General features: G+C 43.9%; 3 protein-coding genes across 7 annotated transcripts; 2 read left to right on the forward strand and 1 right to left on the reverse strand.

Moving 5' to 3' along the window:
- Window positions 1-8,589: 8,589 nt before the first annotated feature.
- Window positions 8,590-19,810, forward strand: LYSMD2 (LysM domain containing 2). Its single transcript, XM_028706270.2, has 3 exons — window positions 8,590-9,071; window positions 15,984-16,315; window positions 18,921-19,810. The coding sequence occupies exons 1-3, from the start codon at window positions 8,844-8,846 to the stop codon at window positions 18,967-18,969; spliced, it is 609 nt and encodes a 202-aa protein (XP_028562103.2). The 5' UTR covers window positions 8,590-8,843; the 3' UTR covers window positions 18,970-19,810.
- Window positions 19,811-24,978: 5,168 nt separating this feature from the next.
- Window positions 24,979-71,807, reverse strand: SCG3 (secretogranin III). Of its 2 annotated transcripts, XM_028706443.2 has the most exons (12): window positions 71,211-71,804; window positions 70,202-70,254; window positions 65,847-65,892; window positions 65,536-65,751; window positions 62,397-62,539; window positions 61,420-61,581; window positions 60,333-60,486; window positions 56,621-56,737; window positions 42,115-42,192; window positions 39,837-39,962; window positions 31,259-31,339; window positions 24,979-27,706 (listed from the first exon to the last, which is right to left on the reverse strand). In XM_028706443.2, exons 1-12 carry the CDS (start codon window positions 71,299-71,301, stop codon window positions 27,588-27,590), a joined length of 1,386 nt encoding a protein of 461 aa, XP_028562276.2. In that variant the 5' UTR covers window positions 71,302-71,804; the 3' UTR covers window positions 24,979-27,587. The 2 variants fall into 2 exon arrangements, with proteins under 2 accessions (XP_028562276.2, XP_077774647.1); XM_077918521.1 differs by lacking the exon at window positions 31,259-31,339 and having other exon boundaries at window positions 71,211-71,807.
- A 10,389-nt stretch (window positions 71,808-82,196) lies between these two features.
- AP4E1 (adaptor related protein complex 4 subunit epsilon 1) lies at window positions 82,197-110,324 on the forward strand. Of its 4 annotated transcripts, none has more exons than XM_077919198.1 (21): window positions 82,197-82,487; window positions 84,191-84,262; window positions 85,704-85,827; window positions 87,057-87,130; window positions 89,566-89,687; window positions 89,827-89,986; window positions 91,552-91,718; window positions 92,015-92,088; window positions 92,652-92,774; window positions 92,866-92,975; window positions 94,016-94,155; window positions 94,297-94,409; window positions 94,524-94,642; window positions 96,716-97,015; window positions 97,788-97,902; window positions 99,582-99,717; window positions 100,975-101,233; window positions 102,910-103,485; window positions 103,668-103,852; window positions 104,488-104,649; window positions 105,398-110,324. In XM_077919198.1, the coding sequence occupies exons 1-21, from the start codon at window positions 82,323-82,325 to the stop codon at window positions 105,552-105,554; spliced, it is 3,453 nt and encodes a 1,150-aa protein (XP_077775324.1). In that variant the 5' UTR covers window positions 82,197-82,322; the 3' UTR covers window positions 105,555-110,324. The 4 variants fall into 4 exon arrangements, with proteins under 4 accessions (XP_077775324.1, XP_028561461.2, XP_028561464.2 ...); XM_028705628.2 differs by having other exon boundaries at window positions 82,198-82,487; window positions 104,488-104,645; window positions 105,394-110,324; XM_028705631.2 differs by lacking the exons at window positions 82,197-82,487; window positions 84,191-84,262; window positions 85,704-85,827 and having other exon boundaries at window positions 87,057-87,156; window positions 104,488-104,645; window positions 105,394-110,324.
- The last annotated feature ends 1,475 nt before the right edge of the window (window positions 110,325-111,799 follow it).

Consider the following 111,799-nt stretch of genomic DNA (forward strand, 5'->3'; position numbering starts at 1 on the left):
GGATATTTGTTGGATGTCAAACTCAGCCAAGAGCATAAGGTCAAACAGATTCCTCACTGCCCTTGCAGACAACTTCATTGTCCAGAAAGTGGGAGAAGCAACAAGAGGAACAGCCATTTTAGATCTGGTCCTAACCAATGTTGATGACCTGGTTAGTGGGGTAGAAGTGGAAGGATCATTAGGCGCGAGTGATCATGCTCTTCTGAAGTTTACTATACAGCGGAAAGGAGCAGCCAAGCATACTAGGACTCAATTTCTCGACTTTAAGAAAGCCGACTTCATAAAGCTTAGGGAAGTGCTGGGTGAGATCCCATGGACAGTAATACTAAAAGGAAAGGGAGTTCAAGATGGCTGGGAGTTTGTTAAGAGGGAGATAGTAAAAGCACAACTTCAGGCAATACCAATGAGACGGAAACATGGAAGGTGCCTAAAGAAGCCAGGGTGGCTATCTAAAGAACTTTTAACTGAGTTAAGATTAAAAAAGGATGTGTACAAAAAATGGAAAAGGGGGGAAACCACCAAAGAGGAATTCAAACAAATAGCCAGCACGTGTAGACACAAAGTCAGAAAAGCTAAAGCACAAAATGAACTCAGGCTTGCTAGAGAGGTTAAAAGCAACAAAAAAGGCTTTTATGGGTATGTTTGTAGCAAAAGGAAGAACAAAGAAACCGTGGGGTCACTCAGAGGAGAAGATGGTGAAATGCAAACAGGGGACACAGAAAGGGCTGAACTCCTCAATGCTTTCTTTGCCTCAGTCTTCTCCGATAAAGAAAACAATGCCCGACCTGAAGAATTTGGAGCAAATGATTCAGCAGAGGAAACACAACCCAGAATAACTAAGGAGATAGTACAAGAATACTTGGCTAGTCTAGATGTATTCAAGTCTCCAGGGCCAGATGAACTGCATCCAAGAGTATTAAAAGAACTGGCAGATGTGATTTCAGAACCACTGGCAGTCATCTTTGAGAATTCCTGGAGAACAGGCGAAGTCCCCGCAGACTGGAGGAGGGCAAATGTTGTCCCTATTTTCAAAAAGGGGAAAAGAGAGGACCCAAATAATTACCGCCCAGTCAGTCTGACATCAATACCAGGGAAGATTCTGGAGCAGATCATTAAGCAAACAGTCTGTGAGCACCTAGAAAGGAATGCTGTGATCACCAATAGTCAGCATGGATTTCTGAAAAATAAGTCATGTCAGACTAACCTGATCTCGTTTTTTGACAGAATTACAAGCCTGGTAGATGAAGGGAACACAGTGGATGTAGTCTACCTTGATTTCAGCAAGGCATTTGACAAGGTGCCCCATGATATTCTTGTAAAGAAGCTGGTAAAATGTGGTCTTGACTATGCTACCACTCAGTGGATTTGTAACTGGCTGACTGACCGAACCCAAAGGGTGCTCATCAATGGTTCCTCTTCATCCTGGAGAAGAGTGACTAGTGGGGTGCCACAGGGTTCTGTCTTGGGCCCGGTCTTATTCAACATCTTTATCAACGACTTGGATGATGGACTCAAGGGCATCCTGATCAAATTTGCAGATGACACCAAACTGGGAGGGGTGACTAACACCCCAGAGGACAGGATCACACTTCAAAACGACCCTGACAGATTAGAGAACTGGGCCAAAACAAACAAGATGAATTTTAACAGGGAGAAATGTAAAGTATTGCACTTGGGCAAAAAAAATGAGAGGCACAAATACAAGATGGGGGACACCTGGCTTGAGAGCAGTACATGTGAAAAGGATCTAGGAGTCTTGGTTGACCACAAACTTGACATGAGCCAACAATGTGACGCGGCAGCTAAAAAAGCCAATGCAATTCTGGGCCTCATCAATAGGAGTATAGCATCTAGATCAAGGGAAGTAATAGTGCCACTGTATTCTGCTCTGGTCAGACCTCACCTGGAGTACTGTGTCCAGTTCTGGGCACCACAGTTCAAGAAGGACACTGACAAACTCGAACGTGTCCAGAGGAGGGCAACCAAAATGGTCAAAGGCCTGGAAACGATGCCTTATGAGGAACGGCTAAGGGAGCTGGGCATGTTTAGCCTGGAGAAGAGGAGGTTACGGGGTGATATGATAGCCATGTACAAATATATAAAAGGATGTCACATAGAGGAGGGAGAAAGGCTGTTTTCTGCTGCTCCAGAGAAGCGGACACGGAGCAATGGATCCAAACTACAAGAAAGAAGATTCCACCTAAACATTAGGAAGAACTTCCTGACAGTAAGAGCTGTTCGACAGTGGAATTTGCTGCCAAGGAGTGTGGTGGAGTCTCCTTCTTTGGAGGTCTTTAAGCAGAGGCTTGACAACCATATGTCAGGAGTGCTCTGATGGTGTTTCCTGCTTGGCAGGGGGTTGGACTCGATGGCCCCTGTGGTCTCTTCCAACTCTATGATTCTATGATTCTATGATTCTATGAAGTTCTGAGTCATTGAGTGCAGATAATAAATTATTTAAATAGAAATTGAAGAGTAGAGGGGCCAATAGGCACCCTCGCCTGACTCCTTTGAAGGTTTTAATAGGGTCCGTTAGGTGTCCTAGGCGACTACACCTGACTCTAAGAGCTGTGTTTGCGTGCAGTGCCTGAATTAACAGCAGAAGCCTTCTATCTATATTGGTACCCTGTAGTCTGTCCCGGAGTCTGGTTCTGGAGACTGTATCAAAGGCTGCTTTTAGATCAACGAAGGCAGCGTATAGTGAGCCCTGCCCTCCTGATTTGTATTTGTCAATAAGATGTTGTAACGTTAGACAGTGATCTGTCATGGACCTTCCAGGTCTGAAGCCCGCTTGTTCTATTGCCAGGATATCTTCATTCTCTAGCCATTCTGTAAACTTGTTAAGGAGGTGCTTTGAGTAGAGTTTACTAATCACACTTAATAGGCTAATTGGCATATAATTCGCTGGGTCCCCTCTGTTGCCCTTTTTATAGATTGGGACTATTATGACTGTTCCCCATTCCCTTGGGTTGCGGCCAGTGTCATCTATGTAAGTAAAGAGGATGGCTAAGAAAGGTGCCCACCAATCCCCCTGTGCTTTTATCATTTCTGGCGTAATGCCATCTGGGCCTGGGGCTTTGGCCGTTTTCAGTTGGTTTATATATGATTTCACTCAGTTACTGAAACTGGCGGCCATTTAGCCAGTTGTTCTATATTATAATTCCGTAATGGAGGTTCAGCGTCCTCGTACAAAGATTGGAAGAATGAGACCCAAAGGTTAGGGGGAATTTGTGAGGTTAAGGAGGAAATAGCCTTATGGGTGCCAGAAACTACCAGTTTCCAGAATAGTGTCTGACCTTTTGCCGCAATAATTAATTCTAGCCAACATTTTCTGGTATAGGCATTCTTTTGGTGGGTTATTAGGTCTTTATATTCTTTTTTTAGGGCAGGGACGGCAATATAGGCTTGCTGTCTGACAGAATTTTCGGCTGTCAGGGCAGCTTTGTAAGCATTTTGCAGGGCTTTCTTGGCCTCAAAGCAGGTGTAGTCAAACCAGGGTTTATTTGATGTTATTGGTTTAGTTGGCCTTTTCTCTGTGGTATTAAAAAGATGGGGTTTTTAATTGTTGGAGCAGGCTCTCATACTTGGAAACTGGGTCCTCAGGCCTAGGATTATTCCCAGAGCCAATTAAAATTGTACGCTCCCTCTCTCTCTAGCATCAGACAGCAAAGAGAATAAAGGACCATAGTCCCACTTCACGGAACACAGTAACACAAAAATCCTGTCTCCATCACTTCCCACTCTGTGGAGTCAAAACGTACACCGTCATGTGATAGACAACAACCCCATGACTGCAATCATGGAGCAGGAATTCTGACATTTCCAGTGTTTTGCTATTAACATTCTGGCCGCTATTGTTGGGTAAAGAAATACTCTTTGGTTTTCATTTTGGTTCCAAGATGGCGGCGCGTTCATACGCTGCGGCTCTGAGCTCCCAATACCTCACCTTGTAGCACCCTGCTTGTGGTTAACGCTTAGCTGGAATGAAATATTCAACGCAGCAGTAGAGAAATTAAAATAATAATTTATTTGTCAGACAAATAAATGAGAGACACAGTGGTATATGGTTGTCAAAGCTCTGCCCCTCCAGCCCTGATGGCCAGCACTTATATTTCCTCAGCCCAGCCCCCTTGCTCCTCCTTTGGCTGCCTCTGTCCAATCAGCCTGGTTGAAATTCCTATTGGCTGTTTGCTAGAACCAATCATAAAAGATACACCCATTTCCTATTACCTTTTATGGGAGACAAAGAGCTATATTTCCTTCTATCCATAAATGGCAGACAAGTAGCCATATGTCTTACATTTGCCTCGACCAGGCACCTTAATTACCAGATAACCTTTGGCACCTGTTGCCCTATTCACTGCAAAACAGATGGCTAAAACAGATGGCTCATGGTAACAGAGATTTTGGGTTCACCTTCTCACACACCATCAATGAAATAAGAATCTAACATAAGAATCTAACATTTCTTACTTTCTAAATCCTTTGCATAATTACATTTAAGCCAATATATTTCATACATTAACATATATAGCTTTTTAGAAGGAAAGGAACTTAGTAAAAGCTAAGTTCTCTAAGTTCTCTGAAGCTCTTTCCCTAGTCCAGCTGCTGTTTCTATTTACCCTTTTTAACCTTATGAAAATGTGGCTCAAGTTTAATGGGAGGCACAATAATTCTTACTATTTACCAACTCTTAATTGTGTTTTTGCAGCTTGATTGTATTCTGTAATTTGTATGGTCAATATGACCTTTTGCTCCCAGCCTGTAATTTCCTTTTACAACCCTGAGGTACTCGTCTCCTGCAATAAATCAGGGGGGCCTTTGTCCAGGAGGATAACATCTGCCAAAGTACTTTTAGCCAGCTGGTCTTCTGCCTGGCATATAAACATTTGCAAATATTTTTTTAAGCTCATTTTAAAATGCAAGTCTTGATCAGATGCCTCAACCTACTCAGGCACAAAACTGGTAAACATCGGGCTCGCAAGAAAAATAGAGATAACTAGAGAGTTTCAGAGGTCCCACTGTATACCAAACTGCACAGTAAGACCTCCAGGATCTCTATGGATTGTCATCGGGAGGGGGAAGTGCCAAAAGAAGCGAAAGAGAAAAGAGCAGAAGCAAAAACATGGCTGCAGAGCTGGTCTGTTAACCCAGCTTCGAAAAAGACCCATCAGACCAGCACTGCCAAGCACCAGATCTCTCGTCCATAAAATTGACGAATTACAGTTGCTGATGGCAGCAAACAAGCTTCTTCGTGAAAGCTGTGCGGTAATTATTACAGAAACCTGGCTACATTCAGCAGTACTGGATACGGCAGTTGAGCTGATAAATCGAATAATTTATCGCTCTGATAGAAACAGTGATTCTGGTAAAGCTAGGGGTGGAGGAGTCTGTATTTACATACACAGTGGTTGGTGCGTTAACAGCAAAGTAGCTTACACGTATTGCTCCCCAGATGTAGAATTGATGGCAGTTACATGTCGGCCATTTTATCTGCCTAGACAAGTAACAGTCATAATTATTACAGCTGTTTATATTCCACCTGATGCTAATGTCAGTGCGGCACTTTCTAAGCTATATGACGTCATCTCCAGGCAACAGCAAATCCACCCAGAGGGTGCCCTTGTTGTGGCAGGGGACTTCAATCAAGCCTGCCTGAAGACAGTTTCCCCTAAGTTTGAACAGTTTGTGAAATTTCCCACTAGAGGACAGAATATTCTAGATCTTGCGTATTCCAATTTGAAACAGGCAATACAGGGCAATCCCCTTCCCCCACTTAGGCTCATCCGACCATTCTTCAGTTTTTCTATGTCTGAAGTACATCCCTCTCAGGAGAAGAATTCAGCCAGTTATAAAAACAGAATTTGGCCAAAGGGTCTCTTAGTCAGCTCCAGGATTGTTTTGAGAGCACTGATTGGAGTGTGTTTGAACATCAAGATCTGCACAGATACACAGATGCTATACTTTCCTATATTAAAGTGTGCACCGATAATGTAACATCGCAGAGATGCATTAGAGTCTATGGTAACTGTAAACCATGGATGACTGCTGAGGTAAGAACACTCCTGAAAACCCGGGATTCTGCCTTTAAGACAGGGAATATAGACATATACAGAGAGGCGTGAATAAATCTCAAAAAAGGCATTAAGCCAGCAAAACAACAATATAAGCTTAAGGTGGAAAATTATTTAGCTGATAACAACATGAAACAAGTGTGGCAAGGACTGCAGCACCTAACCAACTACAAGGGCAATACGGGGAACATGATGATTCATTGGCAGAGGAGCTGAACATCTTCTTTGCTTGCTATGAGGTTAAAGGATTGAACACTTTAGCTCCTGCCTGCCACTGCAGCCAGTAAAGATCCACTAAAAACCAGCTATGTGAAATCTCCGATATACTAATTACACCTTCAGTGGTTTTGATGCGCTCCAACGATGTTGAATTTGGAAGGGAATCTAACTGGGCACTGTCTATGAATTGGGCTATAAACTTTACCTCAAATAATTTCAGTGCTGCCGGTATATAATAGCCTCCTTTGGATCTGAAGCATCATGTATATTGTTCTTTTGTATTCTTATTCTCCACCCACCCTCCCCATCCTCAATCAGTTTGACTCTGGCCTTTAATATACAACAGTAATTTATGGTGCTGAAGGAGACTCTTGAGAGTCCCATGGACTGCAAGAAGATCAAACCTCTCCATTCTGAAGGAAATCAGCCCTAAATGCTCACTGGAAGGACAGATCGTGAAGCTGAGGCTCCAATACTTTGGCCACCTCATGAGAAGAGAAGACTCCCTGGAGAAGACACTGATGTTGGGAAAGATGGAGGGCACAAGGAGAAGGGGATGACAGAGGACGAGATGGTTGGATAGTGTTCTCGAAGCTACCAGCATGAGTTTGACCAAACTGCGGGAGGCAGTGGAAGACAGGAGTGCCTGGCGTGCTCTGGTCCATAGGTTCACGAAGAGTCAGACACGACTAAATGACTAAATAACAAAAAATTATTTATCTCAGACATAAAAAATAATAATAGTGCTATCAATTGCTATAAATTATATATCCTAATACTGTAAAAATGCATACTTTTATAATATTTTATTTATTATTTACTAGTTATGTTACGTTGGATATCTTGTTGTTTAAATGATGCTGGAAATCAATACAAATAATGTTTAAAAATAAATCTTTGTATTCGAATTATATATTGCCTATTTTTTTATGCCTTCTACAAACAAATTGTTGAGGGGATTGTGTGTGTGTCTACACAAACACATGTGGTGTGTTTGCCAAACTGGGTCTCTGACCCAGGTGACAGAAAGCCTACTTTTGCCCCTGGACACACCACCCACTAACAGCAGCAGTCAAAATAATTGTTTTAAAAGTGTAGAAGTGGTTAATATCAAACTATTCAATACTGTGTTTAAAAAGCTGGTTTCGTTATTAAATAGAATACTGTAAAAATGTGATTGATGCTGAAATTAGGGTTCTTATTCCCCACCCCATTCTCATAGGAGGTATGTCCAGCTAAGGACATCCTCAAGAGTACGCTCATTGAAATTAATAAATTTAAGTTAATCACGCCCATTAACTTCAATGGGTCTAGTCCGAGTAGGACAAGCACTGAATACAACACAATATTCTTTTGATAGTTTTGTTCTTTTGTATATAATTTTTATTTAAATTTTGTTTTGCAATTTAAAATACTCATTTTACATCCTTAAGATATCAATCTCTTCCCTTCTTCTCTTTCCATGGTTCATTTTACATATCATAAGTCCCTGTGTATTTTATAAAAACTACACCAATCGGTTTTCCATTATTACATCCATCAAAACTTGTTTACACAGTTGAATTTATCTTAATGCTGCCAGCGTTTTCGGCTGTACACAATTATTTCCCATATGGCCAACAAACGTTTGCCAGTCTTCTTTAAACGTTATGTTCTTCTTGTTCTCTTATTCTATATGTCAAGTCTGCAAGTTGTGCATTTTTAATAGTTTTGTGCACTTGCTTCCGAGAGTAGTATTGCCACGGCCTCTTAAAAGCTACGTTTTGGGCATCCTGGCAGCAACAATAATTTTAGATGACAAGGGAGAAACTATGGATGTATAATAATAATAATAATAATAATTTATTATTTATACCCCACCCGTCTGGCTGGGTTTCCCCAGCCACTCTGGGCGGCTTCCAACAAAACACTAAAATACAATAACCTATTAAACATTAAAAGCTTCCCTAAAGCAACGGTCGGAGTCAGAAGAGCTGTCAAAAAAAGCAATATGGATTCTTTGGAGGAATTAATGATGATGATTAACGCGAATAATTATTAATAGCATTGATAATAATGTTTGGAGGAATTAATAATTGGAGGAATTGATAAGGAAAACGCCCCTTCCCCTCACTCCCATGTATTTTAATCAAGAGTTCATAGCCCCCATTGAATAAGAGGGAGGCGGTTAGAGCAACGACCATAACTTGGCGCGCGCCAGTGGCGGCGGTTGGCCTGAGGGACAAACCGTCTTCGCCTCGAGTTGGCGCGCTAGCGGGACCGGCGCATGCGCCGGCGGTTGCCCGCACGCGCAGACGGCGGGGGTGGGAGGTCGGTTGCGGAGCGGAGACCTTCGCCGAGAGGGGGAACTTTCTCCACACACACACACACTCCAGTTTTCCTGGTGCGCAGGCGCGTAGCAGGAGGCCGTTGCTCCGGGCGACCTGACGGCCTGCCTTCTCCTCAGGAAAAGCTGAGGGGAGGGAGGATGTGGCGGCGGCGGCGGCGAATCCCGGCGTCGCCCGCCAGGCGCTGAGAGGGAGAGAGCGCGCGAGGGGAAAAAAAAGGCCCATGGCGGAGTTCCTGCCGGTGCCCGGGCTGTTCCTTCGGGAGGAGCCGCTTCCCGGGCCGGATGCGTCCGAGACGGAGGCCGAGCTGTCCCTCAGCCTGGCGCGCACCAAGACCCGCTCGTACGGCAGCACGGCCACCGTGGCGGCGCCGCTGGCCGAGCGCTACGTGGAGCACCGCATCAGCGCCTGCGACACCCTGCAAGGCATCGCGCTCAAGTACGGCGTGACGGTAGGTGAGGGCCGCGCTCGGCTGGGCCGGCAGGGTCGCTGGCTAGTCCCTGCCAAGGGTCGGCGTCCTTGCTATGGGTAAGAGGACGCGGCTTGGGGGGGGGGGAGCGCCTGAACATGTGCAGAGTGCCGTCTTCTTCTGGGGGCTCCCACCACCAGAGTGGAATAATTGCGGGATGGATAAGCGAAAACTAGCGGCCCCCCCTTTATCTGAAGCATGTGCAGAGTGCTTCCCCCCCCCCACGTTCTCAGTGACTCCAGCTGGATTCTCAGACGTGTGACTGTTAGGAAGAGTACTCTTAAAAGCGTAGAATTGTAGAGTCGGAAGGAACCCCCAGTGTCATCCAGTCCTAAACCCTGCAATGCAGAAATCTAAAGCATCCATGACGGATGGCCATCCAACCTCTGCCTAAAATCCTCCATTAAGCAGAGTTCACAACCTCCCGAGGGAGACCACTCTAGGGTTGAACCACTCTTATTGTCACAAAGTTCTTCCTGGTGTTTAGTGTTTTCTGTAACTTGAAGCCATTGCTTAAAGTCTTGGTCCCTAGATCCTTTTCACATGTACTGCTAGTAAGCCAGATTTGCCCCCCCCCCCCATTTTAAATTTTGCAGAGAGGGCCTTCCTCCTCCTCCTGAAACTAATTACAGTGGTGCCTCGCAAGACGAATTGCGGTTTTTTCGTCTTGCGAAGCACGGCTATTAGCGGCTTAGCGGCTATTAATGGCTTAGCGGCTATTAGCGGCTATTAGCGGCTTTAAGAAAAAGGAAACAAACTCGCAAGAACTCGCAAGACGTTTTGTCTTGCGAAGCAAGCCCATAGGGAAATTCGTCTTGCGGAACAACTCAAAAAACGGAAAACCCTTTCGTCTAGCGAGTTTTTCGTCTTGCGAGTCATTCGTCTTGCGGGGCACCACTGTATAGATAGATCCCCAGACATCTGTGACTGATGTAGTCTATGAACATGTACAGAAGGCTTTTCTCTCCCTGCCCTTTGGCTCAGCTGGTCCCTCAGGCATCTGTGCTTGATATGAAGAGAGTGCTTCTCTTTGCTGGTGATTGACAGAAGAATGTTTGAGCATGTACAGAGGGCCTTTCGTCTCCCCTCCCAGTAACTGTCAGCCCCTTAGGCATTTGAGATTGGACAATACTTGTGCAATAGGTATGCAGCCCAGTAACCCAAGTCAGCATTTTGGGCCTCTATGAGTGATAAGAAGTAAGTATGTATAGAGGGCCTGCCTTCTCTTCTTCCCCTTCAATAATTACAGATAGCTCCTGAGGCATCTGTGACAGATAAAAGGAGAACAATTCACTCTGAATATGTGTAGAGGGGCTCCCACTACAAATTGCCCCTCAGGCATCTGTGATTGATGTGAGAAAAATGCTTTCCTCTAAATCTGTGCAGTGTCCTCATGCCCCCCCCCCAACATGGATATCTGTAGATGGCACCTCAGATGTTGAGCTGGATGAGCTTCTAGAATCTAGACAGATGTGCTTGGAATTCCAGCACATCTGTCTTTATCACTAAAGTTGTAAGAACACAGGGAAGTGCCTTATGCTGATTCGGTGCATTGGTCCATCTAGGCTCAGTAATCTCTATTGTGACAGGCAGCTGTTCTCCAGGATTTCAGGTAGGAGCTTTTTCCAGCTCTACCTGAAGATGCCTGGGATTGAACCTTGGACCTTCTGAACGCAATGCAGATTCTCTACACTGTGCTACTGTCCTCCCCCAAAGACATAATTGGGCAGCAGACAAAATGCCAATGTTTCATGTGTAGCTGCCCTGCTGTGGTCACCTTTCATCATGAAGAGAGTATCTTCACCATCATAAGAGGTACTACAGCCAGCACCTTAGGCACTGGTTAGGGACTTTCAGAGATATTTGAGCTCCAGCACCTCTAGCTTTAAGAACAAAGACATGGTCAGGTATGTTGCCCTGTGTAAAGAAAGTTTTCTTGGAGGATTCTCTGCGTAGCAGGAGAGGTGATGTTTGTTACACAACTGTTGCACTTCCCCAACCTTACTGAACTGTGATTCAATTTGTTGCCTTGGCTGCATGTCTCCCCTGTAGTATGAATTATTTAAAGATTCACCCAGATACAAAAGAAGGTGAAGTGGTTGTTGTGGGTGACAATACATTTTAGAAGCAATATCTCAGAGAAGCAACAAACAAGTGTTTCCCAACCTTTTCCCGACAGTGGCTCCCTTCCAACCTTGTTTCCTTCCTGTGGGCCCCCATGGGCATGGCAGGGGGGCAGCTTCCCCCCCAAAAGTAAAAATCAGTACAAATCTGAGGTTCTGTTCCCCCTAACAAAAGCCTGCCCCCCGAACAAAAATCCTGGCTACACTCATGCCCCCCAACCAACTGGTAGAAAGGTAGCTATTTAAATGTTTTGTTTGTAAATAGAACATGTTTTATTTATAATTTTTATAATGTATACAAAATACAATTACATTAAATGATAGGAACATAATGAAATATTGTTGAAGCAGAAAAACATAGAATCATGGAGCTGGAAGGGGCCCCAATGGTCATCTACTCTAACTCCCTGCAATGTAGGAAACTCAGCTAAAGTATCCATGGTAGATGGCCATCCAACATCTGCTTAGAAGCCTCCAAGGAAGGAGAGTCCAGAACCTCCTGAGGGAGATCCATCTTCCATGTATTATAAAAAGTAAGCAACACTTATTTGACCCCAGTTATTTGACATAGAGAGGGAAACCTACAGATACAGTTCAAAAGTCGCACAGGGAGTTCTGTATACAGTGGTGCCTCGCAAGACGAAATTAATTCGTTCTGTGAGTTTTTTTGTCTTGCGAATTTTTCGTCTTGCGAAGCACGGTTTCCCATAGGAAACCTCAAAAAAGGCTACCACACCGTGTGCTATGAGTTGCTCCTCGAAGTCAAGTCGCAACTGCACCTCTTCAAGCAATGCACCCTGGGTATTAACGGTTTTAAGAAAAAGGAAACAAACTTGCAAGACGTTTTCGTCTTGCGAAGCAAGCCCATAGGGAAATTCGTCTTGCGAAGCAACTCAAAAAACCAAAAACCCTTTCGTCTTGCGAGTTTTTCGTCTTGCGAGGCATTCGTCTTGCGAGGTACCACTGTATAAAGGATAATTTTAAAAAGCAAGTGGTCCTCACTGACCTGGTGCAGAAAGATTTTGTCATCCAGAGAAGCCCTGGCTACCTACATAAAACACTATAGCCCCACAAACCCTTACTTGGTAGTAAGGCCCATTGAACTCAGTGTGGCTTTCTTCTGAGTAGACAGTTATTTACTACAGGCAAGTCAGCAGCACCAGACGACTCCACTCGGCTGGGCGCTGTGGTGCATTTTACTCTGTGCCTTGCAGAGCCAGGCCAATGCTGTTGACAGGCCCTGTGCTCATTGGCAACATCCAAAGGCCCTGATCCATTTGGCGCTGGCGTAGATTGCACCCTGCGCCTTGCTGAGTCAGGCCCAGGCTGCCAGCGGGCCCAGCACTGCTTGGTGGCAGCAACAAACAGCTCCTGCTCTCTCAGCCCTACCTATTGCCACTCCACCCCTGCACTTACCTGACCTGGGGGTTCTGAGAGGAAACAAACCAGGACTGCTCCAAGAAAAAGCACACGGCAAAAAATAGTGCTACTTTTTGCGGATAGCCAGCCAATCAGGATTTATTTTTATTAAAAGCATGATTTCCCCCCTCACTTCTCACTTCCCTCTGTGGCCCCCAGCCTCGTGCTATGACACCCCCCCCCATTTACATGATTTTCACCTCTGTCCCCCTTGGAATATCCTGGGGGGGGGGCCCAGCTGGGAAACACTGGTTTAAGGTGCATACCAACAATCCCTTGCAGCGTGGTTGGGGAGATTTAGGTGCAACTCCTGGAATATGTGCTGCTACCAGGAGTCCAGGAGTTGTATCAACCTTTCTTAGGAGATCCTGAGCTAGTCTCATAGGTTGCTAGAGACAGCAAACTTTTGGACTAACATTCATAGAATCATAGAATCATAGAGTTGGAAGAGACCACAAGGGCCATCGAGTCCAACCCCCTGCCAAGCAGGAAACACCACCAGAGCACTCCTGACATATGGTTGTCAAGCCTCTGCTTAAAGACCTCCAAAGACGGAGACTCCACCACACTCCTTGGCAGCAAATTCCACTGTCAAACAGCTCTTACTGTCAGGAAGTTCTTCCTAATGTTTAGGTGGAATCTTCTTTCTTGTAGTTTGGATCCATTGCTCCGTGTCCGCTTCTCTGGAGCAGCAGAAAACAACATTTCTCCCTCCTCTATGTGACATCCTTTTATATATTTGAACATGGCTATCATATCACCCCTTAACCTCCTCTTCTCCAGGCTAAACATGCCCAGCTCCCTTAGCCGTTCCTCATAAGGCATCGTTTCCAGGCCTTTGACCATTTTGGTTGCCCTCTTCTGGACACGTTCCAGTTTGTCAGTGTCCTTCTTGAACTGTGGTGCCCAGAACTGGACACAGTACTCCAGGTGAGGTCTGACCAGAGCAGAATACAGTGGCACTATTACTTCCCTTGATCTAGATGCTATACTCCTATTGATGCAGCCCAGAATTGCATTGGCTTTTTTAGCTGCCGCGTCACACTGTTGGCTCATGTCAAGTTTGTGGTCAACCAAGACTCCTAGATCCTTTTCACATGTACTGCTCTCAAGCCAGGTGTCACCCATCTTGTATTTGTGCCTCTCATTTTTTTTGCCCAAGTGCAATACTTTACATTTCTCCCTGTTAAAATTTACACTGGGCTTGTCCTTGAAGAAGGTGGAAAAACCTGGAAACATAAGACAATTACTGATGTAATGGAATGGGTTACTAATAGTATTGCATATGCTAAGCTAAGCTAACTACTAAAGCATATTTATGAAATAAGCATTCACGCTATTAAGGGATTTTATTTATAATTATATATTTGCTACTTTTACTGAAATGAGGAAGTCAAGTTACACACATAAGTGCACTCATTTACCTGTTACATGGCATACAGCAGGACAATGAGCCATCTAATAAAAGAGCTAGGAACTAGCTCACCAGCCTCCTGCCAAAAATGCCATCCTGGGAAGCAAACCGTATTTTGCATAGTGGGAGACGGATGTTACAGCAATAACCCTGTCCACTTCTGCCTCAGATCCCACCCATTTTCGGCATGCAGCTTCTAAACATTTGGTATGAGGCAATGTGACCCTTGAAGAAAGAAAAGTTCCTATCGCTGATGTAAAATATTGGTTCATTAAAACTCATTGCGCAAGAGACTTTGTTTAGAGATAACTATGGGCCTTGAACTTTCCAAAAGCAAAGGTTTCTAGTTTTGGATCTTCTGTCTTAGTAAGAGAAGAAGGAGGTGTGCTTTGTTTATAGTTAATAACAGTTTGCAATTTTATAACAGATTTATATAGCAATTATATAGAAGATTGCAGAGCTCAGGTATTGAAAGATTATAAAAAGAGGAGGATAGCTCATGTTGGTACAGTGGGATGAACTTTCTCATGACAGGATAGCATCTCATGGAGCCAGGTGCTGGATTCTAGTACCTATGATGATTTCTCAGTCCCCGGTCCCCAGTATTGACTCATAATAACAATATGACCTAAAGTGCTGTATTTGTAGTGCTTCATCTCATTCCTGTGGTTCAATATTTATATAGAAAAGCAGAAATTAACAAGCATGATTCATAGAAAGCTACTGATTTGGATTTAAGGGATAGGTGTAAATTAACATGCTTGTATTTAGATATCATTTTAACCAGGATGTTAAAAATTCCTTTGAAGTTTTACATTTCTTGAGCCATGTGCTAGAGAAGCAGGAGGGAAACAAAATCTTGAGTTACATAATAGCTTTATGTGCATTATTTATTAAGCTGTGCTGTGGCTGCTACATTTTCTTGCTAGCCCATAGTGAAAACAACGCCTCAGAGAAAATATTGTGTTATTTGGTTGAGACTACCCTACTTGAGACGATTCACGTATATGGAGAAACTGTTGCCTGATAGTGAAAAATATATAAAAACTAGTTTCAATAAACAAAAACACAAAACTGTTTCATACAGTTATGGAAATAAAAAAGAAAATGCAATTTAATTTCAGGGTTTTTTCTTTGTCTAGTTAGAGTTGGAAATACAGTTTGTCTCCAAAACCTTTACTATAACTTAAATATTCACATGTCTATGGTAGGCACCTGTTATTTCAGCTGTAATAGGACATAGGGCTTCATGTTGACGCTCAGTCTAGTTCCATGACTGTTAATTATAAGCTTTTCCTAACACCATCGTGGGAATTTTGGATGGCTGATGGTGTGGTGCAGTTAGAGCCACAGCTCTTCAGTTATGCCATCTTTAATGTCACTGTAGTTATATGATATTTTATGTTTATTACTTGACGAGTTAACTGGCAAATGAAGGAGAGTGGAAGGGATGTAAATAAGATGACAAGGCCCTCTTTCACACTTGTTTCTAGCAAGTGCTGGAAGGGGCACCAAGGCTGGCAACTAGAAACTCAGATAAGCTCTTGGGACCCCTAATTTTCAAGTTCCATGGAATATTTTGCATTAGGTGTCCCGGTTCATGACGTCCAGTTCCATTAATCTGCTGAATGAGTGAGAGATAACTTGCCTGGTTGCCTGGTATTTAAATTCAATTTGTGTTTTGCAGCATTATTTTCTCCTTTTTGTAAGAAACATTATTACAGGGCACCAATAAGAGAATATGCCCAAAGGGATCATATTTTATTGTTTAATTTCTTTATTGAAAGATATATTTTATAGTGTATATTTGAAAGAAGAGATGGTAAAGTTGCTGAGACATTACATTTAAGAAGGAAATGTGAGTCATGAAGCTGTTTGTAGAAAATTGATAAACAATCTTTACTTGAATCAGTAAACATAGTTTTATGTCTGTTTCAGATGGAGCAAATTAAAAGGGCAAATAAACTGTTCACCAATGACTGTATATTTCTGAGAAAAACATTGAATATCCCTGTTATATCTGAGAAGCCTTTGCTGTTTAATGGACTTAACTCATTGGAGTCTCCAGAGAATGAAGCTGACACCCCCTCTTCTTGTGAAGATGGACCAGTGACAGTTCAGGAAGACAACTCTTCACCCAGTCCTCAAGAGCCTGACAATCAGCTCCCTCCACCTGAAGAATTATCTGCCAAAGATTTTCTACATAGACTGGACTTGCAGATTAAGATGTCCAAGCAGGCAGCTCGGAAACTAAAACCTGAAGATAACAGGTAAAGAAAAAAGAAAACTGCCTGCTTATTTAAACACATTTTGAGGGCTTGGTGTGGATAATACTTAGAACAGTAGCATACAAAACAGAGAGTTACCCACTAAAGCACAGTACTGTTGGAAAGGGTTTACAATTTTTCCTGAAAATTTTGAGAATATTCAGGAAATTCTAGTATTTGAGCTTCCATGTTACAGATTTGGTTAGGCAAATTCCAGATACTTTGATCAGCTCAGTGGCTAAAATTTTACACACACATACCTAGAGAACTGAAGTAATTCCGTTTTTAAAAACTTTGAGAAAAGCAAAAATCCAATGACCAAAGACCTGTCCAGAGTTTAATCTTCCTGCCCTGCCCTGGTCCCAGCGATACTACAGTAGTACCTCGGGTTACATACGCTTCAGGTTACAGACTCTGCTAACCCAGAAATAGTACCTCGGGTTAAGAACTTTGCTTAAGGATGAGAACAGAAATCATGCAGCAGCAGCCTGGCGGCAGCGGAAGACCCCATTATCTAAAGTGGTGCTTCAGGTTAAGAACAGTTTCAGGTTAAGAACGGACCTCCGGGACGAATTACGTACGTAACCAGAGGTACCACTGTAATGAGATTGGCCTCCTCATCCACAATCAGATCATGGATGAGGGAGAACTTGTTCAGAATCAACCCACCATTCAACAGCTGCAGGCACATCAGACCTGAGGGCTGGCACACAGCACAGTCATTAATTGCCTGTGCTATATGTTCCTTCCCGCACCAAACCTCCCCTTACCCTGAACTACTGTGATTGCCCCTCTGCTCTCCCAGCTCCTCTCCTTCCAGGCACATTTCACCTTCAATAAAAAAGACAACAAGAAACCCACACGAAGTAAAAACAGTTAAGATAATTGACGCAGCCATCATCATCATCATCATCATCATCATCATCATAATTTATTTATACCCTGCCAATTTGACTGGGTTGCCCCAGCCACTCTGGGTGGCTTCCAACATAATAAAAACACAGAACATTTTAAAAATCCACATACAACGCTACCTTCCGATGTCTACGGAAAGTTGTATAGTTGACTATCTGACGTCTGATTGGAGAACATTCCACAGGGTGGATGCCACTACTGAAAAGCTGCCAGTTGCACCAATACAACTTGCACACCAACAAGGCCAGGAGCAAAACTTTTCACCCTTTTCTTCCCTTCTCAGGGGGATGACAGGGCTCTCCCTCCCTCTTCCTTTCCCTCCCACTCCAGAGTGTAGCAGTGCATATATTTGCAAGCATCTCTATGGCCTCATTCATTCTTGACCTTTTGTTAATGCACAATAATTATTTCCTTGCTCAGGGCAACAGTTCTTCTATTCTATGCCTTTGTATTTTCCTTTTTCTTTTTTTATTTTGATAAAAATTAAAGGAGTGCATTTAGCTTATTTTTAGAAATTCTTTTAGTAAAACAAAACACTCTTTGCGGAAAGGTTGCAATAATTTAGTTCAATTCCTTTGACAAATGCAGTCGTCCCCCCCGCCCCCCCCATCCTTCTATGATACAGTCCATTTGGCAGGTGGCTAAGTTTGAATTACAGTTCTAAAAATGGCATTTGTTCTGCTCGATAGGGACACTGAAAGATATTTAATTTTATTCTTTAATTTTATTCTTTTAATTTTATTTAATTTTATTTGTTGACCCAAACCATCTTCCTTTTGTGATATGTTTTGCTGTTTTTTTAATATACGCAGGGTCTATGTATGCCATAATTCCATAGGACCATTGGGAGCATAGAAATAGCCAGATTGTAGAAGTCGGAGCAGAATTCAGTTTCCTGACGTAGCTGAATATGATTTCAAATGTTGTTGGAAGGACTTAATTGTCCTTGCCCCTGCCATCATTAGCAAAGCCATAATAAATTGTGCAAAGTAGCAAGAACTGCTGCCCAGAAGCAGTCACTACTTAAGGCTGCAACAAATAAAAAGGTTGCAAGCCCATGCCATTAGTGCAGCTGAGAGACCAGCAACTTTTGCCATCTCTCCTGGAACTTTTTCACCCCAGCTTATCAATAGAAAAACTTGTAACTTAGAGGTTGTACTTGCATCTGCATATTTCTTATTTGCTACTGATCTATTTTTTTCCCTTTTGTGGTATGGTTTTGTAGATTGTAAGTCTGAGGGCAGGGATTATATTATATTTCATTTTATGTAGTCAAAATATAAAGTCGTACCTTGGTTCTCGAACGCCTTGTGACTCAAACGTTTTGGCTCCTGAACACTGCAAACCCTGAAGTAAGTGTTGCGGTTTGTGAACTTTTTTTGGAAGCTGAACGTCTGACGCAACTTCCGATTGAGTGCAGAAAGCTCCTGCAGCCAATCAGAAGCCACACCTTGGTTTTTGGAAGTCAAACGGACTTCCAGAATGGATAGCATTCGAGAACCAAGGTACGACTGTAGACTTCTCACTGTATACAAAATGCTTGTGGGCTCGCTTGATACATTGCTGCTCAAAAATTGTGAAGATTTCCTACAAGGAATGACCATTCTGCTACATTCCTTAAATGCTTTACTTTGTGGAGTAAATTTTATAAGCACCTGGAAACATTTTCACAAGCTTCCTTTTTTCTCAACAGGGAGGACGATGAGGAAAACTCCTATGCAACTTCTTATCAGCAGCAGTAGAAGAAGACTGAAGAGCTGGAATCAAAACTGTTCTTAAAGAACTAAATATCTGAGGATTCAAAAGCAAACCTTTTGGATTGATTTATTATCGTGTACTTGTTACAAGTCGTATATAGGTAATTCCACTAACTATACTTGCACTAAAATTATTTGACCTTCGCCTTCTGCAGGCCAATGTCCTTTAACTATACATTAATAAAGGAAGTGATCCTTCCAAAACTAGTAATTGCCTTCGTATTTCTGCTTTGAAAATATATCCCTGAGACAACTCTGAATCAGGATTGTTAGGAAACAGCTGTATATACTTATAAGATAAAGTGTAAGGAAGATTAAGTATTTATGATGAAAGTCATTATTATGGAGCCTTGAGATAGATAAGCCTGTCATGCAGATTTTGTGCATATCGGAGCTGACGGATACAGCTCTGAATATTTTTTTCTCCATGTGTGTGTACATGTGTCTTTATACAGATATAAAAATATATATAGAAAGATATTTGTTCTTAAAATGAACCAGTTTTAACTGTTTTGGAAATCAGTTGAGATTTTAAAGTATGTATGGCACAATACCTTGCTCGGAGACTTTTTTAAACAAAGGGAAGAACCTTGGTAAAAATGTATTTTTCTTTGTGTCAGGGTAATGTTCAAAACATAGATACTTGTGTGCAGATATATGTAGTTTTCATGTAATAAATGCAAAATGCACTTTAAGAATGTGAACTGTCTTTGTTTTTCAGCCTATCTGTATAGAAAATACAGAATGTCTGGTGCTTTGCAAATACATTTCAAAAATATGCTTTTCTGTTTCATTTGAGTGTATTAAAATTTCCAAAGCTGTCCAAGTGTCTGACTTTTGTTCTAACTACTGCAGCATTATTTTAAATACATTGATTTTATGACCATAAAGAAAAATGAATCTATTGATTATGCTTTTTTATTCTTTATGCTTTCTGAAAAACTGAAATCAGAAATTTAATATCTTGGTTGTGGAAAATGAATGAGGATGCTATTGTATATGTCAGGGTTGGGGAACTTCAGGTTACAATATTCTGCCCCATCTATTACCAGCGGTTCATAGCACCGGCACTGCAAAGATGGATAGAAGTCTCACAATTTGCTTGTGTCTGGAACTACTACACATACAAATTACCGCATTTTTCGCTCTATAAGACGCACCAGACCACAAGATGCACCTAGTTTTTGGAGGAGGAAAACAAGGGAAAAAAAAATTCTGAATCTCAGAAGCCAGAACAGCAAGAGGGATCGCTGCACAGTGAAAGCAGGCAAGGGCCTCCTACAGACACTGTCTTATCTGGTCTGTTCTGCACAATATAGAAATCTGGCCTTAGTGTTGTGGCACCTACCCTGTCAAATATCAGACAGAGAATAAACACCATGGTGCATCTGCAGCAGCACAACCAGATGCCTTCATCTGCCCCAGCTGCAACAAAGCATGTCTCTCCTGTATCGGTGTCTACAGCCACAGCAGGTGCTTGCTGCAACCTTGACTTCACCCTCAAAGGCACAATCCTCCATTGTCTCCTGAGACAGATTGATGTCAGCAAACATACCCTCTTTCAACACGCCTTTTAAGGAGAGAGCTTTCCCAGTCTGCATCTGTATTGGAATTGTTTTTCGGTATTCTAATTGTTTTACAGTTAGTGTTTGCTGCCCTGGGAAGAAGAGTGGGATATAAATGCAATTAATTGATTAATATATGTCCCTATTTAAAATCAAGTGCAGTACTTCTATTCTTCGATGGAACACAGCCATTCAGTGTCTCACAGCAGCCTTGAGGTCTGTTTTGAAAAGCAACTGCAAAGTTCTAAGGTTTTCATTTCAGATATCCCTGCCCCCCCCCCCCGCTCCTTTTTATTCAAGCCCAGTGAAAGCTGTTGCCATAAGGATTGACGTTGGGGTGAAATGAATCCGCTTTAAGTTCTCCCTATAGATTTCCTGTCAACACTTCTTCACTTTCTTTGAAAGAGAAGCCTCCAGTGGAATTGTTTTGCACTTACCAGGGGTGTTATGAGATGCACTTACTTGCATCTCATAACACCATGCAGCTTGAAGAGAACAATTATCCTAGTGCCCAAAGTAATGGGTGAACTACATCTTTCGTATTTGTTTTAACCTCTGGAAACATGTTTAAAATACTTTCACATGCATATCTAGAGAAATTCATGAAGCAGAGTGCCATCGATGGCACTTGTGGACGGAGACAGTAATGTATCTGAACACCAGTTGTTGGAAACCACAGGAGGGGAGCTTGCAGGTTTTCCAGAGGCATCTGGTTGGCCACTGAGAACAGGATGCTAGACTAGATTAGCCACTGGCCTCATCCAGCAGTCTATTTATGTTCTTAAATAGTATGTCTTTTCTGCAGGTTTTGTAAGTAAAAAAAAAAAGAAGGTAAAGGACCCCTGGATGGGTAAGTCCAGTTAAAGGCAACTATGGAGTTGTGGCGCTCAACTCGCTTTCAGGCCAAGGGAGCCAGCGTTTGCCCACAGACAGCTTTCCACGTCATGTGGCCAGCAGGACTAAACTGCTTCTGGCACAACGGGACACCGTGACGGAAACCAGAGCACACAGAAATGCCATTTACCTTCCCGATGCAATGGTACCTATTTATCTACTTGCACTGGCATGCTTTTGAATTGCTAGGTTGGCAGGAGCTGGGACAAAGCAATGGGAGCTCACCCAGTCGCAGGGATTCGAACCACCAATCTTCTGATCGGCAAGCCCAAGTGGCTCAGTGGTTTAGACCACAGCGCCACCCGCGTTTTTTAAGTGGGTTTGGGCAGACTTCTGAAATAAAAGATTCTGAACTCTTGTCAGAATGATGATTTCTGGGAGATAGACATACTATTGTAGAAAATTGCATTCAGCTCATAGCCGGCCCACTTAAATTAAGGCACCCAAGTTAGTTATGTCCATCACTTTAAACGGATCTATTTTAAGCAGGAGTAGCATTGGCTACAAGTCACAGTTTCCACATTTTGTACAGATCCTTGGATATAGCCTTTCTGTTCTTACTGGCACCTGATCCAGCCTTTCTGAAATAGGTTTCAAATAGGTTTTGCGTCACAAAAAGTGTTTCTCACAAAAAACGTGTCTCAAATGGCAGAGATTTCTCTCCACCCCCAATGCATGTTCACAGACGTCTAGAATAATTTCCACAGTACAGGATCAAAGCCTTCAGAGAGGCAATGCACGAAAAAGAAGAAAACGAAAACCTGCGCCAATGTATCTTGTAGTAAAGCATTTAATAAAGTACAGTATCAGAAACAGGATTGTATTAGAAAAGTGTATTGTGAATGTAGTATACTTCTGTTACATTTGCCCGTCAGCCATAGTCTTAAATAGTGAAGACACCTCAAAATACCTAAATTCTAAAAGATACTTTGAATGTGTTTTTTTTTAAAAAAATGAATGGTGCTGCGTGGGATTACAACTGGAGATGTACAGGATACATACTTCATTCCATGGAGGTGATAAGAGAAAATGCTTGCAAGCTGTAGTATGAAAATTGCTACTAAAATGCTGTGATAGCAAAAGCCTCCAATTGTCAGGGTACCATATTGGGCATCTGCAGTGCTAATCGTGATGACCGAAATTGCTCACTTTGGCCTTTTAGCGCAAGCCACAGCCCTTCTGCAGTGCAGGGTGATGGATGAGGCTGCCTCCTCTTTGCATTGTCATCTCACGCCATGAAAAGCCGTTGCGTTTGATGCAGCCTGACTGAGCCCGTGCACCGAAGAAAAGCAGAGGGAAATGAACCTGCCGTTGTTGGTGCAACGTTCCCTCGCCGTTAAAAAGACACTGGGTTGTATCCAATGCAGTGCTAAGTCACTTAGTGGTCTCCTTGTTAACTAATCCCAGTGGTAGAGTATTTGCCTTGCATGGAGAAGGTCCCAGGCTCGGCCCCAGGTATCTCCAGGGGGGGCTGCTGCCAGTCAGAGTAGACAGCACTGAACTGGATGGTCTGACTCAGTACAAGGCAGCTTCCTTGTGTATGTCAGAACAATGACATGGACCATTTCCTGCCAGCTCTTGCAAGTTGCTAGGTCAGGGATGGATTCATTCCACACAACTGGGCTGACAAATCTAGGAAGCGCCATACATGGAGCCCCATTTTGTGTTTTCCACCAGTCTTTATTCTACTTTCTCCTCTTTCTCTATTCCTTAGTAGGAACCACAAAGAACTTTGCCTTGTTATCCCTCTGTCCCCCCCCCCCCTGCACACAACTTCTCTGCATCTCGACAGCTTCTGCTACAACCTTCATGCTAAGGACTTGCAAATCTGCTTCTCTAGCACAAGTCTTGCTAATTCTCCAACACATCTCCAAGTCTCTTGTTGGAAAGAAAGCCTGGGGTCATCTTTACCTCCTTCCTTCATCACCTAAAATGCAAGCAAATTCTGCTTTTTGCTTCCAGCACCTCCAGGCTAGATCGGTTTCTATCTATATGACTAGTGAAACTACTACCTGCATCTAGCATCCTGTGGTTAATACCACCTCCTCCTATCACCTTCTTAAATCTTTCAAGTAATGCCCTATAGCAATCTGCAATCAAGTTCATTTTCCCACATCCTTCTCTTTAAAACCCACTCTCATTTCCGCCCTATCGCCTCCCTCCGCTAAACTCAAAATTAGGCTCCTTTCTTTTCTGCCCATTATGCAAAAGCTTGTTTGTCACCACTCCAGCTCCTACGCACATCTATCTTTGGTTAAAATGGGGAGCCTCTTACACCTCCTGTATCTGAGCCACATTCCTCTCCCTCTTTGGCATGCTACTCCCTACACCCTTTATGTATCTTCTCAAAATTAACTTTTTCAGCAACCCCAGCCACACTGTCATCTGACCATTGCCACCTAGCTGTTCTTTTAGTGGGAAATTGCAGTCAGCTGTAACTATGAATGACTGCTAGTTAATGAATGAAGGGGTTAAGCTCAGAGAGGTCTATTCCTAGACTCAGACCACACCATCTCACCTCCTCCTTCTCTTCTCTCACTCTATTTGCACCATGTAATCAACCAGGAAGGACTTGCCCGAGCTTGCTCCAACCTCAGACTGCTTGCTTGAAACCACCTTTCTGTATTTTGTACCCAGGAGTATTCCGCTTGTGTTCTCCTTGCGGTTGCATGGAACAACACATGAATCAGAACTTTTGATTTGGTAAGTATTTTAACCTTACTTAAGTGTGTAGTCTGTAGGGATAGAGAGAGGGGCAAGCACAGTAAGCAGATGAAATGGGATATGAAAACAGCTTATATTCCCATGCTATACTGCTGCTTAACTCTGTGACTGTTTTAAACTCCACTGGGGAGTGTGTTAAGCCCCATGTTTTGAAGCCAGGCATCCAGCCAATTCTTTTGTTAATAACCCACACGTGGGTCACACAGATCTAACCCCCCCTTTCCCCCATTCCTTTTTTCTTTCCAGGTACAGTAAGTCCTCTTTGGAGCTCCACATGTGTGGTCTGCACAGTGTCTAGCACATGCAAACCACTACACAACTAAAGTAGTCGCCAGAATTCTACTCATAGCTGCAAACAATCCCAGGAAGGCTTTAAAATATGTGGCAACTTTCTCTTCTACAACAGGGGAATCTCTGCAGGTCCTAGTTCTGCGTATGATTTAGGGAGGCAGAGGTGAGGGAAATGCAAGCTGTTTTTTTCCTACCGAAGAATGTTCAGACACTCCTAGATAAGTGAATGGTAACCCTAACCCTGGACTGGGTGCAGAAGTATTTTCTTTTGTCTGCCCTGATTCTTCAAACATTCAACTTCACTCAATGCCCCATAGGTTCTATTATTATAAAAGGAGAGAGGGAAAATGTCTCTATTTTGCTTTCCACACACAATGTCCAATCTTATTTACTTCTAAGTTTGTTCTGGGTATAAGCTTTCATGCGCATGCACACTTCTCCAGGTATCTGAAGAAGTGTGCAAGCACGCGAAAGCTTATACCCAGAACAAACTTAGTTGGTCTCTAAGGTGCTACTGGACAATTTTTTAATTTATTTTGACTGCATCAGACCAACACAGCTACCTACCTGAATCTTATTTACTTCTATCATGTCCTGCCTTATTCACATTTTTTTTCTGAACTCCAAAGCCCCAGATATTGTAACCTTTCCTCATGGCGGGGGGAATGTTTATTTCTTTTCTCACTTATTTCTTCTCTCTTTTAATATTCATCAAGCCATTTCCCTTGCGCAACTGGAAAGCCCATGTGTTGTTGTTGTTTTATTGCATTGTTGTTTCTTCTTCCCACTTTTTACAGTCATGATTATGGTAAATCAGTTGCTCCCCAAAGCTGTGTGCCACAACATACCACAGTAGAACCAACACAAGGAGTTACCGGTAAGTAGTGAAATCATGAAACTCTCCCCTGGACTCCAAATCCCCATCTGCAAAAGAGGCTGCCTGCTGCAACTCTGCATGATATCCAACTCTGGTCTTAGCTTTCCTCCCCAGCCAATCTCTGCTTCTGAAAGGGCAGATTATTCTGTCACAACAATTCAGGATATGTGATTGGATCATTCAGCTATTCCTGAGGCAGCAATGAGTAAACAAACCAACCAACCCCTGTGTTGCAAAATATGAGTCAGCAATATCAAAAGCAACACAATGGCCAGAAACAATTACAATTTGAAAAACTTTATGGAATAATTCAAAACATCAAAACTAACAAACTGAAGTCTCTGAAAGTCTCTGAAAGTCCTTAAATGAATCATGGTGCCAGACTTTACCTGGTGGAGAGCAAGCTGTGAAGCTTTGTATAATCAGCAAATGTCTAATTCTGATGTCCAGCTCTGGACTCTGCTGAACAGTGTTTCCGGATAACAACTACTGTTTTGTTGAATTCTTCATCAGCCAATTAGTTCAGCACTCGTAAGTAGAAAGATATGTAATTTCTTCATTAACCAATCTTTTTTCGAATAGATATAATATACATGAGAATGAAAAATATTCTGGAACAGTGCTCATGTGATCAGTGACTACATAATCACATGAGCACTGTTCCAGTTTTGAATTATTCCATAAGGTTTTTCACATTGTAATTGTTTCTGGCCATTGTGTTGATTTTGATATTGCTGATTCCTAAGGCAGCGGCAGCAGAATAGCCTGTCCTCTGATGAAGCTGATCATTGTCTCTTTGCATGTGCCATTGGAAACAGGCATGCTTAGGGCAATTTGGAGGCACGTTCAAAATTCATTTAAGCTTTATTTTTTAAAAAGACATGCTTCCCACACACTGCATAACTGTATCTGCTTAGATGTAAGAGGGATATAGACCTGATAAAAGTATGCTTCATCTCTTAGACATTTGGAAAACACTGGGTTGCGTTCAACTTGACCAGGGTTTCCCAAACATGGGTCTCCAGCTGTTTTTGGACTACAACTCCCATCATTCCAAGCTAGCAGGACCAGTGGTCAGGGATGATGGGAATTGTAGTCCCAAAACAGCTGGAGACCCAAGTTTGGGAAACCCTGAAGTAGACCCACAGAACTTAACACATAAAAGTTAGCCATGCCTATTAACTTCAGTGGGTCTCCTCTGAGTAGGACTAACACTGGATACAGTCCATTGTGCTAAATGGCCATTCAATCTCCAACAAGCTTGAGGGTATAACAGCAATTTCCTTCGCTGCAGGCCAAAAGTTCAAAACTTTGCATGGTCTGACTGGCAGAAGTGATGAGCAACCTATATTGATATTGAAACTTCTCATCCTAAGTACACTTCTAATTCTAGGCTCCTCAAATGCTTTGTCTTTAAATTTCTCCTTCTCCTCCTCATAAATTAACAGCTATTTACATGTGCCATTAGGCTACTCACATCAAGAATTCCATTCTTTATACATGCAGAGAAATAACACTTATTAAAGAACTATGAAGGTGTGTTAATGACAACATTGCTGGTGTACCTGACCATAGCAATGCCGTGACAAAACAGTTCCTTCTCCCTGTAAGATCTACTTTAAAGGCTTGATGCAGTGTGTCGAACATGTAGCAGCTACTCAGTGGCACACAGACAGGGACACAATACAGAATGCACCAAACAGCGAGGAAATGGCGACATACAAATTCAAACGGGACCATCTTTGACACTAAATAATCGGAACGACAAATGGGAACCCGAATGTGAGATTTCTTAATATTTAGTTGCATCGTTCTCATCCTAATAATGCCCTTTGCAAATGCAGAGAGTGGCATCTCTACAAAGCCACTGAATGGTGGAACAAGTTGGCGGATGCTGGGCGTGAGGGGGAAGAGATATTTTCCAAAAGCATCCGCCTTCCCTAGAGGATGTTAGAAATTAGGCTAACGGCAACATGATGCCAGCATTTTATCCTGTTGACTAGAAAGTGGGCAGCAAAAAAACCCTGCCTTAAGTGGAATGGTTGATGTGCAGGGGAAAATGAAGATGCAGTCATAGTGGGTTGTGAACCAAGGCTTTTCACCTGGAAGAAATTCAGTACAACGCAGAGAGAATACTTTCTAATAATCTTGGGGTGAGAGGCGAGGGCAGGGAGAAAGGAGGTTGTACTAGGTGTGGGTGAAGCTCGACTAGAATTCCCTACAGCTTCGAGAGACGTCCCCTTTCCTGCTCTTTACAGGCTGCCATAGATACGTTTAATCACGTCTGCCTCTTCTTTATCCAGGATGCCCTTGTCCACGTAAGCGTCGGCTTGCTGGTCGATGAAGTCCCGCAGTTTAGAAAGATCGTAATCTGGAACACAAGAAAGGATTCATGCAGCAAGCCTCCTCGGTGTCAGGTTCTCCCAGTAAACATAACGTTTTCATTGCCAAGGGAGGGTTTAAAAAAGTTTTTGCGAAGGTTTCCTAGCGCTTTTAGAAGTCCCCAGTTCTTTTAGCACAGCACAGTGTGGCAGTGAAGCCAAACTTCAACCGTTGTCCAAACCTGAGATGGTGGTTAAGCCTCAACTCCTTAACCACACCCTGTAGCCTAATTTTGCCCGATGGTCAAGGGATAGAGACTTTATTCAGGACCCCAGGTTCAGATGATACACTAAGTCAAACCTGGACTTAGCGATTATGATGTGTTGTGCTGAAAGGGCTGGGGAGCAGAAGAGGCAGTGCAGGATTTATGTATAAGCTAAACAAGCTATAGTTTAGGGCCCCACTCTCTTGGACCCCCCCCCCAAAAAAAAATTAAAGGGAAAAAAGCTGGATGTACATTTCCAAAATATAAGATAAAAAACAAAATAAAACCTACATACAGCAACAGTGTTGTGTGTTGTGTAGGCTCCTATGATGTAAGTAATGGGCCCCGCCTGCTAGCCTGCTCCCTAAAATATCACTGGTTTGCTCATTTCTGTATATAGGGTGCCTACATTCTGCATTTGCAAATGGCTTTAGATACCTATTAGGTCTATAAATTACCATATAGCATATAGGTAAAGGTACCCCTGACCCGTTAGATCCAGTCGCGGACGACTCTGGGGTTGCGGCGCTCATCTTGCTTTATTGGCCGAGGGAGCCGGCATACAGCTTCCGGGTCATGTGGCCAGCATGACTAAGCCGCTTCTGGCGAACCAGAGGAGCGCACAGAAACGCCGTTTACCTTCCCGCCAGAGCGGTACCTATTTATCTACTTGCACTTTGACGTGCTTTCGAACTGCTTAGGTGGGCAGGAAGTGGGATTGAACAACAGGAGCTCACCCTGTCGTGGGGATTTGAACTGCCTACCTTCTGATCGGCAAGCCCTATTCGCTGTGGTTTATATATAGCATATATTCAACACAAAAAACAGTGACAATTTGTTGTTGACAAAGGACAGCTGGACATATAAAGGGCCCCATTACCTTCAGTAGCTGAGGGCCTCATCAAACCTAAATCTGGCCCTACAAACACCTCTTTAGAGCACACCTGCACAGTTTCTGTAAGCCACAGTCTGGCTTACCATGACAGGTGAATGCAGCATGTGGGATGTAACCCTACATTAATTTCCAGCCTAGAAATTGGCAGGACTCCCCTTCAATTTGTATATTCAGATCAGCGTACTGTGAAAATATCTGCAAACACAAAAGCTAATGACCAAGCCATCACATTTCACAGCACTCGCTTTCCAGGGCCGTTTAGAGAAACCGGATAATTGCTCAGTTCATTGTCTGAATTGAATGTGAAAAAGGCCTCCCTGTCACTTAGTTCACATTCATTGCAGCATTCGGCCCAACATTCCAGATGACAGGGGCAAATATATGGGGAATAAGGTCTTTGCAAATTTGCAGATTACGGCTAATTTGGTAAATATGTTTCACGGCACTCTAATAATTAACAGACAAAGCATGTCGCTTATCTCTGTTAAGTTCAGTGGAAAAGTATCGTAATGGGCACATTAACAAAAAATCAGCAATATCTTCCCATCTGCTGTCTCAATTAACACTGATGCCTAAGGAACACTGTTGTACCATTTCCCCAGGCGCGATCGCAGAGCTTTTCAGATTAATAATTCAAATACCATCGCCAAGTTTGTACTTGCTGCGCCATCTCATATCACTCTCCCCTTTCCCCCTTCATTGAGTCTCCTTTCAGATTTTCTTCCGTTAACACTATACGAATCTACACTAGCATCCCATACAAATATAACACACTTCATTCTCAGAATTGTGTGCTCAAGTCTTTAATTTCATTTTGTCCCGGTTTCGTTTAATGGAACGATTAATGATCTGTGGTCAAATGTTTGCGGGGCACGGAGACCTAAGGCTGCAGGCAGATGCAAAACAGGAAAAACAGCACAAATCTAAATGCTGGCAGTCCAGTACCTTGAAATGAGAATTATTTAGGGTGCAATGTTACAGCAATGGCTGGTTCCTATTGGGTCTGGTAGGGCAGAAGGGAAGGAGACCAAACGGTAGGTGGAGCTGGAGTCAATGACAGGCAGAGCCTCTCCACTGATTGGTTGTGAGCCAGAACTCAGGCAGGTGGGATCTGCTGAGCTTGGTGGGAAAATTGCCCTGATGAACTAGCCTCCAGTCCAATCCTATATACATATTCACTTGGAGTAAGCCTTATTGAACTCAAGGGAGCATAGCTCAGATTAGGCATGCCTAGGATTGCACTATCAATGTATGAGATAATTTTATTTATTTTTTAAAAAATGAAACCATCTACTTACAATTAAAAAACATTTAAAAAAATTTAAAAAACATGAAATCAAGATAAACTTTTAAATAAAAGAATGGAAATGGTTTATGGAATATTTACAAATAAACTCTAAACAGATAAGAACATTGGCAGGATTATTGTAATAATCTGCAGTTTTATAAGAATATATATTTAAAGTAGATGAATAAATGAGCAAATTAAGTTAATTTGGATAGGCAGAAAATATTAAATTTATGGAACCATAGAAAGAGGGGGAAGGAAGTCAAGTTTTGAAATGGTAAAATGATTGTAAAATGATTGAAATGTATAAAAACGGATATGCAGAAAATATTAAGAAATAAATTTATGGAACCACAGAAAGAGGGGGAAAGAAGTTTTGAAATGTTAAAATGATTGTAAAATTATTGAAATATATAAAACTGAATATCAATGTGTGTGTGTGTGTGTGATATATATATATGAAATTAAGGTTGTTCTCTACCTACATTTGTACAACGGAAATTATGTACCATTATATATATATATATAATGGTACATAATTTCCGTTGTACAAATGTAGGTAGAGAACAACCTTAATTTCATTTCTTGAAAGGAATGTCTCTTATTTATGTCAGCAAGTCAGCCCATAGAGTCGGTGGCGTGGTGTGAGGTGTGCACAGAGGCAGTTGTCCCGGGCGCAAAATTGCTAGGGGAGCAAAATTTTGGCGCCCAGTGCTGCCTCAGTACAGCTGCACGCTTCCATCACTGGGCTGTGGTGAAAACGGCGTCTCCATGTGAACCAGGAAGTGACTTCTCCAGACAATGGAACTCCTCCTTTTCTTATTTCTGCAGCTGCAATCTCTTGGGTGACGCGGACGCCGTTAGGCAGCTGAATGTGCATGCGTACTCTGCCTGTTTCCCTCCCTAGCACCCCCTCCCCCTCTGCGTGGCCCTGGGCACTGGCAACTCACGCTATGCAAGTCCTACGGTGTGATGAAATCCTATGATCGACTTTGTCTATTTAGCCATAATAAAGCAAGTAAATAAATTATAAGTGAATGAAAGCACACTGCTGAGCTGTAAAGTCCATTATCCCAGGGCTCAATGAACAAACAATCAATCATCCTTGAGGGAGGAGCTCCTCCTCATCACAAAAGCGTTTCTCCCACCCTACCTTCTTTCTTTCCTTGCTTGTTGTGCTTCTTTAGCCATTCTATGTTCTTTCTGATGGCTTCCAAATATGCCTCTGCTTTCCCTTCAAGAGGAAGAGAAAAGAGAAATCAAACTATTTAGGACCAAGTCCAAATATTCAGGGTAGCTATAGGCAATTAGAGATGGGGGTAGGGGGTGGGAATCATTTTGGTTCTCGTTTAAAGCGGAATCTACCAAATCCACTTTCCAAAGCAATCTGAGATCCAAAACACAACTATCCTTCGAAATTCACACTTACAGTTGTGCCTCGGGTTAAGAACTTAATTCGTTCTGGAGGTCTGTTCTTAACCTGAAACTGTTCTTAACCTGAGGTACCACTTTAGCTAATGGTGCCTCCCGCCTCCGCCATGTGATTTCTGTTCTCATCCTGAAGCAAAGTTCTTAACCTAAGGTAATATTTCTGGGTTAGCGGAGTCTGTAACCTGAAGCGTATGTAACCTGAGGTACCACTGTATATGAATTTTACGATGCAGTTCTCCAACCAAATGAAATGTTCACAAAAAGGCCTATTTTAGGGGGAAGTTGTGCACAAAAATGAACTAATATTATTAACAACACATTTATTACCCACCCTTCACCATAAGTTCCTAGGGCAGGTTACTACAATCTAAAACACAATATTAAAAATAACTTTTAAGGACTATAACTTTTAAAAAAAGTATTACAATAAAATGAAATAAAAAGGGTGGGTCCTGAAAAATAACATACAAAAATGCATCAGATTAGGAGAAATTGCTTGTATAAATTTGTACGTGAATAAGAACTGCATACAAAAACATGTTTCATTGCGAAAATGCTGAAGAATTTTCACGAGGATTTTAAAAGAAGCAAATTGTTGTAGAAATGTGGAGTACTGAGTTTACAATTGGAAAAACAAACAGAACTGAGAAAACTGTGACGAGTATATCTTCCCGTTCTTATATGCAATGATTCAGAACAGCATGTCTTAAACACAATCTATCATTAGAACTTGGGAAGGTACATTTTAAAAGGAACTAGCTCTAGTTCAAGTTCAAGATGTCCAAAAGGAAACATCCCAGTTCATATTTGCTCCTTTACGAAAAGAACTAGTTTGGCTCACAGTCACTTCAAGTTTACCCACATAATCCTTGGCATGTACCCCCCGTCAAAAAAAATCAGCATTCAGAAGGTTGCAAGCTGCTGAGCAATATAGACTAAGAAAACGTCAAAACACACACAAAGTGGAATGTAAATTATATAAGTTAATTTATCCTCCCCCGAATTATGATTTTAAGGATAATAATAATAATAATAATAATAATAATAATAATAATAATAATTTATTATTTGCACCCTGCCCATCTGGCTGGGTTTCCCCAGCCACTCTGGGTGGCTTCCAACAAAGACCAAAAATACACTAAAATGTCACACATTAAAAACTTCCCTGAACAGGGCTGCCTTCAGATGTCTTCTGAATGTGAGGTAGTTGTTTATTCCTTTGACATCTAATCCAGAACGTGGCTGCAAGACTGGTGACTGGGAGCAGCTGCAGGGACCATATAAAAATGGTCTTGAAGGATCTACACTGGCTCCCAGTACGTTTCTGAGCACAATTCAAAGTGTTGGTGCTGACCTTTAAAGCCCTAAACAGCCTCGGTCCAGTATATCTGAAGGAGCGTCTCCACCCCCATCATTCAGCTCGGACTCTGATGTTTGATGTCTTATTCTGGTTTAAATATTCTGTTGGGAGCTGCCCAGAGTGGCTGAGGAAACCCAGCCAGACAGGCAGGGTATAAATAAACTATTCTTATTCTTATTCTTGTTCAGTTGCTGGGAATTGTAACTCTGTGAGTGGTAAATTTCAGTGCCCAGAATTCTCTGAGGGAAAGAAGGAGGGTCAGACGCTTGGCAGCTGCCTGAGGTTGCCCAGTGGTGCCCTGGGCCTGGCAGAGAGAGCGTTCCTGGAGCCCAGAGCCCATTGGCTCCCGTCCTTGGCCAGGCTCTGACCTCACAACCAGCTGCGGAATCCTGGGGAATGTTTTGTTTCCTAGGAGCTAGTGTGGTGTAGTGGTTAAGAGCAGTAGACTCGTAATCTGGGGAACCGGGTTCGCGTCTTCGCTCCTCCACATGCAGCTGCTGGGTGACCTTGGGCCAGTCACACTTCTCTGAAGTCTCTCAGCCTCACTCACCTCACAGAGTGTTTGTTGTGGGGGAGGAAGGGAAAGGAGAATGTTAGCCGCTTTGAGACTCCTTAAAGGGAGTGAAAGGCGGGATATCAAATCCAAACTCCTCCTCCTCCTCCTCCTCCTCCTCCTCCTCCTCCTCCTCCTCCTCTTCTTCTTCTTCTTCTAGGAGACCAGGTGAGTTGCTTGAAAGGATCCCTGGCTAAGCTGAAAGGCCAGTCAGTTGGAGCAGTTAGCAGCCATTCAGATCCCTTCTTCTGTTCTTGTTTTAAAAGCTGTTCAGATGGATTGACTGACTTTCTGGACATCTTCGGTTTTCTACCCCCATGGCACAATGTCCCGCTGGTTGCGCAGAAGGTAAAGTCATGGGAAAGAGGGGAGACATCCTGAAGATTCGTGCCCCCACCACATGCCCAGTTTTTAAAGATGCTCCTTGGACCAAGGACCTTGGTTTTTGACCATTGCAAGTATCGTGCTGGGTATTACGTGAGCCAGTAATTTTCCCAGGGAGCTTTCTGAGTTTCCTTTTTTGCCACCATCCAAATTGCAGCAGAATTACCAGCCCCCCACCCCAAATATTCAGGAGAATGCTCCCCCACCTCCCAATCTCACCACCCACAAATAGGATGGCTCCTGGTACATTTCTGAGCACAATTCAAAGTGTCGATGCTGACCATTAAAGCTCTAAATGTCCTCAGCCCAGAATACCTGAAGGAGCATCTCCGCCCCCATCGTTCAGCCCGGACACTGCGGTCCAGCTCTGAGGGGCTTCTGGCATTCCCCTCATTGTGAGAAGTGAAGTTACAGGGAACCAGGAAGAGGGCCTTCTCGGTAGTGGCGCCCGCCCTGCGGAATGCCCTCCCATCAGATGTCAAGGAAATGAACAACTGATCTGACTTTTAGAAGACATCTGAAGGCAGCCCTGGTTAGGGAAGTTTTTAATGTTTGATGTTTTATTGTATTTTAAATATTTTGTTGGAAGCTGCCCAGAGTGGCTGGGGCAGCCCAGTCAGATGGGCAGCACATAAACAATAAAATAATTATGATTAGTAGTAGTAGCAGCAGCAGCAGCAGCAGCAGCAACAGCAACAACAACAATAATGGCGAGCCTTAACATAAGAAGAGCCCTACAAGATCAGTCCAGGAGCCCATCTTTCCACCAGATGCCTCTAGGAAGTCTGCAGGTGGGACCTCAGTGCAACAGTGCTCTCCCCACTGAGCATAACAGCCCTATCTGCTCCCTTCTATCAGCTCTCCACAAGTGCAGTCCACAGATGTACATGGGAGCAGGAGCTGCTTAGAAAGTGAAGCCATAGCATGCAAAGTTGAAGAGGAGAGAAGGAAAGAGAGTCAGGAAGCAGACAACAGACAGGGCGTTAGAAAAAGGGGAGAAAGAATAGTGGGAGCCGTGACTTAAATTAGTGCTTAAAATTCTATACCACTGTGAGTCACTGTTTCTACAGGGCAACCAGGACAAAAGATAACCTAATGTGGTCTCCAGTGGAATATAATAGTTTAATGGATTCTGATCGCTTAACTTTGCTGGAGCTTCACAGATGAAATCTTGTCCCATTTGATCTGTGTGGCTCATTCCCTCAAGAGCCGGTAATTTGAAGAACAGGTGAATTAAGCGCTAGCAGTGGGATAATATTTTTTTTTGTTTCGAAGACCATAGAAAACCACGCTATGGTGAATAATGCAACAACCCAACTCCCTTTGATTTATTATCATGCAAGTCCAGTGAATTCAATAGGGGTTGTGAATTAGATGGGAGTAGAGTTGAACATATGTGGTGAATTAACTTTAAATAAAGTATGTATTTACCGCTTCAGTGTCACCCAGGAGGATCTTTTGGTTTTTATGTCAATTTTCCGCCAGCAGATGTCAAACCTGCTATTCCAGAAATAAAGGCTAATTCCTGGGTTGCTGCTATTAAAATGCATAGCCAATTGGCAGCAGAATATATATAATTAGTCTCAACCTGTAGCAAATCATTTGAAATATGTATGGTATTCTGGTTAACTCTGTCAACTTTGCTTAATTAGGATGTAGACTACATACATGAAATTTGCATTTTTTAAAAATAAATAAATAAATCTATGGTTTCAACAAATTAACAATATTCTGGTCCTGGCGTACAAGACAGTCACTCAAAAGGAAGAAAGAAAAGCAGTTATTCACAAATCGGGTCCTCCCTTAAAGAGGGCACTTATTGTGGTGAGACCTGGACAACCAACACCCTGTGTTGTGGGTGGGTACGATTGGTCAGCCACAATACCCGATTGGTAGGTCCCTTGAAGCTGGGTGCAATCTGGCCAATGGGACACAGTCCAAACGGTTCGAGGGACCTATTTATGCCCATATACGTGACCCAGAGCTTCCTCTTTTGGCGTGTGCATTCACAACACCCGCCCACCTCTCCCTATATTTAGGACTGTGCGCTTGACCTTGTTATGCTGTTGTGTGTTGTCTGTCGTTGGGACAGGGGCATGGCAGGAATTTTCCCCACTTGGCTGTTGCCATTTGGGTTTCGCCTGCCGCGTAGCAAATCGTCACAACTTGTAAGGTTGCGGATAGGCTCTGGTTCAGGTGATAGGGATGGGAGAATGCTCTCGCCATCCCTATGTGAAGGGTATTCCGTTAAAGGAATCCAGGGACTCGATGGTTTGGTCAACCCCTGTGAGGGGGTTGTGCCCGTGCCTGAGTCCAGGGGGACATTTGGGTGGCGGAGTTAGCCCATTCCCGGCTTTCCGCTTATCCAGGTGTTCACCCTTGGCTGACCTATGCTGGAACCTGGGTCAGCGCTACCTGCAAGTGTGCAGGGAGCTAGTCGAACCAGAGCCTATGCAACCAATCACTTTCTGTAATCAATAAAGTTGTGGCCTAAATTCTGCCAAAAACCAAACCAAAATTTGAGTCATGTGTGAATTTATTTAGGGGGGAGGTTTCTGGGTCTGAACACTCAAATGCCTCTGTTATTTGGTGACTGAAGCTTTGAGGGCAGAGAGTTGCACAGGTCTTCTCAATGGCCACTATGCTTTCCCCAGAATGCTTTGGGTGGAGTGTGGTTCTGGGGCATTCTGGGAGGCAAATGGCAGCTGTTATCCCCCCACTCAAATATCCCAGAGTAGACTCCTTCAGCACGAGACCCTCCAGATATTGTTGGCAGAAGCTACTTGCTGGGTGGGGTGGAGAGGTTATGCAAACTTTGTGGCAGATGAGTCGTCGTTGTTTACTGGGAGCGGAAAGGGAAGGTGCAAGCTGGTGGGCAGTTCAGCACATGGCAAACTCGCCAGCAGGCATGCCAGTTTGCTCTGACGGGAGAGCCAGCGTGGTGTAGTGGTTAAGAGCAGTGGACTCGTAATCTGGTGAACCGGGTTCAATTCCCTGCTCCTCCACATGCAGCTGCTGGGTGACCTTGGGCTAGTCACACTTCTCTGAAGTCTCTCAGCCCCACTCACCTCACAGAGTGTTTGTTGTAGGGGAGGAAGGGAAAGGTGAATGTTAGCCACTTTGAGACTCCTTAGGGTAGTGATAAAGTGGGATATCAAATCCAAACTCTTCCAAACTCTTCTTCACCATCACCTCCCTGCCACCTCTAACTCTCTGCAAGCAACAGTGAGTCACTCACTGCAAAATTTGCATAGCAGTTCCGCCCCAGAAGGGAAACTGCTTCTAACTGGTTGACGGCAGCTCCCATCGAGCGCAAGATTCTTAACTGCAGGGTCATGGGTTCGAGCCCTAAGTTGGGCCAAAGATTCCTGCATTGCAGGAGGTTGAACTAAATGACGCTTGTGGTCCCTTCCAGCCCTACGATTCTATGACCATTGGCTGTTCTAGCTGGGTCTGATGGGAGTTGGAGTCTGGCAAAATTTGGAGGGCACCAGGTTGGGAACCTAGAATGTCCTAGAATGTCTCCTGGATAAAGTGAGGGAGAGAAATTTTGGCCGCCAGCCACCAACCACCAAGAGGGACGCAGCTACTTTTTTGTGGCAAGGGTTATAAAACCGAGTAGAAAGGGAAACAAAGGTCTGTTGCAGGGGTCAGCAACCTTTTTCAGATGTGGGCCGGTCCACTGTCCCTCAGACCATGTGGGGGGCCAGACCATATTTTGAAAAAAAATTGAATGAATTCCTATGCCCCACAAATAACCCAGAGATGCATTTTAAACAAAAGCACACATTCTACTCATGTAAAAACACACTGTTTCCCAGACCGTCCATGGGCCGGATTTAGAAGGCGATTGAGCCAGATCCAGCCCCTGGGCTTTAGGTTGCCTACCCCTGGTCTGTTGCAATTATAAGCTGATTATTATTTTCTGCACACACCCCTCCCAAAAGATTGACCAATCCCCCCCCCCACTCCTGACACCTGCAAATGGAGGAGCATTATTTTTGTATGAGGGCAGGGAATAAATTGTATCATCATCAAAATCGCAGATCAGACATCACTGCCAAGTTTCTGTTTAGCCATTCACTACATACAAGTTTGCACAAGTGGTGATGTGGAGAAGGGATGTTGAAAGCCTCCACCTCATCCATCATATGGGCACTTTGTTCTGAGCCATTCAGCGGGCAGCATTATGCGCTGGAAATCGACTTGCAGACGTTGGTTTTTTACAGCACCTCTCATGTTACAGACCAATCAATATGCCCGGCCCAGACTATTGAGCTCACTAATGATTTTACGTTCTTAAAAAGGGATAGATGCAATTAGGTGAAAATCTTTAGCTATAGTGGTGCACTGAATGTATTGAATTTAGGTCGCAAAAGTAGCATTCGGAGCCTGAAAGAAAAAATAAAGGACGCTAATTGCTCCGAATTCAGTATATCAACCCCAGTTATACTGCGTTGCTTAGACCAGAGGCTCAGCATTGCTTTCCTGTTTCCTTCTGTTTAGGGCTAAAAGCATTAATCAATCATTTGATGTGATAATCTTATGGCTGATTTATTGTTCACGTTTGTGACCTGCTCTCCAAGGAACTCAGCACAGTACTATATGTGAGGCCATTTACTCATTGCAACAGCCTCATGTCGTTGCTTGGGCACTGACAGCTGCCCAGTCAGACCTGAGGAATGGAAACCACAGGCAAGGGGTTGGAGCCAGTCGATACTGCTGTTCTCCAGGCAAAGTCCCACCCGGACGTGGAAGACTTTGAGCTCAGATTCAGAGGAGGATCAAAGTGCACAACTGGACCACTAGCTTAACATGAGTCAATAGTGTGATGCAGCAGCCAAAAAAAGCTCATGCAATTATAGGATGCATCAACAGAAGTATCTTGTACAGATCAAGGGAAGTAATAAAAAAGGTAAAGGGACCCCTGACCATTAGGTCCAATCGTGACCGACTCTGGGGTTGCAGCGCTCATCTCACTTTATTGGCTGAGGGAGCCGGCGTACAGCTTCTGGGTCATGTGGCCAGCAGGACTAAGCCGCTTCTGGCGAACCAGAGCAGTGCATGTAAACGCCGTTTACCTTCCTGCCGGAGTGGTACCTATTTATCTACTTGCACTTTGACATGCTTTCGAACTGCTAGGTTGGCAGGAGCAGAGACCGAGCAATGGGAGCTCACCCCGTCGTGGGGATTCGAACCGCCGACCTTCTGATCGACAAGTCCTAGGCTCTGTGGTTTAATCCACAGTGCCACCCACATCCACTCTATTCTACCTTGGTCAGACTCCACCCTCAAGTACCATGTCCAGTTCTGGGTGCCACAATTTAAGAAGGATATTGACAAGCAGAGCAGGGTGACCAAGTTGATAAATGGTCTGGATAGCAAGCCTTATGGGGAACACTTGAGGGCGTTGAGGATGTCTAAGCCTGGAGAAGAGATGACTGAGAGGTGATATGATCAACATCTTCAAATATCTGAAGGGCTGTGACACGGATGATGGACCCAGCTTGTTTTCTGCTGGTCCAGAAGGTAGGGCCCAAACTGATGGAGATTCAGACTAAACATTAGCAAGAACCTTCTCTGATGGCAAGAGTTGTTTGACAGTAGAACGGACTCCTTTGGAAGCTGGTGAACTCTCCTTCACTGGAGGTTCTCAAACAGAGTTTGGATAGTCATCTGTCAGGGATTCTTTAGCTGTGACTCCTGCATTGCAGGGGGTTAGAGTAGATGGCCTCTGGGGGATCCCTTCCAATTCTACAATTATATTCTTTTATGATTCTATACTAGTAGGGATGTGCCTTGAGGCTCTGCTTCTAGGCTTCCCAGAGGCATCTTGTCGGCCACTGTTAAGAGACGAGGATGCAGGGCTTTTTTTACGTATGGTCTTTGGCAACCAGCCACAACAATAATTTCATAACATAAGGTTTTGAAGACACATGCCGGAAAAAACCTGGGGGGCTGGATCTGACAATGGCAGCAGCAAGGACAGGAACCTCTCCTTACCTTTGGGCTCCTCGTCGTTTCCTGTGTTTTGTTCTTCGGCTTTTGTTGAATCCTTCAGCGTTTCGTATTCTTTTTCCATCTTCGCTGCTGCGGCTTTTGTGCTGTCGGCCTCTTCGGTGCTCTTGTCTGCGGGGGTGGGGGGGGGTGGGTTGAAAGCAGAAGGTTTCCCTGTATCATCTCAACCGCATCATTTCCTGAAAGCACACCCGCTCACCCTTACGCACCGAGTGGAATTGGAAGCGCCGTTTTGCTGACTTCTTTCTGCCAGGAGTACATTAGGGCTGTGTACACACCGTGCATTTAGAACGTGGTCAAAGCACATGGCTAGAGTTCCCAGGTTCTTTGGGGGGAAGTCAAGCATTTTAAAGGTGCTTTAACTTTATCTTGTGTGCACAGTCCTACTTTACAGAGGACACCCCTCTCTTTAAAGGGCTTTTTCATCCAAGTCTTGCTTAAAGATAAAGAAACTTCAGAATGGAGAGTGGGAGCTGAAATCGTCCATCAACACTGAGTAGCTCCCAGGTTGGCCTCCCTCACTTTGGTGAGGCAGATTGTGTTTCTATTTAAACTACAGTGGTACCTCGGGTTAAGTACTTAATTCGTTCCGGAGGTCCATTCTTAACCTGAAACTGTTCTTAACCTGAAGCACCACTTTAGCTAATGGGGCCTCCTGCTTCCGCCATGCTGCCGCTGCATGATTTCTATTCTCATCCTGAAGCAAAGTTCTTAACCTGAAGCACTATTTCTGGGTTAGCGGAGTCTGTAACCTGAAGCCTATGTAACCTGAAGCCTATGTAACCTGAAGCATATGTAACCTGAAGCGTATGTAACCCGAGGTACCACTGTACATAAATTATGTCTAAATGTGCGTCTTTACCTATAAATTTACAGAAATTATGTCTAAATGTGCACCTCTACCTATAGATTTGCAGGTGCAAATTTGCTGCAAACCTGTGACTTCCGATGGCACCAAAATCTCTACCCTAGTAAAATGTTTATAGCTGCTATAAGGCAGGTAGAATAACACTGGCCACGCTCTTGAGAGACAGTAGCTCTCCACCATCTCTGAACGACGCTTAGCCAGCAATTCCACCTGAGATCCTGTTCACTGAAGATTGAACCTGGGACCTCCGTGGGGCAGGAGTAACGGGCTGGCACCAATGGACACCTGCCAAAGCCATGCCCCAGCAGAAGACCCACTGCCAACTCCTGGAGTATCCTGGCCCTGGCTGCTCCTGTCTTGCTGATTATGGCTGGATCTTCAACTAAGCAAGTGGGTACTGGCAGGAACAAAGAGGATGATCAACAGCCCCATCTCATCTTGCCTGCTCTGTTAGGCCAACTGTGGATTGTGAGCTATGAGAAGTTGGGGCCATTCACAGAAATGAGCTCTTATACCTCTTAAATAGGCATTAAAAAGGTAAAGGTAAAGGGACCCCTGACCATTAGGTCCAGTCGTGGCCGACTCTGGGGTTGCGGCGCTCATCTCGCATTATTGGCCGAGGGAGCCGGCGTACAGCTTCCGGGTCATGTGGCCAGCATGACTACGCCGCTTCTGGAGAACTAGAGCAGCACACAGAAACGCCGTTTACCTTTCTGATGGAGCGGTACCTATTTATCTACTTGCAATTTGATGTGCATTCGAACTGCTAGGTTGGCAGGAGCAGGGACCGAGCAACAGGAGCTCACCCCGTCACGGGGATTCGAACCGCCGACCTTCTGATCGGCAAGTCCTGGGCTCTGTGGTTTAGCCCACAGCGCCACCCGCGTCCCTAAATAGGCATTATTCCCCCTATAAATAATCCTGGGAACTGTAGTTGTCAATGGTGCTGGGAATCATACAACTGCGAGTGGGGTTTCCTAACAATTTTCAGCACCCTGATCAAACTACAGTTCCTAGGATTCTTTGGTGGGGAGACATGGCTGTTAAAAGTGACAAAAAAACTGCTTTAAATTTATGGTGTGGATGTGTCCAAGATCCACTGGGAGCATCTTGCCCGAGGATCTGCCACTGAACCTTCTGCAAGCAGATCATGTGTTCTGTTACTCATCTATACGCTTTGGGGAGCGATAGCTCTCAGGTAGAAAACCAACCCAAAGAACCCAGACTAAGGCAATTGGGAAATTACGGGAATCAAATTACACCAAGGAATATAGGATTTTCACGACAGAAGTCTTTTATTATTTAAATTGATTGGACAGCTGTGCAATAAGCAGTTGATTATATCTACTGGGAACAAAGCTATAAAAGCAACGCAATATCAGAATAAATAAATACCTGATGGCAGCTTGTTTTTGGTGCTGGGCTTTTCGAGTTTCTTTCTTGTCTGTAGAGCTATCATTGCGTCCAGGTTTTCTAGAAAGTAGAAGCAGAAGATATTTATCCTTGCACATTAGAATGGGCTTATGTGAAGCTTGATTTGATGGGTTTGCAAAGTAATGAATTATTCCCTTGCATTGAGGAAAATACAGGTTTTCAGATGTTTAAAAAGCTATTGAGCACATAGGATGAAAATAGGTAGATGGAAGTCCACAACAATTAAAATACATAAGGAGATTTAATCCATATGGAAAGGCATTACATACAAAACAATGCTACTCTAGGACTAAATCACGTTGAATAGTATATAACAGAAGATACATATTGAATTATTTTGTTTTTGTTATTGTTTTTGTCTTGTCTTTATTTTTTATTTGCTCCCCCCCCCTTATCTTTCTATTTAAAGACATTGAGATGTATGGTTTCTAACTTTTATATTATTTGACTTGTCAATGTATGTATTTGTTAACTATGTATTTATTTGCATGTTTGAAAATAAAAATAAAAAATAAAATAATGCTGCTTATAAAATACCAAGAACCAAAAATGAAATCTATTCATAGACATGCCTGCTGCATTCGACAAAAGGCCAGTTTAATATTCTTCCGTTTTAACTGAGGAAGAGGGAATATGTAGCAGCACCAATGTCCTGCAGTTATGCCTACAGCCAGAGGAGAAATGAAAACGATTTCAGAAGGGGTGCATGGGGAATGGGGACTTCTATGACTGTGGGGAACCTTCAGACTCTGGGCCTGTCAGAGGCCTATGAGGCAAATTTTCCAAAACCACACCCACCTGTCAATCAAGTGACATCATTTCGAAGAGTGGGTGATGTCAGCTGATGGATGAGTTTGTGTTCAATTCTGTGCTGATTGCACACCCCAGTTTCCTGCGAAGAGCTGACATGTGCAGCCAGCTCCCCAGGATTTAACCCCCTGCTAATCAGTTGATGAGGGACGCGGGTGGCACTGTGGGTTAAACCACAGAGCCTAGGACTTGCTGATCAGAAGGTCGGCGGTTCAAATCCCCACGATGGGGTGAGCTCCTGTTGCTCTGTCCCTGCTCCTGTCAACCTAGCAGGTTGAAAGCACATCAAAGTGCAAGTAGATAAATAGGTACCGCTCCGGCGGGAAGGTAAACAGCGTTTCCGTGTGCTGCTCTGGTTCGCCAGAAGCGGCTTAGTCATGCTGGCCACATGACCCGGAAGCTGTACGCCGGCTCCCTCGGCCAATAAAGCGAGATGAGCGCTGCAACCCCAGAGTCGGTTACGACTGGACCTAATGGTCAGGGGTCCCTTTACCTTTTAATCAGTTGATGAGAGAGGGGTTAAAACATGCTCAGTTCAGCAGGATTCAGCACAACCCCTTTCCTGACCACAAACAGATTATTGCATCAAAACTCCTGCTAAAACAAAGGTCCCCCCTACCATTTTAGCATTGCCTTGATGCCTGGAGGTGCCTTGAAGTCCCAGCTTAAGGCTTCAAGAAATCAAATCACCTGATGTCATTGCAATGTCAAGTAATTGACAGGTGCGTGACCCCGCTCACCTGTCAATTTGCCCTGCAAGGTCAATCCTGATAAGGATTTGGCCCACTGAGGCAAAAAGTTCCTCAGCCTTGTTCTATTATAGCACCCTCTGCACTCACTAACTATTGTGCTCCCTTTGTACGCCACCCTGCCAATGAGAACAAGAGAGATCTTTTACCTCTGCACAATGAGCACAACATGATATGGGGGGCAGCAAACTATGGCCTTCAGACATGCTAACAATATTCTTATTCTAAAAATGTTGCCTTCAATTGTGAAAAAAAGAGTCAGTTTATATGGGGGAAAATTATATAGCAGGTTAGAAACCTACGTACTCTGCTCTTTCTGAAGCAATACATGAAATGAAATACAGCCAGCCTTTGAAATCTGCAGTTCTGCAAATTTTGCAATCACTTCTCCAGGCACGTGATGTGTAATAGAATGCATATACAGTGGTACCTCAGGTTAAGTACTTAATTCGTTCCAGATTTCTGTACTTAACCTGAAACTGTTCTTAACCTGAAGCACCACTTCAGCTAATGGGGCATCCCGCTGCCGCTGCGCTGCCGCCGCGCTGCTGCCGCACGATTTCTGTTCTCATCCTGAAGCAAAGTTCTTAACCCGAGGGACTATTTCTGGGTTAGCAGAGTCTGTAACCTGAAGCGTATGTAACCTGAAGCATCTGTAACCTGAAGCATATGTAACCTGAAGCGTCTGTAACCTGAAGCATATGTAACCTGAAGCGTCTGTAACCTGAAGCATATGTAACCTGAAGCGTCTGTAACCTGAAGCATATGTAACCCGTGGTACCACTGTATAAAGGGAAAATGTGGATATACGTGGATGTGTTATTGAAAACAACACAGAATATGTATTATATTTGGGAAAGTTGATTTGTAAAGCTGTGAATATTAGGCAGAATTGCATACAAAAATGTATAGATACCAGGCGACATTTACACTGATTGATTTTCATGACGAGTTGTTGTTTTTAATTGCAAACAGATGTGGAAAGGTGGAGGAATGAACTGAAGATTGTAAAACCAAGAAACTGCGAGCAGCTCAAATTACACGACCCCTTATTATCACATTTTCAAATTCTGTATCCACAAGGACCAGAAACCAAAGAAGCTTCTACAAGGCCATAAAATAATAGTTTTTGCAAGGTGTTGCCACATTCTCTCTCACTATAGTGCAACCCCAACCTTGTCTGCCGAGAAGCAATTTCTGTTGAGGCCATTTAGGCTTTATCCCTGGAAGGATCACAGCGTCACTTCCCTAAAACTGTTTCCCCACAAACAAAATACAGAACAAGATTCTCAAGCGCGAAATGATGTCAAGAAGGACTTGCTACCTCAAACAAACGAGAACGGAAAGAGAAGCAATGCCAGCCAGCCCTGTTTCCAGCTGAGACTCTAAGTGCCCACCAGCTGTGGTCTGAATATGTGTGCACAATATTTGCTTTGAGTTATCCTAATGGGGTGAGTCATTCTGAGAAATGTCATAAGCAAGGCCAGTAGCTTAGCAACTCGGTGTCCTACTTGGGCCTCTAATGAGATCTGATGTCATTGCTAGGCCGGTTGCCTTGGCAACCCTTAAAAAAAACGGAGGAAGGAGTTGAGCTCATCAAGGAGACAACCTTTCACCCATCTGGACACCTATTTCTAATAGGGTTAATGAAAGGGAAACGTTGCCGCAGCTGAACTGCTTTTTAAAAAACTTCCAACTTAGATAAAACAGCCTGGTTTGTCTTGGAGACAGCTCTGTAGATTTCCAGTGATCTCCGTTGAATCCAGGGCTTTGTTGGTCCAAAAATGGAAAACGAGCGAGGTCCCAACTAAAGAAGAATGGCAACTTGAACTGACAGAATATGCGCAGCTTGCAGACTTGACATATAGAATAAGAGAACAAGAGGAACATACGTTTAGAGAAGATTCGAAAATGTTTATTGAATGTATGGGGGGAAATTGTGTACACCTGAAAACATTGGCAGCCTTAAGATAAATTCAACAGTGTAAATAAGTTTTGATGGATGCAGTAATGGAATACTGAATGGTTTAGTTTTTGTAAAATATGCAGGGATTTATGATATGCAAAATGAGCCATGGAAAGAGAAGAAGGGAAGTCATTGATACGAGAAAATTAATTGGGGTAAGGAACATTTTTGACACTGCGGGTCAGATCTTTATCTATCCTGTACCCCATGGGCCAACTTTGACAAGGGATGAGTTGCACCCACCTCCCATCATCTGACATAATGATGAGTTATTAATTAAGTTGTTGTTGTTGTACTTATTACTTGTCTTTCCCCAGACAATCTGAGGACAGGGTACAGCAATACAAAATACAGAATTGAAAATAGTTTACAATTACCACTACAGTAGGTCCTAAAATATATGTATCTCAAGTGTCAAAGACCAGGGTGAAGAGGTTTGTCCTTGGTATAAAGAGAAAGCTGTACAATGAAGCTGTACAATGAAGGAAACACACCACTGTGGGAAGGGAAGTCTGAAAATTTTTACACATCACTTGGGAAGACAGGTGAACTAATGCCAGTGTACTGGAAGAAGCAAAGATCACCAGTGTCAAAGCAATGATTCTTCAACATCAACTTCGTTGGACTGGTCATGTTGTGCGGATGCCTGATGATCGTCTTCCAAAGCAACTACTCTATTCCAAACTTAAAAATGGAAAGCGTAATGCTGGTGGTCAACAAAAGAGGTTCAAAGACTCTCTCAAGGCAAATCTTTAAAAATGTAGTATAAACACCGACAACTGGGAAACACTGGCCTGCGAGGGCTCCAAATTGGAAAACAGCCTTTACCAAAGGTGTCATGGGCTTTGAAGATGCTCGAACTCAGGACGAAAGGGAGAAACATGCTAAGAGGAAGGCACGCTTGGCAAACCCTCACCATGATCAACTCCTGCCCAGAAACCAATGTCCCCACTGTGGAAGGACGTGTGGATCCAGAATTGGCCTCCACAGCCACTTACAGACTCACTTTTAAAACCGTGTTCATGGAAGACAATCTTACTTGGCTATGAAGGATCGCCAAAGAAGACAATGAAGGTGCCAAACACACCTCTGTGGGAAGGGAAGTCCACAGCTTAGGGGTTGCCAGAGAATTCCTTCTTCTGGGACACACACCCCAAATGTGCCAAGAGCAGGGGTAGGCAAACTAAGGCCCGGGGGCCGGATCTCGCCCAATTGCCTTCTAAATCCGGCCCGTGAACAGTCCGGGAATCAGCGTGTTTTTACATGAGCAGAATGTTTCCTTTTATTTAAAATGTGTCTCTGGGTTATTTGTGGTGCTTGCCTGGTGTTTTTACATGAGTAGAATGTGTCCTTTTATTTAAAATGCATCTCTGGGTTATTTGTGGGGCATAGGAATTTGTTCATTCTCTCCCCCCCCAAATATAGTCCAGCCCCCCACATGGTCTGAGGGATGGTGGACCGTCCCACGGCTGAAAAAGGTTGCTGACCCCTGACCAAGAGGGCCTCCTTACTGATCTTAACATCTGACAGGGTCCATAGAGAAAGGGGAGGACTTTCAGGTAAGTCATTTGTCATTAAGTCATTTGTCCAAACAGTGAGCTGCGAAGCAGATCTTTCCTTTACACTGCCATTGCTCCTCTCCATACATTTCCAGAGCTCTCCTTGCATTTCCCGAAAAGGCAGATACTCTTTGCAAAATCAACATATGCCTGAGAGGCACTTTGTCAGCGCACACTTGTTCACTTGTCAGTATATCTTGGAAGCAATACGCATCAAAGCGTCTGTGGCATTCAGTCATTCTTCAGAGAAAAGACCTGACATTTCCCACCCACTCCCCCTATGGAAATGTTTTTGCACTAGAACACAAATATTTAAATATTTGTGACAAAGATCTTCGTCATCATCATCATAACACAGTCTGTATGGGATTGGCTTATATATTGTGTTTAGAGCAGCAATTTTAAGGAGAAATGTCTGTGGGAATGCTAAGTTATATTCTTCAGTGGAGCAAATGTTTTTTGTGGGCAGAATGCCAAAAATAGTTTTAATATCCCCCCCCCTAACAGTTTAATGTATTTTACTTTGTTTTTATGTACATTGCTTTGTAACGGCTTCACCTACAGAAATAAATAATTACCTATTTATATGCAATTTCCCTTAAGCTACACACTTTTTGCAAAGCAATTTCCCCTTTTCGGTAATACCTTGTAAGTTGAACAGAATCTGTTCCGGATGTCCGTTCAACTTCCGAAACATTCAACTTCCAAAAGGCGGCTTCTGATTGGCTGCAGGAAGCTCCTGCAGCCAATCGGAAGCCATGGAAGTCCTGTCGGACGTTCGGCTCCCAAAAGAACGTTAAAAAACTAGAACACTTGCTTCCAGTTTTCGGTTGTTTAGGAGCCGAAATGTTCGACTCCCAAGGCTTTTGGGAGCTGAGGTACAACTGTATATGTATTTATATGCACACTTTACCCCAGTAAACACTGATCTTCTCAGTGATAAAGTCAGCGAATACAGAAATTCTTGCTCACATGAATTCATGAGTTAGGAGAGAACAGCTCAAAGCCTCGCCATATGCTATACATCCTTGACTCCTCTGCAGAAGGTGGGGCTTCCCCATCTTGGCAAAGTAGAGGAAAACATGGGGGGAGGAGAGGCATATGGTGACATCTGGACATGTCCACAACTACTCAAAACAATTCTCAGTTGCAAGATGGCCAGGGAATGGGCTTGCTGAGTCATGGGCGAAGGAGGAAGGTGTGATTCTGGTGACTAAGGAAGGCAGTGCGACAGCCAGTGGCTCAGCGAAGTAGGGGGAGTTGGGATGTAGATGGTGACATGATAGAGTCATAGAATTGTTGAGTTGGAAGGGACCCCAAGGGTTCTCTAGTCCAACACCCGGCAGTGCTGGAAACTCAGATAAGCATCCAAGACAGATGGCCACCCAACCTCTGCTTAAAAATCTGTTTTTATCCACACCTAGTTTGCTGCCTGCACTGGTATTCTTAAAAAATACCAGCAACCCCAGAACACAGTTGGCTTGGCTTTCTCCTTGTCACTAAATAAGTTAGTAGACACCCATTGAATGAAACTGGATTGTCACTTGGAAGGCTACTGACGGATTGGGCAACAGAGAAACAGAACCTTACAGAAAGCACAGACTGTGATGGGCAGTCATGACACCTTATAAATTTATGCCCACACAAGGCTGATGTGCCTGCTTTTGTTTCCCCCCATTTTTTTTAATTGATTTCCCACATTTATAACAAATATAACCTATAAAAGACACAAAATGACACACATTACAATACTAAAATAAAAATAAAATAAAAATAAAACACATTACTTCTAAAACCCAAATTAACTTTCATTGTTATCTGACTTCCTCAAATCCCCCCTAACTGAATTTCATTGTGACACCTTTGTAACAGTTCTCCAAGATCCTCTTTCTAATACAATTAACTCCTTCAATTAATTACCTTCATCTCTTTTCTTATTGGCTTAAATCCATATTACTATACAACATTCTTATTCTAATCCTAGGCCTATTTGATATTGATGTGCCTGCTTTTGCACATGGATGCTAGCACTTAAGAGAACACGGCTCAGGGGGACAGAATGTGATTCTGGAACTAAAAGGTCAGCATAGGTTTCAGATTCAGAAGAATACAACTGCATATATAGCCTCAGTATCCTTTCAGTGAGCCTTGGATTTGCAGGCTAAGTCCTGCGCGGCTCATAGTGAGACCTAATTCATCCCCTGAATGATGCTTGAAGACTCTTCTCCCTGGAGAGAGATCTTGCAAGGATGACGTAATGCTGGGCCTTCAAATCCCAGACCAGCTGCTACCGAGATGTGCTTTTCAACGCAACTGTCTCTGCAGATTGTCAAGCAAGGAGCTCGAGAAGCATGTGATATGGTCTACTAAATGATTTATTGCCTTTAATGCATAATTCAGCTTCGTAGCTTCAGCCTAAAAGTGGAGAGGGGGTGTTTTAATGCGCCTGTTCTAAAACCAGATAGTCTTGTTTAACTTCATAGATATTGCTGGTTGCTGCTGCTGCTGCTGCTGAGCTATGATTGTTGTTTACTGAAGATTCCCTACATATAATCTCATAAGAGGTAAAAGGGGTGGTACCTATGTTGATTTGCCCTTGTCCCTAATCAATAATAAGTGATGGGTGATACTCTGAACCCCTTGTAGGAGGCAGCAGCAAAGATCCATGCTGATTACAAAGTTTCCCCTGAAAGAGAAGAGCATTGTCTCTGACATGTCTGTCTGTCTGTCAACAGAGAACCAAGATGAAGGTACTGATTCTCATCAGGTTGACCCTTAACCGAACGGGGCATCCTGTCAAACTCTAGTGCCCCCAATAATTCTAAGTCCTGAGAATCTAGTTTGCTTTGGAAATACCCAGATCTAACCTTACAGACTTACTGGGTCATTGCCCATGATTGGAACGTGGCTTGATGTCGACAGCCTTGCCTACTGTTTATTGGCCTCATGTGAATGACTGGAATGTATCATGAATGATCTTCATTATACATGTAAAACATTATTCCACCAGGTCCTTGGCTTATTGACATCTGATGCCCTTTTAAATGTGTTGTGGGAGGGGGGAATTATTGGTTTGCAGCTGTTCTTATTTTTATTATGTATTTTGTGGTTTTGATATTGTCATTTCATGTTGTGAACTGCCCTGGGATTTATGGAAGAAGGCGGTGTACAAATTTTAATAATAATAATAATAATAATAATAATAATAAGAAGAAGAAGAAGAAGAAGAAGAAGAAGAAGAAGAAGAAGAAGAAGGAAAGGACTGTATCTTAGTAGTAGAGCATCTTCTTTTCATGAAGAAGGTCCTAAGTTTGATTCCTGGCATCTTCATTTAGGACTAGGAGAGACGTCTTCCTGAAGCCCTGGAGAGCTGCTCTCAGTCAGTGTTTGCTAATCCTGATCTTTGGTGGAGCCATAAGCAGCTGCCACCTCTAGTGACCTCCATCACTGCTTATCCCAAGTGATTCCCAGCACTGAGGTCATCGCCTTTCCCAACAGATTTCTCACGTTCCAGGACTCCTGGTCTAGTTCACCCAACCTCCAACTGGGGAAAATGGCCCACAACAGCCACCTTAGTATAGCAGAAAAGGGAAGTGATCTCAGACTTGCATCACCCTCTATGGTATTTTCCAGTACAGTGGTACCTCTGGTTATGTACTTAATTCGTTCCGGAGGTCCGTTCTTAACCTGAAACTGTTCTTAACCTGAAGCACCACTTTAGCTAATGGGGCCTCCTGCTGCTGCTGCGCTGCCGCCGCGCTGCCGCCGCATGATTTCTGTTCTCATCCTGAAGCAAAGTTCTTAACCCGAGGTACTATTTCTGGGTTAGCGGAGTCTGTAACCTGAAGCGTATGTAACCTGAAGCGTATGTAACCCGAGGTACCACTGTATCAAAAAATGCAGATACGAGTGATTCCCCTGGCTGTTAATCCTGCTCCGATATGGATTTTGGCAAATAATCCACTTTTTGTGGTTTACTTTTCAAGCCAGTGCTTCTTCAACATTATTCTCTAGGTATTGTGTGGGGCTTCCCTTCACCCCCACAGCAACAGTTCTCTGCCCAGCAGTCCACGCTCCCAAGGAAACGCACACATCAGACCTTTTCACAAATCACAGCAGCTCTGGCAACAAAGCACTTTGCTCCCCCGCCCCCTGCTATACCAAGCTCATATTCTCATGGTTTCTTAAACCTCTTGAGAAGAATATCAGATCAGCGTTTTGAAGGTAAAAAATAGAGTCACTTTTCAACTGCGCTGCTAAAAATAGCCCAGCGGTGAAAGAACTTGAAGCGTTTGAGAGAGAGTGTTTTCCTTCCACCACAGTTGACTGCTTCGATAGCAAACAACAGTGCCCTGAGCATCACAAACTAGCAGAGCGGAGCGGAGCCACAGCTGTGGCTAGGTTTTTCTTGGGGCTGGCTCACACATGCATGTTCATCATGCGCGGTTTGGGGATGCTCCTGGAGGCACAGGTGTCCTTGGTGCTAAGAGAGCCTTTTACCAGTTCCGGTTGCTAAGGCAGCTACGTCCATTCCTGGATGGAGATAGCTGACCACACTTCTCCATGCGCTGGTAGCCTCATGGGTTTGATTACTGCAATGTGCTCTTTGTGGGGCTACCCTTGAGGTTGGTCTGGAGCAGAGGTAGGCAACCTAAGGCCCGGGGGCCGGATCCGGCCCAATCGCCTTCTAAATCCGGCTCGCAGACAGTCCGGGAATCAGCATGTTTTTACATGAGTAGAATGTGTCCTTTTACAGTGGTACCTTGGGTTACATACTCTTCAGGTTACATACGCTTCAGGTTACACACTCCGCTAACCTAGAAATAGTGCTTCAGGTTAAGAACTTTGCTTCAGGATAAGAACAGAAATCGTGCTCCTGCAGTGTGGCGGCAGCAGGAGGCTCCATTAGCTAAAGTGGTGCTTCAGGTTAATAACAGTTTCAGGTTAAGTACGGACCTCCAGAATGAATTAAGTACTTAACCTGAGGTACCACTGTATTTAAAATGCATCTCTGGGTTATTTGTGGGGCCTGCCTGGTGTTTTTACACGAGTAGAATGTGTGCTTTTATTTAAAATGCATCTCTGGGTTATTTGTGGGGCAAAGGAATTCATTCATATGTATTTTTTCAAAATATAGTCCGGCCCACCACATGGTCTGAGGGTTGGTGGACCGGCCCACAGCTGAAAAAGGTTGCTGACCCCTGGTCTGGAGGCTTGTAGCTGGTTGCATGTTGGGACAAACTACCACCCGCATCGCTTGTGGGATTTGCACTGGCTCCCAATTTGTTCCTGGGAGAGAGAGCTACTTTTGCAAGTTCCCAAGATATCAGAAGTCCACTCCACACTCAGAGCAGGACTTTTGACATAGATACACCTGTTCTGTGGAATAGCATTCCTGCCAAGACATTTAAATTTCAACAAGCTTTCCAGCTGGGCGACATGTTCTCAGCCATGTGTGTCTATATTGTATTGTATTTTCTGCTGTTGTTCTGTTTTCTTTGCTGTTATTTGTGTTGTTTTTAACCTTTCTCTTGTGCATTGCCTTGGGACACTTGTGTGGAATGCAATTTATAAAAGGAATCATGATAATCACCCGACTACTCTAACAGTTAGGAATGACTTGTATATGAGAACGGTATACTGAAGGTCAAGCAACAGATAGAACTCTCACATAGCCTTCAACATAAGGTAAAGGTAAAGGTACCCCTGCCCGTACGGGCCAGTCTTGACAGACTCTGGGGTTGTGCGCCCATCTCACTCTAGAGGCCAGGGACCAGCGCTGTCCGCAGACACTTCCGGGTCATGTGGCCAGCGTGACAAAGCTGCATCTGGCGAGCCAGCGCAGCACACGGAAACGCCGTTTACCTTCCCACCAGTAAGCGGTCCCTATTTATCTACTTGCACCTGGGGGTGCTTTCGAACTGGCAGGCGCTGGGACCAAGCAACGGGAGCGCACCCCGCCGCGGGGATTTGAACCGCCGACCCCTCGATCGGCAAGCCCTAGGCACTGAGGCTTTTACCCACAGCGCCACCTGCGTCCCCTAGCCTTCAACATAGTACTTCTCAATGGACTTGGTTCACACATTCCACCACCAGTCATCTAGTTCACAGTAACTGGGGCTGAGACAAAATGGCGCATGCGCATTCTGAAAACTTTGCTCCTGCAAAACGCACACCTTCCCCTTTCATCGATAGTTTAGGAGGCCTGCGAAAGACTGGGGGAGATGTTTGTGTACTTCAAGCAAGAGCACAAAACATGGCCGTCACTCTGATTTGGCTCCATGATGGCCAAATTGATTGGCCGCATGATGCTGGCTCTGTGATCCCTGATTGGTTGGATCTTACTGTAGCCCAAGAGGTGACATACACTGTCAAAGCAGCAGAATGGCTAAGAAAGGCAGAGAACCGGAATGGTACAAAAAGATGAGGTTCAGTCTGAATCCCATCCATGTCTGCTCAGAATCAACTCTTGTTGATTTCAAGGAAACTTACTCCCACGAGACTGCAGTCTAAACCCTTGCAATTTTTTTTACCATTTGGAGGAAGCCATCTAACAGCACGTCCTGCTACTGTTTCTCCCTGATGCATCATGTTACAGGGTATCTGTTCATATGTTTGGAATCTGCTGGGTACTTGCAAAGTGGCTTTCCACCCACTGGCGGAGGAACGGGAGGTGGGCGGGGGGAACGCACTGCCCCCAGCACCATCAGGGAGGGTGGTACCATTGCGGCCACCCCCCGGACACATGCCATGCACACCCCACCACACCGGGTGCAATGCCTCCGTGGCCAGCGCACCACGCCTCCAGGATGCACATCACGGCCCCGGGATGCATGCCACACCCCTGGGATGCATGCCACACCCCTGCAGGAGATGTGCCACGCCCCCAGGAGCATGCCACACACCTGGGACGTGCACCAGTCACGCCCTGCCTGCTCTCCGCCCCCCATGCTGGAGCATGCAGCTTCACCACTGCTTCTACCCACCCAAACATTCTGAGTTGCCAAAAAGGTTGCAATCCAATGAGCCCACTGAAGCATGTGGAAACGTTGCCGTATATTCAGCAACAGCAGGAATTTCATTCCACCCCCTCCCCACCATGCAGCACTGCCTCTCCACCAGGCTGCCTCACAGAATGCTTTTCAGTGGGTACTTCCAGCCCTGGCCAACACTTTGCTTCCAAATCCATCTAGATCCCATTAAGGGCAAACTGCTGGGTTTGTAAAACACAAGTGATCAGAAGCAGTTCTGATGACCACTGGCTACAAGGGCTACTACTGAATGGGAACTAAAACTGATCACAGGGAAATGTCATAATACTTCAAGGTCCTATTCACCAAGAACTGGAGATAGTAGCTCCCTTTATGCAGTGGTACCTTGGGTTAAGAAGGGACGCGGGTGGCACTGTGGGTAAAAGCCTCAGCGCCTAGGGCTTGCCGATCGAAAGGTTGGCGGTTCGAATCCCCGCGGCGGGGTGCGCTCCCGTTGCTCGGTCCCAGCGCCTGCCAACCTAGCAGTTCAAAAGCACCCCCGGGTGCAAGTAGATAAATAGGGACCGCTTTCTAGCGGGAAGGTAAACGGCGTTTCCGTGTGCGGCTCTGGCTTGCCAGAGCAGCGATGTCACGCTGGCCACGTGACCCGGAAGTGTCTTCGGACAGCGCTGGCCCCCGGCCTCTTGAGTGAGATGGGCGCACAACCCCAGAGTCTGTCAAGACTGGCCCGTACGGGCAGGGGTACCTTTACCTTTACCTTTTACCTTGGGTTAAGAACTTAATTCATTCTGGAGGTCTGTTCTTAACCTGAAACAGTTCTTCACCTGAAGCACCACTTTAGCTAATGGGGCCTCCTCCTGCCGCTGCGCCGCTGCCATGCAATTTCTGTTCTCATTCTGAAGCAAAGTTCTTAACCCGAGGTACTATTTCTGGTTAGCGGAGTCTGCAACCTGAAGCATATGTAACCTGAAGCGTCTGTAACCCGAGGTACCACTGTACATGTATTGAGTAATAGGAGGAAAAGAAGATCTGAAATATAGGTTTCCTATTGGAAACCTTGCAGTCAAGAAATGCTCTGTTGTTAAGGAGCATCAGAAAAATGAATGTCCATTCCAGTTTCTTTCTGCTTCTCATTTTTTTTCTGGTCATAAATTCAGTTTTTTAAAATCCTCATGAAAACTTGTCAGTATTTTGGTATCACCTTCTCCTCATATACACTTTTCAGTATACAGTTTTGACTCAAACACATATTTTTGCATACAATAGGCTGCATTTTTTGGTACACATTTTCTGGATGAAGAACTGCATCACAAAATACGAAGTAGTGCAGATTCTGAAGGACTGATATGTTTCTGTTCATGTACAGGTTCGAACAGTGCAAATTAGGTAGTTTCTCACTGAAATGCGAACAAAATCAAATACCTCCCATCCCTAAGTAAAAGGCCACGGAAATGAACAGCCTTACAGCAGCTTACGGCAGACATCTGTTCAGGTTCAGTCTCATTCTGGTTGAAATCGTTTCACACTATGACCAAGAACAGAGAAACCCGGCACCTCAACACTACTTACTATAAATTGCCATGAAAAGGTCACTGATTTTACAGGAACCAGCCCTGCTGATGAGCAAATGATAGTATAATCACCAGTATTTATGGCACAAAGGGAGCAACCAGGGCTGGATTTAGGTTTGATGAGGCCCTAAGCTACTGAAGGTTAATGGGGCCCTTTATATGTCCAGCTGTCCTTTGTCAACAACAAATTGTCACTGTTTTTTGTGTTGAATATATGCTGTATGGTGATTTATGGAACTAATAGGTATCTAAAGCCATTTGCACATGCAGAATGTAGGTACCCTATATATAGAAATGAGCAAACCAGTGATATTTTAGGGAGCAGGCTAGCAGGCCATTACTTACATCATAGGAGCCTATACAACACAAAACACTGTTGTTTTTTATCTTATATTTTGGAAATGTACATTCAGGTTTTTTTCCTTTAATTTTTTTGGGCCCCCCAAGAGAGTGGGGCCCAAAGCTATAGCTTGTTTAGCTTATATGTAAATAATAATAATAATAATTTATTATTTATACCCTACCCATCTGGCTGAGTTTCCCCAGCCACTCTGGGCGGCTCCCAATCAAGTGTTAAAAACAATACAGCATTAAATATTAAAAACTTCCCTAAACAGGGCTGCCTTCAGATGTCTTTTAAAAATAGGATAGCTGCTTATTTCCTTGACATCTGATGGGAGGGCGTTCCACAGGGCAGGCGCCACTACCGAGAAGGCCCTCTGCCTGGTTCCCTGTAACTTCACTTCTCGCAATGAGGGAACCACCGCCAAATCTGGCACTGGGAGCAATGTTGTTACAAGGAGTTAGGAATGTGTCTTACCTAGGTACGAAACACCTTCTTCTGGTGTGATTGTTCCATATTTCACCATCATCTTCACAAAGTCTATCAAAGTCTTCATGATCGTTATGAGCGTTTCTTTTTCTTTGGCTTCTTTCTCTGTGTTGATGAGCAAAGCACAGGTGTAAACATGTGGACAGGTTGTGGAAAGTTAGGGACATGATGCCCCCCCCTTTAACTTCAACTTTCAACATGGGATCCTCTTAATTTATTCGTCATGCATGCCCACCTCCCCACTTTTCTCTTGGGGGAAAATCTGGTTTAAGGGAGGAGATCTATCTCTGCCTTTAACCTGTTGGTTCCCTTTGCAGATGGCATTTTAATAAATGCACCTTCTGAAACAGGAATACCCTCTTCTACAAAGGAGGTCTGTCTCCCTTTACCGCTGGCCTCCTTTCGCTCTATCTTCCTCTCCAAAAGACAACAGTATTCAATCTGTTGCTGCAACCCACTTCAGATCAGGATACAACCCACTTTGGACCCCAACCCACCAGTAGAAGACCAGTATTCCAAGATATCTAGGTCCCAGCTCAGAAGGTCTTTTAGGCTGTGGTCGTATACATGCTCACATGTGAGTATGTTCAATTCAAAAGAATGGGGCTTACACTTGAGTGTACACAAGTCCCAATCAGTTCAATGGAACTTGCTCTCAGGTAAATGTAATCTTTGTAGGCTAACCAGTCACATACGGTATATAACCAAGATGCTCAAGTCTAATGAATGCATGAGGGGGTTAATGCCATATTAGTATTGTTTTATTATTTACTAAATTTGTATACCACCCTTCATCCATAGATCTCAGGGCAGTTCACAGCATAAAAATACAAGATAAAAACACAAAATTCATAATAATAGTGTTTGTGATCTCTGCTGCTGCTCCACACTCCAACCACATGGCTTCTTTCTACAATCCATCCTTGTGTTCTGATACAAATAATTTAGGAACTTTCACCACTTTGGAACTAACCCGTGTTTCATGATTGTTGTATGCAAAAGCACAGGAATCTGACCTTTGAAGGGTTTGTAAGTAAACCATTTTCAACTTACCAAACTGTCTTTTTCTATGCTAGGGGAAGGAACTTCGAAGGCCATATTTTAAAGGTCTCACAACCTGTATTTCCATGCTTTACTCTGCTGCTTATTTTGTGATTTCAAATCTCTGCTGGGGTTCTCTCACCAAAGAGTACTTGCCCCAAATGTCTTTTTATGCCTATTTTTCTTTCTCTTCCAGCAATCTCTAAGGTGCAATCTGCAGCGCTGTAAGACTGCAACCTCCCACACATTTACAATGGAGTAAGCCATAGGGTTGCACTTTATAGATCAGAAGGACTAAAATCACAAAGGAGGTCTGGGAGCCAAACAGTAGGTTGTCATAAAACCTGTAACATAGCATGCACATTTCCCTCTTTTTCCTTTCTTCATTCCTTCCCACATTTATTTATTTATTGCATCTAACTCCCACCAGTTTCTCTGAGGAGCTCAAGGTGGTGTACATCATTCTCCCCTCCTTCTTTAACCCCCATAACAACTCTGCCAGGTCAGTTAAGGCTGAGAGACAGTGACAGGCCCAAGGAGACCCTCATGAACGAGTGGGATTTGAACCCTCCTTTTCCAGGTCCTCTTCCAGCCTTCTAAGCACCATACCACACAGCCTGTCTCTGACTTTCCATATTTCTGCTGCTCTCTGTGCAACAGACTGATCACCCATCCCTAATACACATACACAAAAGGGATGGATGAATCTTTTGTTGGTCCATGTCAGTTTTTCACATAGTTCATAAGTCTGTTCCATTCATTTCTGTAGCTTACTGTAATCCTTTTAATTTATTTTTTTAAAGTGCATTTTTTTGGTACATGTTTTCCCATAAAATAACATGTCGTATGCATTTCAGCATTTAAAATTATGACTTTTAATACATATTTCTGCGCTCTCTCTCTCTCTCTCTCTCTGTGTGTGTGTGTGTGTTTGTTTTAGCCAATAACTGTTTTGCAAAATTTAGAGAAGTGCAAAAACTGAAGGGTAGCTGCTTTCCAGTCCAGTGATTATTCCAGGAAGTGCAAATCAGGCCGGCTTGATTAAAAATGCAAACTGAACAAAGTCCTATGACATATACATTTGCATTAGCAGCATGAAATTTGCCTAGCCTGGCAGGGACAGCTATGCAGGAAGCCACCTGTGTGCAAGATGACTGAAGGGCACATTAATGCAGAGCTGGGTAGCCTGTCATCAAGTGGCGAGAGGTGGGGAAAACCACTCAGCCTTGGCAGGAGACCTCGCTAGAAGAGCTTCAGAGCTGCCACAGCCACTTGTTTTAAAGAGAGAGAGAAAAGGCACCGCTTCCCATTTCTGCACAGGGTTGCAATTCCAGGAGCTTCTTCTGCATCCTGGCTTAATGTGGGCTGACGGGACAAAAGCAAGAGAGCTGTGCGGATGGGATGGAGAAGCGGTGACATATGAGTGACAATGCTGCTGAATTATGCAAAGATTCATCAGGGCCAAGGAAAGTGTTGCTCTCCTAGGTTGGCCACCGGAGGCACATTGGCCCAGGGATAAGGAAGAGGTGGCTGATTCTGTTGCATAATCTTAACGATGATATGCTGGAACTTCAACGGCTGCGGAGATTGTGAGGGCAGGACTGCAAGTGCAGGAGGGCAAACATCAATGTCCCCTCAATGGGCTCATATGGACTGTTTGCCAGGTTTGGAACATCTGGGGTAGCCTAGAAGTGATATTCAGTGGTGCTAGAACACTAGTATTCAAAAATTTGTACAGCTATTTCCCCTAATTAAAAAGCATTTTGGGGTGTTATCTTCATGAATAAAGGTAAAGGGTACAGGGACCCCTGACCATTAGGTCCAGTCGTGGCTGACTCTGGGGTTGCGGCGCTCATCTCGCTTTATTGGCCGAGGGAGCCGGCGTACAGCTTCCGGGTCATGTGGCCAGCATGACTAAGCCGCTTCTGGCGAACCAGAGCAGCCCACAGAAATGCCGTTTACCTTCCCGCTGGAGTGGTACCTATTTATCTATTTGCAATTTGACGTGCTTTCGAACTGCTAGGTTGGCAGGAGCAGGGACCGAACAACGGGAGCTCACCCCGTCGCGGGGATTCGAACCGCCGTCCTTCTGATCAGCAAGTCCTAGACTCTGTGGTTTAACCCACAGCGCCACCCGTGTCCCTCACATCTTCATGAATACATGCATTTTAATGCAGATTTTATCCTGGCATATGCAATTTGGTAACATCTTAGTTGGCTGGAGAACTGCATTGCAAAATTCAGAGAAGAGTGAATTTCAAAGGCTGGGTGTGCCATATATTATTTTGGGTAGTTTCAGCTTTAAATGCAAATGGAATTGAAATTCTCCTCTATCTCTAGCCAGAGCAATACATTTTGCTGCTGGAAGCACAGCCCTGATGAAGGGTAAGGGTGCCATCACTTAAAAGGTCTTGCCGCACCATTCAGACATCCAGTTCCTACCTTCATCACTTCCCCTCTGCCCCATGTGCTGCCTGAATCAGGGGACTTGCTTCACCCCATTACACGGTTTTGCAAGCCTTGGAAATGCTATGGCCTTGATGGATCTCTACCATCCTTTTTTTTATTAAAAAAACACACACATTCACATCAGCGTATAGGTAGTCTGTGTTCCAGAAAACCAAACATCAGAAAATATTTCAAGCTGTATGAGACTCACCTGTGTTGAGACTCTTCAGTAGCTCATAAAAGTTAGGGAAATACTGGAGATCTTCAAAATTATCCTCAGGAGGCAGTTCATTTCTTCTTTCCAAGATGTTGGAGGAAGTCCACGTGTTATCCAATGTGTCATCTTGATCAGTATTTTTCGTAGCCTCCATGTAAGACATTAACAACAGAAGTGTGTAAATATGGATGCCCAGTGGTGGCTGGTGCCCATTGGGCAGGGAGGCCAACAGTAGGGGGAGCTAGAGCAAAGAAGAGGCAAAGCCAACTCATTCTAATTTTGTCCCTATCCTTCCTTCCTCCTTCCTGCTGAGTTTTACAAGGGCACCGCTAAGGAGGAGGAAGCTGACAGCCAGGACCACACTCTGGACTGGTTGCAAGTAAGAAGGAAAGCTCATCTGGCTCTCAGCTTCTTTCTCCTTAAAGGTAAAGGTAAAGGGACCCCTGACCATTAGGTCCAGTTGCAGGTGACCCTGGGGTTGCGGCGCTCATCTCGCTTTATTGGCCAGGGGAGCCAGTGTACAGCTTCTGGGTCATGTGGCCAGCATGACTAAGCCGCTTCTGGTGAAACAGTAGCGCACGGGAATGCTGTTTACCTTCCCACCAGAGTGGTACCTATTTATCTACTTGCACTTTGTGGTTTCAAACCGCTAGGTTGGCAGGAGCAGGGACCGAGCAATGGGAGCTCACCCCGTCGCAGGGATTTGAACTGCCGACATTCTGATCAGCAAGCCCTAGGCTCTGTGGTTTAGACCACAGTGCCACCTGCATCCCTCCTTCTTCTTAGCAGGTTCCTAATATTCCTCTTAATTCCAAAAGCTGGGGACAAACTCCAGGGACGCACCCTCACTTTCATGCACAGCTTGTGAGTGCTCAGAGGTACCTGACTGGCCACTGTATTAAGCAGAAGGCTGAACTAGAGGGACAAAACTGGCAGGTTTTTAGATTCCTACAAATACTTGATATATTGACAATGATAATAACACCTCTTTAATTTGCTCCGTCTAGAAGTCACGTTCCCCTAAAGCAAAGATCAGTGAGGGGGCCTTTCGAGGAAGTGGGATGAAACTGATAGGAATTACCATGTTTTCCTCCTGTTTTTCATTGGGATTACTCTCTGCTCTGTTTGGAATGTCACCAAGATCTTCAGATGCCTTTTCGCGATCGTTTGCTTCATTAGCAATGAGCTGCTGCAAGACTTCAGCCACCTCGTCCTCCAGTGTGTAGGCCTGGCTTTCTGTGATCTGGGAAAGACAAGGAGAGTGGAGCTGAATTATCCATCTCCCTTCAGGTCTGCAAGTTGTTTCACGCAGAGACATCTGAAGAATGAATTAGGGAGACTGGAACATCCATTTCAAATTGAATTTGCGGGTTTCCCTTGGAAATCAATAGTGTCTAGTTTGATGCAGCTGATGGTTTAATTGTGCAGTTTGAAGCACTACCGTTGGCTTAAGACGATGCTGAACATCTGCCACAAGAATTCGTAAGGACAGTCAGAGCTTCAGGAGGTGAAAAAAACCAGCCTGCCACCTCTCTGAATAAAGTCCTTTGGCATCATATTTCAACAATGATAAGCAAAGCAAATCAATTTAGACTTCAACTCAGCTGGTTTAAATAGCCTGGTTTTATTGAAGTCAATAGTGCTATGCCTTATATCCAGTAATATTTGCCCTGCAGATTATTCTTATATATATATATTGCAAGTCACTCTGTAATCTGCAGCCTTGGTTGAGGGTTGGACCTTTACAGGGACTGTTTCTCACATTCGTGTGTTCCCCCCTCTCCTTCTGGGCTTATTTGCCCATTATAAAACCTTTCAAGAACTTGGCATCTTGCATTGCATGGCTAAGCTTCAAATAGCCAGTTTAACTGCAGGGTGAGATTGATGCAAATTGAAACCAGTGCTCAGAGCCCAAGCTCTGCTTCAAAAGAACATCCATTTGTTTCAGGATCAAACTATTCATGCAGTGCTTTTTTTAAAATAGCAGCTCAGACTAAAATAAGAAAGGGGAAAAAACCAGGCATAATAGCATAAATGAACTGGTGCCCAGAAACTTACAAGTCCCAGATTTAGAAGCTTGGAAACGATCTTGTCAAAGACTCCTCTGTCATTTTCCTCGTATATCCTCATGGCAATCTTCTGAACGATGTCTTCAGCTGTTAATGGCGTACCATCAAGTTGGTGGAGTCCATCTGGATCATCTGAAAGTATCACAGGTTGACCAAGTGATGCTCTACTCTACTACATTTGATGAGTTTATCTTTTGCATGGGTAAAAACATTAGGTGAAACTGGACTAAGATATTCTAGATACTTTCCGGTATGAGAAAATGACTGATGGTGAGAGAAACACCGCAGTGTTGACGGCCTGTTCTGACCCCCACCATTTGTCAACTTTGCAAATACAGGGGACTGCTAGATGCTCAGGTCTGGCACAGTCAAATTAATGGTGTGGGTGCAGAAAATCTCATGCTACCATCTATCAACATGGGTTTGTGCTTTCTGCTTGATGAAGTCCATCCATCAACTGAAAAAAGTCTTAAGAAATAAGGGCTTTTTAGCTGTCAAAACAAACACCCACACAAGTCTAAGGGGACATGGCAGAAAAGGATATAAGCACGAATAATATCAAGAGATTCATTGTCTCTCAAATAATTAGAACTGTAGGGTTACTCAATTAATTCTATTTGCAGTCAGCTGGGAAGGGGAAGAAATTGGATTCAGTCCACATTTAAATTCACATTTACCAAATTCGCACATTCCAAAACTATGCAAACTGAGCCCGTTCTATGGATGTGAAGGGAGCAGTATACATAAACTGGAACTCCATAGACAACCATCATAGATAAATGAGGTAACTGTGCCCAAGAGGAGCCTGTGATAAAATGTTGCCATGAAGAGCACTTCTCTTCAGGATGTTCCACTCCTTCATCCCTGTCTTACGTTCCTCTCTGTTTCAACAGCAAGCCAGCATTCTAAGGCTACTGAGTATGCTCCATTGAGCTGTTTTTAGCATCCTTCCTCTTGGGTGTTTTTTCTACGGGGTTTTTTGGGTGCATCCACAAAGCTTAGTGGGACGTGGGCGGCGCTGTGGGTTAAACCACAGAGCCTAGGGCTTGCTGATCAGAAGGTCGGCGGTTCGAATCCCCACGACGGGGTGAGCTCCTGTAGCTCGGTCCCTGCTCCTGCCAACCTAGCAGTTCGAAAGCACATAAAAGTGCATGTAGATAAATAGGTACCGTTCCGGCGGAAAGGTAAACGGTGTTTACATGCACTGCTCTGGTTCGCCAGAAGCAGCTTAGTCATGCTGGCCACATGACCCGGAAGCTGTACGCCGGCTCCCTCGACCAGTAAAGCTAGATGAGCGCCACAACCCCAGAGTCGGCCACGACTGGACCTAATGGTCAGGGGTCCCTTTACCTTTACAAAGCTTAGAGTTCTCCCGAACCTGCTGGTACTTTCTACTCTTATGCATGGGTGTTATTTGAATAGCTACATACAGTGGCGTAGCGTGGGTTGTCAGCACCCGGGGCAAGGCAAGTAATTTGCGCCCCCTAACCTGTGGATTTGCGCCCCCTAACCCGTGGATTTGCCCTAACCCCAGATGTTGCGCCCGGTGCGGCCAGCCCCCCCTGCACCCCCCACGCTACGCCACTGGCTACATAAGCATCCAGAGAACTGAGATTGCTTTTATCATATATGATATTTTGTGTTGTCAACATTGTCTTAATATATTGGCAAAACATAATGGCAAATTCACAGTATGCAATAAGACAAGAAGAGTGTTTATGGAATAATGATGCACTGGAAGAGGTCCATTTTGTGCCATCTATAGTTCCGCTAGCATATGAAGATTACTTTGCATTTGGAAGCCATCCATGAAGACAGGCTGGGATCTGGCAATGACTGGGATGTTATTCCTGCATCAAACTGTGCTTGTAGACTTGCCTGGCTTCTGGGGTGTGAATTTGCAACAGCCAAGACCAAGGCTTCTTAAAGTTTGCTTGGACTGAACCTCCCCAATTTTACTTCAAGTGTTGATCTGACAACCACCACCCCTCCATGACACCAGTCCCAAAGGATAGAAGGCTAAACCATAAATGAATGAACTGCTTTGGTCACATCAATATGATTCTAGGGTTTTCTCATAGGCTGTTTCTGTGTGATATACTTTGCTGTGCTTTGCATTGTTTATGTCGTTTATGTCCTCTCCCACGTGAAACCATATTATACGTGGCATCCTGCAAATGACTCTCTGTCTACGCAGTAGCAAGGTCAGGTGTCGCTGGGCATTTTCATGGGCTGAGTACCCCAATTTATTTATTTGCTTTATGAAACTATGTTTTTCCTGCCATATCATAAAATATCAGGGTGGTGCACAATGTTAAAACATAAAACTTACTTTCTTTCTTTCTTTCTTTCTTTCTTTCTTTCTTTCTTTCTTTCTTTCTTTCTTTCCTTCCACACACACATCCACACACATCCACAAATAATCATTCAGGTGACTGGCTAATCAAAAATAAAAATTAATCAGCTGCAAAGTCCTGTTGGCATAAAAAAGTCTTCAAGCGGCACCTGAAAGTTGAAAGTGAGGATGCCTACTGCATCTCTGCAGTGGTAACACATTGCAGAGTGGTAACGCTAAGGGGTCAATACATAATATGGCAAGATGTGCTGGCTTAGGATGCAGGGAATCTCTAGCTCTGCCAGTCTCTGCCAGCATTAAGTCCCCAACTCCAGTTTAGCGAAAGATACACAGGCAAAGCTGGCCAAGGCCTGTTTAAGTCCCCCAAAGGAAGCAGGCTTAGAGAGGGAAGACTTAGGCTGGATCCTAAGCCTCTTCAGCTTGGTCATGTGATCCAGCAACCCAGTGTGAGACACTCTTTTAAAGGCTCGTTTCCCTTCTGCCAGGCTTAGGCAGAGCAGAAGCCCTGCTGCTGAGCTGGGTTTGGATCTGGCGTAACTTCACACCGGCTTCATTTGCACTGGTTTGCTTTGCATCACCTTCTTGAGCGCTGGATTGCTCCCTAAATGCTCAACTTCCAGTCAGAGGACTGTGTGCAAATAGCATTGAAAATAGTATTGCCCCAACAGCATCATGAGCACAAAGAAGAATGAATGAAATGGACGTCCGGAGAGGCCCTATATGCATTATACACTCAAAACACAAGCTTGGTGTATGAAGGCTAATGAATTACCTTGATATTTATAGTCCGGGCTGCTTTTAGTGGAGTCATAATCATCAACCAGCCTCCGGCTCTTGGTGGAATCTGTATCCTCGAGGGCCAGCTGTTGGTCATACAGGGAGCTCCTGATCGATTCCCTTTCCTTCTCCTTCCTCTCTTTTTCTGCTGCCAATTTGAGCAGGTTCAGGTCATCAGCAAATGAGTAATTTCTGAATTCCGGCTTGTTGTCTGGAAGACGTACAGCACAGGTGCCCAATAAACCATCTCATAGTACCTCTGAACAATCAGCAGTAATGAATAAGGGGAAGAAGCATGGAATTTACCTGTAGAGGCTGGCTTTTTCATTTTATCCGTCTCTGCCTCGGCAATCTGTTTTGGGGAGAAAGATAGTTTATGGGTATATGAACACACCGTCTCTGTTGCACTGGAATGAATCGTGTGTAGTTCTTTGTGGCAATCACACAGGGCCCCCGGACGTTTGACAGTCTATTGACCCTGTGCCACCACTGTGATTGCTTTCTTCGCTGCCACCACCCCACTTCTCACGGGGACACACGGAGTCCAGACAGTTGTTAACATTAACAAATAATCAAGTTTATTTTTAAATGCAGGAACAAGCGTATGGTTTCAGTTTATTTTTCTCTTGTCAGTTTCTTAATCTTAGTTCCTAACAACTCCCAACTGATTATTCCCAACTATCTATCTGACTCCACCTGACAATTCCTCTCACTCTCTCACAATACAACTCTACAAACCCACACCTAATCCTCCCCTTTCCTTCTCCAACTCCCAAAACTCAACTCTCAACTCCCGAACCTCAACTGACTTTCAAAACCTCCCACTCTAACTTTTACTCCCCCCTTGCATTCTCACTGGCCAATCACATCACACCCATTTTAACCCTTTCCTTATGACCCATCCTAGGAGGCAAACGCCACACTCTTTTCCTCCAATCTATTTCTTTTAACCTATTGGAATGTGCAAAGCTGGCTGACGCTGAGTCCATCTAGCTTACGGTAGCACTGCCTGGCAGTGGCTCTCCAAGGTCTCAGGCTGGGAACATTACCAGCCTTACTTGGAGATGCCAGGAATCAAACCTGAGACCTTCTGCATGCAAAGCAGATGCTCTCCCATTGAGCCACAGCCCTTCCACTTCCCACCACAGCGTCTTTTGTCCTTTTCCCAGGAGGTGATGGAAGCATTTCCCTAAATAAAAGATTCTGGACTAGACCCTTTAATGCCAATTTGTGCTCTTTTCATGGAGAATTTCCTTTCTTTTGTGGGAAGCTGCTCTTTTTTGAAAATTGACTTGGAGGGAGGGGGGGCATTCAAAGCTGCAGCCCTCTGCACACTTTCCTGGGAGTAAATCTCATGGAATACAGTAGGACGTCCTTCTGAATAAACATGTCAAATGCCATATTTTTATTGACTGCTGCGAGACATCACCTTGCCAACAAAGGTCCGTATAGTTAAAGCCATGGTTTTCCCAGTAGTGATGTATGGAAGTGAGAGCTGGACCCTAAAGAAGGCTGATCGCCGAAGAATTGATGCTTTTGAATTATGGTGCTGGAGGAGACTCTTGAGAGTCCCATGGACTGCAAGAAGATCAAACCTCTCCATTCTTAAGGAAACCAGCCCTGAGTGCTCACTGGAAGGACAGATCCTGAAGCAGAGGCTCCAATACTTTGGCCACCTCATGAGAAGAGAAGACTCCTTGGAAAAGACCTTGATGTTGGGAAATATGGAGGGCACAAGGAGAAGGGGACGACAGAGGATGAGATGGTTGGACAGTGTTCTCGAAGCTACCAGCATGAGTTTGACCAAACTGCGGGAGGCAGTGGAAGACAGGAGGGCCTGGCGTGCTCTGGTCCATGGGGTCACGAAGAGTCGGACACATCTAAACGACTAAACAACAACAACACACCCCGGTGGTGTTTTGATACCAAAGGGTTTTTTGTGTGTTTGGCATCAAATTTGTCCATTTTTAATTTTTTATTTAAAAAACATGTTGGGGAATTTGTTTGTTTGTTGCTAATTTTAATGATGAAGATCGAGTAATAAAAAATGATTTTAAACAGTATTCCACAGCTGATGGGAAAGCCTTTTGGAAGGCAGCCTTGAGAACTGCAGCTTTTGCCACACCCACTTTCGCTCTCTATGCCTACCGTGATATGCAGCCCTTGGAGGCTTGGGTGTGGGTCACTGCAGCCCTCAATCTGCCCCCCAAAGAGCTAGCCGCCACTGGCATACATCAAAGGTCACATAACGTTTAAGTTTACGTACAGTGGCTAGAAAGGTATAAGAAGGCACAAAGAACTTAGGAGGGAACACAAAAACCAGAACTTAGGAGGGTACAATAACTAGAGATAAGTGACTTTTGAGGCTGGGATATAAGTATAAAACTATTATTAGAGGTGTGGTAATTTGAGGGGTTCCTGCGATTTGGAAAGTGGGTATTTTTAGATGGGAACAGGTGGGAATAACCTTGATAATCATAAGAGAAGGCATCATGACCAGGTTTGACATTTGGGTAAAACGTATCTGGGAATGAGAAGGAGAGAAAGGTGGCCACTTCTGAAAATTCAAGGATCTCTTGCAAGAATATATATCTGTTCTTCTGTTCCGCTCCTCCGTCCCCAAATGTGGCTCTTTAATCTCTTCCATAAATCCTGCATACTTTCACTCTTAAAATGACCTTGCTGTTCGGTTCAAAGTATGGTTAGTATACCACGGACCAGGTTTTGCTCTGTGGGAGGGGTTTGTAGGACTAGTCAGGAGACAGCTTGTCCATTTTTAAAGCCTCTGGGTGTAATATACCGATAGGGTTGAAAATGAACTATGACTTTTATAAGATGCAGTCGTACCTCGGAAGTCGAACGGAATCTATTCCGGAAGTCCGTTCGACTTCCAAAACGTTCAGAAACCAAAGCACGGCTTCTGATTGGCAGCAGGAAGCTCCTGCAGCCAATCGGAAGCCGCGGGAGCCCCATCAGACATTCGGCTTCCAAAAATAGTTTGCAAACCGGAACACTCACTTCTGGGTTTGCAGTGTTTGGGAGCCAAAATGTTCGAGAACTAAAGCTGTTCGAAAACCAAGGTATGACTGTGCTTTGAATGCAGGCTGGAACAGAGAGAGTGAGAGACAGGGAGCCATTGTGGGGTAGTGGCCAGAGTGGTTGGACTGAGGCATATGAGACTGGGGGTCTAGACCCCTCACAGCTATGAAGCTCACTGGGTGACCTTGGGTCGGTCAATCACTGTTTCTTAGCCTAACAGCATGGTTGTTGTGAGGATAAAATGGGAAGGGGGGAACCATGAGCTCCTTAGAGGGAAGGTGGAATATAAATGAAATAAATTGTGTGCGTAATAAATAAAAGAAAGCCACCAGGCTTTAAGTTCTATTGATTCCATCTGGGTAGGAAACTCTAGTCCTTGGAGACAGGCTACACTTGATCAGCCTGGTGGGAGATTAGGCACCTCGTGCTCAGAAATACTTTTATTTATAACCTCGTTTATGTCTCTTTAAAGAAGGAACATGACACTAAATTCACATGGCTGAAAGAGGCTATGAAGGCTAGAAGGGAACAGTTCTTGCAAGAATCCCCCCACCTCCCTTACATACTGTTAAGACATTGCATATCCAGAGGTTACAAGCATCTGAAATCAATACAGAGTGAAGCCAAGATATCAATTATTGTGTTCAGGGTGCTCTGGAGCTTTTCATGTTGCTTAGGACTAGATGACTGTAGGGGTGCTTTCCAACTCTGCAATTCTCTGAATCTATGAATCTAAGTAAGCCATGTTGATCACAGTGGGACTTACCTCTGAGTAAATATGGCCTGTACGAGACAAATTCTCAGGGTAAGTGAAAAAGAATGGCGCACTATTGGATTTCCCTGCTATATGTGTCTACTGAATAATTTGTAAGTTGTCATGACAGAAGACACTGGCTGGGCTAGAAGTGAGCTCTGGAAACATGTGCTTGTTTGACTAGTTAAATGATTTTCTTCTTGAACTCTAACTAGCCTGCAACATTCAAGAATCTTAGGACACCTTCAGAAGACTAGCATAGTTATTATGTCACGAGCTTTTAGCACATCAAGAGTCTACTTTATCAGATTTATTCCTCCAATGAATTAGCCTGCCATCCTCACCCCACTTAGCTGGGAGTAAGCTCCATTTGATTCAGTAAAACTTACTTCTGAGTAGACGTGGTTAGGATCGCACTGTTATATTTCTTACCTGCTGAAAGCTCCCACCACAAATAAGGCTGCAATGACTTGCTTGGGTGTAAGAGCCATTGAACTCTGTGGGCTTACAACCAAGTATATTTGTACAAGTTAGTTGAGATAGTTATTAATCTTTATGGCAACATGAGACTTCATTCCCTCCGCCCCCCCCACTAGTCTTACAACAGCTCACATGGCCTACCATTCTTCCATTCATCTCATCAAACTGTTGGGACTCTCCTGACAATTAAAAGCAGGGCTATCTGCAACAACTTCAAAGAGAATTTGTATTTTACATGTCTTTAAATTAGTTTTTATTTTTATTTTTATTATTTTATTTTATTTTTCATTTTCTTGTTTTATCATTTGGGTGTTCACCATCCTGGGCTCCTTTGGGTGGAAGGGCAGGATAGACATTTAATAAATAAATAGACCCTGGTTTTACCTACCTGTTCTTCTAGTGGTCTCTCTACACTTAATTCTCTGTTGTGTAAAGCTTTATCTAGAAAAGAGACACACATATACATATAATTGTGGTATGCAGTCTCTCTCTCTCTCTCTCTCTCTCTCTCTCTCTCTCACACACACACACACACACACACACACACACACTAACAATAAACAAGTTATAGTATTAAACAATCTACCCTTAATACCATGCATGTATTTAAACATCAGTTCCTGGGATATAAATATTGAAGATGCTGAAGCTAAATCTGTAATCCTATGCATACTTTTCAGGAGGTAAGCCCCACTGAACTTCTGAGGAAATATGCATAGGATTACATTGTACGTCACAGAAAGGAAGGAGGGTACAGTTTGCCTGGTTCCTGCCTTTGTTTAGGAAATTAGCCTTGAATATCTCCTTCACGCTGGACTGTTCCTACATTTTCTCAAGCAGAAAACCAACACACACACACGCATAAAAAAGAAAAACCTCACATAAGCGCTGGACTAAAATAGCAGTAATCTAATCGGATTGGAATAATCAAGAGCTTAAAAGATTTTATGACATTCAGAGCAATCCCCACAAAGAGAGACGTGGAAAACTGCTGCACTACAGATCAGGCTGTCTCAGAATACACTCCAGAATGAAGAAAATCTAGCATAAAAAAGAGAATAAACATTCATTTCCTTCCAATTATCCGGGGTGGGTGTGGGTGGGTGGAAGAGAAATATGCCATTTTGCTTTTTACCTTGGCACACTTATCCACCTTGTTCAGCTATGACCCTTGGCAGTGATTTCAAAACAGAATGGCATGTAATATGTCGATAGTCACTAGAGGAAACTGGATCAACTTGGTTAAATAAAATAAAATAAAGTGTCCCAATTCTCACAGCTATGCAGGAATGAATGATCAGAAGAGATGACCCACCTACCCAACACTGGGAAGTTTCAAAATAGGGGCTGTGCCTTTCAAAATAGGTGCTATACCTTTTACCTTTTAAAGTACCTACCTCCTCTAGTGCCCTCGGGCTTGGGGAATCCATGTACCTGGCCTACAATCAGTGCCAGCACCGGTATCAATAAGGACAGCTTGAGAAGCATCCTCCCGTGTGTTAGGTCTTCTTTGCTGCTCTGACCGTGGCTTTGGAGAAAGGTTTGCGGCAAAACCAGAGAGGAGAGGATCCCCTGGCTGCTTCAGCAAGATAAAAAATTGCTTCCCTCCCTTCTTTCCAGCAGGCTTTGTGTGTCAATGCCTCCCTTGGCGGACCTAGACTGAACCCAACTGGCAGCGGCACCTCGCCCGCCGCAATGGGAGCTGTCCAGCACTCTTGGTGCTGAAATCACAGGAGCCGCAGCTGCAGCTCACCGCTCCGGGATAAGGCTCGAGCCCTTATTGCTCAGCCTCCTCCTCCTTTTCTTCCCTTGCCCTGATCGATAGGCGAGCGAGGTCCTTTCCCCGCTGAAAGCTCCGGACAGGGGTGGGAGGAGAAAGAAGGGGAGGAGATCGGGGAGGAGAATGGGAGGGAGGGGGGCTGCGGATGTGGGAGCATGCGTGCACCACCTGGACCTACACGCAGCTCTCTAGCCCAGCCCAGCCTGTTGGATAAAGCTGCTCTATCCGAGCCAGCAGCAAGCCTTGAAATCCACAGGCAGGGGATTCCTGCCTCCGGAATTGCATGCATACAAAATCTCCACCCACAGAACGCCCCTGTGCCCATTCTAAGCAGAGGAAAAGGTCAAGAGCGTTGACGGTGATCTATATCTCTATTCTGCAAGCAGCATCTGTTTAAATGATGTGCAAGGCATATGATTCACATTTATGACGTGCAGCAACTTGGCTTCTCAATCACCAAGGCTGGAGAGTGAGAACAGCATTGTTTCATCTGTTAGGCGATTATTATTATTTTTTTAAGGGGAAGGCTGTTAAGGCAGAATCAGGGAACCTCAGCCAATCTGGTGAGCTTTCTGGAGAAAGACTCCATCTGCAGACAGTATAGAAAAGCAAGTTGTTGCGATGGATGGGTTTTCCCTTGGCAAAATTCAGACCCGTTGCAGCAGCAGCAAGCGAGCATAATAGCTAAATCACCACCCCCACATTCCACTCACACCCTTCTGCACAGAGCAGTTTCATCTTTCCTGAGCTGCAGAGCATGATAAATCAGTTTAGCCACAGTTCACCTTTTATCTTCTATCTTGTGAAGAGCAGAAATGTGCGCGCATACACAGACATACACACATGTTTGAGAGGTGAAAAAAGATCTTTTTAGGCTTCTTTATGAGTTTTCAGAGGTGTATATTAAACAGTATCCAGAGAGCCTTGTGGCACCTTCAAGGCCAACAAATTTATTGTGGCATAATAAACTGTTTGTGTGGAAATAGAAACAGTGGGATTACAGGGAAAAGAAACACAAAGAAATGCAGACAGTAATAACTGATTGCTGCTTTGCTTCTGGGCCCAATTCAAGGTGCTGACATTAGTGCTTAATACCCTATTCTACCCAGGTCCCAAATACCTGAAAGGCGGCCTCCCTCCCTACAGACCTTCTTGGGTGTTAATAGTGGCAGAGGGGTTCTTATTGGTTGTTCCCTTGCCCTCAGAAGCTTGGGGTGAAGGCGGCCCAGAAGAGGGCCTTCTCTGTGGCAGCTCCAAGCTGTGAAACTCTCTTCCCACAGAGCTGCATCTGGCATCTTCAATATACAGATTTCAGTAAATACCAAACACACCTCTTTTAAAGAACCAACTTATTCTGTGGTTATAAGTTGTTTTAAGCTGCTTTTAACATTGTGTTTTAATTCTTGTAACCTGTCCTGAGACCTTAGGTTGAAGGGTGGCTAATCAATTAAATAATAATAATAATAATAATAATAATAATAATAATAATAATAATAATAATAATAAATAATATACAGTGGTACCTCAAGTTCGCATACGCTTCAGGTTACATACACTTCAGGTTACAGACTCCACTAACCCAGAAATAGTACCTCGGGTTAAGAACTTTGCTTCAGGATGAGAATAGAAATCGTGCTCCGGCGGTGCGGCAGCAGCAGGAGGCCCCATTAGCTAACCCAGAAATAATACTTCAGGTTAAGAACTTTGTTTCAAGAAGAGAACAGAAATTGCGTGGCGGTGGCACAGCGGCAGTGGGAGGCCCCATTAGCTAAAGTGGTGCTTCAGGTTAAGAACAGTTTCAGGTTACGTACGGACCTCTGGAACGAATTAAGTACTTAACCAGAGGTACCACTGTATTTTATGTGGTGAATATTGTAACATAAATCATGGGGCCATCTTGGTAGTTCCAGGAGCTCAGAGTCCAAAATCTTATTAATCAGCCTGAAACCTTAGCTATCTACAAGCATATTTTGTGTGTGTGTGTGTGTGTTCATGTGTGTGCGCACGAATGCTTTCACTCTTATTTAGTTATGAAGAAAAAGTTAAGGCACTTTGCACATAGAAGCTGTCTTTGAACATATGCCTGGGTTTGCTCAGAAGGATACTTTGTACATGCTCAAAAGTGAACTTGCTACAGCTTCATATTTATCGCTGAAGGTAGTGATGGTGTATTCTGGCCTTCTTACTATCATACAGATTACAAAACGAGAATAGTACATTGTGGAATCTGAGTTCTAGAAAATCCTCATAATTGTACTGATAACTGAAAGATCCCAAAGCTTCCTTGGTGTGGCCACCTTTAGTAAGGTATCACTAGAAATCGGTTTAAACCAAAGATACTGTATAATACTGAGACAGAAAACCAGGCAGATCAATTTCCAGGCCCCATGTGGCGTGGTTTTCCTTCCCGTCATTGTGCTTCTAGGCTAATGATCATGTAGCTTTAAATTAGGTTCCCAAATTTGCTAACACAATCAAAAAGAAATTTGTCTCCCACAGCTGCCTTTCCTTCTTCCGCTGTAATTACTCTATGCTCTTTTGACAACTCTTTATTCCTAGCCCAATGCTGAGCAATAAACCTTCCAAATTCAGTCAATTATGAGCGGCCGAAGGCAAATTAATGAATTGCCAAGGATGTGCTTGTGCTGCTGCCATGATTCTTTGTTAAAAATAACAAAATCAGGAAAATGAGATGAATAACTTTGAAACAGGGGGAATGTAATAAGCCTGAGGGTCAATGTGGTGTACTGCATTGAATGCTGCCTTTCGACCAAAAATACATTTTAGAAGTGCTATATAGAGCATTTTGGGATAGCACTGAACTGGACAGTGAAATTTAGGTTCCTCAGAACTGCAGCGGACACACACACAAAACAATTTTTTAGCACTAGTGGCTGTGGAGATACGTTTGGGGGAGGTTATTGCAATCCATTTTCTGCTTGTGATGGGTGCAGATTTGTTTACATAGACTGAGCTCCTCTGTTTGCAAAGGCTTCTGTATTCATCTCAATGGAGTAAACAGTGACATCCATCCAAAGAGCTGTGCACACCAAGAGACTCCTGCCATTCAAATTAATTCATGGGGCTCATAGGAAAGGAACTCTTAGGAATCCTATGAATGACAGGCTGAGAATGGATAGTTTTCACACAAAGTTGAAGGTGGTTTGAAAGGGAGATGGTTGTTAATGATGAAGTCTACACTCATCCTATGTTTCCCTCTAATAAACAGGGGCTGCCTAATTCTGTCGTCTTTTCCAAGACCTGCAGTACCTGCTTGACCAGAGATGATACTGTGACCCCAAAAATATTGGTGTGTTCCAAAGAAAAGGAAACATCTCTTAAACCATTTTCAATTCTCTTTAAAAACAACTACTACTGTATGTCTCTAGGCTAAATCCACAAGAAAACCCGGTCCAGACAGCAAATTTTATTTTTTTGCAATTTGGAATGATGTTCTGTGTTCTTGCTGGATCGTCAGTAACTGTTTGACCTGCCAGTAGGTATTATGAGACACAGCTCTTTGACTCAAGAGGAAAGCTGTGGTTGTACGTTTCCAAGCACAATTCAAAGTGTTGGTGCTGACCTTCAATGCCCTAAATAGCCTCAGTCCAATATACCTGAAGGAGCGTCTCCACCCCCATCGTTCTGCCTGGACACTGAGGTCCAGCACTGAGGGCCTTCTGGCGGTTCCCTCACTGTGAGAAGACAAGTTGCAGGGTAGCAGGCAGAGGGCCTTCTTGGTAGTGGCACCCGCCCTGTGGAACGCCCTCCCATCAGATGTCAAAGAGAAAGAAAATTGTAAACATCTGAAAATGTTTGTAGGTTTGAATTGAAATGCTTTGTAATGTGAAAATAAGGAAGCGATTTACATATAAGGAGGTAATTTTCATAAAAAAGAAGAAGATTTAAGGTAAAAAAGTGATTGTAGAAATGCGAGAATTTAGTAAAAGGTGTTTGGAAGTCAGAAAGAGGGAGGGAAGGAAGTTGATGCTCTGTCTGAGCAATGCTTTATGTTATAGATTTGTGTAATGAGACGTAATTAAATATGGAAAACTCAATATTTTAAAAAAAAAATGAAAAAGGGGACATCGAAGAATTTATGTATACTTAAATTCCACAAAACAGTTAGCATACCTGTTCCTTATACAGATAGAATCCATTTCCCTACTTTGCCCTTTCAACTCCTGATCCATCCATTATGTTCATGGATGAGGTTGTTTTCATTTATGGTACTTTTTGTGGTTCTGACACCTTGCGTATTTGCTAGATACTATAGCTCTCAGTAGTCACTGTGCTGGGAAGCACGGTGGGAAATACAAAATATCACCTTTCACATCATTCTCTCTTACCCAAGAATTGCTTAAAAGCAAAGAGCAAGTAGAGGACCTGCAAGGATAACCGGGAAAGGAATAACACACTGCCCTCACAGCCAGTTTTTGAGTGCTGGAAGGAGGAAATGGCCAGATTCAGCTGGAACAGCAGCCAAGCAAAGCAGCTGAATCACAATAATGGGATATTGTAGCAGAGTTTCAAGTTTTTGCGGCAGCCTCTGACAACCAGATTTCCCAGAGGGGCCAATTTAAAGCAGAGCTCAGTGCAGAAGGCCAAGCCAGTTCTCTGCCACACCACACGCGCTTGCCGCTTGAGGTGTACTCACAGCTGAAAGCATCGTACACGCACCATTCTGTCTTGGAACAGAATGAGATTCTCCATGAGCTCCTCTTCTTTCCTGTCCCAGAACAAGTGGATGTCTTAACATGCATATTTTACATTAGCACTTAAGGTCTTAACCTACGTATTTTAATTGTTTTATATCTGTATTATTTAGTGTGCTCTAGTTTATAGAGTTTAATTTTAACCTATGTATATTTACATGTTCTCTATCTCTGTATATGTCCGTATTTCTTGTCTGTGAGCGTAATAAATTGATTCATTCAGGGGCGAGACTGCCTTCCAATGGAAGTCCAGACCCCTGCAATGCAGGAAAAGCTTCTGAGGCATCCATGAAAGATGGCTTGCCTGCCTTCTTTGTTAAAACTATATCAGGGGATAGGACTTCATGCCAGTTTAAGTCTTCCCTGACAAGACAGAAATACTGTTTTTGGGGGATAGGAGGCGGGTGGGTGTGGAGGACTCCCTGGTCCTGAATGGGGTAACTGTGCCCCTGAAGGACCAGGTGCGCAGCCTAGGAGTCATTTTGGACTCACAGCTGTCCATGGAGGCGCAGGTTAATTCTGTGTCCAGGGCAGCTGTTTATCAGCTCCATCTGGTACGCAGGCTGAGACCCTACCTGCCCAAGGACTGTCTTGCCAGAGTGGTGCATGCTCTGGTTATCTCCAGCTTACACTACTTTGAAGGTGACCCGGAAATTACAACTAATCCAGAATGCGGCAGCTAGACTGGTGACTGGGAGCGGCCACTGAGACCATATAACACCGTCTTGAAAGACCTACACTGGCTCCCAGTACGCTTCCGAGCACAATTCAAAGTGTTGGTGCTGTCTTTTAAGGCCCTAAACGGCCTTTGCCCAGTATAGCTGAAGGAGCGTCTCCACCTCCATCGTTCTGCCCGGACACTGAGGTCCAGCGCCGAGGGCCTTCTGGTGGTTCCCTCGCTGCGAGAAGCCAAGTTACAGGGAACCAGGCGGAGGGCCTTCTTGGTAGTGGCACCCTCCCTGTGGAACGCCCTCCCACCAGATGTCAAAGAGAAAAGTAACTACCAAACTTTTAGAAGACATCTGAAGGTAGCCCTGTTTAGGGAAGCTTTTAATGTTTAATAGGTTATTGTATTTTAGTGTTTTGCTGGAAGCTGCCCAGAGTGGCTGGGGAAACCCAGCCAGATGGGCGGGGTATAAATAATAAATTATTATTATTATTATTATTATTATTATTATTATTATTATTATTATTATTCCCCTTCAAGAATGCAGCGGGGAGGTAGGATGGGGACAAAATCAGAATTAGTTGGCTCTGCCTATCATCGGCTGTGCCCCACTTGGGCTGATTTCAGTCCAGGAGTAGTAAGTTGCTGACCAATCTTTTGTTAGATTCTGCTTGAGGAACAACCTCGCTCACTGTATCCAGGATCCTGGCTTATACTGAGTGAAATCACTGATCATGGAAGAAAGCTCCTACTTCTTCATTTACTGCATAGTTATACGATCAAAAGGTCAGCGGTTCGAATCCCCGCGGCGGGGTGCGCTCCCGTCGTTCGGTCCCAGCGCCTGCCAACCTAGCAGTTCAAAAGCACCCCCGGGTGCAAGTAGATAAATAGGGACCGCTTACTAGCGGGAAGGTAAACGGTGTTCCGTGTGCTGCACTGGCTCGCCAGATGCAGCTTGTCACGCTGGCCACGTGACCCGGAAGTGTCTGCGGACAGCGCTGGCTCCCGGCCTCTTGAGAGAGATGGGCGCACAACCCTAGAGTCTGGCAAGACTGGCCCGTACGGGCAGGGGTACCTTTACCTTTATACTATGGATCTCATTCCCACAGGAGTCAGTGATGGCCACCAATTTGGATGGCTTTTAAAAAGCATTAGACCAATTCATGGAACAGAGATGACAGCTGTGTTCTGCCTCGCCGTTTCTGAATACAAGTTGCTGGAAGCCACAGGAGGGGAGAGTATTCTTGTGTTCGAATCTTGCTTGCTGGTTTCTCACAGGCATTTGGTTGGCCACTGGGTACTGTTAAATTATTATTTTAAAAGTTGTGTCGTGGTGCCACCTTCTGGCTCCTCGGGATCTATTGATGAGGAGCATCGGCAATATTAACATGATGCGCTACTTGTATTCTCAGTTCCAAATGCTACCAAAATCACAACAATTCATGTATCTCTGAGGCAAAGGGCTGTTTTCGGTCACAGTGCAAATTCTAGGAGACCTCTTCCTGTGGTTGGGTGATTTAAATGTTCTCCCAGCCTTTTAACAGACTGGGAAACATGAAGTGGGGACAGGGAAACTGTGGTCCTCCAAATGTTTTCAGACTCCAGCTCCCATAATATCTGATCACTGGCTATGCTGTCTGGGCCTGATGGGAGTTTGAGTCAACATCTGGAGACATGGATTCTTCATGCTTGATATAAAGACTCCACTAGCCAATGATTCCATGCCACCCAAATGTACTCGTGCACATTTTTTTAAAAAAATCTTTTTAATCAATTTTTAAACATATTATCATACATACCACAAAACCTCACATTTTATACAATCTTTTTGGACTTCCATCAGCACCTCTGATGATTCCCCATTTTTATCATTTCTTCTGCATTTCTTAAATTCATATTGCCTTTAATTATCTTAACTAATAATCCCCCTCTTTATCCAATTATGCAATAATTCAAATTATTCACCTCACAAAACTTCTTGCAAACCTTACAAACATAATCTGGTCATCACAATTGCTTTTCAAATAATCCGTAAATTTACACCAGTCTTTTGTGAATCTCTGGTCCCGCTGGTTTCGAATTCTTCCTGTTAGTTTGTCTAATTCTGCATAGTCCATCAATTTCATCCTCCAATCTTCTTTCGTCGGTGATTCTTCTTGCTTCCATTTTTGTGCCAATAATATTCTTGCTGCCGTTATCGCATAAAAAAACAACTTACAATGCTTTCTATTTATATCATCTCCTACAATGCCCAGTAAAAATGCTTCTGGTTTCTTAATAAATGTATATTTTAACATTTTTTTCATCTCATTATATATCAATTCCCAGAAGTTTTTCACCTTTTTACATTCCCACCACATATGCTAAAATGTTCCTTCTTCTTCTTTACATTTCCAACAGTACTTGCGCACATTTACATACTTTATTGCTCGATCTTCTGATATTTTGGTCCAAGTCTGGTTTAAAGATCCATAAAAGGAGAGAGCAGGCACTTGCTGGGGACTGGCAGTTGAGTATGCACTGGGGGAAGGGGGGCTGGAGTCTGACTTGGGGGGGCAGTGATTTGTGGGGAACTGTACCAGCCAGGAGACCAGGAGAGTCAGAAGGAGAGGACTCTCCAGCTCTGGAGCACAGGATGGGTTGGAAGAAGAGGAGGAAGAGTCAGGTAAGTGAAGGGCTGGGTGCTTCCCCATCCTCTCCTGCATCACTGTCTCCCAGAACTATGAGGGGATTCAGGAAGGGGGGGGGGAAAGGAAGCTTCCACACAGGTATAGTCTCCTCTGTTGCAACTGCTCTACAGAGCACAAAGTGGGGAATAGCTGCCTGGACATTATAGTGTGTGTGGATATTCAGACAACAGAATTAACTATCTGCTGTGTGCATTCCTTTGGTTGGGGACTGACCGTGACAGCAGCTATAAGTCGGTCATCTTCAATTAGCATCTGGACCGTACACTGAGCAGGCACATGGGTGACATGAGGTGCTTCCAGACTGTTGCTGTTTTCAGATGGGTTTTTTTAAAAAAAAATAATTTTTATTGATTTTCTTTTCTCATAACAATTATTCAATTATCATCATTTAACATCCATTTTCTACTTTCTCCCCTCCCTGTTGACTTCCTCCAACTTCCATTTCTGGTTTGTTACATCAAATGTTACATCCTGCTGTTTATACATTGTTATGTACTGAGTTGAATAGGATTCAGAATGCAGCAGTCTGATTGGTCCTAGAACAATAGGATTCAGAATGCAGCAGTCTGATTGGTCCGCAGGAGCCACCCAATCCAACTTCAGGAGGAAGTGAATCCGCAACCTGATTGGCCTACAGGAGAATCCCTGAATTAGCCAATCATGTGGGGCCCATTGTGTAAATAATGTATATAAAGCAGACATTTCGGGGGAACTTCCATTCCTCACTACTATGAGCTGAATAAAGAACATAAAATCCACACTCGACTCAGAGTATATTTCATACATAATGTTCTGTTATCACTAATTATATTTCTTGTTCTCTGTAAATAAGGTTGTAAAAGGTAAAGGGACCCCTGACCTTTAGGTCCAGTCATGACCGACTCTGGGGTTACGGTGCTCATCTCGCTTTACTGGCCGAGGGAGCCGGCGTACAGCTTCCGGATCATGTGGCCAGCATGACTAAGCCGCTTCTGGCGAACCAGAGCAGCGCACGGAAACGCTGTTTACCTTCCCAACGGAGTGGTACCTATTTATCTACTTGCACTATGACGTGCTTTTGAACTGCTAGGTTGGCAGGAGCTGGGACCGAGCAACGGGAGCTCACTCAATCATGGGGATTCAAACCACCGACCTTCTGATTGGCAAGTCCTAGGCTCTGTGGTTTAACCCACAGCGCCACCCGCGTCCCACAAAATAAGGTTGTAAATGTTTATTTAAATCCTGCCAAGGAGTCTATGTTTTTTTGCTGATTCTGCAAGTATGTTGTAAAGGGTTCCCATTCTTTTCCAAAGTCGATATTGTCCATTTCATGCAATTTGTCCTTTAATTTGGCCAGTTCTGCATAGTTCATCAGTTTTTCTTCCCACTGTTCTTTAGATGCTATTTCTCCAGTCTTCCAGTTTTGTGCTATTAAGATTCTTGCTGCCATAGTACACAAATAATGTACATGAATAATGTCCGATTTTCCTTTGGCATTTATTGTCCTAGAATACCTAACAAAAAGGCCTAATAAATAATAACAATAAAAATAGCAATAGCACATGTGTTTTTGGCCATTCTATCCTCCTCCTTAATGCCTGGTTTTTGTAAGCCGCTCTGAGTGCTGTTCTGGGGATGGGGGAAAAAAACCTAATAAATAATAATAATAATAATAATAATAATAATATAAAAAAATAAAAATAAAAATAGCACTTATGTGTTTTAGGCTGTTCTATCCTTCTCCTTAATGCCCAGTTTTTGTAAGCTGCTCTGAGTTTCATTTTTGGGATGGGGAAAAACCTAAATAATAATAATATAATAATAATAGATAAAAATAAAAATAGCACTTATGTGTTTTAGGCTGTTCTATCCTCCTCTTTAATGCCCGGTTTTTGTAAGCCGCTCTGAGTTTCGTTTTCGGGATGGGGGAAAAACCTAATAATAATAATAATAATAGATAAAAATAAAAATAGCACTTATGTGTTTTAGGCTGTTCTATCCTCCTCTTTATTGCCCGGTTTTTGTAAGCCGCTCTGAGTTTCATTTTTGGGATGGGGGAAAAACCTAATAAATAATAATAATAATAATAATAATAATAATAATAATAATAATAAAAATAAAATAAAAATAGCACCTATGTGTTTTAGGCTGTTCTATCCTCCTGCTTAATCCCTGGTTTTTGTAAGCCGCTCTGAGTTTCATTTTTGGGATGGGGAAAACCTAATAAATAAATAATAATAATAATAATAAAAGATAAAAATAAAAATAAAAATAGCACTTATGTGTTTTAGGCCGTTCTATCCTCCTCTTTAACGCCCGGTTTTTGTAAGCCGCTCTGAGTTTCGTTTTCGGGATGGGGGGAAAAACCTAATAAATAATAATACTGTAAGAATAAAAATAAAAATAATAAAAATAACTTCTCCTGGCAGCGCCTGGCTCTCCCTCTCGATCCCAGCCCGGCCGCCTCCTCCCTGCCCGGCGCCTTCCTCGAGAGGAAGCCCTCCCGGGGGCGGCGAGCGGCCTTCTCCGCCGACCGAGGCGGCCCGGAAGTGCGCGCTGAGGCGGCAGCGGCGGCTGGCAGGCCGGCGTCTCTTCTCCCTGGGCCGGGGCGTCGGGCTCGGGGCCTCCTCTTCCGGGCTGCGACAGCGGCCCCGGGCAGCCGTGGCGCCGGCCCGGGCATGAGCGACGTGGTGGAGCGGACGCTGAGCGCCTTGCCCGGCTTGCTGGGGCAGCACGAGCCGGGGGCTGGGCTGGGCGGCGGCGGCGGGGGACCCGGCCGGAGCTCGGCCACCTCTCGCCTCGGCGGCCTCATCCGGAGCATCACCGCGCTCGCCTCCAAACACGTACGCGGGGGTTGGGGCTACGGGGCCTGGCTTGCCTCCTTGGGAACCGGCGGGGCTTTGCTTCCCGAGTAGGCGAGGCCTTTGCTCGGCTTCCACCCGCAGCCGGGCTCGGGTCCCTTGGCAGCGCGGAGGAAATCGGGGGAATGGGTAGGGTGCGGCGAGAGTGCCTCTGGGCATGCACAGAGTGCCCCACGGTGCTCCTCGCTTCAGGACGCGGCCGAGGGCGAGCCTCCTTCAGCAGCGTCCTCGAAGTTTGCATGTATGAAACGGCTTTGTTTTGGGAGCTTGTGTGGCAATATCGTGATGTTTTACGTGGCTTTTTAATTCTTATTCATTCATTTATTATTATTTATTGAGTTTATTTACCGCTCTATACCCGGAGGTCTCAGGGCGGTTCACAGAAAAGATGGCAGCGTATATAATCAGAATAAAAAAACAACAACCCAATAATAGCCCCCCACCCAGAAAAGAGCCACATTTTAAAAGGGTGTACAGTATAGGATGTCAAACAGATTATTTTATTATCGTTTATATATCATATTGTGGAAGTTTATGGAGTAATTTGCCAATCTTGGGGATTTTTTAAAAAAAAAATAAGATGCTGGCAACTTTTGAGGTGGGGAATGGTTGAATTAGGTTTTGTGTTATGTGGATTAGAAAGAGAGTTTAGTGCGGTAAAACAAGCACATCTCACCCACTGTTATCAGTAGTGGGGTGGTAATTTTTTTGTTTTTAGGGAGTGCTTCTTTCTGCCCCTGACTGGCGCAAAATGAAGAATTTGAGACCAAAAAAACAGACAACAAAAATAAAAATGAAGGGGGGGGGAGGTTCCCAGGGTGTGTGCAGGTGGAGAATATGATTCTAGGTTAGGAGGAATTCAAAAAGGGAATCCCTAGTTTATCAGGGCAGCAAGGGCAAGTTGTCCTGTTGATCAGATGTGGGGCACGTAAGTTCCTGGAAGGGTTGCAGGTTTAGGGCCTAAGAAGGAAGAATATGACCTGTTAGATAGCTCCCAGGAAAGCAAGTTTTTTAAAAAGCCTAACAAGGTTGGAATGATCATTACAATTTTGCAAACGTGACCAGGATACTCTGTTTCAGCATTTCATACTGTCAAAACTGGTTATTTTAAAAGTTTGGTTCTTCGAAGTTTAGCCGTGATTCAGGCAAAGTTAGGCATTCTTTCATGCGCCTTGATTTCAGCGGGAGATTTTACCAGTGCTTTTTTCTGGGGGGACGCAGGGGTACACATACCCCTAAACATTTGGTAAATCTAAGTTTGGCCTCATTGAGGGGCAGTATTTCAATATGAGTAGGAAAATGAGAGTACCCCTAAACATTTTTTAAGGAAAAAACCACTGGATCTAGGCATGTGTTTAACTTTCCATTGACAGCAGAAATTTGTTAAGGACATTATGGTAGGATGCAGCAACAGATATGCAATAAGAGTATTAATTTTTTTTTAAAAAATGAAATATTGTGTTGCATTGCGAACAACATTTTGACATCTAGATGGTGTGCTTAAAAAGCAGACCCAATTGAATGCAGAAGTCTAATGTAATTGTATAGACTATTGATGTTTACATGTCAAGAAAATAGGAATATTTTTTGACTGACATATGTGACAAAGTGTCTTTTGTATTATAGTTTTATGTCTAGTAAAGTAATAAGTATTTACAAAATGCTTTAAATTTTTTCTTTACTAGGAGGAAGAAAAACTAATCCAACAGGAATTAAATAATTTAAAAGCAACAGTTTCTGCACCCACTACAACACTGGTAAGTTGTAAAAGAGAAATGCCAATTGTGCCTGTCCTAGCGTTTGAACGATTTTTGCTACTGGCGTATATGTTCCATGAGATATTCCACTAGAGCAGGGATGGGGAACCTTTGGCCTTCTCGATGTTGCTGGATTGCAGCTGTCATCATCTACGACAATAGACTCTGTTGGTTTGGGGCTGGCAGGGAGTTGAAATCCAGCAACATCTGGAGGGCCAGTGGTTCCCTTTGCCTGTTGTTGCTGCCACCCGTCTTCCTTGAGAGACAATGGAGTGCGCCTCCGGGGGTGAAGTCAAACTGCTGCACTGAAGTGACTTCCACGGGGCTCAAGCCTGGGCAGTGTGCATGGAGGTCCTGGGCCCTCTTCTCAGCCTTGCTGATGGAAAGCAGAGCAATATGGCTCCAGCTTGGCCTCAGGAGTTGCCGAAAGGCTCCATGCATCCATCTTAGGGACTACACACTGAATTTGTGTAGGACTTACTCCTTAGCCTTTACTTCTCCCGCAAGGCAGCAGAGGTTTAGGATCAGAGTTTAGGACCAGAGGTTTAGGATGAGATCTACAGTGGACATTCGGGTTGTGAACGTGATCCATGCGGGAAGCACGTTCGCAACCTGCAGCGCCGCATGTGTGCACGCACGGGTTGCGATTCGGCGCTTCTGTGCATGCACAACCGCTGAAACCTGGAAGTAACCCATTCTGGTACTTCCGGGTTTTGACGTGTCCGTAACCCGAAAAAACACAACCTGAAGCGTCTGTAATAATAATAATAATAATAATAATAATTTTTATTTATACCCCGCCCTCCCCATCCAAGGCCGGGCTCAGGGTGCCTAACAAGCAATAATAAAAATAAGTTGAATGAATACAACTTAAAAACAAAATTAAAATACAACATTAAAATATTGAAATATTAAAATATTAAAATGTAGCCTCATCACAGGAGGAGAAAGGAACAGAAAAAAGAAAGAGGGGGAGGGAATCAAATTGGCTCCAAGCCAAAGGCCTGTAACCCAAGGTATGACTGTAGTTAGACCTACCCTAAACTATTTATCATAGTGGTGTAGTGGAACCTCCCTTGAATCCTATAGCTCTCCAATTGATGAATCTTCAGAATAGGATTGCACTCACTGTAATGTTAAGGGGGGCGGGGAGCTTAATGGAATCACAGCCTTAACCAGAGCAGGATTGAATGGTGAAAGTGCTCCCATGATTTTAAAAACATGATGCAAGAAGTGGTCTTTGCCATATGTGGGTAATAGCTCCCATGCAACATTCAGATTGTAGCAAATAATTGCTTTTTTGGGGGGTGCTGTATACAGCTTGCTAATTGTTTGCTGGAATTCATCAGCATTGTTAATTTGGGTGCTGTACATCTCTTTGTAGAACTAGCACTTGAGAAGCCCACTTATTACAGTTTGTGATTTGCTTCTTGCATTTCAGAGATTGATGAAGGAATGCATGGTGAGGCTGATCTATTGTGAGATGCTGGGCTATGAGGCCTCTTTCGGATACATCCATGCCATCAAGTTGGCACAGCAAGGAAACCTCTTTGAGAAAAGAGTCGGTACGTATTCCAAAGCATCACGTGACAGTATGCTGCTCAACAAAACTCATGTATAGCTCTGGTTGTCCTAGGACTGTAGAAAGCAAGAACTGAGCAGGTTGGTCCATAGTAAGTCCTTTAGTACCCATGATTTAATTATGGATGATGGAGCCCAACTTGGTAGATCTTAAGGACTAGGCAGTACCTCCAGATTCAGTGAGGGCTTCTTAAGCAGAGGGTGGAGCACCACCACCTATTTATGGGTAGTTTCTTCCTGCAGAGAAACATTAACCACCCCTTGGCCTATCAATCTTGTCCCGCTAGCTGGAGAAGCAGGCACCTCCCCCCACATCCCCATGGGCCAAATTTTAAGTAGTCAGTTTTGTGATTGTATAAAATGCTGAAACAAAGCTTGCAAATCCACAAACTTCCTTTGCTCTAATGCAGTGTTTCCCAAATGTGAGTCTCCAGTAGTCCAAATACAATTCCCATCATTCCTGACCACTGGTCCTGCTAGCAAGGGATGATGGGAGTTGTAGTCCAACAACAACTGGAGACCCAAGTTTGGGAAACTCTGCTCTAATGGACTAGGTTTTGCTTTTCACTGTTACTCTCCAATAGCTACCCTTGTGGCATACTGCTGGGAGAGTCCAGAAAGGCAAATGACTATTAACTAATATTTATCTTGGCCTTGGCCCTGCATACCTGAAGGAGCGTCTCCGCCCCCGTTGTTCAGCCCAGACACTGAGGTCCAGCTCTGAGGGCCTTCTGCCATTCCCCTCATTGTGAGAATTGAAGTTACAGGGAACCAGGCAGAGGGTCTTCTTGGCAGTGGTGCCCGCCTTGTGGAACATCCTCCCATCAGATGTCAAGCCGATAAATAACTATGCAACTTTTAGAAGACATCTGAAGGCAGCCTTGTATCAGGAATTTTAAAATGTTTGATGTTTTATTATATTTTTATATGTGTTGGAAGCTGCCCAGTGTGGCTGCGGCATAAAGAATAATAATAATCATCATATTAATAGTAGTTGTTTTCATTATTGAATAGTATAATAATAATTTTTTTAAAAAATAATAATTTTTGCCTTTTTGTTTCTCAGACAGTTTATTTAGATTTTCCAAAACACAAGCATTTTGTGTTTTGGGAAAACCATAAGCTGCTCTGAGCTTGCAAGTCAGAGCATGACAGAAATGGAATACAAATAATTTGGAACACCTGATATAGGTTAATCTTTCTTTTCTTTTAGGTTATCTGGCAGTTTCTCTATTTCTTCATGAAAACCACGAACTGCTGCTTCTGCTTGTGAATACAGTTGTGAAGGTAACAGTTTTGTGGGAGGTTTGGAGGTAAACATCACAACTGACCTCAGGCCTGAGTTGTTCTCCTTTAAAAAAAGAAAAACTTTAATTCAAAACCCTCATATGATGTATCTATTAATAAACTCCTTTCTTCAATCTGTTATATCCGAAAATCAATAAAATGTGGTAAAAAAAACCTCGTTTGCCAGCTAGGACCTTAACAAGAACATAAGGGCAATGTGAAAGGTTGTTTCTGTTTGTTCTTAGGCCTTTTCAGTTCCCCCCTTCTGGAAGGCCTGAAGATCCTTGGTGAAATTCCTCTCTGAGAATCCCAACGGCTCTCCAATGGCTCTCCATAGTGGCATTCTGCATAGTATGAGGAGCTGTCATTGGAGAATAAAATAGGTTACCCCCACCCCATTCTTCATTCTTCTCTGTATGAACATGTGTGAGTGTCTGTCTGTCTGTCTGTCCATCTTCTAATTGCTCTTTTGTGATTGTTAAACAAAAACCAAAATGGTTTCTGGCTCCTTTCGTCATCATCTTCAGGTAGATTTGTTGGGGCTGTGGGATTTTTCTTTTGAGTACAATGCAGCTATTGAGACACAGAATCTTTGTGTTGGCTCCTGCAACCCCTCCCCATTCAAAAAAACCTGTTCTAAGCCTAGTGACAATCAAACCAGTGCTGTGGGACTTTTGTTGTTGTTGCAAAAAAAAAATATCCAAAAAGAAAATTTAAGTAATTATTCATTTAAGACGTTTATTAACGCCCCACCTTTCAGCCAAAATGACTCTGGGAGTGGCTTACAAAAACCAGTACCGAGACAGTCCTTGCTGTAGCTCGTAATCTAAAAAGACACGGCATGCAAGGAAAAAGGAACTGGGCAGGAGGAGGGAAAAGCAAGCTCATCAAGTAACAGTTTTCACAAAGCAGTTACATAGTTTTGTCAGTGGGGATTCTGGCTGGCTGGAAGAGCAGCAGCTTTTCGCTGACGTTAGTGTTGGTTTTGATAAAGAGTGGTCTGTTGTTGGAAGCACTCTTCTCCGCCGTCCCCCAAGTTCAAGAGGAGGGCAGGTGACAGTGTCCAGGCCAAGAGGACAGGGCAGCTCTTGCCACACAGTTCTTCTCTCAGGCAGCAGACTCGATGGTTGAGTCCTCTCAGGAGGAGACTCGACGGTGTTGTCCCCTGTTGTCAGTGGTGGTTTCCCTTTCTAGCCACACCGATCTTCCACTTGAAATTGCAGTTCTTGTTCCACTTGCTGAGAGGCTATGGGATATATAGCAATGCCCCCTGCCCCAATGCAATTGCCACATGAGATAATACTGACACGACGTCAGACAGGTCTGCTGAATAAGCCCAGTGTAGCGCAGCATCCTGTTCTTACCGTGGCCTATGAGATGTGCAGGTGTAATGGCACAACAGCCAAGATGGGACAGAGGCCTGGACCAGGGATGTGAGTTGGTTGGAGGAGGAGCAGACTTTCCAAATCCTGTACCCCTTCAGGTCCTGGTAAAGGTAAAGAGACCCCTGACCATTAGGTCCAGTCGTGACCGACTCTGGGGTTGCGGCGCTCATCTTGCTTTATTGGCTGAGGGAGCCGGCGTACAGCTTCCGGGTCATGTGGCCAGCATGACTAAGCCGCTTCTGGCGAACCAGAGCAGCGCACGGAAACGCCATTTACCTTCCCGCCAGAGCGGTACCTCTTTATCTACTTGTGCTGGTGTGCTTTCGAACTGCTAGGTTGGCAGGAGCAGGGACCGAGCAACGGGAGCTCACCCCATCACGGGGATTTGAACCGCCGACCTTCTGATCGGCAAGTCCTAGGCTCTGTGGTTTAACCCACAGCGCCACCCGCGTCCCTTACTCAGGTCCTGGACATGCCCTCCAAATAGCTGCAAAAGGAGGTGGTCACATGTGTTGCTAAAGAGGAAGTGTGAGTCAAAAAAGGCTAATCGCCCCATGCAATAGCCATAATATTGGCTCATGGTTGGCTCACTGTCCTATACCCAAAGCAGAAGAGCCTCTCTCCACCTTTTGTAGTATGATGCTGTAGCTTGGATTCAAACCTGGCAAATTTGAGTCTTAACAAGAGTGTTGCTTATGGAAGTAAAAATTGTAAACAGGATCTGTTTGTTTGTTTGTTTGTGTTCATTTGTTTTGAAAGTACAGTGGTACCTCGAGTTACAAACGCCTCAGGTTACAAACTCCGCTAACCTGGAAGAGTTACCTCGAGTTGAGAACTTTGCCCCAGGATGAGAACGGAAATCGTGTGCCGGCGGTGCAGCGGCAGCAAGAGGCCCCATTAGCGAAAGCATGTCTCTAGTTAAGAACAGTTTCAGGTTAAGAACGGACCTCCAGAACGAATTAAGTTCGTAACTAGAGGTACCCCTGTGCATTATGAGAGATCTTAACTTGAGGGGGAAATTAATGGCTTTGTTTTCATGTGTCTTGACAGGATTTGCAGAGTACTAATCTCCTGGAAGTGTGTATGGCTCTGACTGTGGCAAGCCAAATCTTTCCGCGGGAAATGATTCCAGCTGTCCTTCCGTTAATAGAAGATAAGCTTCAGCATTCAAAGTATGTCTTTGCTTACAAAATTCTAGGAAACCTGAGTTCAGTTCCAGAACTGTGATACAAGCATGGATCTTAAGATAAATTTGGATGAAACAGCAGTATAGTTGGCTGCCAATAAAGTGCACTGATTTGTCTCTTCTAGGGAAATTATCAGAAGAAAAGCAGTCCAAGCTTTGTACAAGTTCTACCTTATTGCTCCCAACCAAGTCCAGCACATCCACAACAAGTTCCGGAAGGCACTTTGCGACAGGGATGTGGGAGTTATGGCTGCTTCGTTGCACATCTATCTCCAAATGGTGAAGGTGGGGATCTGTTTCTGTTTAACAGCACTGGATAAACATGTGCTGCATCCCAAAACACCTAACAGCACACTTGTTTCACTGGGAATTTGTTTTGCACCAGTGGAATTTCTTGCACAAGAGTACGCACAGACAGCTGCTGCTAATTTTATTGTGCGAGAGACTGCACAATGTGCCGTGCGACAAGTTTCTGCTAGCACTAGGGCGGGAAAGCTTTTTAGCTCCATTTGACTCAGAATCAACCTTGTGGGCCAAATTTTACAGATGGACGGGACAGCCTACCTGCCAGTTACATGATGTCACATGATTGACACATGGATGACCCCCGCCTGCCTCTCAAAATCCCTTGCACAGGATTCCCAAGTGCCTGGCAGCCAGCTGGGAACATGCAGCGGCTTCAAATCCTTTTTGCTGTTTGCAAAGCACTGTCTGACAGTCCCCTTTGCTCATGTTTCAGCCTCTACAGGGTCAGTGGCCTTAGGCCCTTTGCAAAATTGCTCTTTGAAACACCTCTCCCCCTACTTTGAACATTGATGTTTAAAGGAAAAGAGGTGCAGCAGCTTCAAAAAGTGCTTTTGCAAAGGGATTTCAGGCAGCTCCTCCACCGCTCCTGTTTGAGCCCCTGGCGGCTGGAACAGCAGCATTGGAGCTGTTTAAAGAACTCTGCAAAAAGTAGTAAGTAATTATTTGAAGTTGCTCTGCATTTATTCAAGTCGGGTGTGGGGCGGGGATCCTTGGTCCTCTTACCCACCTGCCTGCTTAAAGGAGAAGCTTTGAGCTGTTTCAGAGTGCTTTTGCAAGGGGCTTTCACCATTCAGCTCATGAATGGGGTGTGGGGATTAAATCCTGTTCCCTGTTGGGGACGGTTTGGAGCCAATGCAGTATTAAACTCTGTCCTCCCACCAGCCTGATGGGCAAGTGGATGTGGTTTGGGAGAAATGGCATTACTGGCCAAATAGGGCATCTTGATGGGCCAAGACTGATCTCCTGGCCCGAGGTTTACCACCCCTGCACTAGTGCAAGTGTTGACTTGGATTCCAGTTGTGGACATCATTACAACTCATCAATGTGCAAGATATTTTGCTAGCAGACATAGAACGCTGGACACTGCACAATATGACCTGGGCTTATGCCTTCAGTGAAATGACCAAGAGAATAGAAATCTTAACTGTGCATCAGCAATGCAGCATTTCTGTCCACTCAGCCCAGTGTTTGTGCACTTCTAACGTATTATTATACGAAAAGCTGCCTTATAGCGAGTCAGACCATTGGCCCATCTCATTTAGTATCGCTTGCACTGGCTTGCAGCAGCTCTCCAGTGTTTTGGTTAGGGTCTCTCCCAACCCTAGCAGGAGATACTTGAGATTGAACCCGGGACCTTTTGATGGGCGTAATGAGTTTCTTTTGCACATTTTTATGCTTCTTGGCTGTATTTTATTTTTATTTTTAAAATTGGGGGAGAAAACATTTGCATGAAAAGGCAAGGAGAGACTAATGATTAAGTAAAACATTAATAGCTTTTGTTTCTGTTTCTATAAGGTCTCTGTGTGTTTTGTCTCTTTGTCTAGGAAAACTCCTCTGGATACAAAGACTTGACTGGCAGCTTTGTCGCTATTCTAAAGCAGGTAGTGGGAGGAAAACTCCCTGTAGACTTCAATTATCACAGTGTGCCAGCACCTTGGTTGCAAATCCAGCTTCTAAGAATATTGGGTCTGCTTGGAAAAGATGATCCAAGGTAGACTTTCTCTTCTTGGCTTGAACTTTTCAACAGTTCACGCTGGTCCCTCTCACTTTGTTACCGTACTCCCATGAAACAAAAAATAAAGCAATAAGTTTTGCAAGGGGCAGGTTTGCCATCTGTTCCTCAACCGTTGACGCGGCTCATTCTTTGCGCTGCTCCAGTAATGATATGAAGGTCCCCCCTTAAAATGATCATAAGGGGTTGTTGGACTTCATGAAAAGTTACTTAGGACTGAGATCGTGAGACTAATTTTGTGTTAAAAACCATTGTTCCTTCTCTCTTTGTAACAGGACCAGCGAATTAATGTATGATGTTCTGGATGAATCTTTAAGGAGAGCGGAGATAAACCATAACATTACGTATGGTAGGTTACAGCACATTTTCTAAACAAAGGCTATAGGCCAGATTTCAGTGCCTGAACTAACCTTTGCAGGAAGCGAGTTTGGGGAACTAAGGCAGATAGTGGTGACAAGAGATGAAATTCTAGGCTTGCCATCAAAAGACATGAGAATACCTGAACTGTCCAGGAGAGATCATTCCATAAGCAGACTTTCTGGGTGATTATCACTGCTGATCATTAGTAAGCAGGGGAACTCGGAGAAGAACTTCAGAAGGTCTTAACACATGGATTAATGTGGTCCTTTAAAGGTAGCCATACATAGATCAGAAGGTAACTAAGGCTGTTTCAGAATGTAAGAAATGCATTCCTGAAGCAACTAGCCTATCCTCCAAATGCATCCAGTAGAAATGGAACATGGAGTGCTAGAAATATAAAAATCCACATGCTCAGGAGTGCTTTCAACAAAGGCCACAACACCAAAGTTCTGATGTCTCTATAAACTAATGGGACTTGTTCAATATTCATGTGCCTATTTGTTTTTACAGAAACTATCATTTTCATTTTCTTTTTCATTGATCTTCCTGCAGCAATCTTGTTTGAATGTGTCCAGACAATTTACACAATTTACCCTAAATCTGATCTACTTGAGAAGGCCGCCAAATGCATTGGAAAATTTGTCCTGTCGCCTAAAATTAATTTGAAATATTTGGGTAAGTTCTCCCGATTGTCACAACCCTGTGCGTTTGATGCCGAATGCCCGTGTTTTCAGCTTGCATTCTTTGCAGTAACTTTTCTTTCTAGGATTAAAGGCCCTAACATATGTTGTCCAGCAGGATCCTGCCCTAGCACTGCAGCACCAAATGACAATAATTGAGTGCTTGGATCACCCTGATCCCATTATTAAAAGAGAGGTAAGTGGAATTTTAACAAGCACAATCTTTAGTAATAAATTTCAAATTGGTATTCTCTTAATATTGCTCCCCTATTGTGGGGATTTGTGATATTTACTGTAAGAATGACAGCTTCCCATGTTTGTGCGGGATATAATGTGCACATTAGATGGTTTTGAAAGAAGTTATCATTCCTCTTTAACCTCTGACATAAAGATATTGAGCGAAATGAAAAATGTTACCTTTAGACTGATCTAGTGGCAGCATAGCAAGACACCCATCTGGAACTAATGACTACTTTTGTATCTGGGAGTGTACTGGTCTGTTTTTTCCATTAGGAGTAGCCAATTCATGAATGCAAAATAAAAATGAAATAAAATTGTTAGTATAGATTGGGTTTCTAGCTGAAAAGAAAAAAACCCTTGTGAACCAGAGTGCGTGCAGATTTCTAGGTGAGGTTGTCGCCTGCAGTGGTACCTTGGTTTGCATATGTCTTGGTTTGCATATGTTTTGGATTACAAACACGTCAAACCTGGAAGTGCGTGTCCCGGTTTGCAACCATTTTTTTGGATTACGAACCAAAATTTTTTTGGAGACACCATTGTCGAAAGCGCACCTTGGGTTACAGCCTGTTTTGGTTTACAAACGGACCTCCAGAACGGATTATGGTTGTAAACCAAGGTACCACTGTATTCCATGTGTGTTGTGTGGACACAAGCACATGCAGTTGCAAGCTTGTGTAGGGGCATGCAAACAGCTCAGCAAGTTCCCTTGCTGATGCGTATGCATTTTTCAGTATACTTACTTCCCTGTGCTTCCTCAACCACAGCTCTAACAGGAACCATTTCTGTTGTTTCTATGAGGGAGTTCATGCAGGAAACGTTTGTTCTTATGCATTTCCTTTATGGTTCATGCTAACCCATTCTTAAAGCTCTGTAACTGTTAAGATGCATGGTACTTCTTTATTTAGAGCAACAACCCTGAAGCATGTTGCTTATTATGCTGCTGTTCTGTGTGGGGACAGCTAAACATTGGCATGGTTAACGTTTTTCTTTCTTCAGACATTGGAACTACTGTATAGAATCACCAACGGGCAGAATGTCACTGTCATAGTACAGAAGATGCTTGACTACCTTACTCAAAGTAAGGAGGAGTATACCATCATCAACATAGTTGGCAAAATAGCAGAATTAGCTGAAAAATATCCTTTGAATGCATCTGGAATGGTTACGTCATGAGTGTATTGCTTCTCCTAAATGTGCATTAGTAAGCTTTAAGAAAACACTGCAGAGAATTGCTGTATGGTTGTGGAAGTTCAGTTTTCCTTAATGTTTTCTGACACATATGCTCCTGACAATGAATGGTTCATCCAGACTATGAATGCAGTATTTTCCGTAGGAGGAGATAAAATGCACCCTGACATCCCAAACAGCTTCTTGCAGCTCCTTGCTGAAGGTGAGCATAATATACAAAATTCAATAGCGGAAGTAGGGAGTAGTGCCATTTGTCTTTTATGGAGAAAACACACACATATCAGGAAAGAGAAATATATTGTGATGTGCTTTCTAGGTTTTGAAGATGCAAAGGAAGATAGCCAGCTGCGACTTCATGCTGTCCAGTCCTATCTTGCGCTGCTAGAGGATGAAAATGCAGTTTATCCACAGAAATTCCTTCAAGTAATGAGTTGGGTAAGAAAAGACACAGATTAGAAAGGAAATATGGGAATTGTAGGGATGCAGGTGGCGCTGTAGGGACGCAGGTGGGGCTGTGGGTTAAACCACAGAGCCTAGGACTTGCTGATCAGAAGGTCGGCGGTTCGAATCCCCGCAACGAGGTGAGCTCCCGTTGCTCGGTCCCTGCTCCTGCCAACCTAGCAGTTCATAAGCACGTCAAAGTGCAAGTAGATAAATAGGTACCGCTCTGGCGGGAAGGTAAACAGCGTTTCTGTGCGCTGCTCTGGTTTGCCAGAAGCGGCTTAGTCATGCTGGCTGCATGACCCGGAAGCAGTACGCCGGCTCCCTCGGCCAATAAAGCGAGATGAGCGTCGCAACCCCAGAGTCGGTCATGACTGGACCTAATGGTCAGGGGTCCCTTTACCTTTATGGGAATTGTAGGTACAGCATAGGCAATTGAAATTTGAGTTGTGATAATATTTTAAGGGAAGTTGAGACATGGTTGTCTCTGTGTAAATGGTCATTTGTTTCACACAGTGACAGGATGCTGTTCTTCTATTTAGCTGTTGGCAGGGGGCAGCATTGGGCCAAGGTTAAGCGCTTCACAATTCCACTGATTTCACTGTGAGACTTAAGCATGTGTTTCTGCTTCTCACACCTCTAGCATTAAATTGCCCAATTTCCAGTGTGGCTGAAAAGTGATAAACTGAAACTGAGAGGGCAGCTGCCTTTCTAGAGGAGTGGTTTTCTAAGAATCTTGAGTTTCCAAAAAAAGGAAGTCCTTCTGTTTTGCACTGATAAGATTAAAATTTGGGTGGTTTTAATTTTTTTAAGGACCAGGAACAAGAAGGTTTGTGAGAAAACCCCCAAAATCTATTTTTTTTTAATATCCTTTGTTTCATAGATCATGATTTTTCATGGGCTGAGACGGTTCTTTCACACCTAGGGACAAGTGTTTCTGTGTCTGGCATCTGCATGCTTAATTGTTATTTTTTTTAAACAAATTATAATAATTATATGCCACCCAATAAAATGCATCATTTTTAGTTCCCTGCCTCACGATCAGTTTTCAGTATGGTTGGCAACCTGTGGTTTTTCAGTAGATTGCCTTGTTTTTACTAGACAACTACATTTCTGAGGTCAGCTTGTATGACCAATTAGAAACAAGAAGTTGCCTTATACCAAATCAGACCATTGGTCCATCTAACTCAGTATTGTCAACACTGACTGGCAGCATCCCTGCAGGGCTTCAAAGAAGGATTGTGTGAAATCATTATGTCTTTTGTAACTACACTGTGACTTGTTTTTAACTTTGTTTTGAAAATATTTGCTGCTGAATGTTCTCAGTGGGACTGCAGTCATGTACTTTGAGCTGTGTTAAATTCTGCAGACTTTGACATTGAAACCAGCTTGTTTCCTCCTCTGGGTCCAGTAAAATTTCCTTCTGTCATTCTGGGTTGCTTAAGAAAGTTTTGAGGATAAAAGCTTGTGTTTCAGCTCAGGTGTCAGCTTATTTCACATCTTATTAATTTACCTGCAAACTCTGGTTTTGTTTTTTTGAAATTCAGATTTCCCTCTGCACACCTCAGTGGCTTTTTCTACGCCCCTTGACTTTTTCTGTAAAAAATGTAAAGGGACCCCTGACCATTAGGTACAATCGTGGACGACTCTGGGGTTGCACGCTCATCTCCCTTTATTGGCCGAGGGAGCTGGCGTTTGTCTGCTGACAGCTTCCGGGTAATGTGGCCATCATGACTAAGCCGCTTCTGGCAAACCAAAGCAGCACACGGAAACGCCCTTCCCTCCGGAGCGGTACCTATTTATCTACTTGCATTGACGTGCTTTCGAACTGCTAGGTGGGCAGGAGCTGGGACTGAGCAGTGGGAGCTCACCCCGTTGCAGGGATTCGAACCGCCAACCTTCTGATCGGCAAGCCCTAGGCTCTGTGGTTTAACCCACAGCGCCACCCGCGTCCCTGACCTTTTCTGTGCTCTTGCACAAATGCAAGACACGGAGACAAATTTTCACTTCCTCATTGCTCATAGCCTTCATAGGCTGATCATGGTGTTTATAACTGTCCTCCGACAGGTGTTGGGGGAATATGCGTACCTTATGAAGAACGTGGATCCAGAAGTTGTCTTGGCGAGTTTGCATAGGATACTTAGGAACAATGCCACTCCTGAAACCAAAGCCTGGATCGTGGCTGCAGCCACTAAAATAGCTTCTCATACCACCTGTTCAAAAACTGTTGAAAAGCTTATCATGGAATTCAGTACCTCCTTGGATACCTGCATGAGGCAGTATGCCTTTGAATTAAAGCATCTATATGAAAACAAAGAATTGATGAAGCAACTGTTCTCTGTGGATGCTAGTTGCAAGGACCTAGTGGTGAGTTAATGACATCGCCTCTCTGTGTGTGTTGTTGCTTCGTCCTTGGGAGCTGAATGTTTCTTCAGAACACACTGGAGAGGAGAGTACCATGTTTCTAAACACTGTGCAAAAGATACAGACCGTTTGAACCTATATACAGTGGTGCCTCGCAAGACGAAATTAATTCGTTCCGCGAGTTTTGTCGTCTTGTGATTTTTTTCGTCTTGCGAAGCACGGTGTCGGAAAAGTTTTGGAAAAGCTTCAAAAATCACCAAAGTCTTCAAAAACCTCAAAAAAGGCTACCACACCGCGTGCTATGAGTTGCTCCTCGAAGTCAAGTCGCAACTGTATTAACGGTGTTAAGAAAAAGGAAACAAACTTGCAAGACGTTTCCGTCTTGCGAAGCAAGCCCATAGGGAAAATCGTCTTGCGAAGCAGCTCAAAAAACAAAAAACCCTTTCGTCTTGCGAGTTTTCCGTCTTGCGAGGCATTCGTCTTGCGAGGTACCACTGTAGAGGCATCTCACTTCCACCGCGAGTAGCAAGATCTCATAGCCTTTTTGAGTAGAAGCTAATGGATCATGTTCGGCTTTTATGTCAGGCAACATGCTAGGATTGCTCCCCTCTGATTTCTTAACTGCGCCAGTGAGGCTGGGGTGAAAAAAACACTCACTTGGAGTATTTAATTGTTATAGTTAAGAGCAAATTTAGAGGGTGGGATGGTATTTTCTTAAGAGGCTGATAACTGAATAATCATCACCTTTTGATCCCCCCCCCCCAATTCATCGCAGGTAGATGCTTCCTTATCTTTCTTAGATGGATTTGTAGCAGAAGGACTGGATCGTGGTGCAGCGCCGTATAAACCTCATCACCAAAGACAAGAGGAGAAGCTGTCTCAGGAAAAAGGTAACTGCGTGTTTTCTTTGCCTGCAAATGCTAGCCAGTATAGTACTAGGACAAGCCTATGTTTAATGTGACTGCATGGAAAGTTTTGGGGGGGGGGAACTCCCCCAGTGGTTTTGCACCTTGTTCCATGATGAATATGCATCAGAGAGACAATGCCTTTGGGGGGGGGGGGGAGGTACCGTATTTTTCACTCCATAAGATGCACTTTTCTCTTCCTAAAAAGTAAGGGAAAATGTCTGTGAGTCTTATGGAGCGAATGTGTGGTCCCTGGAGCCGAATTGTCCAGGGGCGAAAAGCAGATCATGCTTTTTTAAAAAAAAAAGAGAGGGAAAGGGGTGTTGAAAGGAAGCAGCTGATCGGCAAGTGATTGGGAGGGAGATAAGGTTGCTGGTAAAGGAGGCTGCCAGGGGAGGGGGGAGGTAAAAGCCCATGGATCCTCAGGATTTTTGCGTTGGGTCACCCCAAATTCACCATCAGATCACATAGCATGTCCATGGCTATAGCCTGCACCAAAAAACCCACACATCCACTGTTTCATGGGGCCGCAATGGCGCAAAAACATGGTTACAAAGCACGGATCCCTATGGATCCTCAGGTTTTTGGAATGGGGTCACCCCAAATTCACCATCAGATCCCATAGCTTGTCCATGGCTATAGCCTGCACCAAAAAAATCACACAACCACTGTTTTGTGGAGCCGCAATGGCGCAAAAACGTGGTTACAAAGCACGGATCCACATGGATTCTCAGGATTTTTGCATTGGGCTACCCCAAACTCACCATCAAATCACATGTCTGTGGCCACAGAATGAACCACAAGAATCATACATCTACTGTTTCGTTCAGAATATTTTTTTTCTTGTTTTCCTCCTCTAAAAACTAGGTGTGTCTTATGGTCAGGTGCGTCTTATGGAGCGAAAAATACGCACCTCCCCCCCCTTGCAATTATCAGCTTGCATGGCCAACATTTTAGGATTGGGATGAGATTCTGTCAAATATATTAAGTTACAGATCGAGACAGGGATAGGTGGTCTTTCAAGTAAGCTGGTCTCAAGCTTTTCAGGGCCCTACGGTGTTGGCAGTGAGATTTCCATAGTAGCCAACCTATGATCCTGCAATGAAACATGCTTTTACCAGACCTCAAATATTGCAAAATGCAGACACTCATAAGAACAGCCTTCTGGATCATGCCAGTAGTCTATCTAGTCCTCTTCTCACAGTGGCCAAGCCACTTTTCACTTCATGAATTGCTATATGAATTGCTGCATGACGAGCAGCTATTGGAGTTTGCCTTCCCCATTAAATGCTTCTTGCTCTTTAATGTTTAGTCAAGTGGTTTTAAATGTGAAGAATAGCTTGATTATATTGTATAGCCTGTTGCAATATTTGATATGCACATCTAATTAATAAGGATGCTTTTCGTTAAAACTGGTATTTTAGAACTGTCGCTTTTGTAGGCCTCTTTTCAGAATAGATTCCGTCTTGAATTCAAAATGTGCTGTATTTCTGAAAAGCACAAGGGTTTCACTAATTACTGGTATTTAATATTAAGATGCTGAATGTGGAATATTCTTGTCAGAACATCATCATCAGTGACGCAGATTACAGGAGAGGCAGGCTGTTCTCTAATATTTTTAAATCTGGTCTCCTGTTTTGATGAGTAATTTTCCATCTTTTCAGCTCTGAATTTTGAACCTTATGGGCTATCACTTTCCCAGAGCTTCTCAGCGTCTGGTTTTACTGGCAGACAATCTCCAACTGGACTTTCACTGGGGTCTGACATCTCTGTTAATAGTGCTGAGACTGGACAGAAGGAGTGAGTATATCTTATCGCTTCAGCAACGACTTAATATGTAGTTGAGTTCCCTGTCTGTTCTTATCTTGCTATTTGTATAGGGAAATGCTGGCTCTGCGGAAAAAAACAATTGCCTTTCTGGCCTAGTAAGGAAAAATGCCATTTCACCAACAATAATTCATTGCTAGGTTGGCCTCCATCTCTCCCCCCTCCCCCCCCAAATACTGTATTAGCTGGAATGTATTAATTCACATCACATCTGCATTTTATTTAATATTGAAATGAAATGCATAAAGTCCCGGGGTTTAACACCTGAACTATAAGCTGCATTTAGAATTTTAGTTCTGTAAGATCCAAACTTCATGGGAAGTCTATGATTTGGTCCCACAACACTTTTTATTTTAAAGTATCTGTGTTGGGCTCTCAGTCATTTTGCATCTTCCATGCTAATAGAGCTGGGAGCTGACTCTTCTCCTCATGCCATTATTCTTGTTCACCCCAGTGGAAAAAATACAGGGTTGTACCCAGCTGAGTTCTACTCAGAGTAAAAGGTAAAGGGACCCCTGACCATTAGGTCCAGTCGTGACCGACTCTGGGGTTGCGGCGCTCATCTCGCTTTATCGGCCGAGGGAGCCAGCGTACAGCTTCCAGGTCATGTGGCCAGCATGACTAAGCCACTTCTGGCGAACCAGAGCAGCGCACGGAAACGCCGTTTACCTTCCCGCCAGAGCGGTACCTATTTATCTACTTGCACTTTGACATGCTTTCGAACTGCTAGGTTGGCAGGAGCAGGGACCGAGCAACGGGAGCTCACCCCGTTGCGGGGATTCGAACTGCCAACCTTCTGATCAGCAAGCCCTAGGCTCTGTGGTTTAACTCATAGCACCACCTGTGTCCTGCATCTACTCAGAGTAGGACAACCGAAATTAATATACCTAAGTTAGTCATGCCTATTAATTTTGATGGCTCTACTCTGAGCAGGATTAACCCACAGATATCACAAGGGGCAACCTATTAGGTCAGGCTTTGCCAACCTGGTACCCTCCAGGTTTTTTGGGACTACAGCTCCCATCATCCAGTGCTGGTTGGGGATGATGGGAGTTGTAGTCCAAAACATTTGGTAGGTACCAGGTTGGATTAGGTTACATCTTCAGCTTGTTCAACATAGGAAAATTGGGTTTCTGAAAGACTTTACAAGAATAGACTGACTCTTCAGAAGCGCTTTGAGAGACTCCTTCTGATCACTCAGTTGACTTTTCCTGATTGCAAATTCTTTAGGGTCAACAGTCTGAAGCTAGATGGAGTGAAGAAACTATGGGGGAAAGAAGGCTACCTCCCCAAGAAGGAAAGCCAAGCAGAAAAAGAAGACAACGCCAAGTCCGTTCTGGAAGGCAGTGCGTTTGCAGAGCATATTGTTGGCAACTTTCCATTCCAGCCCGAGCAAGAAATGACTGGTCCTTTGGAGGGAGAGGAAGAGAAGCGTCAACTGGCGTCAACACTCTTTGTTGGCTTAGGGTCTCAAAGCAGCATCAGTCTGGTATGGCAGCTATTTACAGTTTCATAGGAGTGGCTGGGCCACCCTTTAAAGGACATGTCCCCAAACTTCCAAGCATGTGTTCTGAGCTCCCACCCTGCTTAGTACACATTTTGTGACATGTGAACAGGGTCCAAGTTTGGAAGATCCATTCTTTTTCTTTGGTGTGTTCAATAGTGCGTTCTCCTTCTTCTTGAAATCTGTCCCCCGGCCTGCATTGCAAAAGTATTTTGAAGTTGAGGGGAGTTGCGAAAGTAGCAATCCGCTGCGGGAGCCAGCTGTTCAATAAGAAAAAGGCCAGGCAGTCTGTTGAGTTCGTGCAACCCCTTGGGCGTACCTCAAAGATTCTGCTTGGATTCTGGCTGAATGCCTGAAAGTCCCTCCCACTAAGTGTGTTCATGCAAGTCCCATGATTTGCATCTCTTGGCCTTCTACAGTTTGGAAACCCCCTTTTTTCCACGGAAGGGAAACATTAGCCAAGTACATGCCTTACTGTTTCCCTTTTCCCTGTGGCCTTTTGTATCCTCCACCGGTTTAACAGCCACAGCATGGATATTAACAGGCAGGATTAGCATCCCAAAGGGGTAAGATTGCATTGCCTTGTTGCCATGTTGCCTTCAGCACAACCAGTGACCCTAAATGGCATGCAAGTTAACATCCCCTTTGCTGAGTAAGTTGGCTTGACCTCCCCTGACATGAGTCCTCAGAAAACCCTTCCAAAACTATGAAAGCAACACCTGATTTTGAACAGCTTAGTTCTCAAACGTTCTGGCTCCTGAACACTGCAAAACCTGTTCCGGTTTGTGAACTGTTTTTGGAAACTGAACATCCAACGGGGCTTCCGTGGCTTCCGATTGGCTGCAGAAGCTTCCTGCAGCCAATCAGAAGCCACGCTTTGGTTCCCAAACGTTTTGGAAGTCGAGAGGATATGAAGGTACAACTGTATTTTCTTATTTCTGTAAGACACTGGTCTTTCAGTTAATAGGCTGGGATCCCATAACTGGCTTGTGCCCCTATCAAAATGTGGGTGGTGATACCACTACCATTTTTTTTTAAAATGTTCCAAAGAGGAGGGGAGTGAGAGGGGAATAACAGAGGGGAAGGAGAGAGGGCACACAGAAGAAGGTGAAGGAGAAAAAAACATGCCTGGTCAAATTAAGACATGCTGAGACCCTGAGCTATGCTAGGTTTAAGAGGCCCTGTAGCAGTACCTCTTCACCACCTCTGGTGTGTATTCTAATGGAAAGGACAATGACACTAGAAATAGTAAAGTTTTATATTTCCATTCATACAGGTCCATAGGCGAGGCAGCAACTAACAGTCTGTCTAAAGCATATTTCGCAATAAGACAGTTTGCATATGAAATACCTTCACATGGCAATACTTTATGATTTCCTACTTAACATATGTGAAAATGTTTAATTCAGTCTGTTTTAGCCTGTCCCACTTATTTTTTTTTAACCAATTATGTAAAACTTGAAATTTGTGGGGTGGGGGAGGTGTTTGTTTTTAGAAGCCCCTCATAATCTGGAGCCCTGAGATGCAACTGTGCATAAAGGTGGCTCTGGAATCTGAAAAAGTTGCAATGTACTACCTTAAACAGTAGACTGTACCCAAATTTGTGTCGTCCCCCCCTTCCCTGAATTAACATATATTTTCTGTGTCCTTTTAAAACTAAGATGGGCAAGCAAGACTCCACTGCTCAGAAGTTCCGAAGGAAGTCAAAAACAAGCAAAAACAAAAATAGTGAGGAATCATCCAGTATCGAAAGTGCTGATGGCCCTTCCTTCTGCCCTTTTCCTGATGCGATATCTAGGAACAAGAACCTCTTCCAAAACAATGGACACCTAAGATTAAGGAAATCTTCACTGAGTTCCGCTGGAACTTCTGAATCAAAGGTGGTACTTGATAGGTCTCATTCTCTGCCGGAAGCTGAACTGAATGAGAAGCTATTGGGTCACAGACTTTCGCTGTCCTCTCTGTTTGCGGATGGCAATATGGAAGTTTTCCAGCCTTCTCCAAGTGCTCAGGCTACGGCCTCCCAGCAACTCTCTTTGATGCCTTACTTACCAGAAGAAGCAGCCAAACACCCTCATTCGGAAATCGTGGAGCTTTGCGGCGACGAAACACTGGTTTTGTCCTCTTGTAAAATCTGGAAAGATGACTCTGTCCTACTCTTCTTATTTCTTGCCAACAAAAGCTCTTGCGTACTTAAAGCTGTGAATCTGGAATTTGAGCACGCAGAACATTTTAAGGTAACATGAGCAGTAGCTACAAGTTGGACCACATAACTCTTTGGGTCCCTTCTGACTCTACAGTTCTGTGATTCTATTAAGTTTACCACTGCTTTTCCTTTAAAAGAAATCTTGGCAGTGGTGATATTAAAATACTTGTAAACCTCTCGGCTCCCCCCCCCCCCGCTCCTGTTTTATTGTAGATTTCAGAAAGCCTTGGTTGCCACTTCGCTGCAGTAGAAGCTCAGAGCATAGAAAGCTTCCAGACGTGTGTCGAGATGGAGGGGCTGTGCTCTTCGGAGATGCTCTCTGGGTCCATCAGTTACTTTCTAGAGTCTGATGCGCTCCTCAGATTTTCTGTAACTTTAGAACTGTTGGATTTTATCAGGTACCTACGCGAAATAGCTGGGAACAAACGAAGTGTTTTAAAGCAAATATTAATTTGAATTCGCTTGCTATGCTTTATCTTGTTTGTAATATTTTGTCATATCTCATGCTTATGCGCACACACACACACACACACACAGAGAGAGAGAGAGAGAGAGAGAGAGAGAGAGAGGGGCTCTTTTGTTTCTCAGACTCTTCATTATCAAAAAGTTGTGGTGCTTCCTAGGTAATTTGAAACATATGAGTGTAGAGAGGAGAGGGCATGGGGGGGGAAATCATTTAAGGGTCTTCCCCACTCTAAAAGTGGAAGGGAAACCATGTCTGTTTCTCTGGTACTTCTGATCTCCATATGCATGTCCTCAGAGTGTAAAAAGACAACTTGTAGACTGCCTTTTTGCTGTCTCAACTATATCCCATATCTGTGCTAGAGGATGTCAGTCCAGTACATTTAAGGAACAGCCCAGCTGACAATTTTAATGGAATCTTGTTTAGGTCGACAATTTCAGGCTGCAGGATAGTGTGAGAAAATACTTCACGGTGGGGCAGAAAGTTTTGTTTTCATTGTCTTCTTGGGAACAGCTTTCTCTTCTAAGTACATATTGCAAAATCTGCTTCTATTTCATATTGCATTTTCAGGCCAATGAAAATGAGCACTGATGAATTTGGAAAACTGTGGCTCTCCATTTCGAATGATGTCAAACAAAACCTAAAGATGACCTCATCTCAGGGATCTTTGTCAGCCGTCCTAAGCATTTTGCAGCAAAAGCTGAACTTACATATAGTTGATATCATAGGTAAGTAGCTTGGGATTTCTTTATATTTGTAGCAAGGATGATCCTAGGCAGGCAGTGAAACAGGCCAGTTACAACCAGGGTCAACCTTTGTTCATCAGAAGCCAGTTCACGTTTGCAAGGTGATGACCCTATTGTCTTTTTCACAATGCATTTTGATGATCTGCAGGATACTTCGTTCTTGGAAAGTGGACTTGATCACACCAACTGCGTGCCAAAAAAATTGTGGTTTTTAATTGATCACATTGTCTTGTGCCAAACCCAGAGTGATTTTTTTAAATTGATATCCTGCTTTGCACAGAACTGTAGGAATGTATTGTGGATGAAATTAAGGTAAAGGTAAAGGTACCCCTGCCCGTACGGGCCAGTCTTGACAGACTCTAGGGTTGTGCGCCCATCTCACTCTAGAGGCCGGGGGCCAGCGCTGTCCGGAGACACTTCCGGGTCACGTGGCCAGCGTGACATCGCTGCTCTGGCAAGCCAGAGCCGCACACGGAAACGCTGTTTACCTTCCCGCTAGAAAGCGGTCCCTATTTATCTACTTGCACCCGGGGGTGCTTTCGAACTGCTAGGTTGGCAGGCGCTGGGACCGAGCAATGGGAGCGCACCCCGCCGCGGGGATTCAAACCGCTGACCTTTCGATCGGCAAGCCCTAGGTGCTGAGGCTTTTACCCACAGCGCCATCCGTGTCCTGTGGATGAAATTACGATGACATTAATAGGGGAAAACCCCCAATTTTTCTTCCCTTTAGGTAGTGAGGGAATAGCATCATGCCGACTGCTTCCATCCGTCCCCTGTTTACTGCATTGCCGTGTCCACGCTGGGATGTTGTCGCTGTGGTTCAGATCCCATTGTCCGGCTCTTCCAGACTGTTTACTTTATCAGTGTCAAAAGGTGATGGAAGAATCCTGAGCACCGTGGAGAAAAGGAGCAAAACCCTCCTCTTCTAACATAATGGAAAGAAGGACGTGTGTGGCTGTGCCAGGGGGTTACCAAAAGAAAGGCAACTCTCATCTTGTTAGGAGTGAAGTTGCATAAGCATGCATCCTGGAGAGATAACAGGCGATTCTGCTAGGTGCCTCCCCCCCCCCCCAATGCTCAGGGTCAGTCAGTCACTGACAAGGGACTAAGTAAAAGTATAGGTACTTTTATGCAAGGTGTTATGCAAGGTATTTATTTTCTGTTATGTACTTGTACAGGTCACAGCAGTTTAGTCATAAGATCAGCTACTACTTGAATTCTTTCATTAACGTGGCTTATGGTGTAAAGGAACTTCTTAAGCCTTGCCTACTGTTCCTGTGGTTCATGATGGTTTTTTTTTTTTTTTTTTTTGCATCTTTTATACCAGTTTCGCACCAGTATTGCAAAAGCAGGCACTCTGCTATAAGATAAATCTCCACGATTGTCCTATGGTTGTAGGCTGAGTCATCCTGTGACTCAGCAATAACCAGCACATAAATGCCAAGCTTTGGAAGCACAAGTCATATCATTGCACCTCGCAACAGCACTGGGGCTGCTGTTTTATGTGATGCCATGTTTGATACCTGCCTTTAATAGGAGGACTGGGTCTTATCCTGAGGATAGGATACTGGTTTCTTAAGAATGCAGCTTCAGGCTGTGAGCAGGACTCTGTAGTTTAGCACAGGACTGCAATTAGCGCCATCTGTGTACCAAGAATCTCAGTTTTCAGTTTAAAAACACTAGGCTCCAGAGACCACCACGAGAGGCTCATGCATGAATCCATCAGAAGTTTTGACCTGTCCTTCCTGATACTGCATCAGTAGCATCCCTTAATTGTACTGACTATTGCCCATGGTGATCACATGGCACATAGATCTAACGCTTGCACTTTTGCATTATAATACAAGCTGGAATCAAAAGAGCTACATGACATATTCCACATGGCCAAAGACACTGAGCTTGTGTTCCTTAAAGAGCAGCTCTTTGTGCTATCTAACAAGCTAATTCTGCTTTTGAATATCCTCCCAGATTCATTTTGTGGCGTATCATGGTTGTTCTGCTATTTAAACCAGGTGTGTGTGTGTCATAGTTCCCACAGAGGTTGCCCTTATTGGGAGACGAAAGTGCAAAACCACCCATAGCCATCTTTTGTATATTTGCAGCAGCTTTTACAAAAGATGGTGGATTGTATCCTTTGATAATCCTACTCAGCTCATTGAAATTAATGGGTGTGACTAACTTAAGTTCCTTGATTTCATTGGGCACACTTTATGTATTTATTTATTCTATGAAATCGATATCCTGCTTTTCAATTCTGTGACGAATTGTCAAAGCAGCACATATAAAACATAATGCCGTGCCATCAGATCCAGTTATTAAAGCTAGATTAGAATAGCAGCAAAAAGACAAAATCAAAACAAGAACAGGAAAAATGGTCAGGGGCAGATTCGTTACGGAGGTTTTGCACCACTGAAGGATTATGTTTGAATAGCACTTAGTTTTTATCCATAGGCATGAACGGCAGCCGTTGTCTGTTGAATTCAAAGATACTACTAGAGTAAAGATGGATATCTGCTTGCTGTTTCTGGTGGCTCCAAAGTCTAGAGTAGGACTAGCATTGGACCCATTTTCCCCCTTGGGTAACCAGAGTGAATCTGGCGCATGTATACAGCAATAAAATAGCTTTGTTTGCAGGAAAGTTTAGACATACGTAGTATCTCCCGACTACTTATCTCTGCTGTATTTTAAATACTAGTTGCTGTTGCAGCAGAACAAAAACATTGCAAGTGGCTGACATTTTTCCATTCATTCGTTGTGATACTTTTTGCTGTTCAGTGAATGAGAGAAATAGGACCTTTCAAAGGTGCAGCACAGGGCACCTCCTCTTAAAAAAAAATGATATTAGTTATGAAGCTTTTTTGATTTGTAGCCCAGGTTTCTAGCTCTTATAGCTGAGTGTGAGAATTGACACAGTTGAACCAGCATTTCAGTGTGTTTGATCCTGGGTGGTTTATAACATTTTTGAAGGAGACTGATTTCCATTAGAAAATTCAACCAGGAAACCAAAATTTTGATAGACTTATTAAGAAAAGATTAATCACAGTCCTAGTAGTGTCAAAGTGTTGCTCTTCATATTAAATTGGTCAGTTTTAAATAATCAATGATATTCCCCACACAGTAATCTTTAAAGTGAAAAAGTGATTTTTCTTTTCAAAACAAAGCTTGCCTGATTTAGATCACCACTATTTTTATAATTGGTGACAAGCAGGCAAGATTTGGAGTTTCTGAGTTGTAAAATTACAATTTTTTATTTCCCAAAGTCTAAATTCCCAGGCTGAGATTCCATAAGCACGAGTGCTTTGACACTCTTTTAACGTCTTGCTTCATAGAAATCCTTTGGAATGATTCCAGTAGAAGGAAATGGATACAGGAAAATTTTAGGGAAGAATTTCAAATCCATGTGTATTTTCAGATATGTAGTTCAGGAAAACATTAACATTCAACACTTTCACTTGTCTGCAGTGCCAATGTAATTCCTCTTCAACCCAACGAAACACTGGTGTGTGATTTTCATTGAACTCATGGGCATACCCCATCTGCTTTCTGATACGATAATTATTGATTAGGTTGAAAAGAGGGCTGTTTTTATTACATGCTTTTAAATATTCTATCTCCCATCTTAAAATGCTGCTCAGAGTTGCTCTCAGCTTGTTTAAAAATCAGTCAATAATTAATAGATAATGGCTTGTATCCACTAGCGCTAAGTTAAGGTCACAGTTCTTGTTCGGCTGGTATAACGAGTAAGAAACCCGCAAAATGGTACCCATCACTGTGAACATGACAAATAGAGCAAGGGTTGACACTCTACTGGCCTACCAAACATTGTACTTCTCTACATCTGGAGAAAGGTAGATTCTATAATAGTGTACTGTGCTGCTGTCATCAATGTAACAGTGGTGAGCAGTTGGTCGCTACAAGCCTTGGCGCACAACAGCTTTAGTTAAATAATTCAATTTTTATACTGCCCTTCAATGTATGCTTTTAAAATGTGTGATTTACAAAAGTTAAGGTTTGATTAAAAATACGATAGGACAAGTCACCAAATAACTCCCAAACATCTGTGATAAAAGTCACCTTTGACTAGTTAAAAGCTCCCTCTTGGAATGATAAGACTCGTTCCTTCCAGAACCTCGGGAGAATTGACGTTCTGCGTAATGCAGGAAAGTGTACCATGCGAGGGACACGTTTGGGGGAAATGCTGAATGCACATGAATAGTGTAACTTTTGTCACATCAGAGGAAATGCAAAGGGGGGAGCCAGTTGCACTGCGTTTTGGAGACTTTGTAAATGAGCTCTGCATTGTATGAAATGTAAAACAGCAGGAGGAGACTGTTGCTCTGTGGGTGGCAGGAGACAGCTGGGGGAGAGGAGAGGTTTTCTGCAGCCTCCTCCAGACTGTGGAATGCTCTCCTGCAGTGTTCTTACATGGTCCCCTTTTGTAGTCACATGAACTTGGAAACACCCTCCCCACACCTGTCGTTTGAGACTTAGTAGAGACTCTCGCTGTCCTTAGGTTGTCTTAAACGTGTGTTGACGTAAGTTCTGTTGCGCTGTTTTTCTATTTTGTCTGGATTCTTTTCACTTGTAATGTGCCTTGTGAGTTTTACGTTGAAAGGTGGCCCATAAGTATTGTTAAGCAAGTACAGCACCACACAGCCGATGAGATCCCATTCAGTGACTGAGGAAAAGCGGAGAAGGGGAGGCCCAATTTCGTCAGCTGTCTCAGCAGTGTCAAACCACAGCCCCTCTCCATTCCCTTCTATGGCGTACAGCAGGGGTGGGCACTTGGAGGCCCTCTTCACATTGATGGCTGGTCCACTAGGGTGAGTGGGGCACTGCCCCACCAGCCTCAGGCTCCCCCTCCACCCCATCGGTCCACCTTCTTATATCTAGGGCCGCTTTGCCTGTCATTGGTTGTAGCTTCACCCAATCTAGATGGTCACCAGCCTCCAACACCTTCAGATTTTATTGGACTCCAACTCCCGTCAACCCCACCCAACAGGGCCCAATGGTCAGGGATGATGTGAGTTAGTCCAGCAACATCTGGATTTCCGCAGGTTGCCTATCCCTTGCATGAAGCAAAGCTGCAGTACGTACTTTCTGGAGGACACGAGGATACAGGATGTGGAAGCACAGAGTGACCAGTTAGCAAAAGCTGAGAGACAGGTATTAAGTATAACTGTTTCTCTCCTCTCTTCCAATGATGTCTGAATGGAGGGATTCACAAAAGTGCACTAAAATATAACTCTTAAAAACAATATTCAGATATTAATGTATACTCATGTTTACTTTATGCCTCATGGATGTAAATGGAAGCCTATATTTTGGAGAAATGAATAAATAACTCTGGGAACTTTCCTTCCATGTGACTGTTAACAGCGTGCATCAGATTTAAAGGCTAGAACTGAGCAAAACCATGGATGCTACAAGAGCTAGCAAAGCTACCATTTCTCTCCTATGCAGTTTTCTACCATGTCCATCAGGTGGTGTTGGCATGATGTTAAATAATAGCTATGGCTTTCACACATGTACATGTGCTGGGTTCATTTTTTTAAACGTTTTGTTTGAAATCTTAAACTCTTTTACTATTTATCTGTCAGTATGCAGAATTTAAGAGAACAATCAAACTTGGTTGAAAATAAATGGATTTGCTTACTTTTACCTGTGGTGTGATCTCTTTATTTATAGGTTCCCTCCAAGAGTAGTTTATTTTTGTTCTGGTTAACCAATATTCTTCGTAGAAAGCAGCAGTTGGGTGGCCACGACCCTCTTAAATACCTTCCCCAAAAGAGGGTGATTGAGACCAGGTGATACCGTATTTTTCGCTCTATAAGACGCCCCAGACCATAAGATGCACCTAGTTTTTGGAAGAGGAAAACAAGGGAAAAAAATTCTGAATCCCAGAAGCCAGGACAGCCAGCGGGATCGCTACGCAGTGATCCCGCTGGCTGTCCTGGCTTCTGGGATAGCCACGCACAGCCTCTCTTGGGCAGGGGAATTTTCATCCCCCTGCCTGCGAGAGGCTGCGCGCGGCTAAGGCTCCCCCAAGAGCCGCACTCCCTTTAAAGAGCGTGTGGAGTGTGTGTGCGGCTCTTGGGGGCTTTTCCCCGAGGAGGGAGAAGGGCAGCCTCCACGCTCCACTTTAAAGGGAGCGCTGAGCAGAGCCCCCCGCCTGCATTCGCTCCATAAGACACACACAGACATTTCCCCTTACCTTTTAGGAGGGGAAAAGTGTGTCTTATAGAGCGAAAAATACGGCAATTGCCATAAGCAATGTGGGAGGGCTCCTTTAATAGTTGCACTACCTCTTACTTAAGAATCAGAGATGTCTCAAGCTTTGAGCCAATGCACAATTGCATACAGGTAGCCCAAGGCTCACTCCATGGTATCTCCAGGTACGGATCGAAAAGTGAAAAGGCTTCAGTCTAAAACCTTGGAGGTCCACTTCTGGTTGGTGTAGACAATAATGGAGCGAAATAGATCAGTGGTCTGACTCATTAGAAGGCAGCTGCCGTAAGGCAGTGCAATGTAGCATAGCGATAAGCCCCGAAAGGTAAAGGTAAAGGGACCCCTGACCATTAGGTCCAGTCATGGCCGACTGTGGGGTTGCAGCGCTCATCTCGCTTTATTGGCCGAGGGAGCCGGCGTACAGCTTTGGGGTCATGTGGCCAGCATGACTAAGCTGCAAACCAGAGCAGCGCACGGAAACGCCGTTTACCTTCCCGCCAGAGCGGTACCTATTTATCTACTTGCACTTTGACGTGCTTTTGAGCTGCTAGGTTGGCAGGAGCAGGGACCGAGCAATGGGAGCTCACCCCGTCGCGGGGATTCGAACTGCCGACCTTCTGATCGGCAAGTCCTAGGCTCTGTGGTTTAACCCACAGCGCCACCCACGTCCCATAGGAATGGGTAAAATAATAAAACCATGCTGGAAGGTCTGGCAAAAAAGAAAAAGGAATTCACCAGGTCACAAGACAACATCATGCTTGGCACCAGCTGACCTTCCCTGGAAGAGACATTGCGCAGATGGGGAGTCACAGTTGAAAAGGCCCTGTTTGTAGTCATGGCCAGTTGAGCTTGAGCCGGTAGAAAGATTTACAGCAGGGTCTATGTGTGCAGTGGTTAAGTTTTTGGCA

The sequence above is a fragment of the Podarcis muralis genome, chromosome 14, assembly GCF_964188315.1.
Source record: "Podarcis muralis chromosome 14, rPodMur119.hap1.1, whole genome shotgun sequence".
NCBI classification, from domain to species: Eukaryota; Metazoa; Chordata; class Lepidosauria; order Squamata; family Lacertidae; genus Podarcis; species Podarcis muralis.

Coding starts and splice junctions, on each gene's coding strand:
- SCG3 (XM_028706443.2), bottom strand. CDS start 71,301: ATGCTTCTCAAGCTGTCCTTATTGATACCGGTGCTGGCACTGATTGTA. Junction 70,255..71,210: donor GCCCGAGGGCACTAGAGGAG/GTAGGTACTTTA, acceptor TCTCTTTTCTAG/ATAAAGCTTTACACAACAGA. Junction 62,540..65,535: donor CCCGGACTATAAATATCAAG/GTAATTCATTAG, acceptor TGATACTTTCAG/ATGATCCAGATGGACTCCAC.
- LYSMD2 (XM_028706270.2), top strand. CDS start 8,844: ATGGCGGAGTTCCTGCCGGTGCCCGGGCTGTTCCTTCGGGAGGAGCCG. Junction 9,072..15,983: donor CGCTCAAGTACGGCGTGACG/GTAGGTGAGGGC, acceptor TGTCTGTTTCAG/ATGGAGCAAATTAAAAGGGC. Junction 16,316..18,920: donor CTAAAACCTGAAGATAACAG/GTAAAGAAAAAA, acceptor TTTTCTCAACAG/GGAGGACGATGAGGAAAACT.
- AP4E1 (XM_077919198.1), top strand. CDS start 82,323: ATGAGCGACGTGGTGGAGCGGACGCTGAGCGCCTTGCCCGGCTTGCTG. Junction 85,828..87,056: donor CCTCTTTGAGAAAAGAGTCG/GTACGTATTCCA, acceptor CTTTTCTTTTAG/GTTATCTGGCAGTTTCTCTA. Junction 97,016..97,787: donor CTAGTTGCAAGGACCTAGTG/GTGAGTTAATGA, acceptor AATTCATCGCAG/GTAGATGCTTCCTTATCTTT.